Source organism: Toxotes jaculatrix, chromosome 16 (assembly GCF_017976425.1).
Source record: "Toxotes jaculatrix isolate fToxJac2 chromosome 16, fToxJac2.pri, whole genome shotgun sequence".
Taxonomy (NCBI): domain Eukaryota; kingdom Metazoa; phylum Chordata; class Actinopteri; family Toxotidae; genus Toxotes; species Toxotes jaculatrix.
Window position 1 is genome coordinate 2,561,746 of NC_054409.1, and position 138,586 is coordinate 2,700,331.

A 138,586-nucleotide genomic window follows, 5' to 3' on the forward strand; every position below is an offset into this window, starting at 1 on the left:
TGAAGCTGGGTCCAGGTCCGGCTGAGTCCCCACACCTTAATTAGATTAGATTAGATTAGATTCAACTTTATTGTCATTACACATGTACAGGGACAGGGTAACGAAATGCAGTTAGCATCTAACCAGAAGTGCAAAAGCAGCAAGTGCAGGATATGGCAAAAAAAAAGTGCAATATATACAGTATTCGCATTAGATATATACATATGAATATATATAAACATGATATACAGATGAGTGTTTTTTAACAGTATGTACAGTTAAATAAGTATTATGAACATACTATACAGATGCATTATGTATCTAAGTGTATGTACAGATATACAGGTAATATGAACTTACTATATAGATGGATTTATGAATATATGTACACTATATAGAGAAGAAAAGTGGGTGGTGTGAGGAGTATGGTTGGTGTGTGTTGGTGGTGGGGGGGGGTGTCGTCGGGGGGCAGGGTTGGTGTGGGAGGTGGAGGTGGGGGGGGGGGGGGGGGTTACAGGGGGGCTAAGTTCAATAAGGAGACAGCTGTGGGGAAAAAGCTGTTCCTGAGTCTACTGGTTCTTGTTCGGAGGCTCCTGAAGCGTCTCCTGGAGGGCAGGAGGTTAAACAGACCATTTGCAGGGTGAGAGGAGTCCTTGAGAATGTTGCGAGCTCGTCGCAGGCAACGTTTCCTCTGGACCTCCTCAATGGAGGGAAGTGGAGTCCCAGTTATGCGTTGGGCAGTTTTCACCACCCGCTGCAGTGCCTTTCGGTCAGCAACTGAAGGGTTTCCATACCAGACTGTGATACAGCTGGTCAGGATGCTCTCAATCACAGACCGGTAGAAGTTCACCAGAACGGCTGAAGATAGGTGGTTCTTCTTTAGTGTCCTCAGGAAGAAGAGGCGCTGGTGAGCCTTCTTGACCAGGCTGGAGGTGTTGGTGGACCAGGACAGGTCCTCTGTAATGTGAGTCCCCAGGAATTTGAAGCTGGAGACACATTCAACAGCCATCCCATTGATGTGAATGGGGCTGTGTGTGCCTCTTTTCACCCTCCTGAAGTCCACAATAAGCTCCTTTGTCTTGCTGGTGTTCAGGAGCAAGTTATTGTTGCCGCACCACGTGGCCAGGTGCTGTACCTCCTCCCTGTAGGTAGTCTCATCGTTGTTGCTGATGAGGCCAATCACCGTGGTGTCATCTGCAAACTTGATAATGGTGTTGGATCCATTTACAGGTCTGCAGTCATGGGTGAAGAGGGAGTAGAGGAATGGGCTCAGCACACAGCCCTGTGGTACGCCGGTGTTGAGTGTGGTGGTGTTGGAGCAGATGTGGCCTGACCTGACATGCTGAGGTCTGTTGGTCAGAAAGTCCGTAATCCAGTTACAGAGGGAGGTGTCGATGCCCAGTTCTCCAAGTTTAGTGGTCAACTTGGAGGGGATGACGGTGTTGAATGCTGAGCTAATCTTATCTCTCTTAAGTTTTTGTCTTCTTGAAAAGTGTTCAAATCTTCTTCAGAGAAAAATGCACAGAGTCAATCAGGTGCAGGAGATCAGAGAGGTTGAGTCCAGAAAGTTTTATTCTACAAACACAGAGTCTACAAGCATGAGAAGTCCTGCAGGAGCATCTGAAAATCTCAAAAGATACATCATATTATATACCTGGGGTTGTACCCATCCCAAGGACACTACTGGGCGTGAATTGGCATGTCTTTTTTCATTTTCCCTTTGTCTGGTTGGTGCACTTTTAGCCAGCGTCAACTGCTACGTCCAATTTGTCTTTTTTCCTAGAATTTGGCTGGCTTCGTCTCTCTTGGGATCATTGCTTATCTTGTGTATCATTGCTTGTCCATTTTAAATACGCTTCACACGCATTTTATTTTCAATGGGACCTGAATTTCTGTCATTTGCTCTCTTAAAAACTTTTGAGACTACCTCAAAGTTAGCAACAGGTATGACAGGAGTGAGTATGACATGAGTACAGCACATTCACAGGAGCATACACAGATGAGTAAAAAATTGGGGAGTCAAGGGGAGCAACAGGAGCATGGTCATCTGTATATGGGGAACAATGGGGAATAATGTACGGGACAGAGGGACTTATACCTTTGAGGTTTAGTGTGGTGCCAAGGACACCCACAGTTGCAAATGGGCTGTGCTCTGACAGAGAGCTTCCTGAGAGACAGAGTAAGGGAGCGTGCGTGTGTGAGTGTGTGTATGTGGGAGAGCAGCATGGGGAACGATGCAGGAGTGTGCATGTGGCAGAGTAGAGGTGTGTGTGTAGGAGATAGTGGAGCTGTGTGTGTGTGAGGGAGTTGGGAGGGGGTGAGTGAGATACAGAAGCAAACAGAGAATCAGGTCTAGGATAAGCAGAACATAAACCAGAACACAATGGGATTTGCACACTTAGAAAAAATATACAAACATATTGCACAAAATCTGACACTACACAACCTCCAATCTCAAAAAACACATTATGGTAAAAAGTCTTATATCTATATTTGTGTGATATTATTTTCTAGCATGTTTCACGTAATAGTTTGCCCGGGTCAACATCAAGCCAACAAATGTTGTCTGTTAGCCTTGGATTCAAGTAAGACTAACATGTGTGCGCTAGCATGCCAGCACGCAGAACTTATTTTAGGAATGAACGCAAAATATGACATTCTTTTTCTAACTTTGCTCAGTGTTTCACTATGGGGAATTGCCTTGGCATGACCATCTACGGAAGCTCCAATGACATCATGTCTGTCTGTGACAGACCATTTGAGCCGTGCTCGGAGACCCACCCCCTCTTGTTACCACGGTCGACCGCCCCCTCCTAAATCATTCTCACTTTCTTCCCGTGAGAACTACTTTACTCCCTCAACACATTCCATTTTGACTAGCTGCTTAACAGTTCTCAGGCGTCCCGTCAAGGAGTACGTTGCTGAACGCAGTTTCCTCTTAGTCCGGATTGCGCTGAGTAAGTACTTCACGAGAAGTATACAGACTAGCGTTTTGGTTTTGGTTTTAATTTGTTATCCGGACTTATTTCGAGTTTAGCTAACGTGTCAAGACGAGCTAACTCATAACATTGCTACTTGCTAGGTTATAGCTTCGCTGCTAGCTCTAGCGTGGACAAGTGCTAACGTGTTGTGACGAGCCAAGTCTGATAATTTATCAGACCCTTTCCCCCCTTTCCTTTTGCATGCCTACAGCCGCTAACCCCGCCAAAGGGTCGGAGCTGAAGGCTAAGGAGGTTGTATCCCGCCCGTGTCATGTGTCATGCAGTGCGACCATCTCGGGCAGGGACCCTCACTTAATGAGCATAGCGTGCATGGGCACTAAACATGCCCAGGCTTTGCTAGCGGACCCACAATCCTGTTCTCACTGCGCTTCAATGCTGGAGAAAATTTTGGAAAGGAGGCTGAGAGTAGCCATGGCTAACAGTCAGGATCCCTGTCTGGCAGCCGCGACTCCCAGGGCTGATGTTCATCAGGCGCGAGCTCTGATGAGCTGGGTGGACATGATGAACACAGAATCCCCAGTTATGCCCCCACTGTTCAAAAGTTCGGATGTAGGGTTACTGGGAGATGAGGACGCAGAGTGCGATGTTAACTCTGACCTCCTCAACATGGGGATATGGAGGAAGAAGAAGCGGATGACCCTTCTTTTCCATCCCAGTAGTCAAAACCATCAAGTGCTACTGAGGTGGCTCCACCAATGGACAGCGACTTGTATGAGGTCTGCAAACGGGCTACAGCCAAGCTGGAAATCCTGTGGCTGGCTGTTGGTAAGAGGCTCCCGCCAGCCCAGCCTCTTCCCAAACAGCTTCTTCCAGCAGTGCCTGCTTGTATGAAGGAAATGAGTCGGTACTGGCCCAGTCCCTTTAAGAGCAAGTTGCAGTGTCACCAAGCACTCAAACAGTGTTACCACATGTTCCAAGGGTCTCTGTTAGTGCCACCAAACATTTCAGGGGAAACAGAAAAATGAAAGAATGTATTCCTGCATCCAGGCATGTTGCCGAGGGCAGAGTGCTCCCCAAAATTACAAAACAAATCAATAAAAAAGGAATGCGAACGCTGATGTGGCCCGCCGTTCCCAGTAGGGGGAGCTCAAACTCCTCTGGCTGGGAGCAGCTCTCTCAGTTGCGGGCGGGTGACATCACTCACGTGCAACATGTTGGGCCTGCTGGCTTTACGAGTGGAGCGGTGGTGCGCATGCGCAGTTCCCCCTTGGGTGTTGACAACAGTTGCCATGGGTTACAGACTACAGTTTGCTGTGAAACCACCCAAATTCAGTGGTGTGTTTACTTCTGTAGCAAATGGAGCGTCAGCTCCATTCTTGGAAGAGGAGATTGTGATGTTATTAAACAAACATGCAATCAGACCAGTCCCAAGCAAGAAAACTCATCAGGGTTTTTACTCTCGTTACTTCCTCATTCCAAAGGAGGGAGGCACATCCCTGCAGCCAATTTTAGACCTCAGTGTGTTAAACAAGCATTTACGCAAATACACATTCAGAATGCTAACACTCAAAGTGTTCTGCCGTTCAAACCGTCCAAATGGCTGGTTTGTAACGATCGATTTAGCAGACGCATATTTTTACATTGCTGTTTATCCAACACACAGAAAATTTCTCAGGTTCACATATCAAGGGGTGGCCAACGAGTTTCTGACAATCCCTTTCGGCCTTTCTTTAGCTCCGAGGGTATTCAGCAAGTGTGTGGAAGCGGTTCTGTTTCCGTTGAGGAACATATGCTCTCACTCGCGGGAGCAGGCGTCAAAGATTCTGTTATGGTGTTGAATCACCTCAGAGACCTCAGTTTCAGAATAGATGAGGCCAAGAGCCGTCTGAGTATTCAGGGCTCAGCATAAACTCCTTCTCTTATCGCGTCAGGCTGTCAGAGGAGAGGGAGAGGGCATTCACACACTGTCTTGCACTTTTTCAACTGGGGAAAGTGGTGACGTTCAGATTGCGTCCCCGACTTCTCAGTCTCATGGCATCGGTGATATCTGTGGTGCAATTGGGGCTGCTGATGATGAGGGATTTTCAGCGATGGACAGCTTCTCTGCATCTGTGCATCTCTGCTCTCAGCGTCATCTGCACCGCAAAGTGAAAGTAACAGCGCAGTACGTTGCGGCCCTCCGGCCTTGGAGTGAGCCTGCAATGCTGACGTCAGACGTGCCTCTGGGAATGGTGTCGTCCAGGGTAACCATGACAACGGACGTTTCCCTGTCAGGGTGGGGCGCAACGTTGATGGGCAGAACAGCTAATGGCATGTGGGCCCCTCAGATGGCTTGCCTTCACATAAATGTGCTAGAGATGCAAGCAGTGTTTTTAGCACTCAAACATTTTCTTCCTCATCTGCTGGGGCATCATGTGTTGGTGAAGACAGACAGCTCCACTGTGGTAGCTTATATCAACTGTCAGGGTGGTACTCACTCTCTGCAGCTGCACAGGTTGGCTTAGAGGCTAATTGTGTGGGGCAGTACATGATTCCTGTCCCTCCGAGTGACCCATGTAGCAGGGGTTCTGAACAGTGTGGACTTATTGTCCAGAGGGAACCCACTGTATGGGAAATGGAGGCTTCACCCACAGGTGGTGAAACAGATTTGGCAGAGATACGGCCAGGCAGACGTAGATCTCTTCGCCTCTCAAGAAAACACTTATTGCCCGCTATTCTTCTCCCTGTCAGATGTGAGCGCACCTCTGGGCGTGGACGCTCTTGCCCACCCCTGGCCGAATGTCCTGCTATATGCCTTTCCACCTCTCAGCATGACAGCAGAAGCTGTTGCTATTTTTGGTAGCTCCTCGGTGGCCATCCAAACACTGGATAGCAAAGATAATGCAGCTTCTGGTGGACGAGCCGTGGCAACTCCCCATACGCAAAGATCTTCTTTCTCAGGCACGGGGCGAGATTTATCATCCTCACCCAGACCGCCTGTCTCTTTGGTCTGGCCTGTAAGAGGTGGAACTTGAATGCAGCAGGACTGCCTCCTGAAGTAGTGGACACTTTTCAGAATGCCAGAGCTTCCTCCACTCGCTCACGTTACAGTGGTAAGTGGTGGGTTTTCGAGGAATGGTGCACTGATAGGGGCGCTATCCCTTTCCAGTGTTCTGTGGTGGAGGTGCTGTGTTTTCTGCAGGAGTTGTGTTGTGTTTTCTGCAAGAGGCGTCTCTTGTGCAACCTTTGCAAAATGTCAGGGCATTTGGAACAAAACTGGACCATCTCATTTGGCCAGTGAAGTGACAGAGGACAAGTGTGGACTACAGATCATTCACCCCAATGCAACACGGTGGAATTCAACCTATCTTGCCACTGAATGGATAATATGCATCATTGATAAGAGGGGGGAAGAAGCCATCAGGAGTGTATGTGACCAATTCAAGGTGAAAATGTGAGTGATATTAGATAACATGTATGTAGTCTTTGCCTATTATAGTCATGATTTGGCTTTGACATACAAGTTTTATCTTCGAGGTTGAGTCCAGCAGAAGTTGCATTCCTCCAGGAGTATTGTATCACCATGAAGCCATTGGTGAAAGCTTCAAATCCTGCAGTCAGGGTCCAATACCTATATGGGATGGCTGTTGCCACTAATGCACCAGCTTCTATCCAAACTCAACACATTGGAGGCATCAAGCAAGACCTGAACCCCACTGATCAGAGCCCTGCAGAATGGCTTGCAGAAGCGTTTTGGACAGATGATGGAAGATCCAGAGTTGGCTGCTGCTGCAGTCCTCTTTCCTAAGTTCAAGAGCTCCTGGACTGACAGAGCAGATGTAATAGAGGCTGGTAAGTCCAAATTTATAATTTATTTTTACTACATTTTAAGTGTGGATGATTTATTGCCTGTCAGTTATGGTAAGCCTAAAACATAGTTACTTTGTTAAAATATTAAAGTATCTTTCTTGTGATTTGGTTAATATACGTTTGAAGTCTGTGTATTCAAAAACATTCAGATAAACTGAAGTAATTGTGTTGTAGTTACAACCCTGACATACCTGAAATAACACATTGAAACAACAGAACAAGAAAGTGAGGATCAGCAAAGAGAATCATCTGATGATGACCATTTCTTCTCCAGACCACTCTACAGAATGTTGCAGAGTCCAGTTGAGCTTGATGGTTACCTGCATGCGCCTCAGACAGCATGGAGCTTCTTCACTCAGCAATCAAGAAGCTGTCTATAAAGCTAAACACACCTCTGCCTGCCTCAGCTGAATGTGAACAACTCTATGAATTTGGAAAATCAGCTTCTGCTGAAAGTGAACAAAAGATTCAGAAAATAACCTTTATGTTGATGTTTACATATTATGTCCACGTGTGTAGGGCCCTTGCCTAGCTTCTCCTTTGCAGTACACTGGGAAAAGACCATATTGTTTATAAAGGTTCAAAAAACATTGAACAGACAAAATTTCTTGTTTTGTTACACAAACAGGGTCACATGAGCCTGACGATTGTCGCTCTCTGGGGACCACAACAATGGTCAGGTGAAACCAGTACTTTTACAGGTACTTTAACGACTACCGTCCTGTGGCCCTCACTCCAGTAATCATGAAGTGCTTCGAGAGACTGGTTCTACAACACATCAAGAACTATCTCCCCCCAGACTTCGACCCCTACCAGTTTGCATATCGTGGTAACAGATCCACAGAGGATGCTATCGCCGTAGCTCTCCACTCTGTGCTGAGCCATCTGGAGCAGCAGCAGAGCTACGTTCGGATGCTCTTTGTGGATTACAGTTCTGCCTTCAACACAATCATTCCCAACATTCTCATCACCAAACTGGACACTCTCGGCCTCCCCCCTCTCACATGTGCCTGGATAAAGGACTTTCTAACTAACCGACCCCAGACTGTGAGACTCGGCCCCCACCTCTCCTCCATTCGCAGGCTGAGCACCGGCTCTCCACAGGGCTGTGTGCTGAGCCCCCTCCTGTACTGCCTCTACACCCATGACTGCAGTCCGGCCCACAACAGCAACCTCATTGTTAAGTTTGCTGACGACACTACAGTGGTCGGACTCATCTCAAAGGGAGATGAAGCAGCCTACAGAGAAGAGGTCCTGAAGTTGGCATCCTGGTGTTCAGAGAACAACCTGGCTCTGAACACCAAGAAAACCAAGGAGATCATTGTCGACTTCAGGAGGCAGAGCACCGACTTAGCCCCCCTCTACATCAACGGCGAGTGCGTGGAGAGAGTCCACACTTTCCGGTTTCTTGGGATCCTCATCTCCGCTGACATCTCCTGGACAGAGAACATCACAGCGGTCATTAAGAAGGCTCAGCAGCGGCTACACTTCCTGAGGGTCCTCAGGAAGCACAACCTGGACTCCATCCTGCTGCTGACCTTCTACCGCTCGTCCATTGAGAGCCTGCTGACGTACTGCATCACAGTATGGTACGGCAGCTGCACCATGGCAGACAGGGAGAGGCTTCAGAGGGTAGTTAAGGCGGCACAGAAGATCATCGGCTGCCCCCTCCCCTCCCTGATGGACATTTACACCTCCCGCTGCCTCAGCAGAGCAAAGAGCATCACCAAGGACAGCTCCCACCCTGGCTTTGCTCTGTTTGACCTGTTGCCCTCAGGAAGGCGCTACAGGCACATCAGAACAAAGACTAACAGACTCAGAGACAGTTTTTTCCCGAAAGCCATAACCACACTGAACTCACACATGCACTGAACCCCACAGTTTATTCCCCTGACCCCCCAGACTTCCTTCTATCCACTCACTGTGCAATATCTGTATATCTGTATACTGTGAAATATTCATTAATGTGCAATAACCCACACTTTCTTGAACTGTGTACCTTACGCCCCCTTGTATGTTTTTTTTTTATACGTACTTGCACTAAACTTATTTAATCTTATTTTATTTTATTTTATTTTAGTCTATTCTATGTTGTATATTTATACATGTTGCACTGGAGAAGGAGATGCTTTCCATCTTGTTGTACATGTAAAAATGTATAATGACAATAAAAGGCATTCTATTCTATTCTATTCTGTTTAGGGGCCAGGAACCATGTTCAAGCCATAAATGTTACATGGACACTTCATCACTACAGAAGTGTTTATTTTTGTAGAAGTTTATGTGTAAAGCTGGAAATACTGCACACACAGCAAATTTTAGCCTCTGGAATAAACTGTGAGTTAAAATCAGCTCAATCTGAGTGAACATGTGTGACCATAGAATAGACTCTGTGGCAGAGTTAAAATAACTCTGTTCCTGGAGTTGAATTTTTAACTCTGAAACAGAGTTAACTTGAACTCCTCCTGGTGTTAAAATACTCATCCCTCACTGAGTGTAACTCTAAAATTTAGTTAATTTCAATATAAACTCATCTCCAGTGTTGACACCTAACACTCAAAATGTGTTTTATTTACACTTTTTAGAATTAAAATTTATTCATTATTATATTATTTAGTTTTATGGGGAAATGACCACCAAACACCATCCTGATGATTTTTTTTTTTTTTTTTTTTTTTTTTTTTTTTGCTTTTATTTGTGCAAATACATTTCAACACAAGACACTTTGAATTAATTGCTGTCTTAAAACTGTAAAATTGAACAGCACACAGGCAGAAAATAATGCCAATGTGTGAAGTTGTACAAAACACTGTAAACAACACATTACTGCATAATAAAATGTCTGCAAAAGAATAAAAAACTGACACATTTCTCTGTGGTGCATAGTGTAACTTGAGGTAGACTACTACTCACTTTACAGTTCAAGTATAAAACAGTAAGAGAACTCATTCAATTCAGATTAGAAATCAGATTATGCAACCTGCTTGACAAATTCCTCTAAATTTTCAGTTGTATAAAGAACTACAGTATTTGGTTCACCACTCCCCAAAAGCTTGGCTATAACTGAAGCACACACGTCTTTGTTGTGAGTAGAACCTGAAGGACCTGCTTCAGTATTTTGGAAATGAGATGAAGTATTTCATCAGTTACAGACTGAGAATTGTTTACTGTCTCTGTGTCGTTGTTGAAAGGGATCTGGTTAGACACACTTGTGTTATCAATCGAGCTGTGTATCTTAATGAGATGTCTCGAGAATCCACAATAACTAGAGAGACTTTTACCTGGATACATGGCATGAATTCATTTGAGGTGTGTGAACAAAAGCAACACTGAACCAAAGGATGAATTGCAGAGGAAACATCTCAACATTTTGGCTAAATAAGCTACTTATGGTTTGTTTAACAGCTTTGCTCTGAGCTCTTTTACTCTGGGAGTTTCTTCAGTTGTATCAATATTGTACAGAGCTGTCTGCCAAAAATGTGTACAGGCTGGAGAGAGCGTCATCATACTTCACAGTGAAAACAAAATGTGACTTAAACAGCTCATCAAAAGCACCAAAGGATGTACATGACTGACATGACAGAAGCTTTTTGTCCAAGACAATATAAAAGGTGAAAACCTGGGTCTTTGAAGTTTCTGTGGCAAGAAGATATGGCTGATGGGTTCCTTCAGTGGTCAGGAGATGATCCTCAAGGCTTTGGGATGACTGAAACAAGAGAAATATGTTTACAAAAACGTGTTTATAAAACTCAGCAACATCTACAGTATTTGGAAGTTTTGACAAACCTTCTGAAATTTTACCAGATGATCCGTTGCCTCTCCGACGCTGATCTTTGTGGGACGCTTTCTTCCAGCTGGTTGTGGAGCGAGAAGATGAAGCAGCAGCAGAAGAGAAGCCATGTTGCCATGTTACTTTTACACTCATTATATATATTAAGTAGTGTGTTTATGATATTGCTCTGTGCATTGTTCTAATGGTTTTACTATGATCTTAAACATATACACATATAACAACTATTAATGGCCCAGTCATTATAAATCTGTGCTGGAGAGCAAAGCAATGTTCAGCCCTCACACTGTATCTTAACTGCAGACTTAAGTGGCCTATTTAGACTCAGAGATGCTTTTGTAAAATAAATCAATAAAAACACAATAAACTGATGACTGTTGGACGACTCACATAACTGCATTACTATTTTGATGATAACTGTAGCTGCTTCATCAGCAATGTCAGATCCTTCATTCAGGGCAGCTTTCAGTTGTTGTTTTAAGAGAGACGTCTCTTTCAGGTTCCTGCCTCCTTGATAACTTTATCTTTAAAACTGCTGTTCCATTTTTCAAGGAACCTTGAAGCAACCTCTGCTCCAAACATCAGTGAGAAGTCTTGCAAAATCTAAAAGAGAAAAACAACATTTTCAAACATTTAAAATAAACCAATATTTTCACACAAAATAATATAAATATATATATATATATATACACGAACCAGCTGACCGCTGTGGGTCATGAAGAATCTGCTGACGGTAGTAGAAGGTTTCTCTCATCCTCTGGAAAACTAAGTCAGGATCAGCTGTGTGGTGAAGGAGAGATATGGCTTCCATGCATTCATCTCTGATTGGCTGATCATCATATGTTCTGGATGATGTGGGACGTCCTTTTAGCTCCACTCAACTCTGGGATGAAGAGGTGCTTTTGGATTTGTCTTCATGTGCCACTCAAGAAAGCCTTTGTTGCTTTGAATATCATAGAAGTGTTCCCGAAAGAGTAACCGTGTGGTGGAATCAAACTTCCAGTCTCTTCATACTCTTTAATCACAGTCATCTCTGCTGGTTTTGAAGTAAGAATTTGCTCCACATTCTAAAAAAGAAAACATTATAAACATATTTACAACTACACTTAGATCTATGTTGTAAGCAAATACATTCATCTAATACCTGTACCTATTACTTGCATTTTTTTAAGAATTATGTCTAATAAACAATGATTAAAATCTAGTTGTATACAAGTTGGAAAACAATTTTTTTTGCAAGGACACTGTCCATCAAAGGCTGGCATCCAGAGTCACTTCTGTCACTGCTTAAAGTGCTTGAGACTGACAGTTTATCTGTCAGACTTGGAGAGGAGGAGCCTTCACACCCTTGCTGCAGGACACTTAGATCTGAAGATCACACACACACAAGTATAAGGCAAATAAAATCTAAAGTCCAGCACATTAAAACTATATCACATACCTGGCTGGATATTACCTGTCTCAAGACAAAACATTACCATTACCTTTAACTCTGCTTACCACAAGTAGTGAGGGTCACATAAAAATTATACTCTGGATGGTTATTTCCAAAACAGTATTAATTACCTTCAAGATGCGCGTCGTCATTAATTTGTGAAGCTTATCAAACAGTTTGTCATTACCGTCATACAGACACATCACACTCCACAGACAGTATGGCCGACATTAATGTTTGAGTGAAAGCTAACAGCTCCACAATGGCAGCTAAGGACAGTTAGCTAACTAATGCTGCGGGAGCTACTTGCTCTAAATAATGGAGTAAAAGCAATGGGGTTAGGTTCAACATCAAGTTCGCAGTCATTAGCGGTACTATGTAAGTAGATAAAGTGAGAACAATGACAAAATATCACGCATTTAAAGTACTTTCTGATAAAAAATCATGCTCTTACCAGCCTTGTGACGACGTTCCTTGTGCTGCTCATGCCGCGATAAAATGCGTCGTGAACTCCAGGGACAGAGTTAAAACCAGATCCTGAACACCAGGGAATAAAGTCCAAAATTCAACTCGGCCTGGGTGTACACCTTAACACAAACTGTAGTCAGAGTTATAAAATAAACTCCAGAAATGTAACTCTTTCACACTTTTTTGCCTGACTCCAGATTTTAGTACTTTGTGAATTTGCTGTGTGTTAGTACATGTAGTTGTGTACAGTTCAGCTGCTGCTGTCCATGGTGCTGAATTCACCAACCCAGCTGAATGGTCCTGAGTGCTTTCAGTTATGATGGTTAAGGATAGGTTAAGGGGCAAGGGAATGCATTATGGCAACATGTATCCTCACAACTATATTAAGACGAGAATGTGTGTGTGTGTGTGTGTGTGTGTGTGTGTGTGTGTGTGTGTGTGTGTGTTTGTCCTTTGATGCCTTTGATGTATCAGCATTCTACAGCCTGATGTCACAGGCTGCAGTAAGTGGACACACAGCCAGAGACAAGTTCAGAAGTCAAACAGGAGCAGAAACAGTTGGACTGGACAGGACTTGCTCATGATTTAGGAAGAAAGAACCACTCAGATATTTCTGCACAATTATTGACAAGGAAGGGAGGAACTACTGCTGTTACAAGGACAAGAGGAAACTACAGGAAAGTCCAGATCACCTCCAAGGTTTTCAGTAAGTCAAAACCTTTTTTAGTTGATGTCAGTGTTTCAGTTCAGTGGGATGTGTTTGTTAAAGTAGCATGATGTCTAATCACACAAGAACTTCAGCCCAAAGGTTTCAGTACATGTTCAGTTTATTTATGCTGATTGTATCTGTGAGATTTTCCTATTGCCAACTTAGGTTTCCATTTTTCTTTCATGTTAAAGGAAAGGTGCCTGTTTTTTTCAAGTTTGTCTTTTTAAACTTCAAATGTTCAAAAACATTCACATGCTTTTATGTAAATTTAAATCATTTGTGGTTGTTGCTTTGGATCCTCCTAAATGATGGAGCATAAAATCCACAGTCCATGTCCTGTGTAAAAGGGACTTCCAAAGTTCAAAAGAAGCAAACATGAGGCTTCAGCAGTCTGACTTATATAGTTGAAACAGGCGTCTTTTTTATCATTTATGTTGAAGATCAACCACCAGTGCTTTGCATGTGGAACAGTAGTTTGCCTGCAGCCACAGATCCAGACTCTGCAGCTCTGGAGGTGGAAGTAACTGCAGAGACGAGAAAGCACAACACCATGGGAGAGAGAAGAAGCCAAGTTAGTTACATACATTAATGGGATATGAATGTGTACAGATGGAGAGGGAGAGGAGGAGAGAGGAAATCAGTGCATCATGTGAAGTCTTCCAGCAGTGTAGACCTATAGCAGCATAACTAGTGGCTCATTCAGGAAAGCCTTACTCAGCTCTGACTATAAGGTTCATCAAAAGGGAAAGTTTGAAGCCTCCTCTTAAACATGGAGAGGGCGTCTGCCTCCAAGACCCAAAGTAGTAGATGGTTCCACAGTAGAGGAGCCTGATATCTGAGGGCTCTGCCTCCCATTCTCTCTATTGGAGACTTTAGGAACCACAAGTAAACCTGCATTCTGGGAACACAATGTTCCAGGGTAGTAGGGGATGGCTGCACTGCTGCTGTGACCCGGCTTGGTAACACAGCCGGCCATTGCCAACTCTTAACATTCTCCTCTCCTTAGCTGTGTCTTCAGTAGCTAAACTTGTGTATCTATGCTGAAGATTAGAGAGAAAGCTCTGTTCTAAAACGTCTCTCTGTTTTCAGCTCTCAGGACTTTTGCAGCTTCTACCTCAGTCTCTACAGTTTGGAGTTTAGTCTCACTCCTGTGCTCTTGTTTGTACTTTAGCCTTATGTCACTGTTTACTGATCAGTTACAGCCATATCAGAGCTGTGTTATGTTACTGATAATGCAAACCAAACTTTTCCTGCTTAACTGGGGAAAAGTTGTAGGAATATTGATTGTAGTTATCAGTGCTTGCCTCGGTCCTCGTTAGCCTATCACCACATGAGGGCACTCTATAAAAGGGTGCTGTGGCCATCTTGACCCTCTCTTGCTCCTGGCGCCGAGGCCCACTTCCTGGTCTCCCGCTTCCCTCCGCCTTGTCGTCGCTGCCGATCCTCCACCGACGTGCGCGGCTCGTGGGTTCATTCCCAGTGCTGCAAATTAGCCGCAGGTTGCTGCTAGCCTCCACTGTTGCTGAGTGGACACGCTCAGCTTCTCTCTCCCTCAGGTGATCACACGTAGCCTGATCGAGAATTATTTGCCAGCTGCTTTGTCCTGCACGGAGAAGAAATACTGCTGCTTTGCCTTGTTCTACCTTACCGGGTGTTTCTGCCGCGGTTCTACCGGTCGCTCGGGGGCTCCGGTGTTGCTGCTGTCGGGCTGCGCAGGTGGACAACGCAATCACCCCCTACCTACGCGAGTATTGAATGGGCAGTTTCGTTCGCCTTGGGCCTGGACTGTTAAAAATTGAATGAATGCACGGTGGGGTTGCTCTTTATTTAATGCCCCCATTTCCTTTGTTGTATTTAGTTAGAATGGGTTTTGGGTTATTGTTTTGATTATCTTGTTTTTTTATAGCTTTATTTCTATTAGGTTAGGTTATTTGGTTTATTAAATATTGTGTTTAACTAGGTCCTGTGCTTTATTTATTGATTTATTGCTTATTTTTTGACGTTCTGTGATTCAGTTAGCCCTGATATTCAGTTGGATTTTGGTTTTTTTTTTGTTTCTTGACTGTTTCTTTTGCTTGTGGCAAGAATTTTATGTTTTGTTTAGTTACTGGTATTCTTAGTGCTTTGATTAATTTGTAAGCATTAATTTGTTTTCTTTTGTTAGTATTTGTATATTGGTTATTTGTTTTCCAGTGTTTTCCACTAATTTTACTTCCTTGTCCCCTTTTCAGTGGCTGAGAGCTGAAGGTGGTGGTGGTCGTGGTGCCGTGTGGTGGTTCCCCCTTCTTTCCTGTGTAGTGTGTCTCCCCTGGTCCTGGGTTCCTTTCACTACGTGTGCGTGGGTGTGTGTGGCTGTCACGTGCGGCTGGGGTGATAATTTTTGTATATTATTTGGGATCCCTCACCCCTTTCCTCGAGCTGGCCCCCTGGTAAGTCTCAGCCCTGATAGGGTCTCCCCCCTTTCCCCTCACGTCCCCTGTGTGTGAATGCTGTTTTATAATGTTTAAAGACATACTGAAGTTATTTTGAAATAAAGTATATTTATTATTGCTCTGGAACTACGTCTCTGCCCGTTGTAAAACGAACCTGGGTGCCTTGGAGTTGGTACAGTTGACTAAAACTATTTCCTTGGGCGAAATTCCCAAGGTGGTGTTGTCTGGCTTCGTAGGTTGCTCTTAGTTGGGTGTTGTAGTGATCGACACCATCCGCTATCTGCTACAACCCCATTATCATCCATCTCATCTCCCTCGCTCGCCAACAACTTCATTTGCTGTGCAGTAAAGTGGAAAAACACTTTTTTCGCTGTTTGCTGTTATTTATATCTCTAACATTGAAATATCACATTCAGTGTGCAGCTCACACTGTTGGTGGTTGGCGTCTTCAGACTCCCTGAAAGCTGACATACAGTATTAGTTGAAGAAGGTAGTATTTTTATTTTGGATGAAACACATCCAGGTGTATCACTGTCCCTGTATAATGTGCTGACTTCAAAAAATTGAATTCCTAAACCATCACTGAAGTTCATTGTGCAGAAGTGACTGTTACATGTCCAGGCTCCACAGTATACCATGGACCTTCTGCACCCCCACACCATGAGCTGATCTCTTAGGTCAGGACTTTCTAAATGTACCTCGGACATGTTTTAAGACTCGGGAAGATTGTGCTTTCCAGTTTGCAGCCTCTAAACTTTGGAATAATCTCCCAGTAAGTCTGAGGTGTGTGGACTCTGTGGACTCTTTCACAAAGCAGATACAAATCCATCTGTTCAGACAGGTTTTTAGGTAACATAGTATTTTCTGTTTACACTTGTGTTCTATATCTGCTCCTCTCTTGTATTTTATCTGCTGTTCTTATTGTTTTATTTATTTGTTTCTCTCTCTTTGACTGTGAAGCAGTGTGTGACTAGATTAGAGCCTTTGTGGAGGCAGAGTGATGAGTCTGTGCTTTAAATGACAACTGGGATTGTGGCCAAAAACTTCTTAGCTAAAACTACAAACCGTTCATCCTGCTTCATCCTGTGCCCACGACAAACTTGATAATGAGCTCACAAAGAAACTAATCTCACTTAAGGTCTCAATCATTGTTCTCCTTCAAAAAAGAAAAAGAAACAGTGTTCTCCTGTTGGCTTTTTAATTAGGTATTGAATTTAATGTTTTATTAGTGATATGATTGTCAGTTGTTAGTGTGAATCACAGTATGTTGCCTCTTAAATACAGTCACAGCAGTGTTTGTCCTTCAGAGCTGTGCAGAGGCTGAACTGGGCTGTGTCTCTTTTGTCACAGTGAGGTGTAAAGGTGCTCTCATGAGTGTTTGTCTGCTGACTGCTGGTAGAAATGAGTGTAAAGTGTCTTTCTGTCTCCTGTCAGTCCATAATAAGTCCTCCTTCGAGGACTCCAGGACTGGTTTCAGAGGGTTCTTCATCTCTCTCTGCTCTCTGTGCTTTGCACCACCTACATTCCAACTTTGAGAAAAGATTTTGTCCATCAGATCTTTGTTTTTTCATCAATACAGTAATGTGCTCTTTCCTCACACTCTGGTTTTCCTGTGACTTTGCAGTAGACATTATTTTCTGTCTTCACCTCTTTATTGAAAGTGAGGAGTGATATTCACTATCTCTCCATTGCCACAGACAGTTTTAGTTGTTGTTTCTGCAACAGATCAGCTGCTGCACAGAGAATCATTTTGACTCATGTTCCTTTTAGATCTCGTTCAACTTATCTTGTGCTGTTAGACCTTAAATCCACAGAGTCCTGCTGTATGTTGGTCTCTTCTCTGCATCACACTGAGATAACAGTTACACCTGTCACCTGAATCAAGTAGGAAGCTGATGGTGAAAGTTAAAGCTGAAACTATATCATCATGTTCTGGGAGTAGAAGCTGTAAAATAACCAGGCTGGATGGAAGGAGGAAGCATTTTTTTTTCCTCCAACATTATTTCATCATTATTTTCAGTTCCTGGTATTTTCTCAGTCTGGGTCCAGAAACAAAACATTCTTTGTTTACTACAATGACTTTAAGGTGATTCTTCATCTGTTTGTAAGTTTGTGTTTTAATTGTATTTCTTTTCTTTCTCTCTCTTCTGTTGTGGGGCTCCTGTCTCCTGATCTCCTTCATCCTGGATCTTCTTCTTCAGATCCTAAAACAATGACTTATTTTTATGCTGGTGTGAGAGTTTACATGCAGGTGTGTTTGTTAACTGTGAATCACATTGTGGTTAAGTTTGTGTTTGGGAGATTTCCTCCATGTGTTTATGGAAACAGATGAAGGTATCAGGTCATTCCATTATCTGATGATCTCTACCTGTTAAACCATCCAAAGCAGCTCTGCAGTGTTTCCATCTGTGTTCATGTTGCTGTTTGAGGGTTAAGACTTGGTTTCAGGGTTAGAGTTAGGTTTTGGTTAGGGTTAGGGTAAGGGCTAGGGAATGCATTATGTCAGCAAATGTCCTCACAAATAAATAAGTACAAGTATGTGTGTGTGTGTGTGAGAGAGAGAGAGAGAGAGTGTGTGTCCTTTGATGCCTTTGATGTATCAACATTCTACAGTCTGATGTCAGAGGCTGCAGTAAGTGGACACACAGCCAGAGACAAGTTCAGAAGTCAAACAGGAGCAGAAACAGTTGGACTGGACAGGACTTGCTCATGATTTAGGAAGAAAGAAGCACTCAGATATTTCTGCACAATTATTGACAAGGAAGGGAGGAGCTACTGCTGTTACAAGGACAAGAGGAAACCACAGGAAAGTCCAGATCACCTCCAAGGTTTTCAGTAAGTCAGTACATGTTAGTAGTTCATGTCAGTGTCTAGTTTAGAAGTTAATGTTTTGAAATGTTTTGTCCAAATGATATGTTTGTGAAACTGTGACGGCAAGTAATCATACCCATAAGCCCGGTGGTTTGATTGTGTGCTTATCATTCATGGACAATATTGAGTGTTTTTTAATGCTGATCATGACTGTGAGATATTCTCATGGTTGCTCAACTTCTTAACTTTTTTTGGTGTGATGCACTGTAGTTTGTGTTAAAGGAAAGGATTTCTAGGAAGTCTGTACTGTCTGCAACAAGATCCTTTCTACAGAAATTATAATGGAAATTGATGGAGTTGGATGTCACAGCACAGAGTGGAGAGTGCTGTGTGTTATTTTATGAAAATACGTCAATGTACTGTAGGTCAGGTCTGTGATGTATTATGATACGTGATGGAGGACTTCACTTTAAATGCTGTGAACAGGAAACAGTTTGATGTGTTGGTAAAATCTTCTTATTTCCAATGTGTGAATCACTTTCATCATCTCTCAAGATTTGGCCCAAAAACAAAGAAGCACAGTTTAAGGCTCAGGAGAAATAATCTCCCAGTCCAATGCAAACTAACCACACACTGTTTCCACTTCTACAATCAGCTACTTATTATTGTGCTTTAAAGTTTCAGCCTTCTTACATTTACCTATCACTGAGTCCACTTGTGTCTTATACTGAACACTAGGTTTTGGCTTTGAGCCTTGATGTTTAGTTCATTTCCAGTGCAATACAATTATGTCCTGTAGTAAATCTCCAGAATGAGTCGTAGGACTTAAAGCTGGATCAGCTGTTGCATGAAGCGTTTCAGGCTGTGTTCATGTTCACCCTCTTTGGTTAAGGGACAGTAAAACAATCAGTGATTTCCTCACTGTGGAGGAAATTTAGGCTGCTGAGAATTCTTCCTGCCTTGAAAACCTTAGTCCTGAAACTGGAATTTAAAATATGTTGATGTGTTTGAGGTGGCATGTGATGCATTTGGATGAGTGTTCATTTGCAGTGTTTTGAGTGTAGGAGGAAAACTGTTGATGACTGTGAGGACAGAATAAGTTTGGAAGTTTAACTCTGCCACTTTAGACTCTCAGCTCTGATTCTTGTTTTCTGCTCCATGCAGCTCATCTACAGGACTGTATTAAGTCCTAGTTGTTGAAGGATCTTAATTATTAAGCAATGAAACTATTTCAGATGAGGAAATGGTGCATTCATTTTTTGAAATGTTTCCTTTCTTCTGTTTCTTTGTCTTTTGATGATGGTCACTAAGCTCCAAATCTTGTAGCTGTTCAGAATTCAGCCTCAGTCAGTGTGAGAGAGCTGATATGTTTAAAGCTTCATAGACTGAAAAGGTTCTGAGAAGTTCTCTTGAAAAATGGATCCTAAATTTAACTCTAACAAATTGCACAGTCCTGAAGCACTAATGAAATATTTGATTGGTGTGTTGGAGTAAAGTGGGACACACACACACACACACATCTTGTTTAGATGTAACAGAGCCCACAGCCATTCTGAAGAATGACACAATCAGAAAACACATTTGGCCTTTGAGGAATTTAATTGTGTGCCTGCTCCAAATGCTATGCTAGGTCTATGTGGAGCAGCTTGTGTGAGACATTATGTTTCTGTTTGTTTTCTATGAGACTGTGAATATTATTAGCTGACTGGATGAATAGAACACAAGAGAGATTTGTTTGTGCAGATAGATGAGACCTTAATGTGTCGACTAACCCTTATTTTAAGATGCAAGCACACACAATCATCTTGACATCTTGATGGAAAAGAAGGATGAAGAAGGATGAAGGAAAAGTTGTCACTGCAGCAGCTGTAGAATTTTATTATTACGACCACAATTACACCACAAGAGCCAGTTTGACTCTGTCATTTCCAGGCTCTGTGTTTCCAGTTCACTATTAAACACAATGATGTACTTTATTTCTTCATGATGACTCTTGAAAGTTTTTGAAGAGAGAGGAGAAAATTTCTTCTGTCATTTTTCCCTTTTTTTTCTCACAAAACTCGTTTTAAAGATTTTCATGATTCGAAGAAAAACACATTTTCTTTGTGGTCGGAAAAAATGAGGAACTGTTCCATCATTTATCCAGAAGTTTCTATAGTAATGTGATCATTATTCTGTGACTGTGACAGGAGGAGTTCAGTGAATTGATGTGACTCGTCTGTCCTCTTTCACTGCTCATTTTAATGAAGTATATATTCCCTCTCTGTATTATGATATTGGATTGTAACTCAGCTTTACCACAACACTGTCATTGTACACCTGTATGTTTTGTTCACCGTGTTGATCCATCTGTCTTCCTGTATTCATTCTCTCACTCCCTCGCTCACTACAACCACATACACTAAATACACTAAACTGTAGTAAACTGTGGAAAAGCAAATCCATTATGTGTGAAACATAATGTGGCTGGATGATGTTCAGAGGAAACAGATTTTCTGAATGAATGAGGTAATGAAGTTTATTAACAGCAGTGGAGGTGGGAGACTGGGGTTTGTATCCAGAGTCCACTCTGTGGTTAGGTTTGGTATTTACAGCTATTTAACAATACACACAAGCTAACTTGCATACGGCCTAATACAAATGTCACACACACACATTTCATCAGAGAGACCAGCTCTCAGAAATAAGTCCAGCAGTGGAGACAGTCCAACAGGCTCCACATGTTTCTGCACTACTCTACTACTGTGCTGAGAGGAGACTGTACTGAAGCTGTCAGCTGTACCATCAGCCTCTGAGGCTGCTCTGCTCTCTGTGTCACACACTGCTACTGTACATGAAGACTGCTGTCAGCTCGGCTCAGCTCCACTCATCACTAACTTCATTTAGAGCAAACAGAGCTCTGCTGTAACAGGAAGCAGCAGAAAGTCAGAGGCTTCGCCGTGAGGAGCGCAGACCTCTCTGTCACGTCAGCTGTTTTCAGGAAGGGACGTCACTTCACAGACCTTCACAACTCGAGTCAGCATCAGACGGACACACGCACAATAAACATCCACGGTAGCTGGAATTTCCCTCTCAGCTCCGGTGTTTCCTAGTGGAAAACGCCAGGACATGAAATGAAAAGAGTGAAACGATCCTTTGCCTTGAAATCCAAAGAGGAAAGCGACGGCGGGGATCCACACGGTGTGTATCCAGAAGTAAAGCATGGTGTCCTTTAATCAGCTGCAAAAGCTCCGCGCTCTTCCCGATGAAGCTCCGTGACCAGCGGTTCATTTCCAGAAGAGAAAGCGCTGCAGATGAAGCCGAGCGGAGGAAGAAATCCCAGTGTGAACGCTGCTGATGAACACAAGAGCTGGAGACTCTGTCGCTGCTTCTTCTGCTGCTTTCACACGGACATTAGCGACCCCTACCGGAACTGTTATCCAGAGAGGAAGAGACTGTGTCTGTGTGTGAGTCCTCTGTCTCTCTGTGTGTGTGCTCAGTATGTTGCTACTAAAGCAGCGTTTCATGGTTCAAGACTGACAGCAGGACTAATCTGGACAAGTCCAACTCATTTCATTCAGCTCCACAACCATGATTTGTCACATGGAGTGAAGTGAAGCCAGTGAAGAGGAGGGGAATGGGAGGAGGAAGCAACACAAAGTGTTTGCTGGTCTCTGATGGGATCTTATCCAGCAGTTTGTCTCTGTGTTATTCTGTCTCCGCACCGTTAAACATTCATACTCAGGTGGACAGTCACAGTGGACACTGTCTAATGTCCAGAGGAAAAAAAAGTTCTTTTATCACATATTAAAGCTGTGTGATGTTCACTGACACTGACCATGTGTAGTTTAAATACATACGTACAAGTTTATTTTCCTTAAGACAGAAGATGAGCTGATTAATGCAGGAAACAACATGAGTCAGACTCAAGTATCTGCCTTTATAATTCTAAAAACATGAGCTGAGGACAAAAGGTAAAGGCGACAGCTCATATGGAAAAAATTAAGAAAAAATATATTTTGTGTGAATAATATTAGTGCATATTTTCCACTTTTGATATATGATGATATAAAAATATATATGTCTTTTTGTTACGCCCCTGTGAAAGGGGAAAACAAAAGGAACAATAGAGAAACGACGCAGTTTCTATTAAGTTCCATTTTGTAATAAATTTTCCACAAACATCTCCAACATCTTTTTAACAAACATCAGGCATACAGAACGGTGAGAAACAACACCATATTGTCCCTTTTTGCATCTTAATAACACGTACTTTCAAAACAAGAAAACACAGACATATACTGCGGACATCATGCTGCTGCCTCGATAGTGCCGCGGTCCGCGCTAACAGTGTTAGCAAACAGGCTAACAAAACGATATTCATTCACCCGACCAAGCACACATAGAACGTTACACAGTCATACGTATTACTATCTACCGATTTAAAACCTACGCTCTTACCTGTGAAAGGGGAAAACAAAACGAACAATAGAGAAACGACGCAGTTTCTATTAAGTTCCACTTTGTAATGAGCGCGAGCGGCGCCCCCCCCCCCCCCCCCCCCCCCTTACTGGCCGAGTTAGACTCTAGCAATCTAACACCGATTACAATAATCCCGATCCACAAATCAAAATATGTTTTTAACTCTACCCATGCCTGTGTTTAATAGAACAATGCATTTATAACGTATTTACAACCTACTTCTAACCATGCTTATGGCCATTACATTTTCAGTCTAAAATCCTTCTAGTGTATCTACAGGAGCTGATTAGTCCCATATATACAGTGGTGTTCCAGTATATGTCAGAGGTCAAAGTGAAGACAGTCTAGTTGGTCTCATTGGATAAAGCCAGTTATCTGTGTGCAAACAAGCGTGACAGCAGATTTATTCCACTTAGTTCTGTCAGAGCCACTGAAGCTGTTTCTTTACTTTTTATTCTTCCCTCCAGCTGCAGTGAGAACATCTACAGAAGAAACATTATTATTATTATTATTTACTGTCCAACACAGTAAAGTGTAAATGATGGACATTTACTCAACACAACTTTTTATTTCCACCGTCACAGGATAGAAAGAACAAAGAACTTCACTAAGAGCCTTGTTTCATAATTCATTTCCAGCCCACAGTGTTTCTGTCCTCCAGCAAACCTTTGGATGTCAGTGTGTCAAGCTGATGTTGGTGAATCTGAGGCTGTGTTGACTGAGAGAAGAAGCTGTGAGATCTTTTAGACCCTGAGGACTCACTCTGGACTGATTTGATAGATGCTCCACAAATAAAAGTGCTTCTCCACTCAACTAACTACTACTCCTTATAGGGACTGTCTGCAGGAACTGAAGCTGCTTTTGGTCAAAGAGATATTCATGTGTTCACTGTTCAGTCAGGACCATTCAGCTGGGTCGGTGAATTCCGCACCAAGGACAGCAGCAGCTGAACTGTACACAACTACTAACAGATAGAAGGAGTGTGTACAACATTCATGTTAATGTATCTGCTGAAATCCTGTTGGAAGTAGCATAAAGTGTCCTCCAGGCTGATGGCAGTAACCTGCTGCAATTAGCCAATAATGAGCCCATTAGCCTCTATAATGAAGTTCACACATATTATTATTTGCAACACAGGATGAAGACAATTAGTTTAAAAAAATAATCATTTGAAGGTTTATGAGAGCTGCTACTTTATTTTTAATCCTGTTTCTGTAGATTTTCCTCAACTCCAAACAATGTGGACTGTGAAGTGAAGCATTAACAAGCTCTCAGTCAGCACCATGGAAAGAGGCAGAGACGACTGCTGTTCTCTCTACAGTACAAAACAATTCTCACTGTTTACACTCTTTATTTTTCTCATATGGTTCCATTTTTTCAGTGTTACCTCAAATTGATGAAATCACAGTTGTACAGTCATCTCTCTATCATCTCTTATTTCCATCCTATCCTTTTTTTCCCAGATCCCAAGTCCAGTTCTCCTGCACTGCAGCCTCGTCTCCACTGACTCTACTGTTGCAGGGTGTAGACAGATATATTCCTCCTTCTGTCCACATGCTGCAGGTCAGCTGCTACTTTTCACCTGCTAGAGTGGAGCTTCAGTGTGATGGTGTAATGCATTCACACATGGTTCACACTGTAAATGTGTGAACCCTGGTCCATTAGTGAATTTGCTGTTGGGATGATCAGAGGGTTTGTAGAGTTATTATGCTTCTTCCTCTTTGCATCATGATTTTCCACAGACTCTTGTCAGTTACAAAACAAGTAGAAAGTCTGAAAGTGCCAACGTGACTTTCCATCCATCCAGTATCAGGATACAGTTGAGAAAAGATGTGTATTGATTTAAGCTCTGAATCTGACAGCACATCACACAGCTCTCTCTCCACTCTGAGCTGTGACCTCCAGCAGTGGATGATTCACAGTAAAGTTGCAGACACTCTGTGATACTTGTTCTCTGATGCTAATGACTCTTGGAGCTCTACTTTCCTCTGCTGTTGGTCTCTGTCCTGAATAAAGAGCTCCTCCGCCTATTTCTGCTGACTCCATCCCAGTGGTTTTCATTGTTTCATCATGTAACACCTGTGAAAGTTTCCCTCATTTACCTGGTTTTAATAACACGTTGCCTCTGACCGAGAGCCAAGTGACTGTAGAGCAGAGCATCACTTTCTGGTTCAGATCCACTTTAAAGTGTGTTGGTCTCTGTCACTGGGCCTTTACTCCACAGAGAGAACTGGATCTCATCATTAATGGAAACAATCCTAAATATCCTGGCAGAGAGAGAAGTGAGTCTCCATCTTCTCTTTCCACTTCACTTATTCTCCTTTACAGGAGTTCACTCTGCTGTGAACAGAGACACCAGCTGCAGTGTCTGTTCATAGAAGAGTTAAAGGAGGAAGAAAGATGATCCACAGCCAGTCAACACAGAATAATGGGATATTTGTAGGAACTGTTGGTGTCAGTGTTCAACCATCTGGAACAACAACAACAAATCAGAAAAAAAACATCCTCTGAGGTGATGGATCATCAGTTCAAAGCTGCAATTAGGAATAAATGTCACAATAAAAACAAATGTGTTCAGTGATTGGTGAGATCTGAAAAGACAAAATGAATATCACTGTACTGTCAACTTTCTAACATGCTGTTTCATTAGCCAGCTGGAAATCAATAAATAATTATTTATCAGTACAAAACTAGATCTGAACACAGAGCCAGTTTCACTTGATAGCCAACATGCTGAAGCTGAGGAAAACTTCAGATGCCTTGGCACAGTTCTGGACTCCCTGGTGAGCTTCTTTGAAAATACAAAAGATGCTCACAGCAACTTTATTTTCAGAGAAAACTCTGTGGCCTCGGTGTCAGTCTGCAGATATTAGAACTGATGTTGAAAACTACTGTTGAAAGTGTTTTAACTTTTCAACACTGAAAATTATTCACAACCTCACTGACAAGAAAAACTCTATATACTGAAACACTGACATTGATACAATTGACAGTTTTATTGTTTTATGATGCATCTGCTTCATTGATCTGATGTATTTCCCTGTGAGTCACATTGTACTATAATCTGTGCAGATGTTCCAACTAACATTCAGTATCTTCATCCACAGAAACTCCTCCACTGGCTCACAGAAGACACAGAGACAAAGAGGTGAAGCTCCCATTTACCTGGACACTGAGACACTGATTCACTTCTTCTCCTCAGAGCTGCTGAACTGTACATGGTGTTTAAATCAACTGTCAAACAGCTTTATTTAGCAGACAAATCAGAGCCATAGAGGAGCCGTCTGTAGCAGTTAGTCTGAAGAGTCCTCCAGCTCAGCAGCCTGAGGAGCTCAGAGGGAAGAAAGAGAGGCAGGACTGCTGAGGAGAAAGAAGAAGAGGAGTTCAGCTGCTTGCTGAAGATGCTTTGACTCCACTAGTGGTTTATAATGGGGTCAAAGGTCATTCTGGAGGGCAGTGACCCTTCAATATCAGTTTGTTAAATCATCAGACAGATGAAAAAAAGGCTCCAGTTTTGCTGCTGTCAGGTGGTGAAATGCTTCAATGTAACTCAGCCTTCCCACAAAATTGGTTTCACGTTGCAGAGAGATTCTTATTAAACCAATGTTAAAAAAATCAACACATAACATTGACACCAGCAGCCCTTTGATAAACAGCTATTATGTCCAATGGAGCCTCCATATTCAATCTGTTCTTCACCAGAAAGAAAATAATTCTTCATCATTCTTTCATCATCTTTTGTCCCAGCAACATAGGTGCAAAGTAGATGTCATTCATTTATCTTTCTGCTCTCAGGTGTATAACCACAGATGGTTATTATACAAACAATCAGTTGGCCTCATTTATTGATCCTCTCTGAGGGAGCTACTGCTTTGTTTTTCCTCCACACACCCTCCACAGTGTATTCCTCTCAAATCAGGAAATGTAAACTGTGTAACTAAGAAGCAGCTGTGAGCGAGGTTACCAGTCCACTGTACATGATGACAATAAAAAAAGAAATAACTACTGAATGAACTTATTTCTTCAATATGACAGATGATGCTTGAAAAATATACAGTTGTAAGAAGCAAAGGAAACAAGAGAAGCTTTTACAAAAACAAGGTTCATGCAGCATTTTCACTTTGCACTCATCAAACACACATTCACAGATGAATACATGAATACATGACTTTATGTGTGTACAGGTCTTTGACAGAGGCACAGGTACTGACATAGGTCTGAGATGCTAAGAGAGAGAGAGGTTAGGGCGAGGGAAAGCATTATGCCAGAGAGTGTCCTCACAAAGATATAAGTACCAGTATGTGTGAGTGTGTGTGTGTGTTTGTCCTTTGATGCCTTTGATGTATCAACATTCTACAGTCTGATGTCAGAGGCTGCAGTAAGTGGACACACAGCCAGAGACAAGTTCACAAGTCAAACAGGAGCAGAAAAAGTTGGACTGGACAGGACTTGCTCATGATTTAGGAAGAAAGAAGCACTCAGATATTTCTGCACAATTATTGACAAGGAAGGGAGGAGCTACTGCTGTTACAAGGACAAGAGGAAACTACAGGAAAGTCCAGATCAGCTCCAAGGTTTTCGCTGAGTCAATACATGTTAGTAGTTCATGTCAGTGTTTAGTTCATTTAGTCAAATGTTTTGAAAAGTGTCCCACGTGGGCCTTTGCTTTCTTTCCCAAGAGACAGCTTGACTAGTGGCATTTCACACAGTGTTCCTTTGTTTTTGGCAGAGCAGTGCATGATGGGTAGATCCAACAAAGCGCGTTTGCCACACGCCGCAGCCTATTTGCAGCAGTGTTTGTGTCTTTTCAGCCATAAATGTAACAGACAAAGGGGAGCTGATGCTCAAGGCGCTGAAATGTGGGATTATGCATTGTAGGCACCGTCAGCCAGAGCGCGGTGCCTGGTGACCACCACCCGCTCTCTTCCAACTGCAGCTCATACTTACCTGGCAGGGGAGATACCATGATCAACAAGGTGGTTCACCCAGGGTGAAGCTCAGCTATTGCACTCCAGCTGTGCTGACCTCTGCGAATTCCCCAAATGTGGGAATCTCGACTGCATAATTTCTGGTAGTGGGGGACTGCGTTCGCGCTCTCCCCTGTTGCGTGCGTGTAGAAGAAAACACAATGTGTCAGGAATGCCCATGTGCTAACCTGTTGAAGGCTCTCCATTTTGTGAAGTGGCTTTGTTGATTTGGAGTTACATGTCAGCTTCTGCAGTCTGTCCACAAAGCGGCAGTGTTGCTCTGCAGAAGCTCTCTGGCGTACGCTACAGAGTGGCGTGTTTAGTCATGACAATTCCCCGTGTTCCCATTGGAATTGGGGAAGTGGGCGTGGCCTTTCCATGACAAAATGAAGAGTGAGCTCTCCTGTCCGACTGTGCTGCTTGTTTGTGGAAGAAATGTGTGCTAGATGTTGTTCTAGTATGCTTTATTTCTAGGCTTTGGTGTGGAACAGCAATGAGTTGAAGCTGTTTTTGGCCGGCTTTGCCGTATGGCTGAGCCTTTTGAGTTGGTGAAAGGTCAAACATCTTTGTATAGCGGCAGGGAAAAGTACACGGCAGACAGATGGGCGGAGCTGCTAAATGGCGGCAATTGATAAGCTGGCTTACAAACGGGACACCGCGACAAGTGACGGTTGTACCAAGAGCTTGATTTGGACGTCAAACGCTTGGGCCTCATCGCTTCTCGGCCTTTTGGCTAAGATCAAGTGTAGTATCTGTTCTTATCAGTTTAATATCTGATATGTCCCCTATATGGGGATAACGTATTAAACCCATTTTTAGGAGAGGGAGCTGAAAAGGGAGCTTGCTCCGCTCACTCCACGCATCGACCTGGCATTGCAGTGTCGCTGGGAACGGTGCACCTTTCTCTTGCTTTGTAGAAAATCAAGCTCTGACAAGCATGTTTAATTAGGAGTCAAACTTTTACAGTTTGACTCCTGTGGCTTCAGTGGCTGAAGGAAAATGCAGCTAAGTTTTTATCAAGTGAATTGTGTACAACCAGTCAGTTGATTTACTGATATCACCCAGGGAACCCCGCTCAACAACACAGTGCACTTCAGCTACGATGATTGGTCGCGGACTCCCTGAAGACGCCTGATCGTTTCCCAGACTTTGTAGTCTCCATGTAAAAGCCAGGCCTGGATTTTTCAGGCTGGAGGTGGTGGGGGGTGGAGGGGAGGCTGGGATTTAGCACGCGGCAAGCCAAGGGAGGCGCACCGCGACGGTGGTAGCTGGGACGACTAGGGTCCTCAGCTGCTCTCTGAGACAGGCCTGTTCTGACTCTTGTTTCTCTTCATAATGCACAAGTCTTTCGCCTTTTACTAAAGACTTCCGTGGAGAGGAACACCAATGAGTTGAAGTTATTTTTGGCTGGCTCGGCCTTATGGCTGAGCCTTATGAGTTGGTGAAAAGTCAAACATCTTTATAGAGCGCTACAAGTGGGAGCTCCCCTGTCCGACTTTGCTCTTTCTTTGCGGAAGAAATGTGTGCTAGATGTTGTCATTTCGCTGGTATACTTTATTTTTAGGCTTTGGTGGGGATGCTGCCGTCTTTGAGACAAGAAAAGTGTACATGATGACAGTAAAAAAAGAAATAACGCTACTGAATGAACTTATTTCTTCAATATGACAGATGATGCTTGAAAAATATACAGTTGTAAGAAGCAAAGGAAACAAGAGAAGCTTTTACAAAAACAAGGTTCATGCAGCATTTTCACTTTGCACTCATCAAACACACATTCACAGATGACTACATGAATACATGACTTTATGTGTGTACAGGTCTAGTGGTTTTTTTTTTTGTATTCTTTGACAGAGGCACTGGTACTGACATAGGTCTGAGATGCTAAGAGAGAGAGAGGTTAGGGCGAGGGAAAGCATTATGCCAGAGAGTGTCCTCACAAAGATATAAGTACCGGTATGTGTGAGCGTGTGTTTGTCCTTTGATGCCTTTGATGTATCAAGATTCTACAGTCTGATGTCAGAGGCTGCAGTAAGTGGACACACAGCCAGAGACAAGTTCAGAAGTCAAACAGGAGCAGAAACAGTTGGACTGGACAGGACTTGCTTATGATTTAGGAAGAAAGAAGCCCTCAGATATTTCTGCACAATTATTGACAAGGAAGGGAGGAGCTACTGCTGTTACAAGGACAAGAGGAAACCACAGGAAAGTCCAGATCAGCTCCAAGGTTTTCGCTGAGTCAATACATGTTAGTAGTTCATGTCAGTGTTTAGTTCATTTAGTCAAATGTTTTGAAAAGTGTCCCACGTGGGCCTTTGCTTTCTTTCCCAAGAGACAGCTTGACTAGTGGCATTTCACACAGTGTTCCTTTGTTTTTGGCTGAGCAGTGCATGATGGGTAGATCCAACAAAGCGCGTTTGCCGCACGCCGCAACCTATTTGCAGCAGTGTTTGTGTCTTTTCAGCCATAAATGTAACAGACAAAGGGGAGCTGATGCTCAAGGCGCTGAAATGTGGGATTATGCATTGTAGGCACCGTCAGCCAGAGCGCTGTGCCTGGTGACCACCACCCGCTCTCTTCCAGCTGCAGCTCATACTTACCTGGCAGGGGAGATACCATGATCAACAAGGTGGTTCACCCAGGGCGAGGCTCAGTCATTGCACTCCGGCTGTGCTGACCCCTGCGAATTCCCCAAATGTGGGAATCTCGACTGCATAATTTCTGGTAGTGGGGGACTGCGTTCGCGCTCTCCCCTGTTGCGTGCGTGTAGAAGAAAACACAGTGTGTCAGGAATGCCCATGTGCTAACCTGTTGAAGGCTCTCCATTTTGTGAAGTGGCTTTGTTGATTTGGAGTTACATGTCAGCTTTTGCAGTCTGTCCACAAAGCGGCAGTGTTGCTCTGCAGAAGCTCTCTGGCGTACGCTACAGAGTGGCGTGTTTAGTCATGACAATTCCCCATGTTCCCATTGGAATTGGGGAAGTGGGCGTGGCCTTTCCATGACAAAATGAAGTGTGAGCTCTCCTGTCCGACTGTGCTGCTTGTTTGTGGAAGAAATGTGTGCTAGATGTTGTTCTAGTATGCTTTATTTCTAGGCTTTGGTGTGGAACAGCAATGAGTTGAAGCTATTTTTGGCCGGCTTTGCCGTATGGCTGAGCCTTTTGAGTTGGTGAAAGGTCAAACATCTTTGTATAGCGGCAGGGAAAAGTACAGGGCAGACAGATGGGCGGAGTTGCTAAGTGGCGGCAATTGATAAGCTGGCTTACAAACGGGACACCGCGACAAGTGACGGTTGTACCAAGAGCTTGATTTGGACGTCAAACGCTTGAGCCTCATCGCTTCTCTGCCTTTTGGCTAAGATCAAGTGTAGTATCTGTTCTTATCAGTTTAATATCTGATATGTCCCCTATATGGGGATAACGTATTAAACCCATTTTTAGGAGAGGGAGCTGAAAAGGGAGCTTGCTCCGCTCACTCCACGCATCGACCTGGCATTGCAGTGCCGCCGGGAACGGTGCACCTTTCTCTTGCTTTGTAGAAAATCAAGCTCTGACACGCATGTTTAGTTAGGAGTCAAACTTTTACAGTGGCTGAAGGAAAATGCGGCTAAGTTTTTATCAAGTGAATTGTGCACAACCAGTCAGTTGATTTACTGATATCACCCAGGGAACCCCGCTCAACAACACAGTGCGATGATTGGTCGCGGACTCCCTGAAGACGCCTGATCGTTTCCCAGACTTTGTAGTGTCCATGTAAAAGCCAGGCCTGGATTTTTCAGGCTGGAGATGCTGGGGGGGCAATGGAGGGGAGGCTGGGATTTAGCACGCGGCAAGCCAAGGGAGGCGCACCGCGACGGTGGTAGCTGGGACGACTAGGGTCCTCAGCTGCTCTCTGAGACAGGCCTGTTCTGACTCTTGTTTCTCTTCATAACGCACAAGTCTTTCGCCTTTTACTAAAGACTTCCGTGGAGAGGAACACCAATGAGTTGAAGTTATTTTTGGCTGGCTCGGCCTTATGGCTGAGCCTTTTGAGTTGGTGAAAAGTCAAACATCTTTATAGAGCGCCACAAGTGGGAGCTCCCCTGTCCGATTTTGCTCTTTCTTTGCGGAAGAAATGTGTGCTAGATGTTGTCATTTCGCTGGTATACTTTATTTTTAGGCTTTGGTGGGGATGCTGCCGTCTTCGAGACAAGAAAAGTGTACATGATGACAGTAAAAAAAGAAATAACGCTACTGAATGAACTTATTTCTTCAATATGACAGATGATGCTTGAAAAATATACAGTTGTAAGAAGCAAAGGAAACAAGAGAAGCTTTTACAAAAACAAGGTTCATGCAGCATTTTCACTTTGCACTCATCAAACACACATTCACAGATGACTACATGAATACATGACTTTATGTGTGTACAGGTCTAGTGTTTTTTTTTTGTATTCTTTGACAGAGGCACAGGTACTGACATAGGTCTGAGATGCTAAGAGAGAGAGAGGTTAGGGCGAGGGAAAGCATTATGCCAGAGAGTATCCTCACAAAGATATAAGTACCGGTATGTGTGAGCGTGTGTTTGTCCTTTGATGCCTTTGATGTATCAAGATTCTACAGTCTGATGTCAGAGGCTGCAGTAAGTGGACACACAGCCAGAGACAAGTTCAGAAGTCAAACAGGAGCAGAAACAGTTGGACTGGACAGGACTTGCTTATGATTTAGGAAGAAAGAAGCCCTCAGATATTTCTGCACAATTATTGACAAGGAAGGGAGGAGCTACTGCTGTTACAAGGACAAGAGGAAACCACAGGAAAGTCCAGATCAGCTCCAAGGTTTTCGCTGAGTCAATACATGTTAGTAGTTCATGTCAGTGTTTAGTTCATTTAGTCAAATGTTTTGAAAAGTGTCCCACGTGGGCCTTTGCTTTCTTTCCCAAGAGACAGCTTGACTAGTGGCATTTCACACAGTGTTCCTTTGTTTTTGGCAGAACAGTGCATGATGGGTAGATCCAACAAAGCGCGTTTGCCGCACGCCGCATCCTATTTGCAGCAGTGTTTGTGTCTTTTCAGCCATAAATGTAACAGACAAAGGGGAGCTGATGCTCAAGGCGCTGAAATGTGGGATTATGCATTGTAGGCACCGTCAGCCAGAGCGCGGTGCCTGGTGACCACCACCCGCTCTCTTCCAACTGCAGCTCATACTTACCTGGCAGGGGAGATACCATGATCAACAAGGTGGTTCACCCAGGGCGAGGCTCAGCCATTGCACTCCGGCTGTGCTGACCCCTGCGAATTCCCCAAATGTGGGAATCTCGACTGCATAATTTCTGGTAGTGGGGGACTGCGTTCGCGCTCTCCCCTGTTGCGTGCGTGTAGAAGAAAACACAATGTGTCAGGAATGCCCATGCGCTAACCTGTTGAAGGCTCTCCATTTTGTGAAGTGGCTTTGTTGATTTGGAGTTACATGTCAGCTTTTGCAGTCTGTCCACAAAGCGGCAGTGTTGCTCTGCAGAAGCTCTCTGGCGTACGCTACAGAGTGGCGTGTTTAGTCATGACAATTCCCCGTGTTCCCATTGGAATTGGGGAAGTGGGCGTGGCCTTTCCATGACAAAATGAAGTGTGAGCTCTCCTGTCCGACTGTGCTGCTTGTTTGTGGAAGAAATGTGTGCTAGATGTTGTTCTAGTATGCTTTATTTCTAGGCTTTGGTGTGGAACAGCAATGAGTTGAAGCTATTTTTGGCCGGTTTGCCGTATGGCTGAGCCTTTTGAGTTGGTGAAAGGTCAAACATCTTTGTATAGCGGCAGGGAAAAGTACACAGCAGACAGATGGGCGGAGTTGCTAAGTGGCGGCAATTGATAAGCTGGCTTACAAACGGGACACCGCGACAAGTGACGGTTGTACCAAGAGCTTGATTTGGACGTCAAACGCTTGGGCCTCATCGCTTCTCGGCCTTTTGGCTAAGATCAAGTGTAGTATCTGTTCTTATCAGTTTAATATCTGATATGTCCCCTATATGGGGATAACGTATTAAACCCATTTTTAGGAGAGGGAGCTGAAAAGGGAGCTTGCTCCGCTCACTCCACGCATCGACCTGGCATTGCAGTGCCGCCGGGAACGGTGCACCTTTCTCTTGCTTTGTAGAAAATCAAGCTCTGACACACACGTTTAGTTAGGAGTCAAACTTTTACAGTGGCTGAAGGAAAATGCGGCTAAGTTTTTATCAAGTGAATTGTGCACAACCAGTCAGTTGATTTACTGATATCACCCAGGGAACCCCGCTCAACAACACAGTGCACTTCAGCTACGATGATTGGTCGCGGACTCCCTGAAGACGCCTGATCGTTTCCCAGACTTTGTAGTGTCCATGTAAAAGCCAGGCCTGGATTTTTCAGGCTGGAGATGCTGGGGGGGCAATGGAGGGGAGGCTGGGATTTAGCACGCGGCAAGCCAAGGGAGGCGCACCGCGACGGTGGTAGCTGGGACGACTAGGGTCCTCAGCTGCTCTCTGAGACAGGCCTGTTCTGACTCTTGTTTCTCTTCATAACGCACAAGTCTTTCGCCTTTTACTAAAGACTTCCGTGGAGAGGAACACCAATGAGTTGAAGTTATTTTTGGCTGGCTCGGCCTTATGGCTGAGCCTTTTGAGTTGGTGAAAAGTCAAACATCTTTATAGAGCGCCACAAGTGGGAGCTCCCCTGTCCGACTTTGCTCTTTCTTTGCGGAAGAAATGTGTGCTAGATGTTGTCATTTCGCTGGTATACTTTATTTTTAGGCTTTGGTGGGGATGCTGCCGTCTTCGAGACAAGAAAAGTGTACATGATGACAGTAAAAAAAGAAATAACGCTACTGAATGAACTTATTTCTTCAATATGACAGATGATGCTTGAAAAATATACAGTTGTAAGAAGCAAAGGAAACAAGAGAAGCTTTTACAAAAACAAGGTTCATGCAGCATTTTCACTTTGCACTCATCAAACACACATTCACAGATGACTACATGAATACATGACTTTATGTGTGTACAGGTCTAGTGTTTTTTTTTTTTGTATTCTTTGACAGAGGCACAGGTACTGACATAGGTCTGAGATGCTAAGAGAGAGAGAGGTTAGGGCGAGGGAAAGCATTATGCCAGAGAGTGTCCTCACAAAGATATAAGTACCGGTATGTGTGAGCGTGTGTTTGTCCTTTGATGCCTTTGATGTATCAAGATTCTACAGTCTGATGTCAGAGGCTGCAGTAAGTGGACACACAGCCAGAGACAAGTTCAGAAGTCAAACAGGAGCAGAAACAGTTGGACTGGACAGGACTTGCTTATGATTTAGGAAGAAGGAAGCCCTCAGATATTTCTGCACAATTATTGACAAGGAAGGGAGGAGCTACTGCTGTTACAAGGACAAGAGGAAACCACAGGAAAGTCCAGATCAGCTCCAAGGTTTTCGCTGAGTCAATACATGTTAGTAGTTCATGTCAGTGTTTAGTTCATTTAGTCAAATGTTTTGAAAAGTGTCCCACGTGGGCCTTTGCTTTCTTTCCCAAGAGACAGCTTGACTAGTGGCATTTCACACAGTGTTCCTTTGTTTTTGGCAGAGCAGTGCATGATGGGTAGATCCAACAAAGCGCGTTTGCCGCACGCCGCAGCCTATTTGCAGCAGTGTTTGTGTCTTTTCAGCCATAAATGTAACAGACAAAGGGGAGCTGATGCTCAAGGCGCTGAAATGTGGGATTATGCATTGTAGGCACCGTCAGCCAGAGCGCTGTGCCTGGTGACCACCACCCGCTCTCTTCCAGCTGCAGCTCATACTTACCTGGCAGGGGAGATACCATGATCAACAAGGTGGTTCACCCAGGGCGAGGCTCAGCCATTGCACTCCGGCTGTGCTGACCCCTGCGAATTCCCCAAATGTGGGAATCTCGACTGCATAATTTCTGGTAGTGGGGGACTGCGTTCGCGCTCTCCCCTGTTGCGTGCGTGTAGAAGAAAACACAATGTGTCAGGAATGCCCATGCGCTAACCTGTTGAAGGCTCTCCATTTTGTGAAGTGGCTTTGTTGATTTGGAGTTACATGTCAGCTTTTGCAGTCTGTCCACAAAGCGGCAGTGTTGCTCTGCAGAAGCTCTCTGGCGTACGCTACAGAGTGGCGTGTTTAGTCATGACAATTCCCCGTGTTCCCGTTGGAATTGGGGAAGTGGGCGTGGCCTTTCCATGACAAAATGAAGTGTGAGCTCTCCTGTCCGACTGTGCTGCTTGTTTGTGGACGAAATGTGTGCTAGATGTTGTTCTAGTATGCTTTATTTCTAGGCTTTGGTGTGGAACAGCAATGAGTTGAAGCTATTTTTGGCCGGCTTTGCCGTATGGCTGAGCCTTTTGAGTTGGTGAAAGGTCAAACATCTTTGTATAGCGGCAGGGAAAAGTACACGGCAGACAGATGGGCGGAGTTGCTAAGTGGCGGCAATCGATAAGCTGGCTTACAAACGGGACACCGCGACAAGTGACGGTTGTACCAAGAGCTTGATTTGGACGTCAAACGCTTGGGCCTCATCGCTTCTCGGCCTTTTGGCTAAGATCAAGTGTAGTATCTGTTCTTATCAGTTTAATATCTGATATGTCCCCTATATGGGGATAACGTATTAAACCCATTTTTAGGAGAGGGAGCTGAAAAGGGAGCTTGCTCCGCTCACTCCACGCATCGACCTGGCATTGCAGTGCCGCCGGGAACGGTGCACCTTTCTCTTGCTTTGTAGAAAATCAAGCTCTGACACGCATGTTTAGTTAGGAGTCAAACTTTTACAGTGGCTGAAGGAAAATGCGGCTAAGTTTTTATCAAGTGAATTGTGCACAACCAGTCAGTTGATTTACTGATATCACCCAGGGAACCCCGCTCAACAACACAGTGCACTTCAGCTACGATGATTGGTCGCGGACTCCCTGAAGACGCCTGATCGTTTCCCAGACTTTGTAGTCTCCATGTAAAAGCCAGGCCTGGATTTTTCAGGCTGGAGATGCTGGGGGGGCAATGGAGGGGAGGCTGGGATTTAGCACGCGGCAAGCCAAGGGAGGCGCACCGCGACGGTGGTAGCTGGGACGACTAGGGTCCTCAGCTGCTCTCTGAGACAGGCCTGTTCTGACTCTTGTTTCTCTTCATAACGCACAAGTCTTTCGCCTTTTACTAAAGACTTCCGTGGAGAGGAACACCAATGAGTTGAAGTTATTTTTGGCTGGCTCGGCCTTATGGCTGAGCCTTTTGAGTTGGTGAAAAGTCAAACATCTTTATAGAGCGCCACAAGTGGGAGCTCCCCTGTCCGACTTTGCTCTTTCTTTGCGGAAGAAATGTGTGCTAGATGTTGTCAATTCGCTGGTATACTTTATTTTTAGGCTTTGGTGGGGATGCTGGTGTCTTTGAGACAAGAAAAGTGTACATGATGACAGTAAAAAAAGAAATAACGCTACTGAATGAACTTATTTCTTCAATATGACAGATGATGCTTGAAAAATATACAGTTGTAAGAAGCAAAGGAAACAAGAGAAGCTTTTACAAAAACAAGGTTCATGCAGCATTTTCACTTTGCACTCATCAAACACACATTCACAGATGACTACATGAATACATGACTTTATGTGTGTACAGGTCTAGTGTTTTTTTTTTTTTTTTGTATTCTTTGACAGAGGCACTGGTACTGACATAGGTCTGAGATGCTAAGAGAGAGAGAGGTTAGGGCGAGGGAAAGCATTATGCCAGAGAGTGTCCTCACAAAGATATAAGTACCGGTATGTGTGAGCGTGTGTTTGTCCTTTGATGCCTTTGATGTATCAAGATTCTACAGTCTGATGTCAGAGGCTGCAGTAAGTGGACACACAGCCAGAGACAAGTTCAGAAGTCAAACAGGAGCAGAAACAGTTGGACTGGACAGGACTTGCTTATGATTTAGGAAGAAAGAAGCCCTCAGATATTTCTGCACAATTATTGACAAGGAAGGGAGGAGCTACTGCTGTTACAAGGACAAGAGGAAACCACAGGAAAGTCCAGATCAGCTCCAAGGTTTTCGCTGAGTCAATACATGTTAGTAGTTCATGTCAGTGTTTAGTTCATTTAGTCAAATGTTTTGAAAAGTGTCCCACGTGGGCCTTTGCTTTCTTTCCCAAGAGACAGCTTGACTAGTGGCATTTCACACAGTGTTCCTTTGTTTTTGGCAGAGCAGTGCATGATGGGTAGATCCAACAAAGCGCGTTTGCCGCACGCCGCAGCCTATTTGCAGCAGTGTTTGTGTCTTTTCAGCCATAAATGTAACAGACAAAGGGGAGCTGATGCTCAAGGCGCTGAAATGTGGGATTATGCATTGTAGGCACCGTCAGCCAGAGCGCGGTGCCTGGTGACCACCACCCGCTCTCTTCCAGCTGCAGCTCATACTTACCTGGCAGGGGAGATACCATGATCAACAAGGTGGTTCACCCAGGGCGAGGCTCAGTCATTGCACTCCGGCTGTGCTGACCCCTGCGAATTCCCCAAATGTGGGAATCTCGACTGCATAATTTCTGGTAGTGGGGGACTGCGTTCGCGCTCTCCCCTGTTGCGTGCGTGTAGAAGAAAACACAATGTGTCAGGAATGCCCATGCGCTAACCTGTTGAAGACTCTCCGTTTTGTGAAGTGGCTTTGTTGATTTGGAGTTACATGTCAGCTTTTGCAGTCTGTCCACAAAGCGGCAGTGTTGCTCTGCAGAAGCTCTCTGGCGTGCGCTACAGAGTGGCGTGTTTAGTCATGACAATTCCCCGTGTTCCCGTTGGAATTGGGGAAGTGGGCGTGGCCTTTCCATGACAAAATGAAGTGTGAGCTCTCCTGTCCGACTGTGCTGCTTGTTTGTGGACGAAATGTGTGCTAGATGTTGTTCTAGTATGCTTTATTTCTAGGCTTTGGTGTGGAACAGCAATGAGTTGAAGCTATTTTTGGCCGGCTTTGCCGTATGGCTGAGCCTTTTGAGTTGGTGAAAGGTCAAACATCTTTGTATAGCGGCAGGGAAAAGTACACGGCAGACAGATGGGCGGAGTTGCTAAGTGGCGGCAATCGATAAGCTGGCTTACAAACGGGACACTGCGACAAGTGACGGTTGTACCAAGAGCTTGATTTGGACGTCAAACGCTTGGGCCTCATCGCTTCTCGGCCTTTTGGCTAAGATCAAGTGTAGTATCTGTTCTTATCAGTTTAATATCTGATATGTCCCCTATATGGGGATAACGTATTAAACCCATTTTTAGGAGAGGGAGCTGAAAAGGGAGCTTGCTCCGCTCACTCCACGCATCGACCTGGCATTGCAGTGCCGCCGGGAACGGTGCACCTTTCTCTTGCTTTGTAGAAAATCAAGCTCTGACACGCATGTTTAGTTAGGAGTCAAACTTTTACAGTGGCTGAAGGAAAATGCGGCTAAGTTTTTATCAAGTGAATTGTGCACAACCAGTCAGTTGATTTACTGATATCACCCAGGGAACCCCGCTCAACAACACAGTGCACTTCAGCTACGATGATTGGTCGCGGACTCCCTGAAGACGCCTGATCGTTTCCCAGACTTTGTAGTCTCCATGTAAAAGCCAGGCCTGGATTTTTCAGGCTGGAGATGCTGGGGGGGCAATGGAGGGGAGGCTGGGATTTAGCACGCGGCAAGCCAAGGGAGGCGCACCGCGACGGTGGTAGCTGGGACGACTAGGGTCCTCAGCTGCTCTCTGAGACAGGCCTGTTCTGACTCTTGTTTCTCTTCATAACGCACAAGTCTTTCGCCTTTTACTAAAGACTTCCGTGGAGAGGAACACCAATGAGTTGAAGTTATTTTTGGCTGGCTCGGCCTTATGGCTGAGCCTTTTGAGTTGGTGAAAAGTCAAACATCTTTATAGAGCGCCACAAGTGGGAGCTCCCCTGTCCGACTTTGCTCTTTCTTTGCGGAAGAAATGTGTGCTAGATGTTGTCAATTCGCTGGTATACTTTATTTTTAGGCTTTGGTGGGGATGCTGGTGTCTTTGAGACAAGAAAAGTGTACATGATGACAGTAAAAAAAGAAATAACGCTACTGAATGAACTTATTTCTTCAATATGACAGATGATGCTTGAAAAATATACAGTTGTAAGAAGCAAAGGAAACAAGAGAAGCTTTTACAAAAACAAGGTTCATGCAGCATTTTCACTTTGCACTCATCAAACACACATTCACAGATGACTACATGAATACATGACTTTATGTGTGTACAGGTCTAGGGTTTTTTTTTTTTTTTGTATTCTTTGACAGAGGCACTGGTACTGACATAGGTCTGAGATGCTAAGAGAGAGAGAGGTTAGGGCGAGGGAAAGCATTATGCCAGAGAGTGTCCTCACAAAGATATAAGTACCGGTATGTGTGAGCGTGTGTTTGTCCTTTGATGCCTTTGATGTATCAAGATTCTACAGTCTGATGTCAGAGGCTGCAGTAAGTGGACACACAGCCAGAGACAAGTTCAGAAGTCAAACAGGAGCAGAAACAGTTGGACTGGACAGGACTTGCTTATGATTTAGGAAGAAAGAAGCCCTCAGATATTTCTGCACAATTATTGACAAGGAAGGGAGGAGCTACTGCTGTTACAAGGACAAGAGGAAACCACAGGAAAGTCCAGATCAGCTCCAAGGTTTTCGCTGAGTCAATACATGTTAGTAGTTCATGTCAGTGTTTAGTTCATTTAGTCAAATGTTTTGAAAAGTGTCCCACGTGGGCCTTTGCTTTCTTTCCCAAGAGACAGCTTGACTAGTGGCATTTCACACAGTGTTCCTTTGTTTTTGGCAGAGCAGTGCATGATGGGTAGATCCAACAAAGCGCGTTTGCCGCACGCCGCAGCCTATTTGCAGCAGTGTTTGTGTCTTTTCAGCCATAAATGTAACAGACAAAGGGGAGCTGATGCTCAAGGCGCTGAAATGTGGGATTATGCATTGTAGGCACCGTCAGCCAGAGCGCGGTGCCTGGTGACCACCACCCGCTCTCTTCCAGCTGCAGCTCATACTTACCTGGCAGGGGAGATACCATGATCAACAAGGTGGTTCACCCAGGGCGAGGCTCAGTCATTGCACTCCGGCTGTGCTGACCCCTGCGAATTCCCCAAATGTGGGAATCTCGACTGCATAATTTCTGGTAGTGGGGGACTGCGTTCGCGCTCTCCCCTGTTGCGTGCGTGTAGAAGAAAACACAATGTGTCAGGAATGCCCATGCGCTAACCTGTTGAAGACTCTCCGTTTTGTGAAGTGGCTTTGTTGATTTGGAGTTACATGTCAGCTTTTGCAGTCTGTCCACAAAGCGGCAGTGTTGCTCTGCAGAAGCTCTCTGGCGTGCGCTACAGAGTGGCGTGTTTAGTCATGACAATTCCCCGTGTTCCCGTTGGAATTGGGGAAGTGGGCGTGGCCTTTCCATGACAAAATGAAGTGTGAGCTCTCCTGTCCGACTGTGCTGCTTGTTTGTGGACGAAATGTGTGCTAGATGTTGTTCTAGTATGCTTTATTTCTAGGCTTTGGTGTGGAACAGCAATGAGTTGAAGCTATTTTTGGCCGGCTTTGCCGTATGGCTGAGCCTTTTGAGTTGGTGAAAGGTCAAACATCTTTGTATAGCGGCAGGGAAAAGTACACGGCAGACAGATGGGCGGAGTTGCTAAGTGGCGGCAATCGATAAGCTGGCTTACAAACGGGACACCGCGACAAGTGACGGTTGTACCAAGAGCTTGATTTGGACGTCAAACGCTTGGGCCTCATCGCTTCTCGGCCTTTTGGCTAAGATCAAGTGTAGTATCTGTTCTTATCAGTTTAATATCTGATATGTCCCCTATATGGGGATAACGTATTAAACCCATTTTTAGGAGAGGGAGCTGAAAAGGGGAGCTTGCTCCGCTCACTCCACGCATCGACCTGGCATTGCAGTGCCGCCGGGAACGGTGCACCTTTCTCTTGCTTTGTAGAAAATCAAGCTCTGACACGCATGTTTAGTTAGGAGTCAAACTTTTACAGTGGCTGAAGGAAAATGCGGCTAAGTTTTTATCAAGTGAATTGTGCACAACCAGTCAGTTGATTTACTGATATCACCCAGGGAACCCCGCTCAACAACACAGTGCACTTCAGCTACGATGATTGGTCGCGGACTCCCTGAAGACGCCTGATCGTTTCCCAGACTTTGTAGTCTCCATGTAAAAGCCAGGCCTGGATTTTTCAGGCTGGAGATGCTGGGGGGGCAATGGAGGGGAGGCTGGGATTTAGCACGCGGCAAGCCAAGGGAGGCGCACCGCGACGGTGGTAGCTGGGACGACTAGGGTCCTCAGCTGCTCTCTGAGACAGGCCTGTTCTGACTCTTGTTTCTCTTCATAACGCACAAGTCTTTCGCCTTTTACTAAAGACTTCCGTGGAGAGGAACACCAATGAGTTGAAGTTATTTTTGGCTGGCTCGGCCTTATGGCTGAGCCTTTTGAGTTGGTGAAAAGTCAAACATCTTTATAGAGCGCCACAAGTGGGAGCTCCCCTGTCCGACTTTGCTCTTTCTTTGCGGAAGAAATGTGTGCTAGATGTTGTCAATTCGCTGGTATACTTTATTTTTAGGCTTTGGTGGGGATGCTGGTGTCTTTGAGACAAGAAAAGTGTACATGATGACAGTAAAAAAAGAAATAACGCTACTGAATGAACTTATTTCTTCAATATGACAGATGATGCTTGAAAAATATACAGTTGTAAGAAGCAAAGGAAACAAGAGAAGCTTTTACAAAAACAAGGTTCATGCAGCATTTTCACTTTGCACTCATCAAACACACATTCACAGATGACTACATGAATACATGACTTTATGTGTGTACAGGTCTAGTGTTTTTTTTTTTTTTTTGTATTCTTTGACAGAGGCACTGGTACTGACATAGGTCTGAGATGCTAAGAGAGAGAGAGGTTAGGGCGAGGGAAAGCATTATGCCAGAGAGTGTCCTCACAAAGATATAAGTACCGGTATGTGTGAGCGTGTGTTTGTCCTTTGATGCCTTTGATGTATCAAGATTCTACAGTCTGATGTCAGAGGCTGCAGTAAGTGGACACACAGCCAGAGACAAGTTCAGAAGTCAAACAGGAGCAGAAACAGTTGGACTGGACAGGACTTGCTTATGATTTAGGAAGAAAGAAGCCCTCAGATATTTCTGCACAATTATTGACAAGGAAGGGAGGAGCTACTGCTGTTACAAGGACAAGAGGAAACCACAGGAAAGTCCAGATCAGCTCCAAGGTTTTCGCTGAGTCAATACATGTTAGTAGTTCATGTCAGTGTTTAGTTCATTTAGTCAAATGTTTTGAAAAGTGTCCCACGTGGGCCTTTGCTTTCTTTCCCAAGAGACAGCTTGACTAGTGGCATTTCACACAGTGTTCCTTTGTTTTTGGCAGAGCAGTGCATGATGGGTAGATCCAACAAAGCGCGTTTGCCGCACGCCGCAGCCTATTTGCAGCAGTGTTTGTGTCTTTTCAGCCATAAATGTAACAGACAAAGGGGAGCTGATGCTCAAGGCGCTGAAATGTGGGATTATGCATTGTAGGCACCGTCAGCCAGAGCGCGGTGCCTGGTGACCACCACCCGCTCTCTTCCAGCTGCAGCTCATACTTACCTGGCAGGGGAGATACCATGATCAACAAGGTGGTTCACCCAGGGCGAGGCTCAGTCATTGCACTCCGGCTGTGCTGACCCCTGCGAATTCCCCAAATGTGGGAATCTCGACTGCATAATTTCTGGTAGTGGGGGACTGCGTTCGCGCTCTCCCCTGTTGCGTGCGTGTAGAAGAAAACACAATGTGTCAGGAATGCCCATGCGCTAACCTGTTGAAGACTCTCCGTTTTGTGAAGTGGCTTTGTTGATTTGGAGTTACATGTCAGCTTTTGCAGTCTGTCCACAAAGCGGCAGTGTTGCTCTGCAGAAGCTCTCTGGCGTGCGCTACAGAGTGGCGTGTTTAGTCATGACAATTCCCCGTGTTCCCGTTGGAATTGGGGAAGTGGGCGTGGCCTTTCCATGACAAAATGAAGTGTGAGCTCTCCTGTCCGACTGTGCTGCTTGTTTGTGGACGAAATGTGTGCTAGATGTTGTTCTAGTATGCTTTATTTCTAGGCTTTGGTGTGGAACAGCAATGAGTTGAAGCTATTTTTGGCCGGCTTTGCCGTATGGCTGAGCCTTTTGAGTTGGTGAAAGGTCAAACATCTTTGTATAGCGGCAGGGAAAAGTACACGGCAGACAGATGGGCGGAGTTGCTAAGTGGCGGCAATCGATAAGCTGGCTTACAAACGGGACACCGCGACAAGTGACGGTTGTACCAAGAGCTTGATTTGGACGTCAAACGCTTGGGCCTCATCGCTTCTCGGCCTTTTGGCTAAGATCAAGTGTAGTATCTGTTCTTATCAGTTTAATATCTGATATGTCCCCTATATGGGGATAACGTATTAAACCCATTTTTAGGAGAGGGAGCTGAAAAGGGAGCTTGCTCCGCTCACTCCACGCATCGACCTGGCATTGCAGTGCCGCCGGGAACGGTGCACCTTTCTCTTGCTTTGTAGAAAATCAAGCTCTGACACGCATGTTTAGTTAGGAGTCAAACTTTTACAGTGGCTGAAGGAAAATGCGGCTAAGTTTTTATCAAGTGAATTGTGCACAACCAGTCAGTTGATTTACTGATATCACCCAGGGAACCCCGCTCAACAACACAGTGCACTTCAGCTACGATGATTGGTCGCGGACTCCCTGAAGACGCCTGATCGTTTCCCAGACTTTGTAGTCTCCATGTAAAAGCCAGGCCTGGATTTTTCAGGCTGGAGATGCTGGGGGGGCAATGGAGGGGAGGCTGGGATTTAGCACGCGGCAAGCCAAGGGAGGCACACCGCGACGGTGGTAGCTGGGACGACTAGGGTCCTCAGCTGCTCTCTGAGACAGGCCTGTTCTGACTCTTGTTTCTCTTCATAACGCACAAGTCTTTCGCCTTTTACTAAAGACTTCCGTGGAGAGGAACACCAATGAGTTGAAGTTATTTTTGGCTGGCTCGGCCTTATGGCTGAGCCTTTTGAGTTGGTGAAAAGTCAAACATCTTTATAGAGCGCCACAAGTGGGAGCTCCCCTGTCCGACTTTGCTCTTTCTTTGCGGAAGAAATGTGTGCTAGATGTTGTCAATTCGCTGGTATACTTTATTTTTAGGCTTTGGTGGGGATGCTGGTGTCTTTGAGACAAGAAAAGTGTACATGATGACAGTAAAAAAAGAAATAACGCTACTGAATGAACTTATTTCTTCAATATGACAGATGATGCTTGAAAAATATACAGTTGTAAGAAGCAAAGGAAAGAAGAGAAGCTTTTACAAAAACAAGGTTCATGCAGCATTTTCACTTTGCACTCATCAAACACACATTCACAGATGACTACATGAATACATGACTTTATGTGTGTACAGGTCTAGGGTTTTTTTTTTTGTATTCTTTGACAGAGGCACTGCTACTGACATAGGTCTGAGATGCTAAGAGAGAGAGAGGTTAGGGCGAGGGAAAGCATTATGCCAGAGAGTGTCCTCACAAAGATATAAGTACCGGTATGTGTGAGCGTGTGTTTGTCCTTTGATGCCTTTGATGTATCAAGATTCTACAGTCTGATGTCAGAGGCTGCAGTAAGTGGACACACAGCCAGAGACAAGTTCAGAAGTCAAACAGGAGCAGAAACAGTTGGACTGGACAGGACTTGCTTATGATTTAGGAAGAAAGAAGCCCTCAGATATTTCTGCACAATTATTGACAAGGAAGGGAGGAGCTACTGCTGTTACAAGGACAAGAGGAAACCACAGGAAAGTCCAGATCAGCTCCAAGGTTTTCGCTGAGTCAATACATGTTAGTAGTTCATGTCAGTGTTTAGTTCATTTAGTCAAATGTTTTGAAAAGTGTCCCACGTGGGCCTTTGCTTTCTTTCCCAAGAGACAGCTTGACTAGTGGCATTTCACACAGTGTTCCTTTGTTTTTGGCAGAGCAGTGCATGATGGGTAGATCCAACAAAGCGCGTTTGCCGCACGCCGCAGCCTATTTGCAGCAGTGTTTGTGTCTTTTCAGCCATAAATGTAACAGACAAAGGGGAGCTGATGCTCAAGGCGCTGAAATGTGGGATTATGCATTGTAGGCACCGTCAGCCAGAGCGCGGTGCCTGGTGACCACCACCCGCTCTCTTCCAGCTGCAGCTCATACTTACCTGGCAGGGGAGATACCATGATCAACAAGGTGGTTCACCCAGGGCGAGGCTCAGTCATTGCACTCCGGCTGTGCTGACCCCTGCGAATTCCCCAAATGTGGGAATCTCGACTGCATAATTTCTGGTAGTGGGGGACTGCGTTCGCGCTCTCCCCTGTTGCGTGCGTGTAGAAGAAAACACAATGTGTCAGGAATGCCCATGCGCTAACCTGTTGAAGACTCTCCGTTTTGTGAAGTGGCTTTGTTGATTTGGAGTTACATGTCAGCTTTTGCAGTCTGTCCACAAAGCGGCAGTGTTGCTCTGCAGAAGCTCTCTGGCGTGCGCTACAGAGTGGCGTGTTTAGTCATGACAATTCCCCGTGTTCCCGTTGGAATTGGGGAAGTGGGCGTGGCCTTTCCATGACAAAATGAAGTGTGAGCTCTCCTGTCCGACTTTGCTGCTTGTTTGTGGACGAAATGTGTGCTAGATGTTCTTCTAGTATGCTTTATTTCTAGGCTTTGGTGTGGAACAGCAATGAGTTGAAGCTATTTTTGGCCGGCTTTGCCGTATGGCTGAGCCTTTTGAGTTGGTGAAAGGTCAAACATCTTTGTATAGCGGCAGGGAAAAGTACACGGCAGACAGATGGGCGGAGTTGCTAAGTGGCGGCAATCGATAAGCTGGCTTACAAACGGGACACCGCGACAAGTGACGGTTGTACCAAGAGCTTGATTTGGACGTCAAACGCTTGGGCCTCATCGCTTCTCGGCCTTTTGGCTAAGATCAAGTGTAGTATCTGTTCTTATCAGTTTAATATCTGATATGTCCCCTATATGGGGATAACGTATTAAACCCATTTTTAGGAGAGGGAGCTGAAAAGGGAGCTTGCTCCGCTCACTCCACGCATCGACCTGGCATTGCAGTGCCGCCGGGAACGGTGCACCTTTCTCTTGCTTTGTAGAAAATCAAGCTCTGACACGCATGTTTAGTTAGGAGTCAAACTTTTACAGTGGCTGAAGGAAAATGCGGCTAAGTTTTTATCAAGTGAATTGTGCACAACCAGTCAGTTGATTTACTGATATCACCCAGGGAACCCCGCTCAACAACACAGTGCACTTCAGCTACGATGATTGGTCGCGGACTCCCTGAAGACGCCTGATCGTTTCCCAGACTTTGTAGTCTCCATGTAAAAGCCAGGCCTGGATTTTTCAGGCTGGAGGTGGTGGGGGGTGGAGGGGAGGCTGGGATTTAGCACGCGGCAAGCCAAGGGAGGCGCACCGCGACGGTGGTAGCTGGGACGACTAGGGTCCTCAGCTGCTCTCTGAGACAGGCCTGTTCTGACTCTTGTTTCTCTTCATAACGCACAAGTCTTTCGCCTTTTACTAAAGACTTCCGTGGAGAGGAACACCAATGAGTTGAAGTTATTTTTGGCTGGCTCGGCCTTATGGCTGAGCCTTTTGAGTTGGTGAAAAGTCAAACATCTTTATAGAGCGCCACAAGTGGGAGCTCCCCTGTCCGACTTTGCTCTTTCTTTGCGGAAGAAATGTGTGCTAGATGTTGTCAATTCGCTGGTATACTTTATTTTTAGGCTTTGGTGGGGATGCTGGTGTCTTTGAGACAAGAAAAGTGTACATGATGACAGTAAAAAAAGAAATAACGCTACTGAATGAACTTATTTCTTCAATATGACAGATGATGCTTGAAAAATATACAGTTGTAAGAAGCAAAGGAAACAAGAGAAGCTTTTACAAAAACAAGGTTCATGCAGCATTTTCACTTTGCACTCATCAAACACACATTCACAGATGACTACATGAATACATGACTTTATGTGTGTACAGGTCTAGTGTTTTTTTTTTTTTTTGTATTCTTTGACAGAGGCACTGGTACTGACATAGGTCTGAGATGCTAAGAGAGAGAGAGGTTAGGGCGAGGGAAAGCATTATGCCAGAGAGTGTCCTCACAAAGATATAAGTACCGGTATGTGTGAGCGTGTGTTTGTCCTTTGATGCCTTTGATGTATCAAGATTCTACAGTCTGATGTCAGAGGCTGCAGTAAGTGGACACACAGCCAGAGACAGGTTCAGAAGTCAAACAGGAGCAGAAACAGTTGGACTGGACAGGACTTGCTTATGATTTAGGAAGAAAGAAGCCCTCAGATATTTCTGCACAATTATTGACAAGGAAGGGAGGAGCTACTGCTGTTACAAGGACAAGAGGAAACCACAGGAAAGTCCAGATCAGCTCCAAGGTTTTCGCTGAGTCAATACATGTTAGTAGTTCATGTCAGTGTTTAGTTCATTTAGTCAAATGTTTTGAAAAGTGTCCCACGTGGGCCTTTGCTTTCTTTCCCAAGAGACAGCTTGACTAGTGGCATTTCACACAGTGTTCCTTTGTTTTTGGCAGAGCAGTGCATGATGGGTAGATCCAACAAAGCGCGTTTGCCGCACGCCGCAGCCTATTTGCAGCAGTGTTTGTGTCTTTTCAGCCATAAATGTAACAGACAAAGGGGAGCTGATGCTCAAGGCGCTGAAATGTGGGATTATGCATTGTAGGCACCGTCAGCCAGAGCGCGGTGCCTGGTGACCACCACCCGCTCTCTTCCAGCTGCAGCTCATACTTACCTGGCAGGGGAGATACCATGATCAACAAGGTGGTTCACCCAGGGCGAGGCTCAGTCATTGCACTCCGGCTGTGCTGACCCCTGCGAATTCCCCAAATGTGGGAATCTCGACTGCATAATTTCTGGTAGTGGGGGACTGCGTTCGCGCTCTCCCCTGTTGCGTGCGTGTAGAAGAAAACACAATGTGTCAGGAATGCCCATGCGCTAACCTGTTGAAGACTCTCCGTTTTGTGAAGTGGCTTTGTTGATTTGGAGTTACATGTCAGCTTTTGCAGTCTGTCCACAAAGCGGCAGTGTTGCTCTGCAGAAGCTCTCTGGCGTGCGCTACAGAGTGGCGTGTTTAGTCATGACAATTCCCCGTGTTCCCGTTGGAATTGGGGAAGTGGGCGTGGCCTTTCCATGACAAAATGAAGTGTGAGCTCTCCTGTCCGACTGTGCTGCTTGTTTGTGGACGAAATGTGTGCTAGATGTTGTTCTAGTATGCTTTATTTCTAGGCTTTGGTGTGGAACAGCAATGAGTTGAAGCTATTTTTGGCCGGCTTTGCCGTATGGCTGAGCCTTTTGAGTTGGTGAAAGGTCAAACATCTTTGTATAGCGGCAGGGAAAAGTACACGGCAGACAGATGGGCGGAGTTGCTAAGTGGCGGCAATCGATAAGCTGGCTTACAAACGGGACACCGCGACAAGTGACGGTTGTACCAAGAGCTTGATTTGGACGTCAAACGCTTGGGCCTCATCGCTTCTCGGCCTTTTGGCTAAGATCAAGTGTAGTATCTGTTCTTATCAGTTTAATATCTGATATGTCCCCTATATGGGGATAACGTATTAAACCCATTTTTAGAAGAGGGAGCTGAAAAGGGAGCTTGCTCCGCTCACTCCACGCATCGACCTGGCATTGCAGTGCCGCCGGGAACGGTGCACCTTTCTCTTGCTTTGTAGAAAATCAAGCTCTGACACGCATGTTTAGTTAGGAGTCAAACTTTTACAGTGGCTGAAGGAAAATGCGGCTAAGTTTTTATCAAGTGAATTGTGCACAACCAGTCAGTTGATTTACTGATATCACCCAGGGAACCCCGCTCAACAACACAGTGCACTTCAGCTACGATGATTGGTCGCGGACTCCCTGAAGACGCCTGATCGTTTCCCAGACTTTGTAGTCTCCATGTAAAAGCCAGGCCTGGATTTTTCAGGCTGGAGGTGGTGGGGGGTGGAGGGGAGGCTGGGATTTAGCACGCGGCAAGCCAAGGGAGGCGCACCGCGACGGTGGTAGCTGGGACGACTAGGGTCCTCAGCTGCTCTCTGAGACAGGCCTGTTCTGACTCTTGTTTCTCTTCATAACGCACAAGTCTTTCGCCTTTTACTAAAGACTTCCGTGGAGAGGAACACCAATGAGTTGAAGTTATTTTTGGCTGGCTCGGCCTTATGGCTGAGCCTTTTGAGTTGGTGAAAAGTCAAACATCTTTATAGAGCGCCACAAGTGGGAGCTCCCCTGTCCGACTTTGCTCTTTCTTTGCGGAAGAAATGTGTGCTAGATGTTGTCATTTCGCTGGTATACTTTATTTTTAGGCTTTGGTGGGGATGCTGGTGTCTTTGAGACAAGAAAAGTGTACATGATGACAGTAAAAAAAGAAATAACGCTACTGAATGAACTTATTTCTTCAATATGACAGATGATGCTTGAAAAATATACAGTTGTAAGAAGCAAAGGAAAGAAGAGAAGCTTTTACAAAAACAAGGTTCATGCAGCATTTTCACTTTGCACTCATCAAACACACATTCACAGATGACTACATGAATACATGACTTTATGTGTGTACAGGTCTAGGGTTTTTTTTTTTGTATTCTTTGACAGAGGCACTGCTACTGACATAGGTCTGAGATGCTAAGAGAGAGAGAGGTTAGGGCGAGGGAAAGCATTATGCCAGAGAGTGTCCTCACAAAGATATAAGTACCGGTATGTGTGAGCGTGTGTTTGTCCTTTGATGCCTTTGATGTATCAAGATTCTACAGTCTGATGTCAGAGGCTGCAGTAAGTGGACACACAGCCAGAGACAAGTTCAGAAGTCAAACAGGAGCAGAAACAGTTGGACTGGACAGGACTTGCTTATGATTTAGGAAGAAAGAAGCCCTCAGATATTTCTGCACAATTATTGACAAGGAAGGGAGGAGCTACTGCTGTTACAAGGACAAGAGGAAACCACAGGAAAGTCCAGATCAGCTCCAAGGTTTTCGCTGAGTCAATACATGTTAGTAGTTCATGTCAGTGTTTAGTTCATTTAGTCAAATGTTTTGAAAAGTGTCCCACGTGGGCCTTTGCTTTCTTTCCCAAGAGACAGCTTGACTAGTGGCATTTCACACAGTGTTCCTTTGTTTTTGGCAGAGCAGTGCATGATGGGTAGATCCAACAAAGCGCGTTTGCCGCACGCCGCAGCCTATTTGCAGCAGTGTTTGTGTCTTTTCAGCCATAAATGTAACAGACAAAGGGGAGCTGATGCTCAAGGCGCTGAAATGTGGGATTATGCATTGTAGGCACCGTCAGCCAGAGCGCGGTGCCTGGTGACCACCACCCGCTCTCTTCCAGCTGCAGCTCATACTTACCTGGCAGGGGAGATACCATGATCAACAAGGTGGTTCACCCAGAGCAAGGCTCAGTCATTGCACTCCGGCTGTGCTGACCCCTGCGAATTCCCCAAATGTGGGAATCTCGACTGCATAATTTCTGGTAGTGGGGGACTGCGTTCGCGCTCTCCCCTGTTGCGTGCGTGTAGAAGAAAACACAATGTGTCAGGAATGCCCATGCGCTAACCTGTTGAAGACTCTCCGTTTTGTGAAGTGGCTTTGTTGATTTGGAGTTACATGTCAGCTTTTGCAGTCTGTCCACAAAGCGGCAGTGTTGCTCTGCAGAAGCTCTCTGGCGTGCGCTACAGAGTGGCGTGTTTAGTCATGACAATTCCCCGTGTTCCCGTTGGAATTGGGGAAGTGGGCGTGGCCTTTCCATGACAAAATGAAGTGTGAGCTCTCCTGTCCGACTTTGCTGCTTGTTTGTGGACGAAATGTGTGCTAGATGTTCTTCTAGTATGCTTTATTTCTAGGCTTTGGTGTGGAACAGCAATGAGTTGAAGCTATTTTTGGCCGGCTTTGCCGTATGGCTGAGCCTTTTGAGTTGGTGAAAGGTCAAACATCTTTGTATAGCGGCAGGGAAAAGTACACGGCAGACAGATGGGCGGAGTTGCTAAGTGGCGGCAATCGATAAGCTGGCTTACAAACGGGACACCGCGACAAGTGACGGTTGTACCAAGAGCTTGATTTGGACGTCAAACGCTTGGGCCTCATCGCTTCTCGGCCTTTTGGCTAAGATCAAGTGTAGTATCTGTTCTTATCAGTTTAATATCTGATATGTCCCCTATATGGGGATAACGTATTAAACCCATTTTTAGGAGAGGGAGCTGAAAAGGGAGCTTGCTCCGCTCACTCCACGCATCGACCTGGCATTGCAGTGCCGCCGGGAACGGTGCACCTTTCTCTTGCTTTGTAGAAAATCAAGCTCTGACACGCATGTTTAGTTAGGAGTCAAACTTTTACAGTGGCTGAAGGAAAATGCGGCTAAGTTTTTATCAAGTGAATTGTGCACAACCAGTCAGTTGATTTACTGATATCACCCAGGGAACCCCGCTCAACAACACAGTGCACTTCAGCTACGATGATTGGTCGCGGACTCCCTGAAGACGCCTGATCGTTTCCCAGACTTTGTAGTCTCCATGTAAAAGCCAGGCCTGGATTTTTCAGGCTGGAGATGCTGGGGGGGCAATGGAGGGGAGGCTGGGATTTAGCACGCGGCAAGCCAAGGGAGGCACACCGCGACGGTGGTAGCTGGGACGACTAGGGTCCTCAGCTGCTCTCTGAGACAGGCCTGTTCTGACTCTTGTTTCTCTTCATAACGCACAAGTCTTTCGCCTTTTACTAAAGACTTCCGTGGAGAGGAACACCAATGAGTTGAAGTTATTTTTGGCTGGCTCGGCCTTATGGCTGAGCCTTTTGAGTTGGTGAAAAGTCAAACATCTTTATAGAGCGCCACAAGTGGGAGCTCCCCTGTCCGACTTTGCTCTTTCTTTGCGGAAGAAATGTGTGCTAGATGTTGTCATTTCGCTGGTATACTTTATTTTTAGGCTTTGGTGGGGATGCTGCCGTCTTTGAGACAAGAAAAGTGTACATGATGACAGTAAAAAAAGAAATAACGCTACTGAATGAACTTATTTCTTCAATATGACAGATGATGCTTGAAAAATATACAGTTGTAAGAAGCAAAGGAAACAAGAGAAGCTTTTACAAAAACAAGGTTCATGCAGCATTTTCACTTTGCACTCATCAAACACACATTCACAGATGACTACATGAATACATGACTTTATGTGTGTACAGGTCTAGTGTTTTTTTTTTTTTTTTTGTATTCTTTGACAGAGGCACTGGTACTGACATAGGTCTGAGATGCTAAGAGAGAGAGAGGTTAGGGCGAGGGAAAGCATTATGCCAGAGAGTGTCCTCACAAAGATATAAGTACCGGTATGTGTGAGCGTGTGTTTGTCCTTTGATGCCTTTGATGTATCAAGATTCTACAGTCTGATGTCAGAGGCTGCAGTAAGTGGACACACAGCCAGAGACAAGTTCAGAAGTCAAACAGGAGCAGAAACAGTTGGACTGGACAGGACTTGCTTATGATTTAGGAAGAAAGAAGCCCTCAGATATTTCTGCACAATTATTGACAAGGAAGGGAGGAGCTACTGCTGTTACAAGGACAAGAGGAAACCACAGGAAAGTCCAGATCAGCTCCAAGGTTTTCGCTGAGTCAATACATGTTAGTAGTTCATGTCAGTGTTTAGTTCATTTAGTCAAATGTTTTGAAAAGTGTCCCACGTGGGCCTTTGCTTTCTTTCCCAAGAGACAGCTTGACTAGTGGCATTTCACACAGTGTTCCTTTGTTTTTGGCAGAGCAGTGCATGATGGGTAGATCCAACAAAGCGCGTTTGCCGCACGCCGCAGCCTATTTGCAGCAGTGTTTGTGTCTTTTCAGCCATAAATGTAACAGACAAAGGGGAGCTGATGCTCAAGGCGCTGAAATGTGGGATTATGCATTGTAGGCACCGTCAGCCAGAGCGCTGTGCCTGGTGACCACCACCCGCTCTCTTCCAGCTGCAGCTCATACTTACCTGGCAGGGGAGATACCATGATCAACAAGGTGGTTCACCCAGGGCGAGGCTCAGTCATTGCACTCCGGCTGTGCTGACCCCTGCGAATTCCCCAAATGTGGGAATCTCGACTGCATAATTTCTGGTAGTGGGGGACTGCGTTCGCGCTTTCCCCTGTTGCGTGCGTGTAGAAGAAAACACAATGTGTCAGGAATGCCCATGCGCTAACCTGTTGAAGACTCTCCATTTTGTGAAGTGGCTTTGTTGATTTGGAGTTACATGTCAGCTTTTGCAGTCTGTCCACAAAGCGGCAGTGTTGCTCTGCAGAAGCTCTCTGGCGTGCGCTACAGAGTGGCGTGTTTAGTCATGACAATTCCCCGTGTTCCCATTGGAATTGGGGAAGTGGGCGTGGCCTTTCCATGACAAAATGAAGTGTGAGCTCTCCTGTCCGACTTTGCTGCTTGTTTGTGGAAGAAATGTGTGCTAGATGTTGTTCTAGTATGCTTTATTTCTAGGCTTTGGTGTGGAACAGCAATGAGTTGAAGCTATTTTTGGCCAGCTTTGCCGTATGGCTGAGCCTTTTGAGTTGGTGAAAGGTCAAACATCTTTGTATAGCGGCAGGGAAAAGTACACGGCAGACAGATGGGCGGAGTTGCTAAGTGGCGGCAATTGATAAGCTGGCTTACAAACGGGACACCGCGACAAGTGACGGTTGTACCAAGAGCTTGATTTGGACGTCAAACGCTTGGGCCTCATCGCTTCTCGGCCTTTTGGCTAAGATCAAGTGTAGTATCTGTTCTTATCAGTTTAATATCTGATATGTCCCCTATATGGGGATAATGTATTAAACCCATTTTTAGGAGAGGGAGCTGAAAAGGGAGCTTGCTCCGCTCACTCCACGCATCGACCTGGCATTGCAGTGCCGCCGGGAACGGTGCACCTTTCTCTTGCTTTGTAGAAAATCAAGCTCTGACACGCATGTTTAGTTAGGAGTCAAACTTTTACAGTGGCTGAAGGAAAATGCGGCTAAGTTTTTATCAAGTGAATTGTGCACAACCAGTCAGTTGATTTACTGATATCACCCAGGGAACCCCGCTCAACAACACAGTGCACTTCAGCTACGATGATTGGTCGCGGACTCCCTGAAGACGCCTGATCGTTTCCCAGACTTTGTAGTGTCCATGTAAAAGCCAGGCCTGGATTTTTCAGGCTGAAGGTGGTGGGGGGTGGAGGGGAGGCTGGGATTTAGCACTCGGCAAGTCAAGGGAGGTGCACCGCGACGGTGGTAGCTGGGACGACTAGGGTCCTTAGCTGCTCTCTGAGACAGGCCTGTTCTGACTCTTGTTTCTCTTCATAACGCACAAGTCTTTCGCCTTTTACTAAAGACTTCCGTGGAGAGGAACACCAATGAGTTGAAGTTATTTTTGGCTGGCTTGGCCTTATGGCTGAGCCTTTTGAGTTGGTGAAAAGTCAAACATCTTTATAGAGCGCCACAAGTGGGAGCTCCCCTGTCCGACTTTGCTCTTTCTTTGCGGAAGAAATGTGTGCTAGATGTTGTCATTTCGCTGGTATACTTTATTTTTAGGCTTTGGTGGGGATGCTGCCGTCTTTGAGACAAGAAAAGTGTACATGATGACAGTAAAAAAAGAAATAACGCTACTGAATGAACTTATTTCTTCAATATGACAGATGATGCTTGAAAAATATACAGTTGTAAGAAGCAAAGGAAACAAGAGAAGCTTTTACAAAAACAAGGTTCATGCAGCATTTTCACTTTGCACTCATCAAACACACATTCACAGATGACTACATGAATACATGACTTTATGTGTGTACAGGTCTAGTGTTTTTTTTTTTTTTGTATTCTTTGACAGAGGCACTGCTACTGACATAGGTCTGAGATGCTAAGAGAGAGAGAGGTTAGGGTGAGGGAAAGCATTATGCCAGAGAGTGTCCTCACAAAGATATAAGTACCGGTATGTGTGAGCGTGTGTTTGTCCTTTGATGCCTTTGATGTATCAAGATTCTACAGTCTGATGTCAGAGGCTGCAGTAAGTGGACACACAGCCAGAGACAAGTTCAGAAGTCAAACAGGAGCAGAAACAGTTGGACTGGACAGGACTTGCTTATGATTTAGGAAGAAAGAAGCCCTCAGATATTTCTGCACAATTATTGACAAGGAAGGGAGGAGCTACTGCTGTTACAAGGGCAAGAGGAAACCACAGGAAAGTCCAGATCAGCTCCAAGGTTTTCGCTGAGTCAATACATGTTAGTAGTTCATGTCAGTGTTTAGTTCATTTAGTCAAATGTTTTGAAAAGTGTCCCACGTGGGCCTTTGCTTTCTTTCCCAAGAGACAGCTTGACTAGTGGCATTTCACACAGTGTTCCTTTGTTTTTGGCAGAGCAGTGCATGATGGGTAGATCCAACAAAGCGCGTTTGCCGCACGCCGCAGCCTATTTGCAGCAGTGTTTGTGTCTTTTCAGCCATAAATGTAACAGACAAAGGGGAGCTGATGCTCAAGGCGCTGAAATGTGGGATTATGCATTGTAGGCACCGTCAGCCAGAGCGCTGTGCCTGGTGACCACCACCCGCTCTCTTCCAGCTGCAGCTCATACTTACCTGGCAGGGGAGATACCATGATCAACAAGGTGGTTCACCCAGGGCGAGGCTCAGTCATTGCACTCCGGCTGTGCTGACCCCTGCGAATTCCCCAAATGTGGGAATCTCGACTGCATAATTTCTGGTAGTGGGGGACTGCGTTCGCGCTCTCCCCTGTTGCGTGCGTGTAGAAGAAAACACAATGTGTCAGGAATGCCCATGCGCTAACCTGTTGAAGACTCTCCGTTTTGTGAAGTGGCTTTGTTGATTTGGAGTTACATGTCAGCTTTTGCAGTCTGTCCACAAAGCGGCAGTGTTGCTCTGCAGAAGCTCTCTGGCGTGCGCTACAGAGTGGCGTGTTTAGTCATGACAATTCCCCGTGTTCCCATTGGAATTGGGGAAGTGGGCGTGGCCTTTCCATGACAAAATGAAGTGTGAGCTCTCCTGTCCGACTTTGCTGCTTGTTTGTGGAAGAAATGTGTGCTAGATGTTGTTCTAGTATGCTTTATTTCTAGGCTTTGGTGTGGAACAGCAATGAGTTGAAGCTATTTTTGGCCGGCTTTGCCGTATGGCTGAGCCTTTTGAGTTGGTGAAAGGTCAAACATCTTTGTATAGCGGCAGGGAAAAGTACACGGCAGACAGATGGGCGGAGTTGCTAAGTGGCGGCAATTGATAAGCTGGCTTACAAACGGGACACCGCGACAAGTGACGGTTGTACCAAGAGCTTGATTTGGACGTCAAACGCTTGGGCCTCATCGCTTCTCGGCCTTTTGGCTAAGATCAAGTGTAGTATCTGTTCTTATCAGTTTAATATCTGATATGTCCCCTATATGGGGATAACGTATTAAACCCATTTTTAGGAGAGGGAGCTGAAAAGGGAGCTTGCTCCGCTCACTCCACGCATCGACCTGGCATTGCAGTGCCGCCGGGAACGGTGCACCTTTCTCTTCCTTTGTAGAAAATCAAGCTCTGACACGCATGTTTAGTTAGGAGTCAAACTTTTACAGTGGCTGAAGGAAAATGCGGCTAAGTTTTTATCAAGTGAATTGTGCACAACCAGTCAGTTGATTTACTGATATCACCCAGGGAACCCCGCTCAACAACACAGTGCACTTCAGCTACGATGATTGGTCGCGGACTCCCTGAAGACGCCTGATCGTTTCCCAGACTTTGTAGTCTCCATGTAAAAGCCAGGCCTGGATTTTTCAGGCTGGAGATGCTGGGGGGGGCAATGGAGGGGAGGCTGGGATTTAGCACGCGGCAAGCCAAGGGAGGCGCACCGCGACGGTGGTAGCTGGGACGACTAGGGTCCTCAGCTGCTCTCTGAGACAGGCCTGTTCTGACTCTTGTTTCTCTTCATAACGCACAAGTCTTTCGCCTTTTACTAAAGACTTCCGTGGAGAGGAACACCAATGAGTTGAAGTTATTTTTGGCTGGCTCGGCCTTATGGCTGAGCCTTTTGAGTTGGTGAAAAGTCAAACATCTTTATAGAGCGCCACAAGTGGGAGCTCCCCTGTCCGACTTTGCTCTTTCTTTGCGGAAGAAATGTGTGCTAGATGTTGTCATTTCGCTGGTATACTTTATTTTTAGGCTTTGGTGGGGATGCTGGCGTCTTTGAGACAAGAAAAGTGTACATGATGACAGTAAAAAAAGAAATAACGCTACTGAATGAACTTATTTCTTCAATATGACAGATGATGCTTGAAAAATATACAGTTGTAAGAAGCAAAGGAAACAAGAGAAGCTTTTACAAAAACAAGGTTCATGCAGCATTTTCACTTTGCACTCATCAAACACACGTTCACAGATGACTACATGAATACATGACTTTATGTGTGTACAGGTCTAGTGTTTTTTTTTTTTTTTTTGTATTCTTTGACAGAGGCACTGCTACTGACATAGGTCTGAGATGCTAAGAGAGAGAGAGGTTAGGGCGAGGGAAAGCATTATGCCAGAGAGTGTCCTCACAAAGATATAAGTACCGGTATGTGTGAGCGTGTGTTTGTCCTTTGATGCCTTTGATGTATCAAGATTCTACAGTCTGATGTCAGAGGCTGCAGTAAGTGGACACACAGCCAGAGACAAGTTCAGAAGTCAAACAGGAGCAGAAACAGTTGGACTGGACAGGACTTGCTTATGATTTAGGAAGAAAGAAGCCCTCAGATATTTCTGCACAATTATTGACAAGGAAGGGAGGAGCTACTGCTGTTACAAGGACAAGAGGAAACCACAGGAAAGTCCAGATCAGCTCCAAGGTTTTCGCTGAGTCAATACATGTTAGTAGTTCATGTCAGTGTTTAGTTCATTTAGTCAAATGTTTTGAAAAGTGTCCCACGTGGGCCTTTGCTTTCTTTCCCAAGAGACAGCTTGACTAGTGGCATTTCACACAGTGTTCCTTTGTTTTTGGCAGAGCAGTGCATGATGGGTAGATCCAACAAAGCGCGTTTGCCGCACGCCGCAGCCTATTTGCAGCAGTGTTTGTGTCTTTTCAGCCATAAATGTAACAGACAAAGGGGAGCTGATGCTCAAGGCGCTGAAATGTGGGATTATGCATTGTAGGCACCGTCAGCCAGAGCGCTGTGCCTGGTGACCACCACCCGCTCTCTTCCAGCTGCAGCTCATACTTACCTGGCAGGGGAGATACCATGATCAACAAGGTGGTTCACCCAGGGCGAGGCTCAGTCATTGCACTCCGGCTGTGCTGACCCCTGCGAATTCCCCAAATGTGGGAATCTCGACTGCATAATTTCTGGTAGTGGGGGACTGCGTTCGCGCTCTCCCCTGTTGCGTGCGTGTAGAAGAAAACACAATGTGTCAGGAATGCCCATGCGCTAACCTGTTGAAGACTCTCCGTTTTGTGAAGTGGCTTTGTTGATTTGGAGTTACATGTCAGCTTTTGCAGTCTGTCCACAAAGCGGCAGTGTTGCTCTGCAGAAGCTCTCTGGCGTGCGCTACAGAGTGGCGTGTTTAGTCATGACAATTCCCCGTGTTCCCATTGGAATTGGGGAAGTGGGCGTGGCCTTTCCATGACAAAATGAAGTGTGAGCTCTCCTGTCCGACTTTGCTGCTTGTTTGTGGAAGAAATGTGTGCTAGATGTTGTTCTAGTATGCTTTATTTCTAGGCTTTGGTGTGGAACAGCAATGAGTTGAAGCTATTTTTGGTCGGCTTTGCCGTATGGCTGAGCCTTTTGAGTTGGTGAAAGGTCAAACATCTTTGTATAGCGGCAGGGAAAAGTACACGGCAGACAGATGGGCGGAGTTGCTAAGTGGCGGCAATTGATAAGCTGGCTTACAAACGGGACACCGCGACAAGTGACGGTTGTACCAAGAGCTTGATTTGGACGTCAAACGCTTGGGCCTCATCGCTTCTCGGCCTTTTGGCTAAGATCAAGTGTAGTATCTGTTCTTATCAGTTTAATATCTGATATGTCCCCTATATGGGGATAACGTATTAAACCCATTTTTAGGAGAGGGAGCTGAAAAGGGAGCTTGCTCCGCTCACTCCACGCATCGACCTGGCATTGCAGTGCCGCCGGGAACGGTGCACCTTTCTCTTCCTTTGTAGAAAATCAAGCTCTGACACGCATGTTTAGTTAGGAGTCAAACTTTTACAGTGGCTGAAGGAAAATGCGGCTAAGTTTTTATCAAGTGAATTGTGCACAACCAGTCAGTTGATTTACTGATATCGCCCAGGGAACCCCGCTCAACAACACAGTGCACTTCAGCTACGATGATTGGTCGCGGACTCCCTGAAGACGCCTGATCGTTTCCCAGACTTTGTAGTGTCCATGTAAAAGCCAGGCCTGGATTTTTCAGGCTGAAGGTGGTGGGGGGGCAATGGAGGGGAGGCTGGGATTTAGCACGCGGCAAGCCAAGGGAGGCGCACCGCGACGGTGGTAGCTGGGACGACTAGGGTCCTCAGCTGCTCTCTGAGACAGGCCTGTTCTGACTCTTGTTTCTCTTCATAACGCACAAGTCTTTCGCCTTTTACTAAAGACTTCCGTGGAGAGGAACACCAATGAGTTGAAGTTATTTTTGGCTGGCTCGGCCTTATGGCTGAGCCTTTTGAGTTGGTGAAAAGTCAAACATCTTTATAGAGCGCCACAAGTGGGAGCTCCCCTGTCCGACTTTGCTCTTTCTTTGCGGAAGAAATGTGTGCTAGATGTTGTCATTTCGCTGGTATACTTTATTTTTAGGCTTTGGTGGGGATGCTGGCGTCTTTGAGACAAGAAAAGTGTACATGATGACAGTAAAAAAAGAAATAACGCTACTGAATGAACTTATTTCTTCAATATGACAGATGATGCTTGAAAAATATACAGTTGTAAGAAGCAAAGGAAACAAGAGAAGCTTTTACAAAAACAAGGTTCATGCAGCATTTTCACTTTGCACTCATCAAACACACATTCACAGATGACTACATGAATACATGACTTTATGTGTGTACAGGTCTAGTGTTTTTTTTTTTTTTTTTTGTATTCTTTGACAGAGGCACTGCTACTGACATAGGTCTGAGATGCTAAGAGAGAGAGAGGTTAGGGCGAGGGAAAGCATTATGCCAGAGAGTGTCCTCACAAAGATATAAGTACCGGTATGTGTGAGCGTGTGTTTGTCCTTTGATGCCTTTGATGTATCAAGATTCTACAGTCTGATGTCAGAGGCTGCAGTAAGTGGACACACAGCCAGAGACAAGTTCAGAAGTCAAACAGGAGCAGAAACAGTTGGACAGGACAGGACTTGCTTATGATTTAGGAAGAAAGAAGCCCTCAGATATTTCTGCACAATTATTGACAAGGAAGGGAGGAGCTACTGCTGTTACAAGGACAAGAGGAAACCACAGGAAAGTCCAGATCAGCTCCAAGGTTTTCGCTGAGTCAATACATGTTAGTAGTTCATGTCAGTGTTTAGTTCATTTAGTCAAATGTTTTGAAAAGTGTCCCACGTGGGCCTTTGCTTTCTTTCCCAAGAGACAGCTTGACTAGTGGCATTTCACACAGTGTTCCTTTGTTTTTGGCAGAGCAGTGCATGATGGGTAGATCCAACAAAGCGCGTTTGCCGCACGCCGCAGCCTATTTGCAGCAGTGTTTGTGTCTTTTCAGCCATAAATGTAACAGACAAAGGGGAGCTGATGCTCAAGGCGCTGAAATGTGGGATTATGCATTGTAGGCACCGTCAGCCAGAGCGCTGTGCCTGGTGACCACCACCCGCTCTCTTCCAGCTGCAGCTCATACTTACCTGGCAGGGGAGATACCATGATCAACAAGGTGGTTCACCCAGGGCGAGGCTCAGTCATTGCACTCCGGCTGTGCTGACCCCTGCGAATTCCCCAAATGTGGGAATCTCGACTGCATAATTTCTGGTAGTGGGGGACTGCGTTCGCGCTCTCCCCTGTTGCGTGCGTGTAGAAGAAAACACAATGTGTCAGGAATGCCCATGCGCTAACCTGTTGAAGACTCTCCGTTTTGTGAAGTGGCTTTGTTGATTTGGAGTTACATGTCAGCTTTTGCAGTCTGTCCACAAAGCGGCAGTGTTGCTCTGCAGAAGCTCTCTGGCGTGCGCTACAGAGTGGCGTGTTTAGTCATGACAATTCCCCGTGTTCCCATTGGAATTGGGGAAGTGGGCGTGGCCTTTCCATGACAAAATGAAGTGTGAGCTCTCCTGTCCGACTTTGCTGCTTGTTTGTGGAAGAAATGTGTGCTAGATGTTGTTCTAGTATGCTTTATTTCTAGGCTTTGGTGTGGAACAGCAATGAGTTGAAGCTATTTTTGGCCGGCTTTGCCGTATGGCTGAGCCTTTTGAGTTGGTGAAAGGTCAAACATCTTTGTATAGCGGCAGGGAAAAGTACACGGCAGACAGATGGGCGGAGTTGCTAAGTGGCGGCAATTGATAAGCTGGCTTACAAACGGGACACCGCGACAAGTGACGGTTGTACCAAGAGCTTGATTTGGACGTCAAACGCTTGGGCCTCATCGCTTCTCGGCCTTTTGGCTAAGATCAAGTGTAGTATCTGTTCTTATCAGTTTAATATCTGATATGTCCCCTATATGGGGATAACGTATTAAACCCATTTTTAGGAGAGGGAGCTGAAAAGGGAGTTTGCTCCGCTCACTCCACGCATCGACCTGGCATTGCAGTGCCGCCGGGAACGGTGCACCTTTCTCTTCCTTTGTAGAAAATCAAGCTCTGACACGCATGTTTAGTTAGGAGTCAAACTTTTACAGTGGCTGAAGGAAAATGCGGCTAAGTTTTTATCAAGTGAATTGTGCACAACCAGTCAGTTGATTTACTGATATCACCCAGGGAACCCCGCTCAACAACACAGTGCACTTCAGCTACGATGATTGGTCGCGGACTCCCTGAAGACGCCTGATCGTTTCCCAGACTTTGTAGTGTCCATGTAAAAGCCAGGCCTGGATTTTTCAGGCTGGAGATGCTGGGGGGGGCAATGGAGGGGAGGCTGGGATTTAGCACGCGGCAAGCCAAGGGAGGCGCACCGCGACGGTGGTAGCTGGGACGACTAGGGTCCTCAGCTGCTCTCTGAGACAGGCCTGTTCTGACTCTTGTTTCTCTTCATAACGCACAAGTCTTTCGCCTTTTACTAAAGACTTCCGTGGAGAGGAACACCAATGAGTTGAAGTTATTTTTGGCTGGCTCGGCCTTATGGCTGAGCCTTTTGAGTTGGTGAAAAATCAAACATCTTTATAGAGCGCCACAAGTGGGAGCTCCCCTGTCCGACTTTGCTCTTTCTTTGCGGAAGAAATGTGTGCTAGATGTTGTCATTTCGCTGGTATACTTTATTTTTAGGCTTTGGTGGGGATGCTGGCGTCTTTGAGACAAGAAAAGTGTACATGATGACAGTAAAAAAAGAAATAACGCTACTGAATGAACTTATTTCTTCAATATGACAGATGATGCTTGAAAAATATACAGTTGTAAGAAGCAAAGGAAACAAGAGAAGCTTTTACAAAAACAAGGTTCATGCAGCATTTTCACTTTGCACTCATCAAACACACATTCACAGATGACTACATGAATACATGACTTTATGTGTGTACAGGTCTAGTGTTTTTTTTTTTTTTTTTGTATTCTTTGACAGAGGCACTGCTACTGACATAGGTCTGAGATGCTAAGAGAGAGAGAGGTTAGGGCGAGGGAAAGCATTATGCCAGAGAGTGTCCTCACAAAGATATAAGTACCGGTATGTGTGAGCGTGTGTTTGTCCTTTGATGCCTTTGATGTATCAAGATTCTACAGTCTGATGTCAGAGGCTGCAGTAAGTGGACACACAGCCAGAGACAAGTTCAGAAGTCAAACAGGAGCAGAAACAGTTGGACTGGACAGGACTTGCTTATGATTTAGGAAGAAAGAAGCCCTCAGATATTTCTGCACAATTATTGACAAGGAAGGGAGGAGCTACTGCTGTTACAAGGACAAGAGGAAACCACAGGAAAGTCCAGATCAGCTCCAAGGTTTTCGCTGAGTCAATACATGTTAGTAGTTCATGTCAGTGTTTAGTTCATTTAGTCAAATGTTTTGAAAAGTGTCCCACGTGGGCCTTTGCTTTCTTTCCCAAGAGACAGCTTGACTAGTGGCATTTCACACAGTGTTCCTTTGTTTTTGGCAGAGCAGTGCATGATGGGTAGATCCAACAAAGCGCGTTTGCCGCACGCCGCAGCCTATTTGCAGCAGTGTTTGTGTCTTTTCAGCCATAAATGTAACAGACAAAGGGGAGCTGATGCTCAAGGCGCTGAAATGTGGGATTATGCATTGTAGGCACCGTCAGCCAGAGCGCTGTGCCTGGTGACCACCACCCGCTCTCTTCCAGCTGCAGCTCATACTTACCTGGCAGGGGAGATACCATGATCAACAAGGTGGTTCACCCAGGGCGAGGCTCAGTCATTGCACTCCGGCTGTGCTGACCCCTGCGAATTCCCCAAATGTGGGAATCTCGACTGCATAATTTCTGGTAGTGGGGGACTGCGTTCGCGCTCTCCCCTGTTGCGTGCGTGTAGAAGAAAACACAATGTGTCAGGAATGCCCATGCGCTAACCTGTTGAAGACTCTCCGTTTTGTGAAGTGGCTTTGTTGATTTGGAGTTACATGTCAGCTTTTGCAGTCTGTCCACAAAGCGGCAGTGTTGCTCTGCAGAAGCTCTCTGGCGTGCGCTACAGAGTGGCGTGTTTAGTCATGACAATTCCCCGTGTTCCCATTGGAATTGGGGAAGTGGGCGTGGCCTTTCCATGACAAAATGAAGTGTGAGCTCTCCTGTCCGACTTTGCTGCTTGTTTGTGGAAGAAATGTGTGCTAGATGTTGTTCTAGTATGCTTTATTTCTAGGCTTTGGTGTGGAACAGCAATGAGTTGAAGCTATTTTTGGCCGGCTTTGCCGTATGGCTGAGCCTTTTGAGTTGGTGAAAGGTCAAACATCTTTGTATAGCGGCAGGGAAAAGTACACGGCAGACAGATGGGCGGAGTTGCTAAGTGGCGGCAATTGATAAGCTGGCTTACAAACGGGACACCGCGACAAGTGACGGTTGTACCAAGAGCTTGATTTGGACGTCAAACGCTTGGGCCTCATCGCTTCTCGGCCTTTTGGCTAAGATCAAGTGTAGTATCTGTTCTTATCAGTTTAATATCTGATATGTCCCCTATATGGGGATAACGTATTAAACCCATTTTTAGGAGAGGGAGCTGAAAAGGGAGCTTGCTCCGCTCACTCCACGCATCGACCTGGCATTGCAGTGCCGCCGGGAACGGTGCACCTTTCTCTTCCTTTGTAGAAAATCAAGCTCTGACACGCATGTTTAGTTAGGAGTCAAACTTTTACAGTGGCTGAAGGAAAATGCGGCTAAGTTTTTATCAAGTGAATTGTGCACAACCAGTCAGTTGATTTACTGATATCACCCAGGGAACCCCGCTCAACAACACAGTGCACTTCAGCTACGATGATTGGTCGCGGACTCCCTGAAGACGCCTGATCGTTTCCCAGACTTTGTAGTGTCCATGTAAAAGCCAGGCCTGGATTTTTCAGGCTGGAGATGCTGGGGGGGGCAATGGAGGGGAGGCTGGGATTTAGCACGCGGCAAGCCAAGGGAGGCGCACCGCGACGGTGGTAGCTGGGACGACTAGGGTCCTCAGCTGCTCTCTGAGACAGGCCTGTTCTGACTCTTGTTTCTCTTCATAACGCACAAGTCTTTCGCCTTTTACTAAAGACTTCCGTGGAGAGGAACACCAATGAGTTGAAGTTATTTTTGGCTGGCTCGGCCTTATGGCTGAGCCTTTTGAGTTGGTGAAAAGTCAAACATCTTTATAGAGCGCCACAAGTGGGAGCTCCCCTGTCCGACTTTGCTCTTTCTTTGCGGAAGAAATGTGTGCTAGATGTTGTCATTTCGCTGGTATACTTTATTTTTAGGCTTTGGTGGGGATGCTGGCGTCTTTGAGACAAGAAAAGTGTACATGATGACAGTAAAAAAAGAAATAACGCTACTGAATGAACTTATTTCTTCAATATGACAGATGATGCTTGAAAAATATACAGTTGTAAGAAGCAAAGGAAACAAGAGAAGCTTTTACAAAAACAAGGTTCATGCAGCATTTTCACTTTGCACTCATCAAACACACATTCACAGATGACTACATGAATACATGACTTTATGTGTGTACAGGTCTAGTGTTTTTTTTTTTTTTTTGTATTCTTTGACAGAGGCACTGCTACTGACATAGGTCTGAGATGCTAAGAGAGAGAGAGGTTAGGGCGAGGGAAAGCATTATGCCAGAGAGTGTCCTCACAAAGATATAAGTACCGGTATGTGTGAGCGTGTGTTTGTCCTTTGATGCCTTTGATGTATCAAGATTCTACAGTCTGATGTCAGAGGCTGCAGTAAGTGGACACACAGCCAGAGACAAGTTCAGAAGTCAAACAGGAGCAGAAACAGTTGGACTGGACAGGACTTGCTTATGATTTAGGAAGAAAGAAGCCCTCAGATATTTCTGCACAATTATTGACAAGGAAGGGAGGAGCTACTGCTGTTACAAGGACAAGAGGAAACCACAGGAAAGTCCAGATCAGCTCCAAGGTTTTCGCTGAGTCAATACATGTTAGTAGTTCATGTCAGTGTTTAGTTCATTTAGTCAAATGTTTTGAAAAGTGTCCCACGTGGGCCTTTGCTTTCTTTCCCAAGAGACAGCTTGACTAGTGGCATTTCACACAGTGTTCCTTTGTTTTTGGCAGAGCAGTGCATGATGGGTAGATCCAACAAAGCGCGTTTGCCGCACGCCGCAGCCTATTTGCAGCAGTGTTTGTGTCTTTTCAGCCATAAATGTAACAGACAAAGGGGAGCTGATGCTCAAGGCGCTGAAATGTGGGATTATGCATTGTAGGCACCGTCAGCCAGAGCGCTGTGCCTGGTGACCACCACCCGCTCTCTTCCAGCTGCAGCTCATACTTACCTGGCAGGGGAGATACCATGATCAACAAGGTGGTTCTCCCAGGGCGAGGCTCAGTCATTGCACTCCGGCTGTGCTGACCCCTGCGAATTCCCCAAATGTGGGAATCTCGACTGCATAATTTCTGGTAGTGGGGGACTGCGTTCGCGCTCTCCCCTGTTGCGTGCGTGTAGAAGAAAACACAATGTGTCAGGAATGCCCATGCGCTAACCTGTTGAAGACTCTCCGTTTTGTGAAGTGGCTTTGTTGATTTGGAGTTACATGTCAGCTTTTGCAGTCTGTCCACAAAGCGGCAGTGTTGCTCTGCAGAAGCTCTCTGGCGTGCGCTACAGAGTGGCGTGTTTAGTCATGACAATTCCCCGTGTTCCCATTGGAATTGGGGAAGTGGGCGTGGCCTTTCCATGACAAAATGAAGTGTGAGCTCTCCTGTCCGACTGTGCTGCTTGTTTGTGGAAGAAATGTGTGCTAGATGTTGTTCTAGTATGCTTTATTTCTAGGCTTTGGTGTGGAACAGCAATGAGTTGAAGCTATTTTTGGCCGGCTTTGCCGTATGGCTGAGCCTTTTGAGTTGGTGAAAGGTCAAACATCTTTGTATAGCGGCAGGGAAAAGTACACGGCAGACAGATGGGCGGAGTTGCTAAGTGGCGGCAATTGATAAGCTGGCTTACAAACGGGACACCGCGACAAGTGACGGTTGTACCAAGAGCTTGATTTGGACGTCAAACGCTTGGGCCTCATCGCTTCTCGGCCTTTTGGCTAAGATCAAGTGTAGTATCTGTTCTTATCAGTTTAATATCTGATATGTCCCCTATATGGGGATAACGTATTAAACCCATTTTTAGGAGAGGGAGCTGAAAAGGGAGCTTGCTCCGCTCACTCCACGCATCGACCTGGCATTGCAGTGCCGCCGGGAACGGTGCACCTTTCTCTTCCTTTGTAGAAAATCAAGCTCTGACACGCATGTTTAGTTAGGAGTCAAACTTTTACAGTGGCTGAAGGAAAATGCGGCTAAGTTTTTATCAAGTGAATTGTGCACAACCAGTCAGTTGATTTACTGATATCACCCAGGGAACCCCGCTCAACAACACAGTGCACTTCAGCTACGATGATTGGTCGCGGACTCCCTGAAGACGCCTGATCGTTTCCCAGACTTTGTAGTGTCCATGTAAAAGCCAGGCCTGGATTTTTCAGGCTGGAGATGCTGGGGGGGGCAATGGAGGGGAGGCTGGGATTTAGCACGCGGCAAGCCAAGGGAGGCGCACCGCGACGGTGGTAGCTGGGACGACTAGGGTCCTCAGCTGCTCTCTGAGACAGGCCTGTTCTGACTCTTGTTTCTCTTCATAACGCACAAGTCTTTCGCCTTTTACTAAAGACTTCCGTGGAGAGGAACACCAATGAGTTGAAGTTATTTTTGGCTGGCTCGGCCTTATGGCTGAGCCTTTTGAGTTGGTGAAAAGTCAAACATCTTTATAGAGCGCCACAAGTGGGAGCTCCCCTGTCCGACTTTGCTCTTTCTTTGCGGAAGAAATGTGTGCTAGATGTTGTCATTTCGCTGGTATACTTTATTTTTAGGCTTTGGTGGGGATGCTGGCGTCTTTGAGACAAGAAAAGTGTACATGATGACAGTAAAAAAAGAAATAACGCTACTGAATGAACTTATTTCTTCAATATGACAGATGATGCTTGAAAAATATACAGTTGGAAGAAGCAAAGGAAACAAGAGAAGCTTTTACAAAAACAAGGTTCATGCAGCATTTTCACTTTGCACTCATCAAACACACATTCACAGATGACTACATGAATACATGACTTTATGTGTGTACAGGTCTAGTGTTTTTTTTTTTTTTTTTGTATTCTTTGACAGAGGCACTGCTACTGACATAGGTCTGAGATGCTAAGAGAGAGAGAGGTTAGGGCGAGGGAAAGCATTATGCCAGAGAGTGTCCTCACAAAGATATAAGTACCGGTATGTGTGAGCGTGTGTTTGTCCTTTGATGCCTTTGATGTATCAAGATTCTACAGTCTGATGTCAGAGGCTGCAGTAAGTGGACACACAGCCAGAGACAAGTTCAGAAGTCAAACAGGAGCAGAAACAGTTGGACTGGACAGGACTTGCTTATGATTTAGGAAGAAAGAAGCCCTCAGATATTTCTGCACAATTATTGACAAGGAAGGGAGGAGCTACTGCTGTTACAAGGACAAGAGGAAACCACAGGAAAGTCCAGATCAGCTCCAAGGTTTTCGCTGAGTCAATACATGTTAGTAGTTCATGTCAGTGTTTAGTTCATTTAGTCAAATGTTTTGAAAAGTGTCCCACGTGGGCCTTTGCTTTCTTTCCCAAGAGACAGCTTGACTAGTGGCATTTCACACAGTGTTCCTTTGTTTTTGGCAGAGCAGTGCATGATGGGTAGATCCAACAAAGCGCGTTTGCCGCACGCCGCAGCCTATTTGCAGCAGTGTTTGTGTCTTTTCAGCCATAAATGTAACAGACAAAGGGGAGCTGATGCTCAAGGCGCTGAAATGTGGGATTATGCATTGTAGGCACCGTCAGCCAGAGCGCTGTGCCTGGTGACCACCACCCGCTCTCTTCCAGCTGCAGCTCATACTTACCTGGCAGGGGAGATACCATGATCAACAAGGTGGTTCTCCCAGGGCGAGGCTCAGTCATTGCACTCCGGCTGTGCTGACCCCTGCGAATTCCCCAAATGTGGGAATCTCGACTGCATAATTTCTGGTAGTGGGGGACTGCGTTCGCGCTCTCCCCTGTTGCGTGCGTGTAGAAGAAAACACAATGTGTCAGGAATGCCCATGCGCTAACCTGTTGAAGACTCTCCGTTTTGTGAAGTGGCTTTGTTGATTTGGAGTTACATGTCAGCTTTTGCAGTCTGTCCACAAAGCGGCAGTGTTGCTCTGCAGAAGCTCTCTGGCGTGCGCTACAGAGTGGCGTGTTTAGTCATGACAATTCCCCGTGTTCCCATTGGAATTGGGGAAGTGGGCGTGGCCTTTCCATGACAAAATGAAGTGTGAGCTCTCCTGTCCGACTGTGCTGCTTGTTTGTGGAAGAAATGTGTGCTAGATGTTGTTCTAGTATGCTTTATTTCTAGGCTTTGGTGTGGAACAGCAATGAGTTGAAGCTATTTTTGGCCGGCTTTGCCGTATGGCTGAGCCTTTTGAGTTGGTGAAAGGTCAAACATCTTTGTATAGCGGCAGGGAAAAGTACACGGCAGACAGATGGGCGGAGTTGCTAAGTGGCGGCAATTGATAAGCTGGCTTACAAACGGGACACCGCGACAAGTGACGGTTGTACCAAGAGCTTGATTTGGACGTCAAACGCTTGGGCCTCATCGCTTCTCGGCCTTTTGGCTAAGATCAAGTGTAGTATCTGTTCTTATCAGTTTAATATCTGATGTGTCCCCTATATGGGGATAACGTATTAAACCCATTTTTAGGAGAGGGAGCTGAAAAGGGAGCTTGCTCCGCTCACTCCACGCATCGACCTGGCATTGCAGTGCCGCCGGGAACGGTGCACCTTTCTCTTCCTTTGTAGAAAATCAAGCTCTGACACGCATGTTTAGTTAGGAGTCAAACTTTTACAGTGGCTGAAGGAAAATGCGGCTAAGTTTTTATCAAGTGAATTGTGCACAACCAGTCAGTTGATTTACTGATATCACCCAGGGAACCCCGCTCAACAACACAGTGCACTTCAGCTACGATGATTGGTCGCGGACTCCCTGAAGACGCCTGATCGTTTCCCAGACTTTGTAGTGTCCATGTAAAAGCCAGGCCTGGATTTTTCAGGCTGGAGATGCTGGGGGGGGCAATGGAGGGGAGGCTGGGATTTAGCACGCGGCAAGCCAAGGGAGGCGCACCGCGACGGTGGTAGCTGGGACGACTAGGGTCCTCAGCTGCTCTCTGAGACAGGCCTGTTCTGACTCTTGTTTCTCTTCATAACGCACAAGTCTTTCGCCTTTTACTAAAGACTTCCGTGGAGAGGAACACCAATGAGTTGAAGTTATTTTTGGCTGGCTCGGCCTTATGGCTGAGCCTTTTGAGTTGGTGAAAAGTCAAACATCTTTATAGAGCGCCACAAGTGGGAGCTCCCCTGTCCGACTTTGCTCTTTCTTTGCGGAAGAAATGTGTGCTAGATGTTGTCATTTCGCTGGTATACTTTATTTTTAGGCTTTGGTGGGGATGCTGGCGTCTTTGAGACAAGAAAAGTGTACATGATGACAGTAAAAAAAGAAATAACGCTACTGAATGAACTTATTTCTTCAATATGACAGATGATGCTTGAAAAATATACAGTTGGAAGAAGCAAAGGAAACAAGAGAAGCTTTTACAAAAACAAGGTTCATGCAGCATTTTCACTTTGCACTCATCAAACACACATTCACAGATGACTACATGAATACATGACTTTATGTGTGTACAGGTCTAGTGTTTTTTTTTTTTTTTTTGTATTCTTTGACAGAGGCACTGCTACTGACATAGGTCTGAGATGCTAAGAGAGAGAGAGGTTAGGGCGAGGGAAAGCATTATGCCAGAGAGTGTCCTCACAAAGATATAAGTACCGGTATGTGTGAGCGTGTGTTTGTCCTTTGATGCCTTTGATGTATCAAGATTCTACAGTCTGATGTCAGAGGCTGCAGTAAGTGGACACACAGCCAGAGACAAGTTCAGAAGTCAAACAGGAGCAGAAACAGTTGGACTGGACAGGACTTGCTTATGATTTAGGAAGAAAGAAGCCCTCAGATATTTCTGCACAATTATTGACAAGGAAGGGAGGAGCTACTGCTGTTACAAGGACAAGAGGAAACCACAGGAAAGTCCAGATCAGCTCCAAGGTTTTCGCTGAGTCAATACATGTTAGTAGTTCATGTCAGTGTTTAGTTCATTTAGTCAAATGTTTTGAAAAGTGTCCCACGTGGGCCTTTGCTTTCTTTCCCAAGAGACAGCTTGACTAGTGGCATTTCACACAGTGTTCCTTTGTTTTTGGCAGAGCAGTGCATGATGGGTAGATCCAACAAAGCGCGTTTGCCGCACGCCGCAGCCTATTTGCAGCAGTGTTTGTGTCTTTTCAGCCATAAATGTAACAGACAAAGGGGAGCTGATGCTCAAGGCGCTGAAATGTGGGATTATGCATTGTAGGCACCGTCAGCCAGAGCGCTGTGCCTGGTGACCACCACCCGCTCTCTTCCAGCTGCAGCTCATACTTACCTGGCAGGGGAGATACCATGATCAACAAGGTGGTTCTCCCAGGGCGAGGCTCAGTCATTGCACTCCGGCTGTGCTGACCCCTGCGAATTCCCCAAATGTGGGAATCTCGACTGCATAATTTCTGGTAGTGGGGGACTGCGTTCGCGCTCTCCCCTGTTGCGTGCGTGTAGAAGAAAACACAATGTGTCAGGAATGCCCATGCGCTAACCTGTTGAAGACTCTCCGTTTTGTGAAGTGGCTTTGTTGATTTGGAGTTACATGTCAGCTTTTGCAGTCTGTCCACAAAGCGGCAGTGTTGCTCTGCAGAAGCTCTCTGGCGTGCGCTACAGAGTGGCGTGTTTAGTCATGACAATTCCCCGTGTTCCCATTGGAATTGGGGAAGTGGGCGTGGCCTTTCCATGACAAAATGAAGTGTGAGCTCTCCTGTCCGACTTTGCTGCTTGTTTGTGGAAGAAATGTGTGCTAGATGTTGTTCTAGTATGCTTTATTTCTAGGCTTTGGTGTGGAACAGCAATGAGTTGAAGCTATTTTTGGCCGGCTTTGCCGTATGGCTGAGCCTTTTGAGTTGGTGAAAGGTCAAACATCTTTGTATAGCGGCAGGGAAAAGTACACGGCAGACAGATGGGCGGAGTTGCTAAGTGGCGGCAATTGATAAGCTGGCTTACAAACGGGACACCGCGACAAGTGACGGTTGTACCAAGAGCTTGATTTGGACGTCAAACGCTTGGGCCTCATCGCTTCTCGGCCTTTTGGCTAAGATCAAGTGTAGTATCTGTTCTTATCAGTTTAATATCTGATATGTCCCCTATATGGGGATAACGTATTAAACCCATTTTTAGGAGAGGGAGCTGAAAAGGGAGCTTGCTCCGCTCACTCCACGCATCGACCTGGCATTGCAGTGCCGCCGGGAACGGTGCACCTTTCTCTTCCTTTGTAGAAAATCAAGCTCTGACACGCATGTTTAGTTAGGAGTCAAACTTTTACAGTGGCTGAAGGAAAATGCGGCTAAGTTTTTATCAAGTGAATTGTGCACAACCAGTCAGTTGATTTACTGATATCACCCAGGGAACCCCGCTCAACAACACAGTGCACTTCAGCTACGATGATTGGTCGCGGACTCCCTGAAGACGCCTGATCGTTTCCCAGACTTTGTAGTGTCCATGTAAAAGCCAGGCCTGGATTTTTCAGGCTGAAGGTGGTGGGGGGTGGAGGGGAGGCTGGGATTTAGCACTCGGCAAGTCAAGGGAGGTGCACCGCGACGGTGGTAGCTGGGACGACTAGGGTCCTCAGCTGCTCTCTGAGACAGGCCTGTTCTGACTCTTGTTTCTCTTCATAACGCACAAGTCTTTCGCCTTTTACTAAAGACTTCCGTGGAGAGGAACACCAATGAGTTGAAGTTATTTTTGGCTGGCTCGGCCTTATGGCTGAGCCTTTTGAGTTGGTGAAAAGTCAAACATCTTTATAGAGCGCCACAAGTGGGAGCTCCCCTGTCCGACTTTGCTCTTTCTTTGCGGAAGAAATGTGTGCTAGATGTTGTCATTTCGCTGGTATACTTTATTTTTAGGCTTTGGTGGGGATGCTGCCGTCTTTGAGACAAGAAAAGTGTACATGATGACAGTAAAAAAAGAAATAACGCTACTGAATGAACTTATTTCTTCAATATGACAGATGATGCTTGAAAAATATACAGTTGTAAGAAGCAAAGGAAAGAAGAGAAGCTTTTACAAAAACAAGGTTCATGCAGCATTTTCACTTTGCACTCATCAAACACACATTCACAGATGACTACATGAATACATGACTTTATGTGTGTACAGGTCTAGTGTTTTTTTTTTTGTATTCTTTGACAGAGGCACTGCTACTGACATAGGTCTGAGATGCTAAGAGAGAGAGAGGTTAGGGCGAGGGAAAGCATTATGCCAGAGAGTGTCCTCACAAAGATATAAGTACCGGTATGTGTGAGCGTGTGTTTGTCCTTTGATGCCTTTGATGTATCAAGATTCTACAGTCTGATGTCAGAGGCTGCAGTAAGTGGACACACAGCCAGAGACAAGTTCAGAAGTCAAACAGGAGCAGAAACAGTTGGACTGGACAGGACTTGCTTATGATTTAGGAAGAAAGAAGCCCTCAGATATTTCTGCACAATTATTGACAAGGAAGGGAGGAGCTACTGCTGTTACAAGGACAAGAGGAAACCACAGGAAAGTCCAGATCAGCTCCAAGGTTTTCGCTGAGTCAATACATGTTAGTAGTTCATGTCAGTGTTTAGTTCATTTAGTCAAATGTTTTGAAAAGTGTCCCACGTGGGCCTTTGCTTTCTTTCCCAAGAGACAGCTTGACTAGTGGCATTTCACACAGTGTTCCTTTGTTTTTGGCAGAGCAGTGCATGATGGGTAGATCCAACAAAGCGCGTTTGCCGCACGCCGCAGCCTATTTGCAGCAGTGTTTGTGTCTTTTCAGCCATAAATGTAACAGACAAAGGGGAGCTGATGCTCAAGGCGCTGAAATGTGGGATTATGCATTGTAGGCACCGTCAGCCAGAGCGCGGTGCCTGGTGACCACCACCCGCTCTCTTCCAGCTGCAGCTCAACAAGGTGGTTCACCCAGGGCGAGGCTCAGCCATTGCACTCCGGCTGTGCTGACCCCTGCGAATTCCCCAAATGTGGGAATCTCGACTGCATAATTTCTGGTAGTGGGGGACTGCGTTCGCGCTCTCCCCTGTTGCGTGCGTGTAGAAGAAAACACAGTGTGTCAGGAATGCCCATGCGCTAACCTGTTGAAGGCTCTCCATTTTGTGAAGTGGCTTTGTTGATTTGGAGTTACATGTCAGCTTTTGCAGTCTGTCCACAAAGCGGCAGTGTTGCTCTGCAGAAGCTCTCTGGCGTACGCTACAGAGTGGCGTGTTTAGTCATGACAATTCCCCGTGTTCCCATTGGAATTGGGGAAGTGGGCGTGGCCTTTCCATGACAAAATGAAGTGTGAGCTCTCCTGTCCGACTGTGCTGCTTGTTTGTGGAAGAAATGTGTGCTAGATGTTGTTCTAGTATGCTTTATTTCTAGGCTTTGGTGTGGAACAGCAATGAGTTGAAGCTATTTTTGGCCGGCTTTGCCGTATGGCTGAGCCTTTTGAGTTGGTGAAAGGTCAAACATCTTTGTATAGCGGCAGGGAAAAGTACAGGGCAGACAGATGGGCGGAGTTGCTAAGTGGCGGCAATTGATAAGCTGGCTTACAAACGGGACACCGCGACAAGTGACGGTTGTACCAAGAGCTTGATTTGGACGTCAAAAGCTTGAGCCTCATCGCTTCTCGGCCTTTTGGCTAAGATCAAGTGTAGTATCTGTTCTTATCAGTTTAATATCTGATATGTCCCCTATATGGGGATAACGTATTAAACCCATTTTTAGGAGAGGGAGCTGAAAAGGGAGCTTGCTCCGCTCACTCCACGCATCGACCTGGCATTGCAGTGCCGCCGGGAACGGTGCACCTTTCTCTTGCTTTGTAGAAAATCAAGCTCTGACACGCATGTTTAGTTAGGAGTCAAACTTTTACAGTGGCTGAAGGAAAATGCGGCTAAGTTTTTATCAAGTGAATTGTGCACAACCAGTCAGTTGATTTACTGATATCACCCAGGGAACCCCGCTCAACAACACAGTGCACTTCAGCTACGATGATTGGTCGCGGACTCCCTGAAGACGCCTGATCGTTTCCCAGACTTTGTAATGTCCATGTAAAAGCCAGGCCTGGATTTTTCAGGCTGGAGATGCTGGTGGGGCAATGGAAGGGAGGCTGGGATTTAGCACGCGGCAAGCCAAGGGAGGCGCACCGCGACGGTGGTAGCTGGGACGAGTAGGGTCCTCAGCTGCTCTCTGAGACAGGCCTGTTCTGACTCTTGTTTCTCTTCATAACGCACAAGTCTTTCGCCTTTTACTAAAGACTTCCGTGGAGAGGAACACCAATGAGTTGAAGTTATTTTTGGCTGGCTCGGCCTTATGGCTGAGCCTTTTGAGTTGGTGAAAAGTCAAACATCTTTATAGAGCGCCACAAGTGGAAGCTCCCCTGTCTGACTTTGCTCTTTCTTTGCGGAAGAAATGTGTGCTAGATGTTGTCATTTCGCTGGTATACTTTATTTTTAGGCTTTGGTGGGGATGCTGCCGTCTTTGAGACAAGAAAAGTGTACATGATGACAGTAAAAAAAGAAATAACGCTACTGAATGAACTTATTTCTTCAATATGACAGATGATGCTTGAAAAATATACAGTTGTAAGAAGCAAAGGAAACGAGAAGCTTTTACAAAAACAAGGTTCATGCAGCATTTTCACTTTGCACTCATCAAACACACATTCACAGATGACTACATGAATACATGACTTTATGTGTGTACAGGTCTAGTGTTTTTTTTTTTGTATTCTTTGACAGAGGCACGGCTACTGACATAGGTCTGAGATGCTAAGAGAGAGAGAGGTTAGGGCGAGGGAAAGCATTATGCCAGAGAGCGTCCTCACAAAGATATAAGTACCGGTATGTGTGAGCGTGTGTTTGTCCTTTGATGCCTTTGATGTATCAAGATTCTACAGTCTGATGTCAGAGGCTGCAGTAAGTGGACACACAGCCAGAGACAAGTTCAGAAGTCAAACAGAAGCAGAAACAGTTGGACTGGACAGGACTTGCTTATGATTTAGGAAGAAAGAAGCCCTCAGATATTTCTGCACAATTATTGACAAGGAAGGGAGGAGCTACTGCTGTTACAAGGACAAGAGGAAACCACAGGAAAGTCCAGATCAGCTCCAAGGTTTTCGCTGAGTCAATACATGTTAGTAGTTCATGTCAGTGTTTAGTTCATTTAGTCAAATGTTTTGAAAAGTGTCCCACGTGGGCCTTTGCTTTCTTTCCCAAGAGACAGCTTGGATTTTTTGGGTATTTGGTTGATTGTCGACTGTTGGACATGACACAAACCTAACATTTCCTTCAGCATATGAAATGTATTCATTTTTTTCTGAAGCTTATGTTTTAGACTGTGTGATCAGTGCCTTCATTTCTATAAGTATAGTTGTTTTGAACACACTGCAGTGACTCAGTAACTCAAAGAACTTACTGCTTTTCTCAGATGAATAATCAAGTGATCCAAAAAAAAGTCCCTTACTCATTCATGATAAATGTAAAATGAAGAATCAGCTTTGTTTTCATGGTTTCTTTCACTGACTGAGCACTCAGGACAAGTATCAGGTAGTTTGATGAATCACTGTTGGACTTTAAAGTTTCTCTCCTCCATTGCTCTCTCTCAGCTCCTTCTTTTCTCTTTGTCCACCCACTTTCTCTTCCTCTCGTTCCTCTCTTTGTTATTCAGGGACACTTGTATTTTCTGTGTGAAGTTTTCAGCTCCTGTCTGTTAGAAGTGTCAGGTAATATTCTGCATTTTTCCACGTTGGAGTAGAACTGCAGTGGAAACAGTTTTCAGCAGCTGGACTGAAGTAGAACCATCATCTCTGTCTCTTCCTCCACATTCAATCGTGCTCTCACATGTTTGACATTCTGTCTTTTTGTAATTGTTGCTGCTTTGCTCTGATTTTAACATGATGCAGTTCATGTCTGGTGTCTACTGCCCCCAGGTTTAGGATTATATACATGTTGTACTCAAACACACGCACACAAGGGAAACTCAGAGATTCATGATGTCTTTTAATGTAAAAGTCTACAGCAGCCAGGGATCCAGGATGTGAGGTTAAAAGACTGTCTCTTCCTGCTCCAGCCCCCTTCTCCAGGTGACACACACACTCTAGGACACACATGTACATACACTTTTACACAATGTGCAAAAGCAAACAAAAATGAACAGTATGCATATTTAGATTCCCCATAAGACAGATATTGAAAGCATGGAGCTTCATCTAAGCTCTTTATATTATACACATAATAAAACACTACAAACCCTTTTTATTTTTTACACATATGAGTGATAGATTGAGACAGATCGATTTGGGGATGATGAGGTTAGGTTAGGTGAAGAGATGCAGCACTCTGTATGAGTGCTCCATGGGGCACGGGCATTATGTATTTAAAATCTTTAAAAATCTTCTTATTTATAATCCTATAGAAAGATTAAAATGACCCTTTAAAAAGGAAAGTTGTTACAAATAAAGATTTAAATACCTTTTTTTCCCCAAAAACGATTTAAAAGGTTTAAAAGGGGACCACAGACACAATGGAAGGTTCACTTACTGCAGACGGTGGCGATGAACATAGACTTTGCAGCTCTCATTCGCCCACTACGGTGCTGTCTGCAGTAGTGGGGCACAGGGGACCTTCAAAGTCTTTTCTAGACCTTGTAAAGTCTGCTGCAGTCAGCAGTGCAGGGTAGTGGGCTCCCCAGCAGTAGGACAGAACATGTCATCAAAAATGCCCTGATAGTTGGAAAAATTGAATTCCTTTTTTTTATTTTCACCATGAGCATCACAAGGCTTCAGTAAAGCCTTGTGATATATTTTATATGTCCCTGCTGTTTATGGTGTACGAGCTGTCACAGTTTAAATCCTCCCATCATCTATGTTCATGACGAGAAGTTCAGAGCTCAGTTTAACGTGGCAGTCTATGGGAGGTTTGGTCAGTATGGAGGGGATTTACTTAAAAACTGTGGGTTGTGTCACAATGAGAGTAACACTGGGTGAGAGAGGACAACTTTCTATACATTGTCATATATTATTTGTCCCTGAAGGTTGGTAATTGTGAGAATGAAGAAGTTAAAAGAAGCTTTTAGGGAAAATTTTAATAGATGTCAGACAGAGTGTGGGTGATGTCAGTCACTGCAGCTCTGAACATTTCATACAATACACACCCATTATAAAATCTGAGACAGTGAAAAAAATAAAAAGAAAAAATATAACACTTTAACTGTGATTTCATAAAAAGGTAAAAAGTAGTCTTGTAAACTCTTGGTAAAGGTAAAGTCTTGTGACTTATTTCAGGTTTCAACCATGTTTTTATGTGAAATGTATATTTCACATAAATTATAACGTATATAAACATGTATAACAAAGCAATCAGGCTGTCAAACTACTTTTTGATGTCGTTTGATAATAAGTAGAATAAGACGTATGGTGAATAATAATATATGTATCGTCAGGCTCTGCACTAAAAAAATAATGTGCAAATTAGCTGCAATTCTCCATCACACCACATGATGGAGCTGATTAATCTGATTTATCATTTTGGGTTCAGCATCTGTGAATGAAATAGAAAGACCAGATAAAGTCCAGGTGGAGGGTGGAGGAGTCTCAGTGTGTCTGCAGAGACTGTGTAGAAGGACAGAGCAGCAGCAGAGCAGTCCAGATACACTGATGATTCTCTTTCAGATCCAGAGGAACACACAGGGATGATGGTGGACTTGACAGTGGAGCTGTTCTCAGAGCAGTTCAGACTGCAGCACTGAGAGTCTTCTCCACTTCTTCTGGTTCCTCTGTCAGTCACTGCTGGATGAAGCTCTCCTCTCCACTCTACCTCCCAGTAACATGGACCAATCAGAGCCTCTCTACACACAAGCTGCTGCTGCTTCAACCTCTCTGGATCATCAGGACACAGCTCGTCCTCTCTCAACACACACACCGTCCTCTTCACTCTCTCCTTTAGAAAGATCACTACCTCCATCTGTTGAGAGAAGAAGACAGACAACAGAGGTGATAAATCAGTGTTTACAGAGACTCATTTCATCAGCTGTCAGTCACTGATGCAGCACATCCAGTATAAAGAGCAGCAGGGACTTCAGTCCTGTTCAGAGCAGAAGTGGAGCAGCTGTGTAGTGTAGCAGCTTCCTCTCAGCTCTCATGTTAACGTATTGGAGTGAAGACACTGAGCTGGAAGCTCACACACCTGCAGAGACTTTTAGCATCAAGTCTGTTTACTCTGAACATTTCACTCAAGTCCACAGTGGAAATAAACTGCTGAGTCATGAAGCTTCATTACTGCACAAACAGTTTAGTGATGGATTCACTGCTGTTACATGTCAACTCATGTTCCATTTAAAGAAAGAGTCTCTGTGTGTTGATGAACATCTGATCTGCTTCTGAAATATCAGCTGACAAATAAACATGGAGGCTGTCACTGAAAGTATCTGACAGATGGACAGATATACAGATGTGATCACTGGACTTCAGCAGAGGTTCTGCTCTGTATCAGACCACATGCTGACAAAATGTCATGATGCTTCTCTGAAATCAGAGCCAGTGATTTGCAGGCTGCAGTCAGACTGATCTCAGAGCTGTGACAAAGATCAAACTCATCAATTCTTTACTGTTGAAATGAGACAACAAACTCTCAGATTAGATGTGATGGTAGGACAGTTGGACCAATGAGGACAACTGTCTCTACACATCCTGTGAGGCTGTCAGCTGTGATCCAGCTTTATTTCCTGTTGACATGAACACAACAACAACAACAGATCACAATTAGGTTGTGGCTGCTGTGATTGGCTGACTGTCCTCTGCGTCTCTGTCTTTCTGTCCCATCCTGAGGCCTGTCCCCGTTCTCCTCTCACAGCTTCAATGAGGAAAGCAGCCACTGAGAAGGTTGGAGGTTTACAGGAGACACTGGATCTTTGCTTTGATACGAACTGTGTTTAGTACAATACAGATGAAAGCAGCATGGACTGACTCCAACCCTCTACTGACCTCAGAGTCTCCAGTCCACAGTCTGGACTCTTCACAAGATCAGACAGATCCTTCAGGTCTGAATCCTGCAGGTTGTTTCCTCTCAGGTCCAGGTGTCTCAGATGGGAGGGGTTGGACTTCAGAGCTGAGGCCAGAGAAGCACAGCTGATCTCTGACAAACTGCAGTCACTCAACCTGAATAAAGAATAAAAGATGTGAGTTTAGGAGACAAAGTTCCTGCTTGAAAGCGTTGAGTGTTTCATCATCTGTTCAGAGCTGAAGAAGGTTGAGAAAAGTCAAACACAGCTCTCATTAATATTAATATATAATAATATTAACATGCTGCTGCTGCTTCAATAAAGACATAGTGACTTCAGCTCTTAAACTCTTCCAGCTCCACCAGTGGCTCCATCTATACAAACTCATGTTGTTGACATTTGTTTCAGATTCTACTAAAGATCCTAAAGTTTTGACAGAGAACAAACATGTCAGGCTGAAGTTTGGAGGAAAGTAAACAAATGATTGAGACAAAATGGAAAAGATTTTCACTTCATGTAACGGTGACGACATTTAACAAACATGCTGAGTTTGCTCTGAATATCTGAGTCACTTTGACTTTAGTCTCATCACTTTCTAGTCGTGTTGGAAGAAGAAAATACTGAATATATATTTGTTGATGTGAGTGTGGAAAAAACTTGGATGTGATTTAAAGAGTGAAGCTTTTTCCTTGTTAAATGAAGCTTTGAAATCTGTAGCTCAACATTGCTCTGCCACAGTCAGTGGACTAAACCACAGAAGAAGAAAACAGACTTTACCATGAAGATCCTCAGTGTGGATCAGTATAATATCAGTGTGATGTCTGCACTTTACTGTCAGCACAACTTTCACATCATATTCATCTCAGCACACAAGTAAACAATGGAGTCTGACCTCAGAGTCTCCAGTCCACAGTCTGGACTCTGCAGAAAACCACACAGATGCTTAACTCCTGAATCCTGCAGGTTAAAGTTTTCACTCAGGTCCAGGTGTCTCAGATGGGAGGGGTTGGACTTCAGAGCTGAGGCCAGAGAAGCACAGCTGATCTCTGACAACCTGCAGTTAATCAACCTGAATAAAGAATAAAAGATGTGAGTTTAGGAGACAAAGTTCCTGCTTGAAAGCGTTGAGTGTTTCATCATCTGTTCAGAGCTGAAGAAGGTTGAGAATGTACAAGTTTGGAAAATGGAAACTCCAAACACCTGAACCAACAGGATGCAGCTTAAAAACAGTCAGATACTAAAAGTCAAACACAGCTCTCATTAACTTCAGTCACTATAAACATCACAGATCATAAAGCAAAGAGTGAAGAAACATTTCTTTCTGTCTTAATGTGGAATATTTGCTTTGTATGTGAAGAAATATAAAAGTCAACTGAAGGTGAAGATGAAATTGTTCCAAAGCAAAGAGTCAATTAGCAAGTGTTGGATTTTGAATCTTCATTCAATGAGTTTGAAATATGAAGCTGAACAAGATGCTCAGTGTGGATCAGCATCAAATCTCTGAGCTCAAATCTCCTTCAAAAAGTCCCACATTCACACTCAGGTTTAACAGTTTGGAAGAAAGTTTTCAAAGTGTTCACTAAGGTTTCAAATGAAATCTTTCATATTGTGTGAAATAATAGTTTGAGCCTTTGATGTTTTGAGTGTGACTGAAGTTTGTGTTGAGAGTTTGAGAAGCTGCAGACATTCAGCACATGTGCAGTGTGTTGAATGAGACATTTCATCACATTCCAGTCATGTGTCTTTGGTCCAAAGCAAGTTCAGCTTCATCCAACACTCTCTGCTCACACATTTGAATCTGCTGTTCCAGCATTGCATTCTGGGATTCCTGGCCCCACCTTCCTGGTGGCTGTCAGCTTAGGGGGGGTCTGTGTCCCACAGTTTGTGTCCCTGTGACAAAGTCACAGTGGGACATTGACACCCAGTGGGCTCAGTGATTGGTCGGCTGTGTGGAGCTGAGAAAGGAGCCAGGGTTTGAACTTCTCTCTCTGCTCTGTTTTCATTGGTTCCACAAATATTTGTGTCCCTGTTCAGCTCAGCAGCTGAGTGTAGCTCTATGAATGTCTTCAGGAGACACTGTGTGAAAATGTCCTCTCCGTATTTAAACCATGGTGACGTGTCCTCTCTGTGACAGCAGGCTTTTCACTGTGCCTGTGAGTGAGGCCATTGGGAGCAGCTATGAACACTTGTGCCTTCAGACCTGCTCACACGTGTTGTACAGATCAGTTCTTGTCAAACATCCTGATCTCAATGAGACTTTGTGAATAACACAAGCTCAACTCAGTCAAACTGCTGACACTGTCAATGTGGACTGTAAGAGTCAGAATCCAAATCATTTTCAAAGCTTTAAAAATCACTTTGAAAATCAGAGTCAGCACTTTCACAACTTCCTTTCAACCATTTCACACTTTGAATGTTAGAAATTCTGAAGGAGATTTGACCTAATAAATACTGAATAAAGCACAACTTTCACATCATATTCATCTCAGCACACAAGTAAACAATGGAGTCTGACCTCAGAGTCTCCAGTCCACAGTCTGGACTCTGCAGAAAACCACACAGATGATTCACTCCTGAATCCTGCAGGTTAAAGTTTTCACTCAGGTCCAGGTGTCTCAGATGGGAGGGGTTAGACTTCAGAGCTGAGGCCAGAGAAGCACAGCTGATCTTTGACAACCTGCAGTTAATCAACCTGAATAAAGAATAAAAGATATGAGTTTAGGAGACAAAGTTCCTGCTTGAAAGCGTTGAGTGTTTCATCATCTGTTCAGAGCTGAAGAAGGTTGAGAATGTACAAGTTTGGAAAATGGAAACTCCAAACACCTGAACCAACAGGATGCAGCTTAAAAACAGTCAGATACTAAAAGTCAAACACAGCTCTCATTAACTTCAGTCACTATAAACATCACAGATCATAAAGCAAAGAGTGAAGAAACATTTCTTTCTGTCTTAATGTGGAATATTTGCTTTGTATGTGAAGAAATATAAAAGTCAACTGAAGGTGAAGATGAAATTGTTCCAAAGCAAAGAGTCAATTAGCAAGTGTTGGATTTTGAATCTTCATTCAATGAGTTTGAAATATGAAGCTGAACAAGATGCTCAGTGTGGATCAGCATCAAATCTCTGAGCTCAAATCTCCTTCAAAAAGTCCCACATTCACACTCAGGTTTAACAGTTTGGAAGAAAGTTTTCAAAGTGTTCACTAAGGTTTCAAATGAAATCTTTCATATTGTGTGAAATAATAGTTTGAGCCTTTGATGTTTTGAGTGTGACTGAAGTTTGTGTTGAGAGTTTGAGAAGCTGCAGACATTCAGCACATGTGCAGTGTGTTGAATGAGACATTTCATCACATTCCAGTCATGTGTCTTTGGTCCAAAGCAAGTTCAGCTTCATCCAACACTCTCTGCTCACACATTTGAATCTGCTGTTCCAGCATTGCATTCTGGGATTCCTGGCCCCACCTTCCTGGTGGCTGTCAGCTTAGGGGGGGCTGTGTCCCACAGTTTGTGTCCCTGTGACAAAGACTCAGTGGGACGTTGACACCCAGTGGGCTCAGTGATTGGTCGGCTGTGTGGAGCTGAGAAAGGAGCCAGGGTTTGAACTTCTCTCTCTGCTCTGTTTTCATTGGTTCCACAAATATTTGTGTCCCTGTTCAGCTCAGCAGCTGAGTGTAGCTCTATGAATGTCTTCAGGAGACACTGTGTGAAAATGTCCTCTCCGTATTTAAACCATGGTGACGTGTCCTCTCTGTGACAGCAGGCTTTTCACTGTGCCTGTGAGTGAGGCCATTGGGAGCAGCTATGAACACTTGTACCTTCAGACCTGCTCACACGTGTTGTACAGATCAGTTCTTGTCAAACATCCTGATCTCAATGAGACTTTGTGAATAACACAAGCTCAACTCAGTCAAACTGCTGACACTGTCAATGTGGACTGTAAGAGTCAGAATCCAAATCATTTTCAAAGCTTTAAAAATCACTTTGAAAATCAGAGTCAGCACTTTCACAACTTCCTTTCAACCATTTCACACTTTGAATGTTAGAAATTCTGAAGGAGATTTGACCTAATAAATACTGAATAAAGCACAACTTTCACATCATATTCATCTCAGCACACAAGTAAACAATGGAGTCTGACCTCAGAGTCTCCAGTTCACAGTCTGGACTCCGCAGAAAACCACACAGTTCCTTCAGGTCTGAATCCTGCAGCTTGTTGTCACTCAGGTCCAGGTCTCTCAGATGGGAGGGGTTGGACTTCAGAGCTGAGGCCAGAGAAGCACAGCTGATCTCTGACAAACTGCAGCCCCTCAACCTGAATAAAGAATAAAAGATGTGAGTTTAGGAGACAAAGTTCCTGCTTGAAAGCGTTGAGTGTTTCATCATCTGTTCAGAGCTGAAGAAGGTTGAGAATGTACAAGTTTGGAAAATGGAAACTCCAAACACCTGAACCAACAGGATGCAGCTTAAAAACAGTCAGATACTAAAAGTCAAACACAGCTCTCATTAATATTAATGACAACATGCTGCTGCTTCAATAAAGACGTAGTGACTTCAGCTCTTAAACTCTTCCAGCTCCACCAGTGGCTCCATCTATACAAACTCATGTTGTTGACATTTGTTTCAGATTCTACTAAAGATCCTAAAGTTTTGACAGAGAACAAACATGTCAGGCTGAAGTTTGGAGGAAAGTCAACAAATGATTGAGACAAAATGGAAAAGATTTTCACTTCATGTAACGGTGACGACATTTAACAAACATGCTGAGTTTGCTCTGGAAAAAATTAAGAGACCACTGCAAAATGATCAGTTTATCCGTTGTTACTATTTATAGGTATGTGTTTGAGTAAAAAGAACATTTTTGTTTTATTCTATAAACTACTGACAACATTTCTCCCAAATTCCAAATAAGAATATTAACATTTAGAGCATTTATTTGCAGAAAATGACAAATGGTCAAAATAAAAAAGATGCAGTGCTCTCAAACCTCACATAATGCAAAGAAAACAAGTTCATATTCATTTTTAAACAACACAATACTAATGTTTTAAGTTAGGAAGAGTTCAGAAATCAATATTTGGTGGAATAATCCCGATTTTCAATCACATCTTTCAAGCATCTTGCCATGCTCTCCACCAGTCTTTCACGTTGCTGTTGTGTGACTTTATGCCACTCCTGATGCAAAAATTCAAGCAGCTCAGGTATATTTGATGGCTTGTGACCATCCATCCTCCTCTTGATCACATTCCAGAGGTTTTCAATTGGGTTCAGGTCTGGAGATTGGGCTGGCCATGACAGGCTCTTGATTTGGCGGTCCTTGATCCACACCTTGATTGACCAAGCTGTGTGCCATGGAGCATTGTCCAGCTGGAAAAAACAATCCTCAGAGTTGGGGAACATTGTCAGAGCAGAAGGAAGCAAGTTTTCTTCCAAGATAACCTTGTACGTAGCTTGATTCATGCGTCCTTCGCAAAGATGAATCTGCCCGATTACAGCCTTGCTGAAGCACATCACCCATCCTCCACCAAATTTCACAGTGGGTGTGAGACACTGTGGCTTGTAGGCCTCTCCAGGTCTCCGTCTAACCATTAGATGACCAGGTATTGGGCAAAGCTGAAAATTGGACTCATCAGAGAAGATGACCTTACTCCAGTCCTCTATGGTCCAATCCTTATGATCTTTTGCAAACTTCAGCCTGGCTCTTCTTTGCTTCTCATTGATGAAGGGCTTATTTCTAGCTTTACACGACTTGAGCCCTGCCCCTAGAAGCTTGTTTCGAGCCGTTCTCACCATGCACTTCACCCCAGCTGCCATTTGCCATTCTTTTTGTAGGTTACTTGATGTCATCCTACGGTTGCTGAGTGACATTCGCATGAGTTGACGGTCATCCTGGTCAGTGGACAGTCGTTTCGCCCTCTGCCAGCCTGTAGCTTTGTTGTCCCCAGTGTCTGCTGCTTGACCTTGTTCTTATGAACAGCCATCTTAGAAATTTAAAGGATGGAAGCAACCTGACGCTCACTGTATCCCTCTGCCAGTAAAGCCAGAATTTTCCTCTTTTTTCTCTCTTTTCCTCAAACAAAACTTTTCTTTTCAACTGTTTTGGCATGGTCAATAGTTATTTTTTTGATTGCTATTACTTTTGAGGTACTACCAGCACTGTTTGTGCCATCCATCCAGTCCTATTGCAAGAGCATAGTGATGATCACAGCAGTGGTTTTTATACTTTTCCTCATTAAATAGGATTTGGTTCAGGTGATCACCTAATCAGTACCTCATTAAGTAGACTGAGGTGTGCTTGTGTTGGAATTCAACATACACAGGAATGGAATGGCTGTCATACCTGTAGAGATATTGATTTCAGAAGAATTTGCAGTGGTCTCTCAATTTTTTCCAGAGCTGTATCTGAGTCACTTTGACTTTAGTCTCATCACTTTCTAGTCGTGTTGGAAGAAGAAAATACTGAATATATATTTGTTGATGTGAGTGTGGAAAAAACTTGGATGTGATTTAAAGAGTGAAGCTTTTTTCTTGTTAAATGAAGCTTTGAAATCTGTAGCTCAACATTGCTCTGCCACAGTCAGTGGACTAAACCACAGAAGAAGAAAACAGACTTTACCATGAAGATCCTCAGTGTGGATCAGTATAATATCAGTGTGATGTCTGCACTTTACTGTCAGCACAACTTTCACATCATATTCATCTCAGCACACAAGTAAACAATGGAGTCTGACCTCAGAGTCTCCAGTCCACAGTCTGGACTCTGCAGAAAACCACACAGATGATTCACTCCTGAATCCTGCAGGTTGTTTCCCCACAGGTCCAGGTGTCTCAGATGGGAGGGGTTGGACTTCAGAGCTGAGGCCAGAGAAGCACAGCTGATCTCTGACAAACTGCACCAACTCAAACTGAATAAAGAATAAAAGATGTGAGTTTAGGAGACAAAGTTCCTGCTTGAAAGCGTTGAGTGTTTCATCATCTGTTCAGAGCTGAAGAAGGTTGAGAATGTACAAGTTTGGAAAATGGAAACTCCAAACACCTGAACCAACAGGATGCAGCTTAAAAACAGTCAGATACTAAAAGTCAAACACAGCTCTCATTAACTTCAGTCACTATAAACATCACAGATCATAAAGCAAAGAGTGAAGAAACATTTCTTTCTGTCTTAATGTGGAATATTTGCTTTGTATGTGAAGAAATATAAAAGTCAACTGAAGGTGAAGATGAAATTGTTCCAAAGTAAAGAGTCAATTAGCAAGTGTTGGATTTTGAATCTTCATTCAATGAGTTTGAAATATGAAGCTGAACAAGATGCTCAGTGTGGATCAGCATCAAATCTCTGAGCTCAAATCTCCTTCAAAAAGTCCCACATTCACACTCAGGTTTAACAGTTTGGAAGAAAGTTTTCAAAGTGTTCACTAAGGTTTCAAATGAAATCTTTCATATTGTGTGAAATAATAGTTTGAGCCTTTGATGTTTTGAGTGTGACTGAAGTTTATGTTGAGAGTTTGAGAAGCTGCAGACATTCAGCACATGTGCAGTGTGTTGAATGAGACATTTCATCACATTCCAGTCATGTGTCTTTGGTCCAAAGCAAGTTCAGCTTCATCCAACACTCTCTGCTCACACATTTGAATCTGCTGTTCCAGCATTGCATTCTGGGATTCCTGGCCCCACCTTCCTGGTGGCTGTCAGCTTAGGGGGGGTCTGTGTCCCACAGTTTGTGTCCCTGTGACAAAGTCACAGTGGGACATTGACACCCAGTGGGCTCAGTGATTGGTCGGCTGTGTGGAGCTGAGAAAGGAGCCAGGGTTTGAACTTCTCTCTCTGCTCTGTTTTCATTGGTTCCACAAATATTTGTGTCCCTGTTCAGCTCAGCAGCTGAGTGTAGCTCTATGAATGTCTTCAGGAGACACTGTGTGAAAATGTCCTCTCCGTATTTAAACCATGGTGACGTGTCCTCTCTGTGACAGCAGGCTTTTCACTGTGCCTGTGAGTGAGGCCATTGGGAGCAGCTATGAACACTTGTGCCTTCAGACCTGCTCACACGTGTTGTACAGATCAGTTCTTGTCAAACATCCTGATCTCAATGAGACTTTGTGAATAACACAAGCTCAACTCAGTCAAACTGCTGACACTGTCAATGTGGACTGTAAGAGTCAGAATCCAAATCATTTTCAAAGCTTTAAAAATCACTTTGAAAATCAGAGTCAGCACTTTCACAACTTCCTTTCAACCATTTCACACTTTGAATGTTAGAAATTCTGAAGGAGATTTGACCTAATAAATACTGAATAAAGCACAACTTTCATATCATATTCATCTCAGCACACAAGTAAACAATGGAGTCTGACCTCAGAGTCTCCAGTCCACAGTCTGGACTCTGCAGAAAACCACACAGATGATTCAGTCCTGAATCCTGCAGGTTGCTGTTACTCAGGTCCAGGTGTCTCAGATGGGAGGGGTTGGACTTCAGAGCTGAGGCCAGAGAAGCACAGCTGATCTCTGACAAACTGCAGTAACTCAACCTGAATAAAGAATAAAAGATGTGAGTTTAGGAGACAAAGTTCCTGCTTGAAAGCGTTGAGTGTTTCATCATCTGTTCAGAGCTGAAGAAGGTTGAGAATGTACAAGTTTGGAAAATGGAAACTCCAAACACCTGAACCAACAGGATGCAGCTTAAAAACAGTCAGATACTAAAAGTCAAACACAGCTCTCATTAACTTCAGTCACTATAAACATCACAGATCATAAAGCAAAGAGTGAAGAAACATTTCTTTCTGTCTTAATGTGGAATATTTGCTTTGTATGTGAAGAAATATAAAAGTCTACTGAAGGTATAGATGAAATTGTTCCAAAGTAAAGAGTCAATTAGCAAGTGTTGGATTTTGAATCTTCATTCAATGAGTTTGAAATATGAAGCTGAACAAGATGCTCAGTGTGGATCAGCATCAAATCTCTGAGCTCAAATCTCCTTCAAAAAGTCCCACATTCACACTCAGGTTTAACAGTTTGGAAGAAAGTTTTCAAAGTGTTCACTAAGGTTTCAAATGAAATCTTTCATATTGTGTGAAATAATAGTTTGAGCCTTTGATGTTTTGAGTGTGACTGAAGTTTGTGTTGAGAGTTTGAGAAGCTGCAGACATTCAGCACATGTGCAGTGTGTTGAATGAGACATTTCATCACATTCCAGTCATGTGTCTTTGGTCCAAAGCAAGTTGAGCTTCATCCAACACTCTCTGCTCACACATTTGAATCTGCTGTTCCAGCATTGCATTCTGGGATTCCTGGCCCCACCTTCCTGGTGGCTGTCAGCTTAGGGGGGGTCTGTGTCCCACAGTTTGTGTCCCTGTGACAAAGACACAGTGGGACGTTGACACCCAGTGGGCTCAGTGATTGGTCGGCTGTGTGGAGCTGAGAAAGGAGCCAGGGTTTGAACTTCTCTCTCTGCTCTGTTTTCATTGGTTCCACAAATATTTGTGTCCCTGTTCAGCTCAGCAGCTGAGTGTAGCTCTATGAATGTCTTCAGGAGACACTGTGTGAAAATGTCCTCTCCGTATTTAAACCATGGTGACGTGTCCTCTCTGTGACAGCAGGCTTTTCACTGTGCCTGTGAGTGAGGCCATTGGGAGCAGCTATGAACACTTGTGCCTTCAGACCTGCTCACACGTGTTGTACAGATCAGTTCTTGTCAAACATCCTGATCTCAATGAGACTTTGTGAATAACACAAGCTCAACTCAGTCAAACTGCTGACACTGTCAATGTGGACTGTAAGAGTCAGAATCCAAATCATTTTCAAAGCTTTAAAAATCACTTTGAAAATCAGAGTCAGCACTTTCACAACTTCCTTTCAACCATTTCACACTTTGAATGTTAGAAATTCTGAAGGAGATTTGACCTAATAAATACTGAATAAAGCACAACTTTCACATCATATTCATCTCAGCACACAAGTAAACAATGGAGTCTGACCTCAGAGTCTCCAGTCCACAGTCTGGACTCTGCAGAAAACCACACAGATGATTCACTCCTGAATCCTGCAGGTAGTTTCCACTCAGGTCCAGGTGTCTCAGATGGGAGGGGTTGGACTTCAGAGCTGAGGCCAGAGAAGCACAGCTGATCTTTGACAAACTGCAGGAACTCAACCTGAATAAAGAATAAAAGATGTGAGTTTAGGAGACAAAGTTCCTGCTTGAAAGCGTTGAGTGTTTCATCATCTGTTCAGAGCTGAAGAAGGTTGAGAATGTACAAGTTTGGAAAATGGAAACTCCAAACACCTGAACCAACAGGATGCAGCTTAAAAACAGTCAGATACTAAAAGTCAAACACAGCTCTCATTAACTTCAGTCACTATAAACATCACAGATCATAAAGCAAAGAGTGAAGAAACATTTCTTTCTGTCTTAATGTGGAATATTTGCTTTTTATGTGAAGAAATATAAAAGTCAACTGAAGGTGAAGATGAAATTGTTCCAAAGTAAAGAGTCAATTAGCAAGTGTTGGATTTTGAATCTTCATTCAATGAGTTTGAAATATGAAGCTGAACAAGATGCTCAGTGTGGATCAGCATCAAATCTCTGAGCTCAAATCTCCTTCAAAAAGTCCCACATTCACACTCAGGTTTAACAGTTTGGAAGAAAGTTTTCAAAGTGTTCACTAAGGTTTCAAATGAAATCTTTCATATTGTGTGAAATAATAGTTTGAGCCTTTGATGTTTTGAGTGTGACTGAAGTTTGTGTTGAGAGTTTGAGAAGCTGCAGACATTCAGCACATGTGCAGTGTGTTGAATGAGACATTTCATCACATTCCAGTCATGTGTCTTTGGTCCAAAGCAAGTTCAGCTTCATCCAACACTCTCTGCTCACACATTTGAATCTGCTGTTCCAGCATTGCATTCTGGGATTCCTGGCCCCACCTTCTTGGTGGCTGTCAGCTTAGGGGGGGTCTGTGTCCCACAGTTTGTGTCGGTGTGACAAAGACACAGTGGGACGTTGACACCCAGTGGGCTCAGTGATTGGTCGGCTGTGTGGAGCTGAGAAAGGAGCCAGGGTTTGAACTTCTCTCTCTGCTCTGTTTTCATTGGTTCCACAAATATTTGTGTCCCTGTTCAGCTCAGCAGCTGAGTGTAGCTCTATGAATGTCTTCAGGAGACACTGTGTGAAAATGTCCTCTCTGTGACAGCAGGCTTTTCACTGTGCCTGTGAGTGAGGCCATTGGGAGCAGCTATGAACACTTGTGCCTTCAGACCTGCTCACACGTGTTGTACAGATCAGTTCTTGTCAAACATCCTGATCTCAATGAGACTTTGTGAATAACACAAGCTCAACTCAGTCAAACTGCTGACACTGTCAATGTGGACTGTAAGAGTCAGAATCCAAATCATTTTCAAAGCTTTAAAAATCACTTTGAAAATCAGAGTCAGCACTTTCACAACTTCCTTTCAACCATTTCACACTTTGAATGTTAGAAATTCTGAAGGAGATTTGACCTAATAAATACTGAATAAAGCACAACTTTCATATCATATTCATCTCAGCACACAAGTAAACAATGGAGTCTGACCTCAGAGTCTCCAGTCCACAGTCTGGACTCTGCAGAAAACCACACAGATGATTCACTCCTGAATCCTGCAGGCTGTTTTCACTCAGGTCCAGGTGTCTCAGATGGGAGGGGTTGGACTTCAGAGCTGAGGCCAGAGACGCACAGCTGATCTCTGACAACCTGCAGTAACTCAACCTGAACAAAGGATAACAGATGAAGATGAAAATCATTGATAATCCAATCAGATATGTGCTAATCAATGAGCTTCTCTCTAACATGAGCAGAGTGACTTTGTCCTTCTGTTGCTGTGGATCATCATCATGTCAGCCTTCTACACACATCATCCACATGTCACCACAACATTCACACACCTGTTCATGTCAACGCAGATTCATATCAGTCAGGTCTGTCATTAGAGGATCAATATATTTAGTAGCTCAGTAGGTTTGTGCAGTTAAAATGAGAAGTCCACATGTTCACAGCTGGATCTGAAAACAACAGTCAGATGTCAGATGCAGATTAAAGGAGTTGTTGGTGTCGTCCTTCAACTCTCAGCTTCACAGCTCTGTTTGGAAACAGCTTCCAGCCTTTTTACAAACATCAGATCTGATGGTGTCATTCATCATCATCACCTCTATGACTTTAACCAGGTGTAAAACCTGTTTGTTGAAGAGCTCTGCACCTGTTGACAGGTCGAAATGAGCAGCTGTAGCAGAAGATCTGAGCTTTTGCTGCAGTTTGATCTTCATGGAGTGTGGTAAACATTTACTGACATGTATCTGTACACTGATGAATCACTGTCGCACTGTCTTCTGTAATAAGTCCTGAGGGTGGTTCTGACCTTTGACCCCAGACGCTCCAGTCATGGAGACTGTAGTTTGTCAGTGTGTGAGATCTGCTCATTAGAAACTGCTCTTACTGGAATTAGTTGCTCAGAGAACAGACTCCCGCTGAGCTTGTCCTCACTGCAGTTTGGTATCATAGGCTGGTGGAGGAAGGAGCAGTTCAACACATTCTATCATGTCTCTCATGTGTAGAGTCTATTTCCTGGATCCACAACGAAAACATTCATTCAACTCAACAGAGACTGAGCACAAAGTGGTTTTCATTCATAACAAAGCTTTGAAAACTTTCCTAAACTCTGTCATCCAAAGATCTCTTCATTCACTCCATGTTTCATTTCTCAGAGATTCAACAGTCAGATGATTGTTAAATAAAGTGGGATTTGTTAGGAAACAGCAGCTTTTTCACATCTATATCCAGTGTGTACCTGCTCTAAATCCCAAACACTGTGACTGGTCTCAGCTGCCTTCTTTTTGTAGTCATTACAACAGAGAGTCCTTTCTCCTCTCCAGAAGCTCCAGAAGAATTCATGTCCCTCACACTCTACAGCAGGGGTGGGCAAACTGTTCCACAAAGGGCCGGTGTGGCTGCAGGTTTTTGTTCCAACCAAGCAGCAGCACACCAGACTAGACTCATTTAATCAACTGATCTCAGTCTTCAGACAGTTGATTGGTCAAACTGTGTGCTCTTCATTGGTTGGAACAAAAACCTGCAGCCACACCGGCCCTTGGTGGAACAGTTTGCCTACCCCTGCTCTACAGCCTCACCTTCACTGACTGATGGACCACAACATCAACCTCTGGAAGCTGAAAAACTGTCCTGTCCAACATGTCCCCATCATGACTCTGCTCCTGTCGCCCACATTTTTACTGTCCAGGATTTTTCTCTGACTCCAGGATATTTTTCTCCAGTTGAGCTCAGTGAACAGTGACAGCTGCTAAAGATGATCTCTCTCTGTGAGCTACCTGCTGCTGTTAGCTTCACGTCCATTAGCTGCAACATGGGCTGACTTTTACCAAAAGGTACAAATGAAACTAACGGACTGACAATATCAGAGCTGCACATATTTAAATATGAAAGGATGAAATATTTAGACAAGCGTAGCAGACGACTGAATAATGATTTGTCGTCAACACAAAACTGATCGAGCACAAACAAAATTAACAAACCAATAAGGTTGAATTCTTTTCAACATGATGTGATCAGAGAGATGTGATCTGTCTTTAGGAGAAATTAGGGGTGGGTGATATGGCAAAAATATCACATCACGGTTTGTTAATGGTAAAATCACGATCACTATTTTATCAGTTCATTTTTACAGTGAAGTTAATTTAGAACCAAACTATTCTCTATGTAAAAACTTAGCCCTAAAGATAAAAGAGTCATCTCTTACGTATTCAGAATACAAATTCAGAGTAACTGTATTCCATTACAGTTACAGTTTAAATAGATAGTATTCAGAATACAGTTACATTGTTGAAATCAATGGATTACGTGACGATACTTCTCTGTTTCACGAGTTTATATTTATTCTCTAAATGAAAGAAGGCAACCCGACGCGTTTCCCAGAAGCCCCAGCTCCACGAAAACAAATGTAAATAATCGAGCTATTTACCTGATCAGTCGGTCAGAATGGAGTCGGACGAGGAGCAGCAGGAGTGAGAACTTGAGCCGCAGCCGGCAAAACAGAGCTGGGACAGGAATGCGTTGGCCAAGACAGAAACGGTGTTACATGTATTCCGTTACTCCCCAACACTGTCCATACGACTGAAATGGACTTCTTTTTGGGGACCAACTCCAAGCTTTCACTTTCGTTGTCGGCCAAGGCTACCCGCTACACCTTGACTGAAACAGCGAGGCTAGTAAAAATAAAATCAGCACTGCTCATACTTTGTCATGATTGGTTGGTCATGTTCACGTGAAGCGGGCTGTTAGTTGCCCAAGGAAAAAAAAACCTTCTCGTGCGTCTGTGCGCAAGCATAGAGCTGCAATTAATAGAATGTGCCCTATAGCCGATAATACGATCTCTCTCCTCTGGCAGATCGTCAACACTTTCTAATCCTTCACGATCTAATATCGTCATATCGCACACCCCTAGTATATGTATATTATGTGTACATAACTATACACTGCAGCACAACTGTACATACCACCATTAGAGAACCATGGCTCTATTTTTCTATTATAAATGTACACACTGTGACTGTTTTACTTGCTGCTGTAACAACAATTTCCCCCTGAGGGATGAATAAAGTATATCTATCTATAAACCAACAGTGTGGTCCTTTAAGTCTTTGCTCCTTAACACATTTAACTGAAGGTTTCATTGAAGTCAACAGACGTTATTCATGACAAAAGACTGAAATGAAGTGAAACTGAAGGAATAATTCTTAGTCTGAGATAAGAAAAAGTCACAATATGGAACAATAATTATTTCAAATCTCATTCATTCAAGATGAATGGATTCAAGTTCTGGATGAAGATAAACCAGGTTCAGTTGTGGATTAAAGATATAAGATCTACAACAGTAACAGACAGTGAACTGACCTCAGAGTCTCCAGTCTACAGTGTGGACTCTCCAGAGAACCACACAGCAGCTTCACTCCTGAATCCTGCAGCTTGTTGTTACTCAGGTCCAGGTGTCTCAGTCTAGAGGACTGGGAGCTGAGAGCTGAGGACAGAGCTTCACAGCTTCTCTCTGAGAGGTTACAGCTGCTCAGTCTGAAGAGGAAACAATGAAGAAAAAGTCAAATAACATTTGTGTTGAAAGGACAATCAAAGGAACAAAACTGTCAGTTTGCTCTGCAGCTCACAGCAAACTAACAGACCTGCATTTGAAAACTGGGCCAAACATCAAACACAGATTTGTTGAGTGAAGCAGAAATATCAGCTCTTTATCCACCTGCTAACCAATGAGGAGTTTCTACATTGATGATCATCTTTCATTGACTCTGATTCAAATCCTTTCTGTTTTATACTCAACAAGTTGGAGACATGACAGTTAAATATGATACAATCAGTAATAAACAGACATGTACAGTCAAGGCCGTAAGTATTTGGACAGTTAGACATGATATGTTATTTGGGATCTCAGCACATTCACTTTAAAATATAATAATGGATACTACAGTCAATGACTGCAAAGGATTTTACACTAAATATTAAATCTGATGAGTTTGTTTCACTTCATGTGTATTTGTCCAGTTACTTTTGAACCACTAAAAGGGCTGAATCTCCCACACAGTTCTTTCTATACTGATGTCAACCTGCTCAAATTAAAGCTAAGACTTGGCTCTTTAATGTAGGATCCATTATTTTAATTCAGATTCAATGTGATGAAGCTCAGAGCTCAGAGATGATGATAAGGAATTAAAGCAGAGAGGAATTTATTTTCCCTCCTGCTGAATAAAATAACAGAGTCTTTATATAATGATGAATAAATCCAGCTATCTATACACTTACAGAGCTTTGTTAGAGGCTTTGACAACTGGCAGCAGCTTCAGAAGAGCCTCCTCTGAAGCAGAGTATTTCTTCAGGTCAAACACGTCCAGATCTTTTTCTGATGACAGTAAGATGAAGACCAGAGCTGACCATTGAGCAGGAGACAGTTCATCTGTGGAGAGACGTCCTGAACTCAGGGACTGTTGAATCTGCTCCACTAGAGAACGATCATTCAGTTCATTCAGACAGTGGAACAGGTTGATGCTTTGCTCTGCAGAGGGAGTCTCTTCAATCTTCTTCTTGATGTACTGGACTGTTTGCTGATTGGTCTGTGAGCCACTTCCTGTCTGTGTCAGCAGACCTCGTAGGAGAATCTGATTGGTCTGCAGTGAAAGACCCAGGAGGAAGCGGAGAAACAAGTCCAGGTGTCCATTTGGACTCTGTAAGGCCTTGTCCACAGCCCTCTGGTAGAGCTGTGTTGGATCAAGTGTGTCTCTGAACAGTTTAGACCAGTTGGAGGTTGATTGTTCTTCTGACAGCAGATTGACTCCAGACTTGATGAAGGTCAGATGGACATGAAGAGCAGCCAGAAACTCCTGAAGACTCAGATGGATGAAGCAGAACACCTTGTCCTGGTACAGTCCTCTCTCCTCTTTAAAGACCTGTGTGAACACTCCTGAGTACACTGAGGCTGCTCTGATATCGATGCCACACTCTGTCAGGTCTGATTCATAGAAGATCAGATTTCCTTTCTGCAACTGCTCAAAAGCCAGTTTTCCCAGAAACCCAATCATCTTCCTGTTCTTTTTACTCCAGTGTGGATCTGTCTCAGCTCCTCCATCATACTTAACGTTCTTCAGTTTGGACTGAACCACCAGGAAGTGGATGTACATCTCAGTCAGGGTCTTGGGCAGCCCTCCTCCCTCTCTGGTTTTCAACACATCCTCCAGAACTGTAGCAGTGATCCAGCAGAAGACCGGGATGTGGCACATGATGTGGAGGCTTCGTGAAGTCTTGATGTGGGAGATGATCCTTCTGACCTGCTCCTTCTCTCTGAACCTCTTCCTGAAGTACTCCTCCTTCCGTGGGTCAGTGAACCCTCTGACCTCTGTCACCATGTCAACACACTCAGGAGGGATCTGATTGGCTGCTGCAGGTCGTGTGGTTATCCAGAGGCGAGAAGAGGGAAGCAGTTTCCCCCTGATGAGGTTTGTCAGCAGCACATCCACTGAGGTGGACTCTGTAACATCAGTCAGGATCTCAGTGTTGTGGAAGTCCAGAGGAAGTCGACACTCATCCAGACCGTCAAAGATGAACAGAACCTGGACCTCTTCAAACCTGCAGAGTCCTGCTTCTTTGGTTTCAGTAAAGAAGTGATGAACAAGTTCCACCAAGCTGAACTTTTTCTCTTTCAGCACATTCAGCTCTCTGAACGTGAATGGAAATGTGAAGTGTATGTCCTGGTTGGCTTTGTCTTCAGCCCAGTCCAGAGTCAACTTCTGTGTTAAGACTGTTTTCCCAATGCCAGCCACTCCCTTTGTCATCACTGTTCTGATTTGTCCATCTCTTCCACGTGAGGCTTTAAAGATGTCTTCTTGTCTGATGCTTGTTTCTGGTCTGGCTGGTTTCCTGGATGCTGTTTCAATCTGTCTGACCTCATGTTCATCATTGACCTCTCCAGTCCCTCCCTCTGTGATGTAGAGCTCTGTGTAGATCTGATTCAGAAGGGTTGGGTTTCCTGCTTTAGAGATCCCCTCAAACACACACTGGAACTTCTTCTTCAGAGTAGATTTAAGTTTACGTTGACAAACTGCAGCATCATGTCCTGAATGAACAAACAAGAAACAACATCAATGACTGATTCATAAAGAAAACATGACATGTTCATCTCCCTAAAGAACACACATGAACATGTTTCCCTCCATGTCTTGAGACATTAGTAAATGTCCCATTTGTCCATCATGTTGAATCTTTCGAGAATTCCTCTTACTGCTGTGCAGACAGTCAGCCAGCTCCTCCTGCTTCATTCTCCTCAGGAAGTTCATTGTGATCTTCACAAAAGCCTCTCTGCTGCTCCACCTCTGCTCTTCATCCTCACCATCCAACACCTCCTCATCCTCCCTCTGACTCTCTGAGCATTCTGGGTAATCTGGACTCACAACCTTCTGGATCTTCTTCAGCTCCTTCTTCACAAAAGTGACAATGTTCTCCTCCAGCAGCTGGAACAGAAAACTATATGAATGACACAATCAAAGTAAAACCATGGAGCCAAACATCAGATCCATGTTGGACACACTGACAACCCACTGCTCTAAAAAGTGCAGCATGGAGATTATTGTCAACACAACAGATGTCAAAGTAGTTGTTGTCCATGTACAGACCATAAATATGGAGTCCAGGTGTGTTTGATGCTGCTGGGCAGACTGAGCACTGGGAACCTCTGAGCTCTCCTGGTCCACTCTGTGGAGGAATCATGAAGAATTAGCTCACATTATGTTTGCAGCATCTGTGAGCGTTTTATGCTTTGTACACAAACAACAGCTGCTTTTATGTTCTGTGGTGACTGTCCTGATTAAAGCAAACACTACTGTGCTGTGACATTCTCAATGAGAGGAAACAAGCAATCAGTTCTGTACCTCATGACCTAGAGTCATCACAACAAGTCCACCTTTTAAATGATGAGTTTTAAGGACTCACACTGGGTTTGACAGAAGTCTCACCTCTGCTACAGGACACTAACACAAACACTGGAACTGGATAGGTGCTGAGTTACAGGGAGTTTTAGTTCTGATCTGAATGACACACAGAACAAGAACATAAGAAGTGCTTTTCTTTAAAAGAGAAACATCAACTTTGCCACTAAAGCCTGTGTTTCAGCCTGATCATGTTCATATACTGTGTCATTCATGAAGCCTGGAGACAAAACACAATCACTTCATCTTTCATAGAAGACCAGTTATACAGGACAGCTGTCTGATACATTTTAAACTCAGCTGCAGCTCACTTCTTTGCAGCTGAGGGAGGCTGTCCTTTGAAATGAATGGGGTCATCCTTTGACCTGTCACTCTTCATGGACACACAGCTGGGCTCAGGTACAGAGAGGTCTGGTCTCTGATGAATCCTGGTGGACACAGAGATTAAGACCATCAGGGACAAGGGGACAGGGACAACATATCTATTATTCATACAGTGTTCTCATAGTAAAGAAGTAAACATGTAGTCAGTTGCAGCTCACTTCTTTGCAGCAGAGGGAGGCTGTCCTTTGAAATCAATGAAGCGATCGTTTGACCTGTCACTCTTCATGGACACACAGCTGGGCTCAGGTCCATGTTCAGGTCCAGGTCCAGCAGAGTCTGGTGTGTGCTGCTGCTCTGGCCTTCAACACAACACACACAGAGCTTTGAGTGTGAATAATGATGGTGCAGTGATGTGAGTGCTGAGCTCTGACATGGAGAAGAGTCATGGACAGTTAGAGATCCTCATCTCACCTCTGAGCTTTGGTCTGGATCTCATGGTCCCCACACAGACTGCTTTTAGGGGGAGGGGCTCCCTCCTCTCTGTCCTCACACTGATTCATGATGCTGAATTCACATCCACATCAGCTCACACACACTTTCTACCTTCATCTGGAGAGAAAACACAAATCATTCATCTGCACATCAACTGAAATCATCCTCTCCATCATTTGTCCTGTAGAAATATCAGCTGCTCCTCCACTGATTGGCTCTTCTTTCCTCTTTCATATCAGTGTCAGCTGAATGCAGTCAGACAGCAGTGTGAGGCAGAGGAAGCTGCCATCAGCTGCTGTACTTCCACTGTCAGTCCACTAGATGGGGTCATGAAGCTGCAGTGAAGTGCAGAGCAGCACACAGAGAAAATGTAGTTACCGTTGCAGTTACTGTGGTGATTTAGTTGGTCAACTTGAAAAATGTTTTTATCTGCTTGGATCAAAAAGTGTAACAAAGCTTTTATTCAGTGAACATTCAGCTGCTCCTCCTGCTTTGAGAAGGAGGCCCATGAGTCCATGTCTGTTACAGACCATATCCTGTAATTTCACCATGGTTCAATATCGTCTGTAAAGTTCATCATTTTCACTGATCTGCCTTTTAGACTCGTAACAGTTTTTTTTCCTGCTCACACACACACACACACACGACACCTTCAGTCATTCCTCATTCCATTTTGTTGCCTCTAGCGACTGGAATAAGTTAGAAAAACACTAAAGCTCTGTACCTTCATCCCTTTATCTACCTTCAATAACTCATTACAATCTATAATTTCCGATCAGTGCACCTGCTTCTAATTTGCTCGTGGGATCTCCTTGTTGTATGTATTGTATATATTTGTGAGAGTGAACTTCATGTTTGTAATTGTGTTCAGTATCGCCTCATTCTTCTGTCTCTTGGCCAGGCCGTCGTTGGAAATGAGAACTGGTTCTCAACTGACTTACCTGGTTAAATAAAGGCTAAATAAATAAACATGAGTGTCATGAACAGACGGCCATCTTTACTCGTCTAAAGTTTCCAAGCTGATATTTCAGTTTGAGACGACGACTGTTTCAAACGTCCTCCTGATTTAAACAAACTCCATCCAACTATAAAACACTGGTAATAAACCAGTTTCTCCAGTTAAAATAACCAGAAGAACCTGTGACGTCACTGTCAACATTTTCCACAAAAGAGAAAACCATGTCCCTTTAATGAAGACAAATCAAACCAATCAAGAGCTCCACTTACTCATTTTTCCCATGAACTTCATCCCTCTGCAGCTCCCTCCTGTCAGTGTAGGAAAGGCTCTTAGTTCTTCAGTTCAAGCTTCTTTTTCCTCAGCTTCTTGTGTGTGTGTCTGTGTGCACTTTAACTGACACACAAAAAAAACCCTGAAAAAAAACCACAATAAGTCTAACGCCAGAAATCCCAGGTAACAACAGCGAGAGTTGAGAGGTAAATCATTAAAACTGCTGACATTTACCTTCAGATGGAGAAAATCATCTGCGCCACAAAGTTTGGTCAAAATGAAAGTAAACTGCAAGGCTTTGCCCAGAGAGATATGTGTGTGTGTGTGTGTGTGTGTGTGTGTGTTGTCTCTTCATTATCCAAATATGCAGTGTGACTGGTTGGACTGAGTCTCAGTCAGACTGAAGTTTACATGCTGAAGTGTTATTAAGACATGAAACCTCCTCATGACTCCCAGTGTGAACACACACACACTCTGCTGCTGTTTGATGTTTTCTGAAAATCATTTGACTGTCTGAGACAGAACCCATGAGATAAATATCACTTACTGTTTCTACCAGTTTCATATTTGTATCTTGAATGAAGGCAGATATGTGTGCAGATAGACCATAATGGGGCTGGGCCCCCTGTCATTGTGACTTCAGACGAGCTTCATAATGCAACATAAGTATAAAACATCAAAATTCCTGTTGCCAGTAAAACATGAACAGGAACTAAGTAGAAGCATGAGGAAGCTCAGAGGAATGAGGGAAACACAGAGACTTAAATACACAGAGCCAATGTCAGCACAGTGATGACAAAGCTGATGTTTGTGATTCCTTTCAGACCTTCTGTGGCTCTCCGAAGAGAACCATCCTCCTGGATCACATCAAGGACATCAAGGACATCATGGAGGACGAGGACCTTCAGGACTATCTGGGGATCCACTTTCAGAAGTCCAGTAACTGTGGAGGTGAGATAGACAGCATCAAGTACATCTCTGGTGGAACAGCTCTGCAGGACTTTGTCTGTGAGGACATGGAGGAGAGAGACGACTGAGTTTAACCTACAGCAGCCAAACCTCCAACAGCTCCAACATGTAAGGACGGTCCTCCTATGATTGTTAGAAAGTTGTTTTTGATTATGTCAGTGAAGCCTGTATATTCCTATTCCCAAACTGAAGGGAGGCATTTTGGAAAATTCATTTATTTATTTACTTTATTTAACACAGGGCTGTTTTCAGTCTGAATCCATGCTGACAGTTGTGTTTGAATTGCTGCTCTGATTTTCTCTTCTACATTGTGCTTATTAAAAGATGTGAATCAGTCACAGGAGTTGTGTGTTTGTAATGACTCAGACTGTGGATACATACCTGCATGTAAAGTGGTTCAGTGTCAACAGTAGATTCTGTTTCTATCTGTCCCTTTAATTCAGTTTGAGTTTTGTTTTCTACTTTAAAGCTGATCCTCCAACATGCATCAGAATTGTGGAGCTCTATCTGTGCACCAGTTTCCACATTATCATTGTGCAGATTCTGGAAGTGACCGAGCTGCTGGGTTCGGGTCTTCTCAGCTAATTTCTGTCTCTTACTCTGTGACTGATATTCTGAGCAGCTGTCAGGATATTTTCCTCTGGACTAAATCATGAATCAGCCAAAATTTCATCAACTATTTTCATCTCAACATAACAAAACATTTCTGAACAAAGATGGCAGATGGATTGGTGCTAGACAAAATGTCACCAGGAACGATGCACTGCCTGCAGGTCTTTAATATCCAGACATATCAAGGAAAGCATCTCTTAAGCATTCTACCTCAGCTCACTGTTAAACCTAACCTCTCATACCTCGGAGGACGTTTGGCTCCCAACCACATTGCAAGAAACACAAAGCTACAGATAACAAAGCTAATCAGCTTAGAAGAAGTCCACACTTCAGATGTTACCAGCATTTCCTGCTCATGTTCACTGACTTCAACTGGACACTGACAAGACACATATGGCAGAGGGTGACAGGAAACTCCACTGCTGCAGAATATGATACTGTGTGGAATCAGTACAAGTCACAGTTTGCTCATGACGATGGCGTTCAGTCCAGTAATGATCCTCGTCACGATTTTTGGGCTTCAAACCACAACAAAATGAAAAAAGATTAAAAACAGATTCAACAAAAGAGTCACAGACATCCAAAGCTTTCCTTTTTCTAAGAAATGGAACATTAGATTGAAAACACATTTACTGATAAGAGCTGTCCCAGTTCAAAGAGCTTGAATAAGTGAATAACTCCCCATCTCTTACTGGTGTTAATGGATGTAGGTCAGGAAAGGTACATCTGGAGTTGATACCTACCATACCTGATGACTGAGGTCAAATCACAATGTGGACAACACTTAATAATATTAGGTGTAAACATAAAGTAAGTAGTTGGAGGAGCATAGAGAATGCAGATGCTTTCATACAGATGTACTGCAAGTAGCTCATACTGGACTCTGTGACATGTATACAAATGCTGAGCAGGACTTTGGATCACGATGGTGAGAGGAAAAGATCTAAAAGAGAAGCTGTCCTCATCCACAGGACGTGAGGACGCAGTGAAGGTTTTGGAGTCAGATGTTAGACAGCACTCCTTAAATGAAGGAATATGTTTCAGAAGAATGCTGCTCATCCTCCACTCTGACAAGAAGCACTGAAGATGGTCTAGTGGAACAATACTTTACTAAGAACCTTTGTGTTGGCTTCTCAGCAGCTCTCTGCAGCTGCAGGTGATGGTAAATTGGGACTCACAGTATTCTGCCAGTCCACTGTCTCCAGAAAGTCTTCTTGGCAAACTTTCATCCAAAGCATCTAATCCAGGGGTGTCAAACCCAAATACACAGTGGACCAAAATTTAAAAAATGCTCCAAGTCGAGGGCCGGATTGGTCCAGTGTTTACTGAAAACAAATTGAAATGAATCTGGAACTAACACTGCACAGAAGTTATTTCCTATAAAACAACATAAATCATTAAATAAATGAAAAATCAGTTGCATTAATTTCTTATGGCTATGAAATGTTTCCAGAGTAATTTAAGTTGAAAACATTTTTTCTACAGGCAAACAACAGCCAGAAATTAATTTACTTCAAAGAAAAATCAGATGCCCTGTAGAAAAAAGCATTAAAGCTCAGTTTGCTGCTGCAATATTTTTCAGAGGAGGCCTGAACGTGGCCGACTAAACAAACAAGACAAATGAACAATAAAAAAATAAATAACCACACCTCAAACTTTAAACAATACAAAAGGACAGTAAAATAACTGCACTTCAAACAATACAAGACAATTGAACAATAACTGCACTTTTCTACCTGAACATTATACAATCAATCTTGGACATTTGTGTTGATTATGCAGCTTTTACACTTCACTTATTTTTTTAAATTCCTGCTGCTTTACATTTCATATTTTAACATTTGCTCTTATTTACTGTATCTGTCATTGACTCTTTAATGGTACTGTAAAGATGCTGCTGGAAACTGAATTTCCCACACGAATCTTCCCGAGGGATTAATAAAATCCTCTGAGCCAGACACTTGGTGTCTCATCTTGGATACAAGTTCATCTATGTCTGGGCTCCGGCTCTGAGCTGAGGAAACCCTCAGGATTGATTGAAGGTGTTTGTCAGTAAGACGACTTCTGTGTGACGTTTTGTTTATCTTCATCAAAGAGAACAGTTGTTCACACAGGTATGTACTGCTATGAGCCTTTCTGCTTTGCCACCAGAGATGACTACATCAAAGTGCAGACATGATGATAGTACAGACCCAGTTGGATGAATGGAAAACACATTCAGTACTGGACACGTGTACCAGCAGCTCCATCAAGTGGAAGATCTTCAGAAATATTTTTGCCCCATTTTCAGAAATAGTCAAATCTGTTTTTGACATGCAAAGTCAAGTATGAGTGTAGGAAAGAATCAATGAAATAAATCACACTTTGTGTAAGAGAACTATTAATTTGATTTGATTTGATCTTTGATTATTAGGAAACACCAATTTAAGGCAATGAATCCTTTTAATTTACAAAGGCAACAATATTCTTTGATGACTTTCATTATCTTTTCAGAAAACTAAGTTAAATCAGATTGTGGAACAGATTGTATTATGTAGAAGATGATGCAGCAGAGTGCCGCAGGTTTCTACAATCATTACTAAAGTCTTGTGAGAGAGCCAATAAAGCCAATGCTCATATTTGTCATATCGACATTTAAGGAGTATTGATTGGTTCACAACGTCAATGCATGCATTGAGTAACATGCAAGAAAACATTCCACCTTAATAGTTGCTGGTAATTGTCAGTAGCCTTTGAGCAGCACAGTGAGTTCAGTGATTTTTTTCTACCTAGTTATTGTAACTGGTAACGATGAAAAGGCAGCGTAACATCCCTTCATTCATCATTCACTCTTCTGACTGTTTCTTCATTTGTGATGCATTTGCACAGAAACATTACAAAGCCAGTCTAAACTTGTTCAGCTTGTGCTGCATCCACAGCTGCTGGAGATCAAACCTCACTGAGCTCCGTTTTCACTGCCTATCAGATGAACTTGACCTCTGCCTGCACTGAAACGTTTCCTCAGAGTGGATGTTTCCAATCAGTCCTCATTTGCTCGGCACAAGTAAGTGTAAAGTTTGTCTTTAAGTTATTGTTCAAGTCAAGTCAAGTCAAGTAGGTTTTTATTGTCGTTTCAGCCATATACACAGCACATAGTGAGACGAGACAATGTTTCACCGGGAGCGATTGGTGATACACACAACTGTTACAACACAGTATGGACAAGACAAATACGTAATAGTGCCTACATACACTATTTGAGTCTACACAGATTCAACACACAAGTGCCTATCCACAACCATACCTACATACACACTTATTTTACTTACACACACGCACACACACCCACTCACACACACACACACACACACACACACACACACACACACACACTCACCCACACACACTCACCCACACACACACCCCCACACACACACCCCCACACACTCAATCATATTTACATACATTACAACACAGTTGTAAACACAACAGGTCAGAGTTAAGTGACCTAAACAAACACGCTAGACAGGGCATGGTTTTTTAGCAGAGCTCTGTGGCTAGTGGTATGATTGCACAGACTGTCCTAGTCAATATGAGGTAGAAAAAGCAGCAAGAAATTGCACGAGGCATAAGGTGCGGTGTGCTGGTTGAACTGGTACGTAAACTACAGTCCAATAGTCCTGACGTTGTTTAGCAGTCTGACCGCCTGGGGGAAGAAGCTCTTCCCCATCCTGGAGGTGCGGGCAGTGATGCTGCGGAGCCTTCTACCTGATGGTAGCAACGTGAATAGTCCGTGGGAGGGGTGGGAAGTGTCTCTGATTATGTTCTTAGCTTTCCGCAGACAGCGGGAGCTATAAATGTCTGAGAGGGGGGGCAGAGAGACCCCGGTGATCTTTTCAGCTGTCCTCACAATCCGCTGCAGGGCCTTACGGTCTGCAGCAGTGCAGTTGCCATACCACGATGTGATGGCGCCGCTGAGGATGCTCTCAATCGTTCCTCTGTAGAAAGTTGTGAGGATGGAGGTTGGGAGATGAGCTTTGCGCAGTCTTCTCAGGAAGTACAGACGCTGCTGGGCTTTCTTTGTGATGTGTGTGGTGTTCTTAGTCCATGAGAGGTCGTCTGTTATGTCTACGCCCAGAAACTTTGTGCTCTGGACAATCTGCACGGGAAGGTTGTCAATGCACAGTGGGGTGTGTGTGTGCAAAGTCCGTCTGAAGTCGATGACCAGTTCTTTTGTTTTGTCCACGTTGAGGAGCAGGTTGTTATCAGTACACCAGCTGCTGAGCTGTGCCACCTCCTCTCTGTACGGGGCTTCGTTGTCTCCGCTGATCAGGCCCACCACGGTCGTGTCATCAGCAAACTTGATGATGTGGTTAGAGCTGTGCGTTGCCACACAGTCGTGGGTGAGGAGTGTGAACAGTAGCGGGCTGAGCACGCAGCCCTGGGGTGCTCCTGTGCTCAGTACTGTTGTGCTGGATGTCTTGCTCCCGATCCTGACTGCTTGGGGTCTGCCTACCAGGAAGTCCAGGATCCAGTTTCGGAGTGTTGTGTTCAGTCCAAGTTCACCTAGTTTTGTTATCAGCTGTTGAGGGATGATGGTGTTGAATGCTGAGCTGAAGTCAATGAACAGCATCCTAACATATGTGTCCTTCTGGTCCAGGTGAGAGAGAGCCAGGTGGATGGCGGTGTTGATGGCATCGTCTGTGGAGCGGTTGGGGCGGTACGCAAACTGCATTGGGTCCAGTGTGGCTGGCAGTTGTGACTTGATGTGTCTCATTACTAGCCTTTCAAAGCACTTCATGATGGTGGATGTCAGTGCAACTGGGCGGTAGTCATTGAGACAAGTCACTGAGGGTTTCTTCGGGACGGGGATGATGGTGGTGGACTTGAAGCAGGTGGGGACGACGGTGGTGGACAGTGAGATGTTGAAGATGTCAGTGAGGACGTTGGTCAGTTGATCTGCACACTCCCTCAGCACACGACCCGGTATACCATCCGGCCCAGCAGCTTTCCGTGGGTTGACTCTGAGTAGGGTCCTTCTCACTTCAGAAGTGGACAGGCTGAGTACCGGGTCGTTAGGGAGAGGGGCGTCCTTTCTCACCACCGAGTAGTTGTGAGCCTCAAATCTTGAGTAGAACTGGTTTAACGCCTCTGGCAGGGAGTCATCGCCAACACAGGAGAGGGGGGCAGGCCTGTAGTTGGTAGTTGTAGTTGTTTAGTGATGCAGTGAGGTTTGGACTCTGTATTTAATATGGATTATATGTGACTTATTATGAAAACAAAACTGTTCCAAAGATCAGTGTCTTCTTAACAGGCCTGAGTCTGACAGCTGAACAATGAGGCTGAAATCCAAACAGCTGCTTTGAAGTCCTCCATCAAGTATCATCATACATCACAGACCTGACCTACAGTACATTGATGGAACTTCCTAAAATAACACACAGCACTCTCCACTTTGTGCTGTGACGTCCAGAACTGGAATATTTACAGTAAAGTCTCAGATACTATTACACTCTGATCTTAATGACTCCTGGAGCTCCAGGTTCTCCTGTTGTTGGTCTGTGTCTGTGACTCCACCAACAGTGGACTGACACTGGACCTCTAGCTGATTGTGTGAAACCCTATGGGAGAAAACCCACAAATAAAAGAAAAAGAAAAGAAAAAGGAGAAAATGAAAACTCCACAAAGCAAGGACCGAGTTCATTTACCTATAGTGTTGCTACTGACTTCCTTCACTGACACTTGCAGTCAGTTTGAATATCTTTATTGAAGCCTGAAGCCTGATTTCTTGCTGTTCTCTGGTTCTTTGTTTATAAGCTCCTCAAGCACTACCTGTCTGCAGAACTGTTAAAGTATGGAATGCAGAATCAGAACAGATGCTTCAGGACTGCTTTAACAACACAGACTGGGAGGTGTTCAAAACTGCTGCCTTGAGAGACGACTCTACTGTGGACTTAGAGGAGAATGCTGCAGCAGTTACTGGTTACATCAGCACATGCACGGACAATATCATTCCCACAAAACAGATTAAAACCTACCCCAATAACAAACCCTGGATAAACTGTGAAGTGTGGTCCATGCTACTGCTGAGGAATACAAAAAGGCAAGTAGATCCATCAGACATCAGACAAGAGACAGTACAGACCGAAGCTGGAGGGTTACTACAACACCTCAGACCCACGGCGCATGTGGCAAGGACTCAAGGATGTAGAGAACTTGACTGGGGCCACAAGAGACAAGGGGGCGTGGTTTCCAAAACCACAGCACAAGCTTTCCAAACAAATGTGCCAGCTTCCTTATACTAAACTGGGAAGGTGAGTGGCCTGGAAATGTGACATCTAAAATCAATATACTCCTCGTTCTAACAAACAGCGTTTTCCATTGTGGAAGTGTACTCACATTAAGCCATGCTGTGAACAGCCACTATCACTAAAGCTGTGCTGGAACACTGCAAGTGTTTCTTCCACTTTACTGCACAGCAAACTGGTTTGTTCATCTGAACCACTAATAAAGTGATGCTAACTCACTGAGAAACACATTTCATTTTCTTACAACCTTTTCATAGTTTAAAAGAAACAGCAAAAAGTTTGCTTTGCATTAGTAGTAACATAACAGCTGTGATGTGGCTGAAAATGATCAGTAAACAGTGAAATAAGGCTGATATCTGAAAGTCCAAACTGGAACAGAGGAGTGAAAGTAAACCCCAGATCACAGAGGTTCAGGTAGAAGCTGCAAAAGTCTTGAGAGCTGAAAACAGAGAGAATTAAGAACAGAGCTTTCTCTCTAGTCTACAGCATAGACACACAGGAGTGTAGCGACTGCAGACACAGCTAAAGGGAAGAGAATGTCATAGGTTGGCAATGGTCAGCCCTGCTACCAAGCAGGACCAACACAGTGCAATTTGGCACAGCTACCCTGCTAACTCCTGTGAGGCTGTAATGGAAATGCATGCCATCACAGCTTATGTGCTAATGGAAAAACCCCATAATATGCTACTTTTCAGGGCACCTCTGTAACAACCTTAAGCTTCTGAACATCTACCACAACATCCCTAATTCAGTTTCCACTGGAAACATTGATGCCTCTGCCTCCACCTGATTTCCTGTCATCTCTCTACTGTCCATAATAAAGGCATAAAAAACCCAAATCACTTAAAGATATACTCACATTCCCATTTCCACATTCAAAGCTCTGGTGTTTGATCTAATTCTTCCTGCTGTCCATACTGGCTGCCAGGAGATCCCTTCTTTAAACAATTTCTGTGGAAATGATAGGCCACAAAATCCACAGTCCTATTTCTGTGCAAATAGTAATTCCAAAGTTCATCAACATTGTTCAACAAAATCAAGTTGGTATCTTCAAATGTTTGTCTTTTAGTGTAGAATTTCCTCTCTGTGTTGCCATCTCTCCACCACAGCTTTGCAAGGAAACATTAGGTGTAGAAACACAAAGAGGAGAATTTTGGACTAAAAATACCTGGAAGATAGAAACTTGATCTACTCAGACTGTTGAAGCCTCATGTTTGTTTCTTTTCAACTCTGGAAGTCAACTTTTCCACAGGACAGGGACTGTGGATTTTATGCTCCATCATTTCCATTAGAATTTCTTTAGAAAGGATCTTGTTGCAGACAGTACAGACTTCCTAGAAATCCTTTCCTTTAACACAAACTACAGTGCATCACACCAAAACAAAGTTAAGAAGTTGAGCAACCATGAGAATATCTCACAGTCATGATCAGCATTAAAAAAAACTCAATATTGTCCATGAATGATAAGCACACAAACCATGGGGCTTATGGGTATGATTACTTGTCGTCCCAGTTTAACAAACATATCATTCGGACAAAACATTTCAAAACATTAACTTCTAAACACTGACATGAACTACTAACATGTACTGACTTACTGAAAAGCTTGGAGGTGATCTGGACTTTCCTGTAGTTTCCTCTTGTCCTTGTAACAGCAGTAGCTCCTCCCTTCCTTGTCAATAATTGTGCAGAAATATCTGAGTGCTTCTTTCTTCCTAAATCATGAGCAAGTCCTGTCCAGTCCAACTGTTTCTGCTCCTGTTTGACTTCTGAACTTGTCTCTGGCTGTGTGTCCACTTACTGCAGCCTGTGACATCAGACTGTAGAATGTTGATACATCAAAGGCATCAAAGGACAAACACTCTCTCTCTCTCTCACACACACACACACTCACACACACATACTTGTACTTATTTATTTGTGAGGACACTTGCTGACATAATGCATTCCCTAGCCCTTACCCTAACTCTAACCAAAACCCAATTCTAATCCTGAAACCAAGTCTTAACCCTCAAACAGCAACATGAACACAGATGGAAACACTGCAGAGCTGCTTTGGATGGTTTAACAGGTAGAGATCATCAGATAATGGAATGACCTGATACCTTCATCTGTTTCCATAAACATATGGAGGAAATCTCCCAAACACAAACTTAACCACAATGTGATTCACAGTTAACAAACACACTTGCATGTAAACTCTCACACCAGCATAAAAATAAGTCATTGTTTTAGGATCTGAAGAAGAAGATCCAGGATGAAGGAGATCAGGAGACAGGAGCCCCACAACAGAAGAGAGAGAAATAAAAGAAATACAATGAAAACACAAACTTACAAACAGATGAAGAATCACCTTAAAGTCATTGTAGTAAACAAAGAAAGTTTCTTTTCTGGACCCAGACTGAGAAAATACCAGTAACTGAAAATAATGATTAAATAATGTTGGAGGAAAAAAATGCTTCCTCCTTCCATCCAGCCTGGTTATTTTACAGCTTCTACTCCCAGAACATGATGATATAGTGTCAGCTTGAACTTTCACCATCAGCTTCCTACTTGATTCAGGTGACAGGTGTAACTGTTATCTCAGTGTGATGCAGAGAAGAGACCAACATACAGCAGGACTCTGTGGATTTAAGGTCTAACAGCACAAGATAAGTTGAACGAGATCTAAAAGAAACAGTCCAAATGTCCAAATGATTCTCTGTGCAGCAGCTGATCTGTTGCAGAAACAACATCTAAAACTGTCTGAGGCAATGGAGAGATAGTGAATATCACTCCTCACTTTCAATAGAAGAGGTGAAGACAGAAAATAATGTCTACTGCAAAGTCACAGGAAAACCAGAGTGTGAGGAAAGAGCACATTACTGTATTGATGAAAAAACAAAGATCTGATGGACAAAAACTCTTCTCAAAGGTGGAATGTAGGTGGTGCAAAGCACAGAGAGCAGAGAGAGATGAAGAACCCTCTGAAACCAGTCCTGGAGTCCTTGAAGGAGGACTTATTATGGACTGACAGGAGACAGAAAGACACTTTCCAGTCATTTCTACCAGCAGTTAGCAGACAAACACTCACCACTCAGACAAACAGAGCACCTTTACACCTCACTCTGACAAAAGAGACACAGCCCAGTTCAGCCTCTGCACAGCTCTGAAGGACAAACACTGCTGTGACTGTATTTAAGAGGCAACATACTGTGATTCACATTAACAACTGACAATCATATCACTAATAAAACATTAAATTCAAGAGCTAATTAAAAAGCCAACAGGAGAACACTGTTTCTTTTACAGGCTGTTGGTATAAGATTTGAAGGAGAACAATGATTGAGACCTTAAGTGAGATTAGTTTCATCGTGAGCTCATTATCAAGTCTGTCAAGGATGAAGCAGCGTTTTGTATTTTTAGGTAAGAAGTTTTTGGCCACAATCCCAGTTGTCATTTAAAGCACAGACTCATCACTCTGCCTCCACAAAGGCTCTAATCTAGTCACACACTGCTTCACAGTCAAAGAGAGAGAAACAAATAAATAAAACAATAAGAACAGCAGATAAAATACAAGAGAGGAGCAGATATAGAACACAAGTGTAAACAGAAAATACTATATTACCTAAAAACCTGTCTGAACAGATGGATTTGTATCTGCTTTGTGAAAGAGTCCACAGAGTCCACACACCTCAGACTTACTGGGAGATTATTCCAAAGCTTAGAGGCTGCAAACTGGAAAGCACAATCTTCCTGAGTCTTAAAACATGTCCGAGGTACATTTAGAAAGTCCTGACCTAAGAGATCAGCTCATGGTGTGGGGCTGCAGAAGGTCCATGGTATACTGTGGAGCCTTGACATGTAACAGTCACTTCTGCACAGTGAACTTCAGTGATGGTTTAGGAATTTAATTTTTTGAAGTCAGCACATTATACAGGGACAGTGATACACCTGGATGTGTTTCATCCAAAATAAAAATACTACCTTCTTCAATTAATACTGTATGTCAGCTTTCAGGGAGTCTGAAGACACCGACCACCAACAGTGTGAGCTGCACACTGAATGTGATATTTAAGTGTTAGAGATAGAAATAGGATTTTCCATTGTGTTGGTTGTAGTCACATCAAGTCATGATATGAATGGTCACTAACACTCAAACTGTGCTGGAACAGTGAAAAAAGTGTTTTTCCACTTTACTGCACAGCAAATGAAGTTGTTGATCTGAGTGTGGCGAGCGAGGGAGGTGAGATAGATGATAATGGGGTTGTAGCAGATAGCGGATGGTGTCGATCACTACAACACCCAACTAAGAGCAACCTACGAAGCCTGACAACGCCACTTTGGGAATTTCGCCCAAGGAAATAGTTTTAGTCAACTGTACCAACTCCAAGGCACCCAGGTTCGTTTTACAACGGGCAGAGACGTGGTTCCAGAGCAATAATCAATATACTTTATATCAAAATAACTTCAGTATGTCTTTAAACATTATAAAACACCATTCACACACAGGGGACGTGAGGGGAAAGGGGGGAGACCCTATCAGGGCTGAGGCTTACCAGGGGGCCAGCTCGAGGAGAGGGGTGAGGGGGAAACCACCACCCGGCACCACGACCGCCACCACCTTCGGCTCTCAGCCACTGAAAAGGGGACAAGGAAATAAAATTAGTGGGGTCACTCCCAACACAGGAAAACAAATAACCAATATACAAATACTAACAAAAGAAAACAATAAATAAATGCTTACAAACTCAATGCTTAATCAAAGCACTAAGAATATCAGTAACTAAACATAACATAAAATTCTTGTCACAAGCAAAAGAAACAGTCAAGAAACAAAAGAAAGACAAAATCCAACTGAGTATCAGGGCTAATTGAATCACAGAACGTCAAAAAAATTAAACAAGAAAAGAAAGAAAAAGAAAAAAAAAACAAACCAGCACAGGACCTAGTTAAACACAATATTTAATAAACCAAATAACCTAACCTAATAGAAATAAAGCTATAAAAATAATAATAATAATAATAATAATAATAATAATAATAATAATAATAATAATAAACAATAACCCAAAACCCATTCTAACTAAATGCAACAAAGGAAATGGGGGCATTAAATAAAGAGCAACCCCACCGTGCATTCATTCAATTTTTTAAAGTCCAGGCCCAAGGCAAACGAAACTGTCCATTCAATACTCGCGTAGGTAGGGGGTGATTGCGTTGTCCACCTGCGCAGCCCGACGGCAGCAACACCGGAGCGCCCGGCAGAACCGCAGCGGAGAACCGCGGCAGGAACACCCCGGTAAGGTAGAACAAGGCAAAGCAGCAGTATTTCTTCTCCGTGCAGGACAAAGCAGCTGGCAAATAATTCTCGATCAGGCTACGTGTGATCACCTGAGGGAGAGAGAAGCTGAGCGTGTCCACTCAGCAACAGTGGAGGCTAGCAGCAACCTGCGGCTAACACTGGGACGGGCGACCAGGAAGTGGGCCTCGGAGCCAGCAGCAAGAGAGGGTCACAGATTCCTACAACTTTTTCCCAGTTAAGCGGGAAAAGTTTGGTTTGCATTATCAGTAACATAACACAGCTCTGATATGGCTGTAACTGATCAGTAAACAGTGACATAAGGCTGATATCCCAAAGTACAAACAAGAGCACAGGAGTGAGACTAAACTCCAAACTGTAGAGACTGAGGTAGAAGCTGCAAAAGTCCTGAGAGCTGAAAACAGAGAGATGTTTTAGAACAGAGCTTTCTCTCTAATCTTCAGCATAGATACACAAGTTTAGCTACTGAAGACACAGCTAAGGAGAGGAGAATGTTAAGAGTTGGCAATGGCCGGCTGTGTTACCAAGCCGGGTCACAGCAGCAGTGCAGCCATCCCCTACTACCCTGGAACATTGTGTTCCCAGAATGCAGGTTTACTTGTGGTTCCTAAAGTCTCCAATAGAGAGAATGGGAGGCAGAGCCCCCAGATATCAGGCTCCTCTACTGTGGAACCATCTACTAGTTTGGGTCTTGGAGGCAGACGCCCTCTCCATGTTTAAGAGGAGGCTTCAAACTTTCCCTTTTGATGAACCTTATAGTCAGAGCTGAGTAAGGCTTTCCTGAATGAGCCACTAGTTATGCTGCTATAGGTCTACACTGCTGGAAGACTTCCCATGATGCACTGATTTCCTCTCTCCTCCTCTCCCTCTCCATCTGTACACATTCATATCCCATTAATGTATGTTACTAACTTGGGTTCTTCTCTCTCCCATGGTGTTGTGCTTTCTCGTCTCTGCAGTTACTTTCACCTCCAGAGCTGCAGAGTCTGGATCTGTGGCTTCAGGCAAACTACTGTTCCACATGCAAAGCACTGGTGGTTGATCTTCAACATAAATAATAAAAAGACTTGGAGGACGCCTGTTTCAACTATATAAGTCAGACTGCTGAAGCCTCATGTTTGCTTCTTTTGAACTTTGGAAGTTCCTTTTACACAGGACATGGACTGTGGATTTTATGCTCCATCATTTAGGAGGATCCAAAGCAACAACCACAAATGATTTCAATTTACATAAAAGCATGTGAATGTTTTTGAACATTTGAAGTTTAAAAGATAAACTTGTATAAAATAGGCATCTTTCCTTTAACACAAACCATAATGTTTTGAACCAAAAATGGAAACCTACGTTGACAATATGAAAATCTCACAGATACAATCAGCATAAATAAACTGAACATGTACTGAAACCTTTGGGCTGAAGTTCTTGTGTGATTAGACATCATGTCAATTTAACAAACACATCCCACTGAACTGAAACACTGACATCAACTAAAAAAGGTTTGACTTACTGAAAACCTTGGAGCTGATCTGGACTTTCCTGTAGTTTCCTCTTGTCCTTGTAACAGCAGTAGCTCCTCCCTTCCTTGTCAGTAATTGTGCAGAAATATCTGAGTGCTGCTTTCTTCCTAAATCATGAGCAAGTCCTGTCCAGTCCAACTGTTTCTGCTCCTGTTTGACTTCTGAACTTGTCTCTGGCTGTGTGTCCACTTACTGCAGCCTGTGACATCAGGCTGTAGAATGTTGATACATCAAAGGCATCAAAGGACAAACTCTCTCTCTCTTTCTCTCTCTCTCTCTCTCTCTCTCTCACACACACACACACACACATAATGTAATATAGTATGAGGACACATCATAACTGAAAGCCTAACATTAACCAAAACATAACTCATACTAATGATATTCAATCTTCTCAAAAATACCAAATGAATTACAACAATAATCATTCAGGACCATTCAGCTGGGTTGGTGAATTCAGCACCAAGGACAGCAGCAGCTGAACTGTACACAACTACATGTACTAACACACAGCAAATTCACAAAGTACTAAAATCTGGAGTCAGGCAAAAAAGTGTGAAAGAGTTACATTTCTGGAGTTTATTTTATAACTCTGACTACAGTTTGTGTTAAGGTGTACACCCAGGCCGAGTTGAATTTTGGAGTTTATTCCCTGGTGTTCAGGATCTGGTTTTAACTCTGTCCCTGGAGTTCACGACGCATTTTATCGCGGCATGAGCAGCACAAGGAACGTCGTCACAAGGCTGGTAAGAACATGATTTTTATCAAAAAGTACTTTAAATGTGTGATATTTTGTCATTGCTCTCACTTTATCTACTGACATAGTACCGCTAATGACTGCGAACTTGATGTTGAACGTAACCCCATTGCTTTTACTCCATTATTTAGAGCAAGTAGCTCCCGCAGCATTAGTTAGCTAACTGTCCTTAGCTGCCATTGTGGAGCTGTTAGCTTTCACTCAAACGTTAATGTCGGCCATACTGTCTGTGGCGTGTGATGTGTCTGTATGACGGTAATGACAAACTGTTTGATAAGCTTCACAAATTAATGACGACGCGCATCTTGAAGGTAATTAATACTGTTTATTTAAATAACCATCCAACAATGCAACCGCATGTCGGTGTTTTAAGAGTATAATTTCCGGCTCAACGGCGCAGACGCAGCTGAAAAGTCAGTTTTGGCTAGCATGCTAACAGTTGAGCTTATAAACTGTAGCCTTGCTGTTTTAAACAGCGGTGAGAAACGTGTATTTTAACAGTGTGTAGTTGGGATAAATTTTAACTTGTAGACGTGGATGAGGATGTTTCAAAGATCTGTGTTTTTTCATCTACAGTGATGATGGTAGGACATTTAAAAATTCCTATTTTGCTGCACTTATATTTTGAGAGATTTGTATCTTGACACAGACAAAAATATGTGATTGTGAGAAGTGGATGATAAGAATTCCAAAGTACAGTATTTAATCAGTTCATATGAAGCTGTATGTGTTGTCTGCATTTCAGACCTCCCATCTACTGAAGCATCTATGAACCTGGCTGATCGTTCAGACCTGACAGAATATGGGACCCTCACTACTTGTGGTAAGCAGAGTTATAGGTAATGGTAATGTTTTGTCTTGAGACAGGTAATATCCAGCCAGGTCTGTGATATAGTTTTAATGTCCTGGACTTTAGATTTTATTTGCCTTATACTTGTGTGTGTGTGATCTTCAGATCTAAGTGTCCTGCAGCAAAGGTGTGAAGGCTCCTCCTCTCCAAGTCTGACAGATACACTGTCAGTCTCAAGCACTTTAAGCAGAGACACAAGTGATTCTGGATGCCAGCCTTTGATGGACAGTGTCCTTGCAACTTATATACAACTAGATTTTAATCATTATTTATTCGACATAATTCCTAAAAAAATGCAAGTAATATGTACAGGTATTAGATGAATGTATTTGCTTACAACATAGATCTAACTGTAGTTGTAAATATGTTTACAATGTTTTCTTTTTTAGAATGTGGAGCAAATTCTTACTTCAAAACCAGCAGAGATGACTGTGATTAAAGAGTATGAAGAGACTGGAAGTTTGAAATATTCCACCACACGGTTACTGGTTAACATTATTGTCGCTCACATGCATGGAAAAGAAGGGTAAGAGGCTTCAACTTAATCCTGTATCCTTTTATAAAAACAGACAAAAATGGTAAGAGATTTTTCCCCTTTTGCAGGAGAGCTGTTAGTAAAGCAACAAAAGAGTTTCATGCCCTCGGGATTGTTTCACTTTTCCCATCTTTGAAAGACCCATACTCCAAAAATGATATGTAAGTTTAACTCCCTTGTTTGCAGATAAGCAACATACAGTATTTGTTCTTGAGACAGCTTTTTTTCTTTCAGGAACACTTCTATGATATTCAAAGCAACAAAGGCCCTAACCCTTTCTTGAGTGGCACATGAAGACAAATCCAGAACCACCTCTTCATCCCAGAGTAGAGTGGAGAAAAAAGGAGGTCCCACATCATCCAGAACATATGATGATCAGCCAATCAGAGATGAATGCATGGAAGCCATATCTCTCCTTCACCACACAACTGATCCTGACTTAGTGTTACAGAGGATGAGAGAAACCTTCAAGGTTGCTTCAAGGTTCCTTGAAAAATGGAACAGCAGTTTTAAAGATAAAGTTATCAAGGAGGCAGGAACCTGAAAGAGACGTCTCTCTTAAAACAACAACTGAAAGCTGCTCTGAATGAAGGATCTGACACTGCTGATGAAGCAGGTACAGTTATCATCAGAATAGTAATGCAGTTATGTGAGTCGTCCAACAGTCATCAGTTTATTGTGTTTTTATTGATTTATTTTACAAAAGCATCTCTGAGTCTAAATAGGCCACTGAAGTCTGCAGTTAAGATTCAGTGTGAGGGCTGAACATTGCTTTGCTCTCCAGCACAGATTTATAATGACTGGGCCATTAATAGTTGTTATATGTGTATATGTTTAAGATCATAGTAAAACCATTAGAACAATGCACAGAGTAATATCATAAACACACTACTTAATATATATAATGAGTGTAAAAGTACTTTTCACTCTGTCCCCAGAGTGGGACAGCAACATGGCTTCTCTTCTGGTGCTGCTTCATCTTCTCACTCCACAACCAGCTGGAAGAAAGCGTCCCACAAAGATCAGCGTTGGAGAGGCAACGGATCATCTGGTAAAATTTCAGGAGGTTTGTCAAAACCTCCAAATACTGTAGATGTTGCTGAGTTTTATAAACACATTTTTGTAAACATATTTCTCTTGTTTCAGTCATCCCAAAGCCTTGAGGATCATCTCCTGACCACTGAAGGAACCCATCAGCCATATCTTCTTGCCACAGAAACTTCAAAGACCCAGGTTTTCACCTTTTATATTGTCTTGGACAAAAAGCTTCTGTCATGTCAGTCATGTACATCCTTTGGTGCTTTTGATGAGCTGTTCAAGTCACATTTTGTTTTCAGTGTGAAGTATGATGACGCTCTCTCCAGCCTGTACACATTTTTGCAGACAGAGTAAAAGAGCTCAGAGCAAAAGCTGTTAAACAAACCATAAGTAGCTTATTTAGCCAAAATGTTGAGATGTTTCCTCTGTAATTCATCCTTTGGTTCAGTGTTGCTTTTGTTCAGGAACCTCAAATGAATTCATGCCATGTATCCAGGTAAAAGTATCTCTAGTTATTGTGGATTCAGGAGACATCTCATTAAGATACACAGCTCCATTGATAACACAAGTGTGTCTAACCAGATCCCTTTCAACAACGACACAGAGACAGTAAACAATTCTCAGTCTGTAACTGATGAAATACTTCATCTCATTTCCAAAATACTGAAGCAGGTCCTTCAGGTTCTACTCACAACAAAGACGTGTGTGCTTCAGTTATAGCCAAGCTTTTGGGGAGTGGTGAACCAAATACTGTAGTTCTTTATACAACTGAAAATTTAGAGGAATTTATCAAGCAGGTTGCATAATCTGATTTCTAATCTGAATTTAATGAGTTCTCTTACTGTTTTATACTTGAGCTGTAAAGTGAGTAGTCGTCTACCTCAAGTTATACAATGCACCACAGAGAAATGTGTCAGTTTTTTATACATTTGCAGACATTTTATTATGCAGTAATGTGTTGTTTACAGTGTTTTTTACAACTTCACAAATGTTTTTCATTGACATTATTTGCTGCCTGTGTGCTGTTAAATTTTACAGTTTTAAGACAGCAATTAATTCAAAGTGTCATGTATTGAATGTTTAAACGTATTTGCACTAATAAAAGCCAAAAAAAAAAAATCATCAGGTTGGTGTTTGGTGGTCATTTTCCCATAAAACTAAATATAATAATAAATTTTAATTCTAAAAACTGTAAATAAAACACATTTTGAGTGTGAGGTGTCAACACTGGAGAAGAGTTTATATTGAAATTAACTAAATTTTAGAGTCACACTCAGTGAGGGATGAGTATTTTAACACCAGGAGGAGTTTAACTCGGTTTCAGAGTTAAAAATCCAGCTCCAGGAACAGAGTTATTTTAACTCTGCCACAGAGTCTATTCGATGGTCACACATGTTCACTCAGACTGAGCTGATTTTAACTCACACAGAGTTTATTCCAGAGGCTAAAATTTGCTGTGTGTGCAGTATTTCCAGCTTTACACATGAACTTGTACAAAAATAAACACTTCTGTTGTGATGAAGAAAAGTGTCCATGTAACATTTAGGGCTTGGCCATGGTTCCTGGCCCCTAAACAGAGGAGGAGCAGAGAAAATGTGGGCCAATAGGAGCTGTTTTAGGGTTCTGAGTAAAGTTGATCATTTTGAATGTGATTTCCAGAAATGTCATCTCTATATTGTTTCCAAACCTCTTTGCACTCACCCCACCAGGGATGGCAGCTGAGATGTTCAGATAAACAGAAGTGAACCATGAAGCACGTGCTGGGTTAAACATCATCACTGGCTGACAGATGAAGTCCAGGGTAAGAAAGCTGAGAGCAGAAGAGGAACTAATTCAGAAAGTGGGATATTAAAGAGAGCAGTGGTGGAGGAAGTACTGAAGCTTAGTACTAAAGTAAAAGCACAAATATAAAAGTATTTTTTAAAGTAAAAGTACTCACGCAATTGTCTCAGTGTTGGGGCTGTGCCGTATATATATATATTTTTAAATTACTTTATTGATCCCTCCTGGGGAAATTACTCTCTGCATTTTACCAAGGGGGGAGTTGTAGGTTTCAGCAGTGAGGATCACTTCTGCGTTCAAAAAGCTGCAGTTCCTCAGTGCCACTGGGGGCTGGTTCCAGAAGTGAGCAGTTCTCTATTGACCCCCATGTTAAAATAGCCAACTTTACAGCCTAAAAAAACATATTTACAGCCTGGTACATTTTTTGTTTTTGGTCTCTACAGGTCTCTAATATTGTTTATGTCATTCCAATAACATGTTATACTATAATGCAGTTTGAAGTATAATTGAATTATTATATCTGAAGAAAGTCTCCATTGTTTTTTCCAGTTTAAATGTTCTGCCTGCTTCAGGTTGTGAATTTGATCCTGTACAAGTTCCAGTCATGTTCTCACATGAATGAAATGGCCAATCACAAAATTCACCAGCCTCAGCCAATCAGAAAACTGGATTAAATGTTATCTGCAGTACCAGAGTGTGTTCAATAGGGGGAACACACACAGCTCTGTGTTTACTAATGTGGACATCTTCTGAAACATATACAGATCGTTCATTGGGACTAAAGAAGAAGAAGACATATGGTGAATATTAATATATGTCTTGTGTACTTTGTACAGCAGACACATAATGATGCCTCAACTTACTGCATAACTCTGAACCTGCAAGATCTGCTCCATCACACCACATGATGGAACTGATTAATCTGATTTATCACTTTGGATTCAGCCTCTGTGAATGAAGAAAAAAAGATCAAATAAAGTCCAGGTGGAGGGTGGAGGAGGTGGAGGAGTCTCAGTGTGTCTGCAGAGACTGTGTAGAAGGACAGAGCAGCAGCAGAGCAGTCCAGATACACTGATGATTCTCTTTCAGATCCAGAGGAACACACAGGGATGATGGTGAACTTGACAGTGGAGCTGTTCTCAGAGCAGTTCAGACTGCAGCACTGAGAGTCTTCTCCACTTCTTCTGGTTCCTCTGTCAGTCACTGCTGGATGAAGCTCTCCTCTCCACTCTACCTCCCAGTAACATGGACCAATCAGAGCCTCTCTACACACAAGCTGCTGCTGCTTCAACCTCTCTGGATCATCAGGACACAGCTCGTCCTCTCTCAACACACACACCGTCCTCTTCACTCTGTCCTTTAGAAAGATCACACCATCCAGCTGTTGAGAGAGGACGACAGACAACAGAGGTGATAAATCAGTGTTTACAGAGACTCACTTCATCAGCTGTCAGTCACTGATGCAGCACATCCAGTATAAAGAGCAGCAGGGACTTCAGTCCTGTTCAGAGCAGAAGTGGAGCAGCTGTGTAGTGTAGCAGCTTCCTCTCAGCTCTCATGTTAACGTATTGGAGTGAAGACACTGAGCTGGAAGCTCACACACCTGCAGAGACTTTTAGCATCAAGTCTGTTTCCTCTGAACATTTCACTCAAGTCCACAGTGGAAATAAACTGCTGAGTCATGAAGCTTCATTACTGCACAAACAGTTTAGTGATGGATCCACTGCTGTTACATGTCAACTCATGTTCCATTTAAAGAAAGAGTCTCTGTGTGTTGATGAACATCTGATCTGCTTCTGCAATATATGCTGACAAATAAACATGGAGGCTTCTCTGAAATCAGAGCCAATGATTTGCAGGCTGCAGTCAGACTGATCTCAGAGCTGTGACAAAGATCAAACTCATCAATTCTTTACTGTTGAAATGAGACAACAAACAGTCTCAGATTAGATGTGATGGTAGGACAGTTGGACCAATGAGGACAACTGTCTCTACACATCCTGTGAGGCTGTCAGCTGTGATCCAGCTCTACTTCCTGTTGACATGAACACAACAACAACAACAACAGATCACAATTAGCTTGTGGCTGCTGTGATTGGCTGACTGTCCTCTGCGTCTCTGTCTTTCTGTCCCATCCTGAGGCCTGTCCCCGTTCTCCTCTCACAGCTTCAATGAGGAAAGCAGCCACTGAGAAGGTTGGAGGTTTACAGGAAACACTGGATCTTTGCTTTGATATTAACTGTGTTTAGTACAATACAGCTGAAAGCAGCATGGACTGACTCCAACCCTCTACTGACCTCAGAGTCTCCAGTCCACAGTCTGGACTCTCCGCAAGATCAGACAGATCCTTCACTCCTGAATCCTGCAAGTCATTTCCACTCAGGTCCAGGTGTCTCAGATGGGAGGGGTTGGACTTCAGAGCTGAGGCCAGAGAAGCACAGCTGATCTTTGACAAACTGCAGCGCCTCAACCTGAATAAAGAATAAAAGATGTGAGTTTAGGAGACAAAGTTCCTGCTTGAAAGCGTTGAGTGTTTCATCATCTGTTCAGAGCTGAAGAAGGTTGAGAATGTACAAGTTTGGAAAATGGAAACTCCAAACACCTGAACCAACAGGATGCAGCTTAAAAACAGTCAGATACTAAAAGTCAAACACAGCTCTCATTAATATTAATGACAACATGCTGCTGCTTCAATAAAGACATAGTGACTTCAGCTCTTAAACTCTTCCAGCTCCACCAGTGGCTCCATCTATACAAACTCATGTTGTTGACATTTGTTTCAGATTCTACTAAAGATCCTAAGGTTTTGACAGAGAACAAACATGTCAGGCTGAAGTTTGGAGGAAAGGCAACAAATGATTGAGACAAAATGGAAAAGATTTTCACTTCATGTAACGGTGACGACATTTAACAAACATGCTGAGTTTTCTCTGAATACAGCTCTAGAAAAAATTAAGAGACCACTGCAAAATGATCAGTTTCTCAGTTGTTACTATTTATAGGTATGCGTTTGAGTAAAAAGAACATTTTTGTTTTATTCTATAAACTACTGACAACATTTCTCCCAAATTCCAAATAAAAATATTATCATTTAGAGCAAGAAAATGACAAATGGTCAAAATAACAAAAAAGATGCAGTGTTCTCAAACCTCAAATAATGCAAAGAAAACAAGTTCATATTCATTTTTAAACAACACAATACTAATGTTTCCTTCGCAAAGACGAATCTGCCTGATTACAGCCTTGCTGAAGCACATCACCCATCCTCCACCAAATTTCACAGTGGGTGCGAGACACTGTGGCTTGTAGGCCTCTCCAGGTCTCCGTCTAACCATTAGATGACCAGGTATTGGGCAAAGCTGAAAATTGGACTCATCAGAGAAGATGACCTTACTCCAGTCCTCTATGGTCCAATCCTTATGGTCTTTTGCAAACTTCAGCCTGGCTCTTCTTTGCTTCTCATTGATGAAGGGCTTATTTCTAGCTTTACATGACTTGAGCCCTGCCCCTAGAGCTTGTTTCAAGCCATTCTCACCGTGCACTTCACCCCAGCTGCCATTTGCCATTCTTTCTGTAGGTTACTTGATGTCATCCTACGGTTGCTGAGTGACATTGGAATGAGTTGACGGTCATCCTGGTCAGTGGAGAGTCGTTTCGCCCTCTGCCAGCCTGTAGCTTTGTTGTCCCCAGTGTCTGCTGCTTGACCTTGTTCTTATGAACAGCCATCTTAGAAATTTAAAGGATGGAAGCAACCTGACGCTCACTGTATCCCTCTGCCAGTAAAGCCAGAATTTTCCTCTTTTTTCTCTCTTTTCCTCAAACAAAACTTTTCTTTTCAACTGTTTTGGCATGGTCAATAGTTATTTTTTTGATTGCTATTACTTTTGAGGTACTACCAGCACTGTTTGTGCCATCCATCCAGTCCTATTGCAAGAGCATAGTGATGACCACAGCAGTGGTTTTTATACTTTTCCTCATTAAATAGGATTTGGTTCAGGTGATCACCTGATCGCAACTTTCACATCATATTCATCTCAGCACACAAGTAAACAATGGAGTCTGACCTCAGAGTCTCCAGTCCACAGTTTGGAGTCTGCAGAAGACCACACAGCAGCATCACTCCTGAATCCTGCAGGTTCCAGTTTTCACTCAGGTCCAGGTCTCTCAGATGGGAGGGGTTGGACTTCAGAGCTGAGGCCAGAGAAGCACAGCTGATCTCTGACAACCAGCAGGAACTCAATCTGAATAAAGAATAAAAGATGTGAGTTTAGGAGACAAAGTTCCTGCTTGAAAGTGTTGAGTGTTTCATCCTCTGTTCAGAGCTGAAGAAGGTTGAGAATGTACAAGTTTGGAAAATGGAAACTCCAAACACCTGAACCCAGCAGGATGCAGCTTAAAAACAGTCAGATACTAAAAGTCAAACACAGCTCTCATTAATATTAATGACAACATGCTGCTGCTTCAATAAAGACGTAGTGACTTCAGCTCTTAAACTCTTCCAGCTCCACCAGTGGCTCCACCTATACAAACTCATGTTGTTGACATTTGTTTCAGATTCTACTAAAGATCCTAAGGTTTTGACAGAGAACAAACATGTCAGGCTGAAGTTTGGAGGAAAGTCAACAAATGATTGAGACAAAATGGAAAAGATTTTCACTTCATGTAACGGTGACGACATTTAACAAACATGCTGAGTTTTCTCTGAATACAGCTCTGGAAAAAATTAAGAGACCACTGCAAAATGATCAGTTTCTCAGTTGTTACTATTTATAGGTATGCGTTTGAGTAAAAAGAACATTTTTGTTTTATTCTATAAACTACTGACAACATTTCTCCCAAATTCCAAATAAAAATATTATCATTTAGAGCAAGAAAATGACAAATGGTCAAAATAACAAAAAAGATGCAGTGTTCTCAAACCTCAAATAATGCAAAGAAAACAAGTTCATATTCATTTTTAAACAACACAATACTAATGTTTTAAGTTAGGAAAAGTTCAGAAATTAATATTTGGTGGAATAATCCCGATTTTCAATCACATCTTTCAAGCATCTTGCCATGCTCTCCACCAGTCTTTCATGTTGCTGTTGTGTGACTTTATGCCGCTCCTGATGCAAAACTTCAAGCAGCTCAGGTATATTTGATGGCTTGTGACCATCCATAACCTTGTACGTAGCTTGATTCATGCGTCCTTCGCAAAGACGAATCTGCCCGATTACAGCCTTGATTAGATTAGATTAGATAACTGGTAGATCAACTTTATTGTCATTACACATGTACAGGGACAGGGTAACGAAATGCAGTTTAGCATTTAACCAGAAGTGCAAAAGCAGCAAGTGCAGGATATGGCCAAAATAAAAACAAGTGCAATATATACAGTATTCACATTAGATATATACATATATAAATAAATATATATAAACATGATGTACAGATGAGTGTTTTATAACAGTATGTACAGTTAAATAAGTATTATGATCATACTATACAGATGCATTATGTATCTAAGTGTATGTACAGACATACAGGTAATATAAACTTATTATACAGATAGGTTTATGAATATATACACACTATATAGAGAAAAAAAGTGGGTGGTGTGAGGAGTATGGATGGTGTGTGTGGGTAATGGAGGGGGGGTGTTGTCGGGGGGCAGGGTTGGTGTGGGAGGTGGGGGGTTACAGGGGGGCTAAGTTCAATAAGGAAACAGCTGTGGGGAAAAAGCTGTTCCTGAGTCTACTGGTTCTTGTTCGGAGGCTCCTGAAGCGTCTCCTGGAGGGCAGGAGGTTAAACAGACCATTTGCAGGGTGAGAGGAGTCCTTGAGAATGTTGCGAGCTCGTCGCAGACAGCGTTTCCTCTGTACCTCCTCAATGGAGGGAAGTGGAGTCCCAGTTATGCGTTGGGCAGTTTTCACCACCCGCTGCAGTGCCTTTCGGTCAGCGACTGAACAGTTTCCATACCAGACTGTGATACAGCTGATCAGGATGCTCTCAATCACAGACCGGTAGCAGTTCACCAAAATGGCTGAGGACAGGTGGTTCTTCTTCAGTGTCCTCAGGAAGAAGAGGCGCTGGTGAGCCTTCTTGACCAGGCTGGAGGTGTTGGTGGACCAGGACAGGTCCTCTGTAATGTGGGTCCTCAGAAATTTGAAGCTGAAGACACGTTCAACAGCCATCCCATTGATGTGAATGGGGCTGTGCGTGCCTCTTTTCACCTTCCTGAAGTCCACAATAAGCTCCTTTGTCTTGCTGGTGTTCAGAGCAAGTTATTGTTGCCGCACCACGTGGCCAGGTGCTGTACCTCCTCCCTGTAGGCAGTCTCATCGTTGTTGCTGATGAGGCCAATCACCGTGGTGTCATCTGCAAACTTGATAATGGTGTTGGATCCATTTACAGGTCTGCAGTCATGGGTGAAGAGGGAGTAGAGGAATGGGCTCAGCACACAGCCCTGTGGTACGCCAGTGTTGAGTGTGGTGGTGTTGGAGCAGATGTGGCCTGACCTGACATGCTGAGGTCTGTTGGTCAGAAAGTCCGTAATCCAGTTACAGAGGGAGGTGTCGATGCCCAGCTCTCCAAGTTTAGTGGTCAACTTGGAGGGGATGACGGTGTTGAATGCCGAGCTGAAGTTGACAAACAGCATTCGGGCGTAGGTGTTGTTGTTGTCCAGGTGTGTGAGTACAGAGTGCAGAGTTCTGCATACCGCATCTTCTATGCTCCTATTGCTGCGATAGGCAAATTGGTAAGGGTCCAGTGTGGGTGGGAGGCAGTTTTTGAGGTGAGCCAGAACCAGTCACTCAAAGCACTTCATAACTATAGGTGTGAGTGCTACAGGGCGATAGTCGTTCAGGCTCACTGGGGAGGAGTGTTGGAATGATGGATGTGGACTTAAAGCATGTTGGCACAGCTGCTTGGGTGAGGAACAGGTTGAAGATGTCCATGAAGACCCCTGCGAGCTGCTACGCGCATGCCCTGAGCACGCGTCCAGGAATGCCGTCTGGGCCAGCAGGCTTGCGTGCGTTGATCCGGCTCAGTGCAGTATAGACGTCTGTGGAGGTGAACATGAGGGGCTGATGGTCTGCTGAGGGTGTTGTCTTGGTGGCCATCTCCTTGTTGTCTCTGTCAAAGCGAGCATAAAAGTCATTTAGCTCGTTGAGGAAGGAGACATCTGTAGCTGCCGGTGTGACGTTGCTGGGCTTGTAGTCACTGATGGCCCGGATGCCCTGCCACGTGCGTCGGGGGTTTAGCTTATAGCAGTGCTTGGCCTTTTTGATGGCCCTCTTCAGGTTAGCTCTGGATTCACTGTAGGCTTGTGCATCACCTGATCTGAAGGCGGTGTCCCGGGCCTTCAGCAGGAGCCGCACCTCCTTGTTCATCCATGGCTTCTGATTAGGGTATGTGGTGATCTGTTTCTGTGTTGTGATGCTGTCAATGGTGGTGTTGATATAATTCAGTACAGAGGAGGCATAGGTGTCAATGTCCGTATGGGAGCCACAGGTGGCCTGAGAAGCAAACATACTCCAGTCTGTGTGTAGAAACCTGTCCTGAAGTACAGAGTCTGCCCCTGCTGGCCACACTTTGATGGTCTTCACTGTTGGCTTCACACGGTTGATGAGGGGTGAATATTTAGGAATGAGGAACAAAGAAAGGTGCTCAGACTGTCCCAGGTGGGGGAGGGGGGAGGCAGTGTAAGCTCCAGCAATGTTTGTATAAACATGGTCTAAAATTTTGTCTCCTCTAGTGGGGCAGGAAACATGCTGGTGAAATTTTGGGAGCACAGTCTTTTAATTAGAATGATTGAAATCACTAGCCATAATAAATGCAGCCTCCGGGTGAGCAGTCTGCTGTTTACTAATGGCTGCATGATGTTCCCTCATAGCAAGCTAGGCATTAGCATCTGGGGGAATGTAGGCTGCAGTGATAATGGTGGAGGTAAACTCCCGTGGCAGATAAAAAGGTCTACACTTAACCATGAGAAACTCTAAGTTAGCTGAGCAGTGTCTCCCAACGATGACAGAGTTCGTACACCAAGCATTGTTTACATAAATGCACAGTCCTCCGCCTCTGGTCTTACCGGAGTCATCTGCCGTTCTATCTGCCCGGAGTGTGTGGCGTCCGCTTAGCTCAATAGCATTGTCGGGTATGCTGCTGTGTAGCCATGTTTCTGTGAAAATCATGACATTGCAGTCCAGAAGTCTCTTACAGCTGTTGATGCGGAGTCGTATCTCGTTCAGTTTGTTCACCAATGACTGTACATTTGCAAGGAAAACGCTGGGTAGAGAGAGCCGGTGCGGTGTTGTTTTTAGCTTAGCTCTTAGCCCTCCGCGCTTTCCCCGTCTCTGTTTACGATCTCGACACCGCCTGCGAGCTCTTCCGCCCGGCTGGTTAGTGTGCGTAGACTCGGGTGTTCTGGAGATCTCGGGGATGAGTCGAAGATCGGCGATAAAACTGTTGGAGAAGCGTAGGTTGATATCCAAAAGCTCCTGTCGGGTGTATGATGTTAAAGAAAAGCTGTTCCGTAAGAACAGACCCGAGATGAGCAGGAAAACTACTGCAATTTTGCAAAAACTGGGGAGACGCTGAGCCTCACGTTGCACACGCGCCGCCATCTTGGTCTAAATATCTGAAGCTGAAGCACATCACCCATCCTCCACCAAATTTCACACAGGGTGCGAGACACTGTGGCTTGTAGGCCTCTCCAGGTCTCCGTCTAACCATTAGATGACCAGGTATTGGGCAAAGCTGAAAATTGGACTCATCAGCGAAGATGACCTTACCCAAGTCCTCTATGGTCCAATCCTTATGATCTTTTGCAAACTTCAGCCTGGCTCTTCTTTGCTTCTCATTGATGAAGGGCTTATTTCTAGCTTTACACAACTTGAGCCCTGCCCCTAGAAGCTTGTTTCGAGCCGTTCTCACCGTGCACTTCACCCCAGCTGCCATTTGCCATTCTTTCTGTAGGTTACTTGATGTCATCCTACGGTTGCTGAGTGACATTGGAATGAGTTGACGGTCATCCTGGTCAGTGGAGAGTCGTTTCGCCCTCTGCCAGTCTGCCAGCTTTGTTATCCCCAGTGTCTGCTGCTTGACCTTGTTCTTATGAACAGCCATCTTAGAAATTTAAAGGATGGAAGCAACCTGACGCTCACTGTATCCCTCTGCCAGTAAAGCCAGAATTTTCCTCTTTTTTCTCTTTTTCTCGGGGGTCTCCAGCAAGGGGAGTCTAGAGCTGCAGAGCTTGGTGAGCAGGCGCATCGGTCCCTCTCTTAAACTTCTAGAGTTGTGAGCAGAGGAAAGAGCGCGTCTGCTTATCTTTCCATTAAACATCCCCTTTCCAGGTACGGATGGAATGGGCATTTACATCTGCACTTTACTGTCAGCACAACTTTCACATCATATTCATCTCAGCACAAAAGTCTGACCTCAGAGTCTCCAGTCCACAGTCTGGACTCTGCAGAAAACCACACAGATCCTTCACTCCTGAATCCTGCAGGTAGCTGTTACTCAGGTCCAGGTGTCTCAGATGGGAGGGGTTGGACTTCAGAGCTGAGGCCAGAGAAGCACAGCTGATCTTTGACAAACTGCAGAAATTCAACCTGAATAAAGAATAAAAGATGTGAGTTTAGGAGACAAAGTTCCTGCTTGAAAGCGTTGAGTGTTTCATCATCTGTTCAGAGCTGAAGAAGGTTGAGAATGTACAAGTTTGGAAAATGGAAACTCCAAACACCTGAACCAACAGGATGCAGCTTAAAAACAGTTAGATACTAAAAGTCAAACACAGCTCTCATTAACTTCAGTCACTATAAACATCACAGATCATAAAGCAAAGAGTGAAGAAACATTTTTTTCTGTCTTAATGTGGAATATTTGCTTTGTATGTGAAGAAATATAAAAGTCAACTGAAGGTGAAGATGAAATTGTTCCAAAGTAAAGAGTCAATTAGCAAGTGTTGGATTTTGAATCTTCATTCAATGAGTTTGAAATATGAAGCTGAACAAGATGCTCAGTGTGGATCAGCATCAAATCTCTGAGCTCAAATCTCCTTCAAAAAGTCCCACATTCACACTCAGGTTTAACAGTTTGGAAGAAAGTTTTCAAAGTGTTCACTAAGGTTTCAAATGAAATCTTTCATATTGTGTGAAATAATAGTTTGAGCCTTTGATGTTTTGAGTGTGACTGAAGTTTGTGTTGAGAGTTTGAGAAGCTGCAGACATTCAGCACATGTGCAGTGTGTTGAATGAGACATTTCATCACATTCCAGTCATGTGTCTTTGGTCCAAAGCAAGTTCAGCTTCATCCAACACTCTCTGCTCACACATTTGAATCTGCTGTTCCAGCATTGCATTCTGGGATTCCTGGCCCCACCTTCCTGGTGGCTGTCAGCTTAAGGGGGGTCTGTGTCCCACAGTTTGTGTCCCTGTGACAAAGACACAGTGGGACGCTGACACCCAGTGGGCTCAGTGATTGGTCGGCTGTGTGGAGCTGAGAAAGGAGCCAGGGTTTGAACTTCTCTCTGCTCTGTTTTCATTGGATCCACAAATATTTGTGTCCCTGTTCAGCTCAGCAGCTAAGTGTAGCTCGATGAATGTCTTCAGGAGACACTGTGTGAAAATGTCCTCTCCGTATTTAAACCATGGTCACGTGTCCTCTCTGTGACAGCAGGCTTTTCACTGTGCCTGTGAGTGAGGCCATTGGGAGCAGCTATGAACACTTGTGCCTTCAGACCTGCTCACACGTGTTGTACAGATCAGTTCTTGTCAAACATCCTGATCTCAATGAGACTTTGTGAATAACACAAGCTCAACTCAGTCAAACTGCTGACACTGTCAATGTGGACTGTAAGAGTCAGAATCAAAATCATTTTCAAAGCTTTAAAAATCACTTTGAAAATCAGAGTCAGCACTTTCACAACTTCCTTTCAACCATTTCACACTTTGAATGTTAGAAATTCTGAAGGAGATTTGACCTAATAAATACTGAATAAAGCACAACTTTCACATCATATTCATCTCAGCACACAAGTAAACAATGGAGTCTGACCTCAGAGTCTCCAGTCCACATTCTGGACTCTGCAGAAAACCACACAGATGATTCAGTCCTGAATCCTGCAGCTCATTGTCACTCAGGTCCAGGTGTCTCAGATGGGAGGGGTTGGACTTCAGAGCTGAGGCCAGAGAAGCACAGCTGATCTCTGACAAACTGCAGGAACTCAACCTGAATAAAGAATAAAAGATGTGAGTTTAGGAGACAAAGTTCCTGCTTGAAAGTGTTGAGTTTTTCATCATCTGTTCAGAGCTGAAGAAGGTTGAGAATGTACAAGTTTGGAAAATGGAAACTCCAAACACCTGAACCAACAGGATGCAGCTTAAAAACAGTCAGATACTAAAAGTCAAACACAGCTCTCATTAACTTCAGTCACTATAAACATCACAGATCATAAAGCAAAGAGTGAAGAAACATTTCTTTCTGTCTTAATGTGGAATATTTGCTTTGTATGTGAAGAAATATAAAAGTCAACTGAAGGTGAAGATGAAATTGTTCCAAAGTAAAGAGTCAATTAGCAAGTGTTGGATTTTGAATCTTCATTCAATGAGTTTGAAATATGAAGCTGAACAAGATGCTCAGTGTGGATCAGCATCAAATCTCTGAGCTCAAATCTCCTTCAAAAAGTCCCACATTCACACTCAGGTTTAACAGTTTGGAAGAAAGTTTTCAAAGTGTTCACTAAGGTTTCAAATGAAATCTTTCATATTGTGTGAAATAATAGTTTGAGCCTTTGATGTTTTGAGTGTGACTGAAGTTTGTGTTGAGAGTTTGAGAAGCTGCAGACATTCAGCACATGTGCAGTGTGTTGAATGAGACATTTCATCACATTCCAGTCATGTGTCTTTGGTCCAAAGCAAGTTCAGCTTCATCCAACACTCTCTGCTCACACATTTGAATCTGCTGTTCCAGCATTGCATTCTGGGATTCCTGGCCCCACCTTCCTGGTGGCTGTCAGCTTAGGGGGGGTCTGTGTCCCACAGTTTGTGTCCCTGTGACAAAGACACAGTGGGACGTTGACACCCAGTGGGCTCAGTGATTGGTCGGCTGTGTGGAGCTGAGAAAGGAGCCAGGGTTTGAACTTCTCTCTCTGCTCTGTTTTCATTGCTTCCACAAATATTTGTGTCCCTGTTCAGCTCAGCAGCTGAGTGTAGCTCTATGAATGTCTTCAGGAGACACTGTGTGAAAATGTCCTCTCCGTATTTAAACCATGATCACGTGTCCTCTCTGTGACAGCAGGCTTTTCACTGTGCCTGTGAGTGAGGCCATTGGGAGCAGCTATGAACACTTGTGCCTTCAGACCTGCTCACACGTGTTGTACAGATCAGTTCTTGTCAAACATCCTGATCTCAATGAGACTTTGTGAATAACACAAGCTCAACTCAGTCAAACTGCTGACACTGTCAATGTGGACTGTAAGAGTCAGAATCCAAATCATTTTCAAAGCTTTAAAAATCACTTTGAAAATCAGAGTCAGCACTTTCACAACTTCCTTTCAACCATTTCACACTTTGAATGTTAGAAATTCTGAAGGAGATTTGACCTAATAAATACTGAATAAAGCACAACTTTCACATCATATTCATCTCAGCACACAAGTAAACAATGGAGTCTGACCTCAGAGTCTCCAGTCCACAGTTTGGACTCTGCAGAAAACCACACAGATGATTCAGTCCTGAATCCTGCAGCTTATTGAGGGTCAGGTCCAGGTCTCTCAGATGGGAGGGGTTGGACTTCAGAGCTGAGGCCAGAGAAGCACAGCTGATCTCTGACAAACTGCAGGAACTCAATCTGAATAAAGAATAAATCATGTGGATAAAAATCATTTCTAATCCAATCAGATATGTCCTAATCAATGAGCTTTCACTAACATGAGTAGAGGGACTTTGTCCTTCTCTTATTGTGGATCATCATAATGTCAGCCTTCTACACACATCATCCAAATGTCACCACAACATTCACACAACTATTCATGTCAACACAGATTCATAACATGCTGCTGACCTCAGTCAAGTCTGGAATTAGAAGATAAAGATCAAATCAGACATGTTGGACTCAAATCCTCTTCATCATTGAAGGTTTTACATGACCTTCTTCTTCCTGAACTTTGTGTCATTAAACAACATTAATGGACAAATTCACATTTCTTGACTTCAACCAACAGTCAAATGTCACACATTGATTTAAAGAGTCTTTGGTGGCAGTCGTCCTTCCTGTGGTCCACACTGACTGTGAAGTGGTCTCCTCCTAACACAACTAAACTGTAAGAAATGACTTCATGAGTTCAGCTGTAGCTGAATGAAGCTGAAGGTGTGTGTTTCCTGATTCTACTCTCCTCTACACCAGGAGAGAAAACACCTGGTTCTGACTTATTTAACACAAAATATGGAAAGACTTTAAAGGAGCAGTGTGGAGGATTTATGGGGATCTATTGGCAGAAATTGAAGATAATATTCATAATTATGTTTCAAGTAGAGTTTAATCATCTGAAAAGTGAATTTGTGAAAACAAAAAGACTCAATTTAACATGAATAAATGAACAGATGAATGTAAAATGTAACAGTTACTAATAAACAGAAAAACTTAACAGCAATAATCACAACCAACTGAAAAATCTACATTTGACAAACACAACATTTAAATCATCTCCAGAAAAACACACAGCTGACCTAAAGATTATAAAACTATTATGAGAATAATGAGAATAATTTCATACTGTGTATATCTGAAAAAACTAAACTACTAATCTACACTGACTGATAATGTTAAAGATCATGTTTGGACTTACACAGCCTTTCTGCAGTTCCCCACAGCTGGGATCAGTCTCCGTCGTCCCTCCTCTGATGTCTTGTACTTCTTCAGGTCCAACTCATCCAGAACCTCCTCTGACATCTGCAGAACGTAGGCCAGAGCTGAACAGTGGATCTCAGAGAGTCTCTTCTCTGATCTGTTCTCTGACTTCAGGAACTCTTGGATCTCCTGATGTACTGAGCGGTCCTTCATCTCCATCAGACAGTGGAAGATGTTGATGCTTCTGTCAGGAGAGATATCATCTCTGTTCATCTTCTTCAGGTTGTTGATGGCCCTCTGGATGATTTCTGGTCTGTTCTCTGTCTGACCCAGAAGGCCTCCTAAGAGTCTCTGGTTGGACTCCAGAGACAGGCCATGAAGGAAGCGAACAAACAGGTCCAGGTGGCCATTTTTACTTTGGAGGGATTTCTCCATGGCATCACTGAGGAGGACATCGAGTGATGGGTAGCTGCTATTGTTATTTCCAAAATGCTTAAAAGTCTTCCTGATAAAAAACTCTGGTTTTGAGTCACAGTGTTTGTAGTCTTGTCCCAGGAAAGTCCTCAGCTCTCTTGTCTTCCTCTCTGTGTAACAGTGGAACATGTAGACTGCAGCCAGAAACTCCTGAATGCTCAGATGAACAAAGCAGTAGACTGTTTCCTGGAAGATCACACTCTCTCTTTTAAAGATCTCTGTACAAACTCCTGAGTAAACCAAGGCCTCTGTGACATCAAGACCACACTGCTCCAGGTCTTCTTGGTAGAACATGATGTTTCCTTTCTCCAGATGTTCAAACGCCAGCCTCCCCAGCTTCAGAAGAACTTCCCTGTCAGCCTTCATCAGCTCCTGTGGACTCGTCTCATGTCCCTCATCATACTTGTGCTTCTTCCTCTTTGTCTGAACCAGCAGGAAGTGTGAGTACAGGTCAGTCAGGGTCTTGGGCAGCTCTCCTCTCTGCTCTGTGGTCAACATATGCTCCAGAACTGTAGCAGAGATCCAGCAGAAGACCGGGATGTGGCACATGATGTGGAGGCTTCGTGAAGTCTTGATGTGGGAGATGATCCTTCTGGCCTGCTCCTCCTCTCTGAACCTCTTCCTGAAGTACTCCTCCTTCTGTGGGTCAGTGAACCCTCTGACCTCTGTCACCATGTCAACACACTCAGGAGGGATCTGATTGGCTGCTGCAGGTCGTGTGGTTATCCAGAGGCAAGCAGAGGGAAGCAGTTTCCCCCTGATGAGGTTTGTCAGCAGCACATCCACTGAGGTGGACTCTGTAACATCAGTCAGGATCTCAGTGTTGTGGAAGTCCAGAGGAAGTCGACACTCATCCAGACCGTCAAAGATGAACAGAACCTGGACCTCTTCAAACCTGCAGAGTCCTGCTTCTTTGGTTTCAGGAAAGAAGTGATGAACAAGTTCCACCAAGCTGAACTTCTTCTCTTTCAGCACATTCAGCTCTCTGAACGTGAATGGAAATGTGAAGTGTATGTCCTGGTTGGCTTTGTCTTCAGCCCAGTCCAGAGTCAACTTCTGTGTTAAGACTGTTTTCCCAATGCCAGCCACTCCCTTTGTCATCACTGTTCTGATTGGTCCGTCTCTTCCAGGTGAGGCTTTAAAGATGTCTTCTTGTCTGATGCTTGTTTCTGGTCTGGCTGGTTTCCTGGATGCTGTTTCAATCTGTCTGACCTCATGTTCATCATTGACCTCTCCAGTCCCTCCCTCTGTGATGTAGAGCTCTGTGTAGATCTGATTCAGAAGGGTTGGGTTTCCTGCTTTAGAGATCCCCTCAAGCACACACTGGAACTTCTTCTTCAGAGTAGATTTAAGTTTACGTTGACAAACTGCCGCATCATGTCCTGAATGAACAAACAAGAAACAACATCAATGACTGATTCATAAAGAAAACATGACACGTTCATCCGAACACACATGAACATATGTCCCTCCATGTCTTGAGACGTTAGGAAATGTCCCATTATGTTGAATCTTTAGAGAAATCCTCTTACTGCTGTGCAGACAGTCAGCCAGCTCCTCCTGCTTCATTCTCCTCAGGAAGTTGACTGTGATCTTCACAAAAGCCTCTCTGCTGCTCCTCCTCTGCTCTTCATCCTCACCATCCAACATCTCCTCATCCTCCCTCTGACTCTCTGAGCATTCTGGGTAATCTGGACTCACAACCCTCTGGATCTTCTTCAGCTCCTTCTTCACAAAAGTGACAATGTTCTCCTCCAGCAGCTGGAACAGAAAACTATATGAATGACACAATCAAAGTAAAACCATGGAGCCAAACATCAGATCCATGTTGGACACACTGACAATCCACTGCTCTAAAAAGTGCAGCATGGAGATTATTGTCAACACAACAGATGTCAAAGTAGTTGTTGTCCATGTACAGACCATAAATATGGAGTCCAGGTGTGTTTGATGCTGCTGGGCAGACTGAGCACTGGGAACCTCTGAGCTCTCCTGGTCCACTCTGTGGAGGAATCATGAAGAATTAGCTCACATTATGTTTGCAGCATCTGTGAGAGTTTTATGCTTTGTACACAAACAACAGCTGCTTTTATGTTCTGTGGTGACTGTCCTGATTAAAGCAAACACTACTGTGCTGTGACATTCTCAATGAGAGGAAACAAGCAATCAGTTCTGTACCTCATGACCTAGAGTCATCACAACAAGTCCACCTTTTAAATGATGAGTTTTAAGGACTCACACTGGGTTTGACAGAAGTCTCACCTCTGCTACAGGACACTAACACAAACACTGGAACTGGATAGGTGCTGAGTTACAGGGAGTTTTAGTTCTGACCTGAATGACACATATAAGAACATAAGAAGGGCTTTTCTTGAAAAGAGAAACATCAACTTTGCCACTAAAGCCTGTGTTTCAGCCTGATCATGTTCATATACTGTGTCATTCATGAAGCCTGGAGACAAAACACAATCACTTCATCTTTCATAGAAGACCAGTTATACAGGACAGCTGTCTGATACATTTTAAACTCAGCTGCAGCTCACTTCTTTGCAGCAGAGGGAGGCTGTCCTTTGAAATCAATGGGGACATCCTTTGACATGTCACTCTTCATGGGCACACAGCTGGGCTCAGGTACAGGGAGGATCCTGGCGGACACAGAAATTAAGACCGTCAGGAACATGGGGACAGAGACAACATATCTATTATTCATACAGTGTTCTCTTAGTAAAGAAGAAAACATGTAGTCAGTTGCAGCTCACTTCTTTGCAGCAGAGGGAGGCTGTCCTTTGAAATTAATGGGCTCAACCATTGACAAGTCACTCTTCATGGACACACAGCTGGGCCCAGTTCCATGTTCAGGTCCAGGTCCAGCAGAGTCTGGTGTGTGCTGCTGCTCTGGCCTTCAACACAACACACACAGAGCTTTGAGTGTGAATAATGATGGTGCAGTGATGTGAGTGCTGAGCTCTGACATGGAGAAGAGTCATGGACAGTCAGAGATCCTCCTCTCACCTCTGAGCTTTGGTCTGGCTCTCATGGTCCCCACACAGACTGGCTTTAGGGGGAGGGGCTCCCTCCTCTCTGTCCTCACACTGATTCATGATGCTGAATTCAGATCCACATCAGCTCACACACACTTTCTACCTTCATGTGGAGAGAAAACACAAATCATTCATCTGCACATCAACTGAAATCATCCTGAGGTTTAGGTTCATGTTTATTTGTATCTGTAGGTAGATTTGTTCCTCTGATTTAAAGATGTCTGACTGAACCATGACACTAAAGAAAATGATAAAATGGATTCTATAAAAGAGAG

At 44.0% G+C, this 138,586-nt stretch overlaps 1 protein-coding gene, 56 non-coding genes and 1 pseudogene across 57 annotated transcripts; 57 read left to right on the top strand and 1 right to left on the bottom strand.

Annotated features, from left to right (window-relative positions):
* The first annotated feature begins 27,815 nt into the window (after nt 1–27,815).
* LOC121196430 lies at nt 27,816–27,979 on the top strand. Its single transcript, XR_005895892.1, has one exon. It is a non-coding gene; the product is annotated as a U1 spliceosomal RNA (small nuclear RNA).
* Nucleotides 27,980–28,556: 577 nt separating this feature from the next.
* On the top strand, nt 28,557–28,747 carry LOC121196665. The gene has a single exon (XR_005896108.1). It is a non-coding gene; the product is annotated as a U2 spliceosomal RNA (small nuclear RNA).
* Nucleotides 28,748–29,157: 410 nt separating this feature from the next.
* LOC121196219 lies at nt 29,158–29,272 on the top strand. Its single transcript, XR_005895692.1, has one exon. It is a non-coding gene; the product is annotated as a U5 spliceosomal RNA (small nuclear RNA).
* A 1,160-nt stretch (nt 29,273–30,432) lies between these two features.
* On the top strand, nt 30,433–30,596 carry LOC121196305. Its single transcript, XR_005895773.1, has one exon. It is a non-coding gene; the product is annotated as a U1 spliceosomal RNA (small nuclear RNA).
* A 577-nt stretch (nt 30,597–31,173) lies between these two features.
* LOC121196639 lies at nt 31,174–31,364 on the top strand. The gene has a single exon (XR_005896084.1). It is a non-coding gene; the product is annotated as a U2 spliceosomal RNA (small nuclear RNA).
* A 383-nt stretch (nt 31,365–31,747) lies between these two features.
* Nucleotides 31,748–31,862, top strand: LOC121196729. Its single transcript, XR_005896159.1, has one exon. It is a non-coding gene; the product is annotated as a U5 spliceosomal RNA (small nuclear RNA).
* Nucleotides 31,863–33,020: 1,158 nt separating this feature from the next.
* On the top strand, nt 33,021–33,184 carry LOC121196116. Its single transcript, XR_005895595.1, has one exon. It is a non-coding gene; the product is annotated as a U1 spliceosomal RNA (small nuclear RNA).
* A 576-nt stretch (nt 33,185–33,760) lies between these two features.
* Nucleotides 33,761–33,951, top strand: LOC121196517. The gene has a single exon (XR_005895969.1). It is a non-coding gene; the product is annotated as a U2 spliceosomal RNA (small nuclear RNA).
* A 394-nt stretch (nt 33,952–34,345) lies between these two features.
* On the top strand, nt 34,346–34,460 carry LOC121196730. Its single transcript, XR_005896160.1, has one exon. It is a non-coding gene; the product is annotated as a U5 spliceosomal RNA (small nuclear RNA).
* Nucleotides 34,461–35,620: 1,160 nt separating this feature from the next.
* LOC121196127 lies at nt 35,621–35,784 on the top strand. Its single transcript, XR_005895606.1, has one exon. It is a non-coding gene; the product is annotated as a U1 spliceosomal RNA (small nuclear RNA).
* A 577-nt stretch (nt 35,785–36,361) lies between these two features.
* On the top strand, nt 36,362–36,552 carry LOC121196518. The gene has a single exon (XR_005895970.1). It is a non-coding gene; the product is annotated as a U2 spliceosomal RNA (small nuclear RNA).
* Nucleotides 36,553–36,946: 394 nt separating this feature from the next.
* LOC121196731 lies at nt 36,947–37,061 on the top strand. Its single transcript, XR_005896161.1, has one exon. It is a non-coding gene; the product is annotated as a U5 spliceosomal RNA (small nuclear RNA).
* A 1,164-nt stretch (nt 37,062–38,225) lies between these two features.
* On the top strand, nt 38,226–38,389 carry LOC121196306. The gene has a single exon (XR_005895774.1). It is a non-coding gene; the product is annotated as a U1 spliceosomal RNA (small nuclear RNA).
* Nucleotides 38,390–38,966: 577 nt separating this feature from the next.
* On the top strand, nt 38,967–39,157 carry LOC121196519. Its single transcript, XR_005895971.1, has one exon. It is a non-coding gene; the product is annotated as a U2 spliceosomal RNA (small nuclear RNA).
* A 394-nt stretch (nt 39,158–39,551) lies between these two features.
* On the top strand, nt 39,552–39,666 carry LOC121196732. The gene has a single exon (XR_005896162.1). It is a non-coding gene; the product is annotated as a U5 spliceosomal RNA (small nuclear RNA).
* Nucleotides 39,667–40,829: 1,163 nt separating this feature from the next.
* On the top strand, nt 40,830–40,993 carry LOC121196307. The gene has a single exon (XR_005895775.1). It is a non-coding gene; the product is annotated as a U1 spliceosomal RNA (small nuclear RNA).
* A 577-nt stretch (nt 40,994–41,570) lies between these two features.
* Nucleotides 41,571–41,762, top strand: LOC121196627. The gene has a single exon (XR_005896073.1). It is a non-coding gene; the product is annotated as a U2 spliceosomal RNA (small nuclear RNA).
* Nucleotides 41,763–42,156: 394 nt separating this feature from the next.
* On the top strand, nt 42,157–42,271 carry LOC121196733. The gene has a single exon (XR_005896163.1). It is a non-coding gene; the product is annotated as a U5 spliceosomal RNA (small nuclear RNA).
* Nucleotides 42,272–43,435: 1,164 nt separating this feature from the next.
* LOC121196308 lies at nt 43,436–43,599 on the top strand. The gene has a single exon (XR_005895776.1). It is a non-coding gene; the product is annotated as a U1 spliceosomal RNA (small nuclear RNA).
* Nucleotides 43,600–44,176: 577 nt separating this feature from the next.
* On the top strand, nt 44,177–44,367 carry LOC121196520. The gene has a single exon (XR_005895972.1). It is a non-coding gene; the product is annotated as a U2 spliceosomal RNA (small nuclear RNA).
* Nucleotides 44,368–44,761: 394 nt separating this feature from the next.
* Nucleotides 44,762–44,876, top strand: LOC121196734. The gene has a single exon (XR_005896164.1). It is a non-coding gene; the product is annotated as a U5 spliceosomal RNA (small nuclear RNA).
* Nucleotides 44,877–46,035: 1,159 nt separating this feature from the next.
* Nucleotides 46,036–46,199, top strand: LOC121196309. The gene has a single exon (XR_005895777.1). It is a non-coding gene; the product is annotated as a U1 spliceosomal RNA (small nuclear RNA).
* A 577-nt stretch (nt 46,200–46,776) lies between these two features.
* Nucleotides 46,777–46,967, top strand: LOC121196521. Its single transcript, XR_005895973.1, has one exon. It is a non-coding gene; the product is annotated as a U2 spliceosomal RNA (small nuclear RNA).
* Nucleotides 46,968–47,357: 390 nt separating this feature from the next.
* Nucleotides 47,358–47,472, top strand: LOC121196735. The gene has a single exon (XR_005896165.1). It is a non-coding gene; the product is annotated as a U5 spliceosomal RNA (small nuclear RNA).
* A 1,163-nt stretch (nt 47,473–48,635) lies between these two features.
* LOC121196310 lies at nt 48,636–48,799 on the top strand. The gene has a single exon (XR_005895778.1). It is a non-coding gene; the product is annotated as a U1 spliceosomal RNA (small nuclear RNA).
* Nucleotides 48,800–49,376: 577 nt separating this feature from the next.
* Nucleotides 49,377–49,567, top strand: LOC121196504. Its single transcript, XR_005895957.1, has one exon. It is a non-coding gene; the product is annotated as a U2 spliceosomal RNA (small nuclear RNA).
* Nucleotides 49,568–49,957: 390 nt separating this feature from the next.
* Nucleotides 49,958–50,072, top strand: LOC121196736. The gene has a single exon (XR_005896166.1). It is a non-coding gene; the product is annotated as a U5 spliceosomal RNA (small nuclear RNA).
* Nucleotides 50,073–51,231: 1,159 nt separating this feature from the next.
* LOC121196435 lies at nt 51,232–51,395 on the top strand. Its single transcript, XR_005895897.1, has one exon. It is a non-coding gene; the product is annotated as a U1 spliceosomal RNA (small nuclear RNA).
* A 577-nt stretch (nt 51,396–51,972) lies between these two features.
* On the top strand, nt 51,973–52,163 carry LOC121196522. The gene has a single exon (XR_005895974.1). It is a non-coding gene; the product is annotated as a U2 spliceosomal RNA (small nuclear RNA).
* Nucleotides 52,164–52,557: 394 nt separating this feature from the next.
* LOC121196737 lies at nt 52,558–52,672 on the top strand. Its single transcript, XR_005896167.1, has one exon. It is a non-coding gene; the product is annotated as a U5 spliceosomal RNA (small nuclear RNA).
* A 1,165-nt stretch (nt 52,673–53,837) lies between these two features.
* On the top strand, nt 53,838–54,001 carry LOC121196295. Its single transcript, XR_005895763.1, has one exon. It is a non-coding gene; the product is annotated as a U1 spliceosomal RNA (small nuclear RNA).
* A 577-nt stretch (nt 54,002–54,578) lies between these two features.
* Nucleotides 54,579–54,769, top strand: LOC121196510. The gene has a single exon (XR_005895962.1). It is a non-coding gene; the product is annotated as a U2 spliceosomal RNA (small nuclear RNA).
* A 390-nt stretch (nt 54,770–55,159) lies between these two features.
* On the top strand, nt 55,160–55,274 carry LOC121196184. Its single transcript, XR_005895659.1, has one exon. It is a non-coding gene; the product is annotated as a U5 spliceosomal RNA (small nuclear RNA).
* A 1,162-nt stretch (nt 55,275–56,436) lies between these two features.
* Nucleotides 56,437–56,600, top strand: LOC121196311. The gene has a single exon (XR_005895779.1). It is a non-coding gene; the product is annotated as a U1 spliceosomal RNA (small nuclear RNA).
* Nucleotides 56,601–57,177: 577 nt separating this feature from the next.
* On the top strand, nt 57,178–57,368 carry LOC121196523. The gene has a single exon (XR_005895975.1). It is a non-coding gene; the product is annotated as a U2 spliceosomal RNA (small nuclear RNA).
* A 395-nt stretch (nt 57,369–57,763) lies between these two features.
* LOC121196739 lies at nt 57,764–57,878 on the top strand. Its single transcript, XR_005896169.1, has one exon. It is a non-coding gene; the product is annotated as a U5 spliceosomal RNA (small nuclear RNA).
* Nucleotides 57,879–59,043: 1,165 nt separating this feature from the next.
* Nucleotides 59,044–59,207, top strand: LOC121196312. The gene has a single exon (XR_005895780.1). It is a non-coding gene; the product is annotated as a U1 spliceosomal RNA (small nuclear RNA).
* A 577-nt stretch (nt 59,208–59,784) lies between these two features.
* On the top strand, nt 59,785–59,975 carry LOC121196525. Its single transcript, XR_005895976.1, has one exon. It is a non-coding gene; the product is annotated as a U2 spliceosomal RNA (small nuclear RNA).
* Nucleotides 59,976–60,369: 394 nt separating this feature from the next.
* On the top strand, nt 60,370–60,484 carry LOC121196740. The gene has a single exon (XR_005896170.1). It is a non-coding gene; the product is annotated as a U5 spliceosomal RNA (small nuclear RNA).
* Nucleotides 60,485–61,650: 1,166 nt separating this feature from the next.
* LOC121196313 lies at nt 61,651–61,814 on the top strand. The gene has a single exon (XR_005895781.1). It is a non-coding gene; the product is annotated as a U1 spliceosomal RNA (small nuclear RNA).
* Nucleotides 61,815–62,391: 577 nt separating this feature from the next.
* Nucleotides 62,392–62,582, top strand: LOC121196670. The gene has a single exon (XR_005896113.1). It is a non-coding gene; the product is annotated as a U2 spliceosomal RNA (small nuclear RNA).
* A 395-nt stretch (nt 62,583–62,977) lies between these two features.
* Nucleotides 62,978–63,092, top strand: LOC121196741. The gene has a single exon (XR_005896171.1). It is a non-coding gene; the product is annotated as a U5 spliceosomal RNA (small nuclear RNA).
* A 1,165-nt stretch (nt 63,093–64,257) lies between these two features.
* Nucleotides 64,258–64,421, top strand: LOC121196314. The gene has a single exon (XR_005895782.1). It is a non-coding gene; the product is annotated as a U1 spliceosomal RNA (small nuclear RNA).
* A 577-nt stretch (nt 64,422–64,998) lies between these two features.
* On the top strand, nt 64,999–65,189 carry LOC121196526. The gene has a single exon (XR_005895977.1). It is a non-coding gene; the product is annotated as a U2 spliceosomal RNA (small nuclear RNA).
* Nucleotides 65,190–65,584: 395 nt separating this feature from the next.
* LOC121196743 lies at nt 65,585–65,699 on the top strand. Its single transcript, XR_005896172.1, has one exon. It is a non-coding gene; the product is annotated as a U5 spliceosomal RNA (small nuclear RNA).
* A 1,164-nt stretch (nt 65,700–66,863) lies between these two features.
* LOC121196227 lies at nt 66,864–67,027 on the top strand. The gene has a single exon (XR_005895700.1). It is a non-coding gene; the product is annotated as a U1 spliceosomal RNA (small nuclear RNA).
* A 577-nt stretch (nt 67,028–67,604) lies between these two features.
* On the top strand, nt 67,605–67,795 carry LOC121196528. The gene has a single exon (XR_005895979.1). It is a non-coding gene; the product is annotated as a U2 spliceosomal RNA (small nuclear RNA).
* Nucleotides 67,796–68,190: 395 nt separating this feature from the next.
* Nucleotides 68,191–68,305, top strand: LOC121196744. The gene has a single exon (XR_005896173.1). It is a non-coding gene; the product is annotated as a U5 spliceosomal RNA (small nuclear RNA).
* A 1,165-nt stretch (nt 68,306–69,470) lies between these two features.
* LOC121196269 lies at nt 69,471–69,634 on the top strand. The gene has a single exon (XR_005895739.1). It is a non-coding gene; the product is annotated as a U1 spliceosomal RNA (small nuclear RNA).
* Nucleotides 69,635–70,211: 577 nt separating this feature from the next.
* Nucleotides 70,212–70,402, top strand: LOC121196666. Its single transcript, XR_005896109.1, has one exon. It is a non-coding gene; the product is annotated as a U2 spliceosomal RNA (small nuclear RNA).
* A 395-nt stretch (nt 70,403–70,797) lies between these two features.
* On the top strand, nt 70,798–70,912 carry LOC121196745. Its single transcript, XR_005896174.1, has one exon. It is a non-coding gene; the product is annotated as a U5 spliceosomal RNA (small nuclear RNA).
* A 1,165-nt stretch (nt 70,913–72,077) lies between these two features.
* On the top strand, nt 72,078–72,241 carry LOC121196281. The gene has a single exon (XR_005895750.1). It is a non-coding gene; the product is annotated as a U1 spliceosomal RNA (small nuclear RNA).
* Nucleotides 72,242–72,818: 577 nt separating this feature from the next.
* Nucleotides 72,819–73,009, top strand: LOC121196529. Its single transcript, XR_005895980.1, has one exon. It is a non-coding gene; the product is annotated as a U2 spliceosomal RNA (small nuclear RNA).
* A 390-nt stretch (nt 73,010–73,399) lies between these two features.
* On the top strand, nt 73,400–73,514 carry LOC121196746. The gene has a single exon (XR_005896175.1). It is a non-coding gene; the product is annotated as a U5 spliceosomal RNA (small nuclear RNA).
* Nucleotides 73,515–74,668: 1,154 nt separating this feature from the next.
* Nucleotides 74,669–74,806, top strand: LOC121196452 (annotated as a pseudogene).
* A 577-nt stretch (nt 74,807–75,383) lies between these two features.
* LOC121196531 lies at nt 75,384–75,574 on the top strand. The gene has a single exon (XR_005895981.1). It is a non-coding gene; the product is annotated as a U2 spliceosomal RNA (small nuclear RNA).
* A 394-nt stretch (nt 75,575–75,968) lies between these two features.
* LOC121196747 lies at nt 75,969–76,083 on the top strand. Its single transcript, XR_005896176.1, has one exon. It is a non-coding gene; the product is annotated as a U5 spliceosomal RNA (small nuclear RNA).
* Nucleotides 76,084–78,294: 2,211 nt separating this feature from the next.
* LOC121195768 (ribonuclease inhibitor-like) lies at nt 78,295–90,879 on the bottom strand (the record flags this gene model as incomplete). Its single annotated transcript, XM_041059427.1, has 5 exons — nt 78,295–78,361; nt 84,898–85,071; nt 87,488–87,661; nt 89,108–89,281; nt 90,728–90,879. Coding segments are annotated over 5 exons (741 nt in total), but the record flags the coding sequence as incomplete, so codon positions are not given.
* Nucleotides 90,880–138,586: the final 47,707 nt, after the last annotated feature.